The sequence below is a fragment of the Ornithorhynchus anatinus genome, chromosome 5 (genome assembly GCF_004115215.2).
Source record: "Ornithorhynchus anatinus isolate Pmale09 chromosome 5, mOrnAna1.pri.v4, whole genome shotgun sequence".
Lineage (NCBI taxonomy): Eukaryota > Metazoa > Chordata > Mammalia > Monotremata > Ornithorhynchidae > Ornithorhynchus > Ornithorhynchus anatinus.
Genome location: NC_041732.1, coordinates 102,730,821 through 102,874,390, shown reverse-complemented (window position 1 = coordinate 102,874,390; position 143,570 = coordinate 102,730,821). Strand labels below are relative to the sequence as shown.

Below are 143,570 nucleotides of genomic sequence, written 5' to 3'. Positions count from 1 at the left end.
TCTTCTGTAAAATGAGAATTGAGATGTTGAGCCCCATCTGGGACAGGGACTGTGTCCCACTCAATTTGCTTGTATTCACCCCAGTATGGTGCCTGCCACGTAGTAAGTGCTAAATAAATACCACAGGTGCTATCATTATTAGTAACAAATACCATTTTAAAAAAATAGAGTGGGCAGGCATGATCCTTGTCCTCAAGGAGCTTTGAGTCTTGCAGATGAGATTCTGACAGCATCTCTACCTTGAAAATTTCACTATTAACCAGCTTTCTGCATCTGAACATTGAAATGGGATTTCAGGGGCCAACAGCAGTTATTTTTTAAACCAGAGCTTGTTTGAGGTTTGATATTTTTTCTGATTATCGCAGTCTCCTAAGACAAGAACTCCTCTTTCCTATCCTGATGATGGAAATAAATGTGATTGTTTCCCATGTATAGTTCAGCGAACATTGATCACTTCTTTAATTGCTTTGGGATATTGGAGAGGAGGGTATTTAATGAAGCCTTCAAAATATTTTTCTACTTTAACTTGAAATTTATTGCAAAGAATATGAACAAAGGGGAATTTTTCAGCAGAATTAATGTGCATTGTGTATTTCTCTTCCCCATTCACCCATGAAAACTCTTTTTTAATTTTACAGAATGGAAATTAATTCACTGGCTGACTGTGGTTTCAGTGATTTGCCGAGTCAAAATGTGGTACCCTGGTCCTGAAAGCTGACCCAGTTCAGGTGATGATGGTTGAGAAGCAGTGTGGCCTAGTGGAAAAATCCTGGGCCTAGGAGTCAGAAGACCTGGGTTCCAATTCTGGCTCTGCCACTTGCTGCTGTGTGACCTTGGGCAAGTCATTTAACTTCTCTGTGACCCAAGTACCTCATCTACAGAATGGGGATTCAATCCTTGTTCTCCTTCCTACTTAGATTGTGAATCCCTTGTGTTGGGACATGATTATCTTGAATCTTCCCCAGAGCTCAGTATAGTGGTTGGCACATAGTAAGTACTTAATTCGTTCATTCATTCAATTCATTCGGTCCTATTTATTGAGCACTTACTGTGTGCAGAGCACTGTACTAAGCACTTGGGAGAGAACAATATCACAATAAACGACACATTTCTTGCCCACAAAGGGATTATAGTGTAGAGGGGGAGACAGACATTAATATGAATTCCACGATTAACAAACACGGTGATTATTACAATGGTGCCTGCCATCAGGGAGTCAGAAGGGCCTGGGTTCTCATTCCGGCTCCTCCCCTTGTCTGCTGTGTGACCTCGGGCAAACCGCTTCACTTCTCTGGGCCTCAGTTCCCTCCTTTGTAAAAAGACTGTGAGCCCCATGTGGGACAGGGACTTGGTAATCCGGTATCTACCCCAGAGTTTAGAACAGGGGCCTGGCACATAGTAAGCGTTTAACAAATACCATTAAAAAAAGTGTTATAAATAATACTAATGGCATTTGTTAAGCACTTACTATATGTCAAGCACTGTTCTAAGCACTGGGGTGATACACAGTAATCAGGTTGTCCCACATGGGGTTCACAGTCTTAAGCCCCATTTTACAGATGAGGTAACTGAGGCACAGAGAAATTAAGTGACTTGCCCATAATCACATAACTGACAAGTGGTGGAGGTGGGATTAGAACCCATCACCTCTGACTCCCAAGCTCATGCTCTTTCCACTGAGCCACATTGTTTCTCTGTGGTGGATGGACGACTTGCGTGGAGGAGTTGATGACAGAGCTAGTGGCTGGTTCCTCACTTGTTGCACATCCCTGCCCTCCCCACTCCAACTGGGGCACCCAGGGCCACCAGCCAGTAGGCAGGCAAGGTGCAGCACAAGGTGAAGCGCATGGACGATCTTTACCCCGATTAGCCGGCTCCAGTCAGTAAGGCTGTCAATCAATCATATTTATTGAACACTTACTATGTGCAGATACTGTAATAAGCACTTGGGAGAGTGTTATAGAATAATAAACAGACACCTTCCCTGTACACAACGAACTGATGGTCTAGAGTTAGTCAGTCAATCGTATTTATTAAGCACTTACTATTTGCGGAGCACTGTATCAAGCACTTGAAAGAATACAGTACAACAATACCATTGTATAGCCTTGAGAATAATAATTCATTCATTCATTCAATAGTATTTATTGAGCGCTTACTATGTGCAGAGCACTGTACTAAGGGCTTGGAATGTACAAATCGGTAACAGATAGAGACAGTCCCCGCCCTTGGACGGGCTCACGGTCTAATCGGGGGAGACGGACAGATGAGAACGATGGCAATAAATAGAATCGAGGGGATGAACATCTCATTAAAACAACAGCAAATAAATAGAATCAAGGTGATGTACATCTCATTAACAAAATAAATAGGGTAATGAAAATATATACAGTTGAGCGGATGAGTACAGTGCCGAGGGGAGGGGAAGGGAGAGGAGGTGGAGCGAAGGGAAAGGGGGGAAGAGAGGGCTTAGCTGAGGGGAGGTGGGGGGGATAGAGGGGGAGCAGAGGGAGCAGAGGGAAAAAGGGGAGCTCAGTGTGGGAAGGCCTCCTGGAGGAGGTGAGCTCTAAGTAGGGCTTTGAAGAGGGGAAGAGAATGAGTTTGGGGGAGGTGAGGAGGGAGGGCGTTCCGGGACCGCGGGAGGACGTGGCCCGGGGGTCGACGGCGGGATAGGTGAGAATGGGAGACGGTGAGGAGGTGGGTGGCGGAGGAGCGGAGCGTGCGGGGTGGGCGGTGGAAAGAGAGAAGAGAGGAGAGGTAGGAGGGGGCAAGGGAATGGAGAGCCTCGAAGCCTAGAGTGAGAAGTTTATACTGATATTTGTTTAGTGCTTACTATGTGCAAAGCACTGTTCTAAGCGCTGGGGGGATACATGGTGATCGGGTTGTCCCAAGTGAGGCTCACAGTCTTAATCCCCATTTTACAGATGAAGTAACTGAGGCACCGCAAAGTGAAGTGACTTACCCACAGTCACACAGCTGACAAGTGGCAGAGCTGGGATTCGAACCCACGATCTCTGACTCCTAAACCCGTGCTCTTTCCACTGAGCCACGCTGCTTCAATCTGTCACCAAATCCCACTGGTTCAACCTTCACGACATCACTAAAATCAGCCCTCTGCTCTCCATCCATATCTCTCCCTATGCTGATCTAAGCTCTTACCTTACCCCACCTTGACAGCTGTATCAGCCTCCTCTCTGACCTCCCTGCCTCCTGTCTCTCCCCAGTCGAGTCCTTACTTCACTCTCCTGCCCGGATCGTTTTCTGAAAAATTCAGTCATAATTGTTAGGCCTTTCTGTGCGCGGAGCACTGGACCAAGCACTTGGGAAAGTACAGTATAGCAATAAAGAGTGACAATTCCTGTTCACAACAAGCTCACAGTCTCAGTTGTCTTGTTTTTGTCCATCTGTCTCCCCCGAATAGACCGTAAGCCCGTCAATGGGCAGGGATTCTCTCTATCCAATTTGTACATTCCAAGTGCTTAATACGCTGCTCTGCACATAGTAAGCACTCAGTAAATACTCCTGAATGAATGAATGGAGGGGGAATGACACAGACATCAATACAAATAAACAGACATCGATATAAATAAATAAAATGACATCTATACATAAGTGCTGTGGGGTGGGGAGAGGGGGGAAGAGCAAAGGGAGTGAGGCAGAGCTGATGCAGAAGGGAGTGGGAGATGAGGAAAAGTGGCATTCAGTTCACATCTCCCCATTCCTCAGAAACCTCCAGTGGTTGCCCATCCATCTCCGATCAATCAATCAACCAAAAGTCCTAGTATAGTGTCCTGCACACAATAAGCGCTCGATAAGTACTCTCGATTGGGGGATCGACTGATTACTTTTTGCAAAGAACTGTAGTAATTCCTTGGGAGAGTATGTTATAACGGAATTAGTAGACGTTTTCCCTGCCCACAACAAGCTTACAGTCTAGAGGGGGAGATAGACGTAAATAGAAATAAATAAATTACAGATTTGGAGAGAAGTGAGGTGGGGCTGAAGGAGTGGGAGGAAAAAGGGCCGAGGTCCCAAATGACAAGTGGACCCTGAAGCTGCTCTAAAGTGGGCTGAGATTCCGGACGACAGGAGGGGACTGAAGTCGCTCTAGGGTTAGCCGAGGTCCGGGGCAAGTTTGAAAACTCTCAGCTCCTCAAAGATGAGAGGTTTCAATTAGCGCTGCTTTGGCTCCGAGTTGCCGAAACAAGCTCTTCGCCTGTGCTACGGGGGAGTGGGGAGGAAGCGCATTTACTCTTTTTCCGGGCTGGAATCCCCCCACGGGGAGCTCACTTGACTTTCAATTAATCTGAAAGTTCAATGATTTTAATGGAGTGTTCTTGTCTCGTCGTTATGTTAACATTTGGAGAAACTCCGTCGGGTAGCGGGAACGAGTTGTTCACGCTGCTTTTCCTGATGTTCTGGCTCGCCGGTCTCAGGCGGAATCCTTTCCCAGATCGATTCCCAAATTAGAGAGGCAGCGTGGCCCAGATGATAGAGCACAGGCCTGGGATTCAGGAGGACCTGGGTTCTAATCTCGGCTCTGCCACGTGTCTGCCGTGCCACCTTGGGCAAGCCACTTTGCCTCAGTTACCTCATCTGTAAAATCGGGATTAAGACTGTGAGTCCATGTGGGACAGGGATTTTGTACAACCCTGATGATCTTGTAATTGCTTCTCTCCTACTGCAATCCAGCCCGCACACTTCGCTCCTCTAATAATAATAATAATAATTAATAGTAACAGTTATGGTGCTTGTTAAGCACTTTCCATGTGCCAAGCACTGTTCTAAGGTCTGAGGTAGATAAAAGTCAGGTTGGATGCAGTCACAGGGCTCACACTGTTAATCACAACTTCACAGGTGAAGTAACTGAGGATTAGAGAAGTGAAGTGACTTGCCCAGGGTCACACAGCAGACAGGTGGCAGAGGTGGGATTAGAACACATGACCTTCTGCCTCCCAGGCCCATGTTCTGTCCACTTAACCACACTGCTTCTCCACCTCCAGCTCGTTTATCTCTCCACCAACTTCTAGCCCACATCCTCCTCGGGCCTGGAACGTCCCCGCTCATATCCAACAGACGATGACTCTCCCCTCCTTCAAAGCCTTATTGAAGGCCCACCTCCTCCAAGAGGCCTTCCCTGCCTCAACCCTCCTTTCCTCTTCTCCCATTCCCTTCTGCATCTTCCTGACTTGCTCCCTTTCTTCATCCCCCTTCCCTCAGCCCCAAAGCACTTATGTCCAGATTAGTCATGTATTTATTTCTATTCATGTCTGTCTCCCCATCTAGGATGTCAGCTTGTTGTGGGCAGGGAATGCGTCTGTTTATTGTTCTAAAGGATTCGCCCAAATGCTTAATACAGTGCTCTGCACCCAGTAAGATCTCAATATACATGATTGACTGACTGATCGATTGATTTTGTATCTGCCCCGGCACAGTGCCTGGCACATAGTAAGTGCTTAACAAATACCATTTTAAAAAATACTTTTTTCTAGAGGGAGGGGAATTTTGAGCCGGGTCTCTGAAACCAATATCAGCATCCACAGTGGACAAGGTCAGAGCAGAAGTGTCTGGAGTCTTTACTACTGTTGGTATTTGTTAAGCGTTTACTATGTGCAGAGCACTGTTCTAAGCGCTGGGGAGATACAGGGTAATCAGGTTGTCCCACATGAGGCTCCCAGTCATAATCCCCATTTTACAGATGAGGGAACTGAGGCACAGAGAAGTTAGTGACTTGCTCACAGTCACACAGCTGACAAGTGGCAGAGCCAGAATTCGAACCTGTAACCTCTGACTCCCAAGCCCATGCTCATTCCACTGAGCCACGCTGCTTCTCTAAGTAGCAGTCTTTATTCCCCCGCAGCCCTAGGTCGTGCCCTTTGCCCCGGTCAGCCGTCTCATCCTTCCAGCTGGAGGACCAGGAGGCCAGACCTGAGAGTGTGGATGATGAGCACAGACCATCCCCACTGTGGCAAAATGTTCGAGTGGATGATAGGCATTGAGCTAAGCGGCATGACCCTGTGGTTAGAGCATGGGCCCGGGAGTCGGAAGGACCTGGTTCTAATCCTGGCTCGGCCACACGTCTGCCCCGAGACCTTGGGCAAATCACTTCATTTCTCTGGGCCTCGGTTCCCTCATCTGCAAAATGAGGATTAAGACTGTGAGCCCCATGTGGGACGGGAACTGCGTCCAACCCAATTTCCTTCTATCCTCCCCAGCGCTAGTCTGTTGTGGGCAGGGATTGTCTTTGTTGCTGAATTGTACTTTCCAAACGCTTAGTACAGTGCTCTGCACACAGTAAACACTCAAATAAATACGATCGAATGAATAAATACAGTGCCTGGCACATACTAAGCACTTAACGAATACCACAATCATTTTTATTATTAGTATTACCACTTTTGCTTCCTCATGCGAGAAGGACACACAGGATACTGGTGGTCTCTACGTGCACCAGACAGTGCTCACATTTGGGGTCCCCATGACATCTGAGTAGCCTGTTTGAGGGACACCCTGAATTGGGGAGGGGCTAGAAAAGGTGCTCAAACAGTGTCAGCCTCATCATAGTTAAGCTTAAGCAAGGAGGGACCCAAATCTGTGGAACTTGGGGCAAAACCCCTCACTCTCAAAGCTAATAGTATATGTGGTATTCATTAAGTGCTTATTGTTCATTCTCATTTGTGGGCAGGGATTGTCTCTCTTTACTGCTGTATTGTACTTTCCCAAGCACTTAGTACAGTGCTCTGCACACAGTAAGCACTCAATAAATATGGTTGAATGAATGAATGAAGCTTTTACTGTGTGCAGAGCACTATACTAAGCACTTGGGAAAGTATAATATGACAATGATCAGTGACATTCCCTGCCTAGAGGAGGGTGACAGACATGAATAGAAATAAATGAGAGATATGGACATAAGTGGTGTGGGCCTGGGAGGGGGGAAGAGCAAAGGGAGCAAATCAGGGTGACGGAGAAGGTAGCGGGAGAAGAGGAAAAGTGGGCCAAGCGCAATACTAAGCACTGGGGGAGATACAAGACCATCAGGTCAGACACAGGCCCTGTTCCATGTGGGACTCCCAGTTTAAGTATTGCAAATCAGGAAACTGAGGCACCGGAAACAACTTGGCCAAGGTCATACAGCAGGCAGACAGGTAGAGGCGAACTTAGAACCCAGATCCTCTGACTCGCAGCTTCAGACCCCTCCACTCAGTCGAAAGGGTTGATTTACGGTACCCTCATGAAACGTGTCCTCGTATCGATTCCTGAAAACAGGAGCTGATCGATTGGAAGACCTGCCAATCTTCTGATGCAGGGAAATCATTGTGGAGCACAGAAACTGAGAGAAGACTGACTGTTTCTGAAAAATCAAATAAGTATCCTTGTTCCACCCAGTTCAGCGTTTTTGGTTCCTTTTTATGATATTTGCGAAGCGCTTGTTATGTGCCAGGTACTGTACTAAATACTGGGTTAAATACAAAGTAATCAGGTTGGACACAGCCCCTGCCCTACTTGGGGCTCACAGTCTTAATCCCCGTTTTACAGATGAGGCACAGAGAAGTTAAATGACTTGCCCTGGGTCACAGAGCAGATAAGCAGCAGAGCCGGGAATAGAACCCAAGTCCTTCTGACTCCCAGGCCTATGCTCTATCCACTAGGCCACGCTGCCTTATCGTCTTCTAGTCTCATTCCCTACGTCCAAGCTCCTAGGGGGCCGGGGGAAACTGAGGCAACTCTGACGCAGTTCCTTGGAAGGGGTCAGGTCCACTTGGTACTCCCCACCATTATCCTTGGCCCACATGTTTTCTGCCACTCAGAGGGACAGGGAGAAGGCGGAGAGGTCTCCAGGAGGGGTGGTGTGGTAGAGAATGACGGTCAGTCAGTCAGGCAATCATACTTACTGAGCACTCACTGTGTGCAGAGCACCAAACTAAAAATATGGGAGAATACAGATACGATAAACGGACACATTCCCTGCCCACACTGAGCTTACAGTTTAGAGGGGGGGACAAGCATTAAAACAAATTTTTTAAATTACATATATGTGCATAAAGCATTGTGGGACTGGGAGAGGAGATGAATAAAGTCAGGGAGATGCAGAGGGAGAAGAGGATAGGAGGGCTTAGTGGGGGAAGCCCTCTTGGAGGAGATGTGTTTTAATAAGAATTTGAAGCAGGGAAGAGTCATTGTAGGATATGAGGAGGGAAGGTGTTCCAAGCCAGAAGCAGGACATGGGCGAGAGGTCGGCGGCGAGATCGAAGAGATGGAGGGACAGTGAGAAGGTTGGCATTAGAGGAGTGAAGTGTGCGGGCTGGGTTGGAGTAGGAGAGAAACGAGGTGAGGTAGGAGGGGACGAGGGGATGGAGGGCTATGAGCTGGTGGTGAGGAGTTCTTTTTGATGCGGAGGTGGATGGGCAACCCCTGGAGGTTCTTGAGGAGTGGAGAAACAGGGCCTGAACGTTTTGTAGAAAAACGATCCAGGCAGCAGAATGAAGTACGGACTGGAGTGTCACTGGAAGGTCCACCTCCTTCTTCCCTGTCTCCGACCCCCTTCCTTGTCACTAGGCCCACAATTAACACGGTTTAATAATAATGTTGGTATCTGTTAAGCGCTTACTATGTGCAGAGCACTGTTCTAAGCGCTGGGGTAGATACAGGGTCATCAGGTTGTCCCCCGTGAGGCTCACCGTCTTAATCCCCCTTTTACAGATGAGGGAACTGAGACTCAGAGAAGTGAAGTGACTTACCCAAAGTCACACAGCTGACAAGCGGTGGAGCTGGGATTCAAACCCATGACCTCTGACTCCCAAGCCCGTGCTCTTTCCACTGAGCCCCGCTGCTTCTCCTGGTTTAAACCATTTAGACAACGGACATTGGAGGAGGTGGAAGACACTTAGACAATAGACAGTGGAGGAGGTGGAAGGATACCGCAGAAGCTTATCCACTCATCTTGGGGGACTTGGCCAATGTGAAAACCAACTCTAAACCAGCCTTACTCCACCTTGTTTTCAGCCTCCATTTTGCATTAATCTATCTTGTTTTCCTAAATCATGCTTCAGTCACACCTCTCCCCCTTTGCCAAATTCATCCACACTCTGTCCTCCGTTCAGAACTCCACGTCCACCACAGACTCTAAATAGCTACCTCTCCCACCTTTCCGGGATGAGTTTGAGCCGGCTTTTAGGGCAGCAGACTATGTCTGTCCTCACTCGTCCAGATCTATATTCATTATGCAATAAAACCCCTTCTTTGCTATGTGCTATGCGACTTGATTTTTTTTGGACTCGACACCAGATAATCAAGTCATAGTGTGTGATGACGGCAATCCTTCTGGAAAACTTGGAGGAGAGCCTGGGATGAGACGGGAGCCCCGTTCCAGCTTCAGGGGGATGTGCCTGGCACTGGGAGTCAGAACACCTGCGTTCTTATCCTGCCCCCACCTGTTAATGATAATAATTGTGGTATTTGGAAAGACCTTCCTGAACGCCAGGCACTAAGTGGTGGGTTGGATTACAAGCAAATCGAGATGGACGCAGTCCCTGTCCCGTGTGGGGCTCACAGTCTCAATCCCCATTTTCCAGATGAGGTAACTGAGGCCCGGAGAAGCCCAAGATCACGCAGCAGACAAGTGGCGGAGCCGGGATTAGAACTCATGACCTTCTGACTGCCACACCCGTGCTCTATCCACTATGCTAGTACAGTGCTATGCACACAAGAAGCGCTCAGTGCTAGGCACAAGGTAAGTGCTCAAAAAATACGATTAAATGAATGAATGAATGGTCACTAGCACAAGCATCGGCTCCTCAGTGGGAGCACAAAAGAGGGGGATGAGAGAGCATGAGAGACACTGCACCAGTCACTAGCACTAGTATCAGCTCCTCAGCGTAGTATCCCCATCCAGGACTGGTGGTCATCAGCAGTTCCGGCCGCCCTTCCCGGGGCCGTGACAGGGCGGGCGCTTTCTCTGAGGAAGAGCTCTGAGCTGACTCTCCGTGACAGTGGGACTCCCAGTTCTTAGAGGAAAATTATTTTGAGAAGAAAGGAAAGGAAAAAAATGATTTGCCTCACTCTCATAATAATAATAATGACGGTATTTGTTAAGCGCTTACTTTGTGCCAAGCACTCTTCTAAGTACTGGGGGAGATATAGGGTTATCAGGTTGTCCCACCTGGGGCTCACAGTCTTCATCCCCATTTTACAGATGAGATAACTAAGCACAGAGAAGTGAAGTGACTTGCCCAAGGTCCCACAGCTGACATGTGGAGGAGCCGGGATTAGAAACCATGACCTCTTTCTCCCAAGCCCGGGCTCTTTCCACAAAACCACGCTGCTTCTCCAAGTTGTCAGCCGCAAGTGTCTGCCCCTCCAGATCAATAAATTGACTCTGTGAAGAAGACATACTACGGCAGTGAAAAAGGAACCACACTCATGCAGCCCGGGCCTGGGAGTCAGAAGGTCATGGGTTCTAATCCTTGCTCTGCCCCTTGTCTGCTGTGTGACCTTGGGTAAGTCGCTTCACTTCTCTGGGCCTCAGTTCTCTCATCTGTGAAATGGAGATTAGGACTTTGAGCCCCATTTGGGACAACCCGATTACCTTGTATCTACCCCAGCGCTTAGAACAGTGCTTGGCACATAATGAGCACTTAAATACCATCATCATCATTCATCCTGATTTGCTTGTTTCCACCCCAGTGCTTAGTATAGTGCCTGGCATGTACTAAGCACTCAACAAATACCATTATTATTATTATTGTTGTTGTTGTTACCCCCATCCTCTGAGCGGTTCTGCCCCATCCCTCTGGACTGTAAACCGGCTGTGGCCAGGGATTGTGTCTACCAACTCTGTAATATTGCACTCTCCCGAGCACTCAGTATAGTGCTCTGCACATCGTAAGCTCTCAATAAATGCCACTGATTGATCCTTTCCTGAAACCACCACTGCCAATCTACTGCCCTTCTCTCCCCACAGTCTACTATATGCAGACCACTGTACTGAGCACTTGGAAGAGTACAATAGTAGGCAAGATCCCTGCCCTTTAAGAGTTGGCAGCATACCGTGTGCGGAGCACTGTATTGAGTGCTTGGGAGAGTCCAATAGAGTTAGTAAACACAAGCCCTGTCCTCGGAGTTTTCAGCCTGCTGTATGCAGTGCCTATGTTCGAATCCCTGCTCGGCCACATGTCAGCTGTGTGACTTTGGGCAAGTCACTTAACTTCTCGGTGTCTCAGTTACCTCATCTGTAAAATGGGGATTAAGACTGTGAGCCCCACGTGGGACAACGTGATTCCCCTGTGTCTACCCCAGCGCTTAGAACAGTGCTTGGCACATAGTAAGCGCTTAACAAATACCAACATTATTATTATTATTATTGAAGGTCCATCTCCTCCAAGAGGCCTTCCCAGACTAAACTCCACTTTTCCTCATCTCCCACTCCCTTCTGCGTCGCCCTGATCTGCTCCCTTTGCTTTGCCCCCCTCCCAGCCCCACACCCGCTTATGTCCAGATCTGTCATTTTATTTATTTCTCTTCATAATAATGTTGGTATTTATTAAGCGCTTACTAGGTGCCGAGCACTGTTCTAAGCGCTGGGGGAGATACAGGGTAATCAGGTTGTCCCACGTGGGGCTCACACACCTTTAATCCCCATTTTACAGATGAGGGAGCTGAAGCACAGAGAAGTGAAGTGACTCGCCCACAGTCACACAGCTGACAAGCGGCGGAGCCGGGAGTCGAGCTCATGACCTCTGACTCCGAAGCCCAGGCGCTTTCCACTGAGCCACGCAGCTTCATGTCTGTCTCCCCTCCTCTAGACTGTCAGCTCGTTGTGGGCAGGGAATGTCACTGCATATTGTTCTATTGTACTTTCCCAAGCGTTTAGTACAGTGCCCTGCACACGCTAAGTGCTTAATAAATACAATTGAATGAATGAATGAATGCACTGTGCTGAGTGCTTAGGAGAGTACAATAGAGTTGGCAGGCGCGATCCTGGCCCTCAAGGAGCTGACAATCTACTGTGCTCAGAGCACTGGACTGAGCATTTGTGAGAGGAAAGTGTAGTTGGTGTTCGTGGTGGTCACAGTGGTATTTATTGAGCACTTACTGCGAGCAGAGCACTGTTTTAAGCCCTGGGGAAATATGCAGAGACTGGAATTAACAGTGAGAGGTGAGAAGCGGCATGGCCTAGGAGATAGAGCACAGGCCTGGGAGTCAGAAGGACCTGGGATTTGAAATCCCAGCTCTACCACTTGTCTGCTGGGCGAGCTTGGGCAAGCCACTCTCCTTCTCTGGGCCTCAGTTACCTCATCTGTAAAATGGAGATCAAGAATGTGAGCCCCATGTGGGACAGAGACTGTGTCCAATCAGTCAGTCAATCAGCTAATCCTATTTATTGAGCATTTTTTGTGTGCAGAGCACTGGACTAAGCGCTTGGGAAAGCTCAGTTCGGCAATAAACAGACCCATTCCCTGCCCACAGTTAGCTTACAGTCCAGTGCTCAGCACACAGTCAGTGTTCAATAGAGAAGCAGTGAGGCTTAGTGGAAAGAGCCCGGGCTTGGACATCAGAGGACTTGGGTTCTAATCCCAGCTCTGCCACTTGTCTGCTCTATGACCTTGGGCAAGCCACTTATCCGTGCCTCAGTTACCTCATCTGTAAAATGGGGATGAAGACTGTAAGCCCCATGTGGGACAACCTAATAACCTTGTCTTTCCCCCAGTGCAACGTGGCTCAATAGAAAGAGCCCAGGCTTGGGAGTCAGAGGACGTGGGTTCTAATCCCAGCTCCGCCGCTTGCCAGCTGGGTGACTTTGGGCAGGTCACTTAACTTCTCTGTGCCTCAGTTACCTCATCTGTCAAATGGGGATTAAAACGGTGAGCCCCATGTGGGCCAACCTGATCACCTCGTATCCCCCAGCGCTTAGAACAGTGCTTTGCACGTAGTAAGCACTTAACAAATACCACCATTTATTCATTTATTTTTATTTAGAACAATGCTTGATACATAGTAAGCACTTAAATACCAGAATTATTATTATAAATACAATTGATTGATTGACTGCAGAGAGGGGGAGGGTCCTCACCCCAGGGGGGCAGCAAGTCCCCGCTGTCTGGTCTGAGTAGAAGATAATTTGAGGAGGAGGAGAGAGCACGGATCAGGGAGGACCTCCTGGAGGAGGGAGGATCCAGGAAGGACTTTAAAGATGGGCCGAGCCGTGATATCTCCTCCTCTAGATTGAAAGCTCCTTGTGGTCAGGGAACTTGTCTACCAACTCTTGGACTCTCCCAAGTGCTTAGTCCAGTGCTCTGCACACAGTAAGCACTTAATAAACACCACTGATTGGTTTGCTTGACGGATTGATTTGGTGGGTCTGACGAGGGAGGGAGGACTATTCGTGCATCCATTCATTCATTCAATCGTATTTATTGAACAGTTACTGTGTGCAGAGCACTGGATTAAGATCTTGGAAAGTAAAATTCAGCAATAAAAAGAGACAATCCCTGCCCACACCGGGTTACCCCCTCTGGGACTTGGGTCAGTGATGCTTATTAAGTGCTTTCTCTGTGCCAAGCCCTGTTCTAAGTGCTGGGTTAGATATAAATTAAGCAGGCTGGACACAGTTCCTGTCCCACGTGGGGCTCACACACTTAATCCCTAATGTACAGATAATAATGTTGGGATTTGTTAAGCGCTTACTATGTGCAGAGCACTGTTCTAAGCACTGGGGGAGATACAGGGTAATCAGGTCATCCCACAAGAGGCTCACAGTTAATCCCCATTTTACAGATGAGGTAACTGAGGCCCAGAGAAGTGAAGTGACTTGCCCACAGTCACACAGCTGACAAGTGGCAGAGCTGGGAGTCGAACCCATGACCTCTGACTCCGAAGCCCGGGCTCTTTCCACTGAGCCATGCTGCTTCCCCTGTATCAAACCCAGTGCATAGAACAGTGCTCGTCACATAATAAGAGCTTAACAAGAACCATTATTCAGCACTTAGAACAGTGCTTGGCACATAGTAAGTGCTGAACAAATACCATAATTATTATTATTATGTCCGGCCTGCTTATCTTGTATCAACCCAGTGCTTTGTGCAGTGCTTGTCTCCTCATAATAATGATAATTATGGCATTTGTAATTTAATTATTATTCATTATTAATTTATATTAATAGTGATGGTATTTAAGTGCTTACGATGTGCCAGGCACTGTATTAAGCGCTGGGGTGGATACAACAAATCAGGTTGGACCCAGCCCCTGTCCCACGTGGAGCTCACAGTCTCAGTCCCTATTTTACAGATGAGGTCACTGAGGCCCAGAGAAGTGAAGCGACTTGCCCAAGGACACACAGCAGACAAGTGGCGGAGCCACGATTAGAACCCATGACCTTCTGACTCCCGCCCCACCATGCTGCTTCCCAAGCTGCTCTTAATAAGCGCCTCATAAATACCCCGGTTTTTGGTCTCCTCGGTGTGATTCTGGCAGGCTGAACCCTCTCCCTTCTTCTCCCCGCTGGAGAGAGAGCCTTTCCTGCCTCGCCTCATTACCCGCTTCCCTGAACTTCTCAAGAGCCTTGCAGGAAATTCTATTTCTGTCTCTGGTGTTCGGGTAATGTATGGATTTTTAAGGATGTCATTATCATCATCATCACCTCTCGCCTGCCCTCGCTTGCAATGTTAAATTGACGCGGGAAATGCACAATCACAGAGGAGAGGGAGGCACCTCTCTACTCCCTTCTCCCTCTCCCTCCCCACCCCCAGCTCCGGAGATGACCCCCCTGACCCCTTCGCAGGTGGACCCCCCTGCATGATTCCCTTCTGGGCCTCGGGGCCTAGAGGGGAGAGCCCGGGCCTGGGAGTCAGAAGATCTGGGTTCTCATCCCGGCTCCACCACTTGTCTGCTTTGGGACCTCGGGCAAGTTGCTTCACTTCTCTTGGCCTCAGTTACCTCATCAGTAAAATGGGGATCAAGACTGTGAGCCCTGTGTCTAACCTAATTTGCTCGTATCCACCCCAGATCATAGTACAGTGCCGGGAACATAGTAAGCATTTAACAAATACCATCATCATCATTATTATTATTATCCAGGGGAGGAGATTTCCAAGCTTGTCTTCCCAAGAGAGAAGGATCAGTCCGGAAAGGGACCCTGGCTTGGGGAACTGGCCACGAACGGTCCATGGCTGGTCCCCTGGATGCTCTCCATTTCCCAGGTCTCCAGGGGTCATCACCTCCCGTCCAGGCCCCAGCCTCGCCGTCCCATCTCCCGGCGGCCCAGGGACTCATCCTATCCCGCCTTGATTACCGCACCAGCCTCCTCACTGACCTTCTTGCCTCCCATCTCTCCCCACTTCAGTCCATACTTCAGTCAGTGGTGTTTATTGAGCGCTGACTATGTGCAGAGCACCGGACTAAGTGCTTGGGAGAGGTCAGTACAACAATGTAACGGATTCTTTCACTGCCTACAACAAGCTTCCAGACTAGAGGGGGAGACAGACATAATGGAAATAAATAAATGATAGATGTGGACTTTAGTGGTGTGGGGCTGGGAGGGGAGATGAATAAAGGGAATGAGTCAGGGTGATGCAGAAGGGACTGGGAGAAGAAGAAAGGGAGGCTTAGTCAGGGAAGGCCTCTTGGAGGAGATGGGCTTTCAATAAGACCGTGAAGAGAGGGAGAGTCATTGTCTGTCGGCTATGAGGAGGGAGGGCGTTCCCAGCCAGAGGCAGGACGTGGGCGAGGGGTCGGTGGCGAGACAGATGGGATCGAGGTAGAGTGAGTAGGTTGGCATTAGAGGAGCGAAGTGTGCGGGCTGGGTTGGAGTAGTAGGCAAGAGAGGGGTGGAAATCATGAAGCAGGCCTGGATGTCCTGACTCCCAAAACCGGACACTTTCCCCCAGATCCACAGCAGGCAGAGCAGGGACTAGAACCCAGGTGTCCTGACTCAGAACCAGGCTCTTTCCCCCAGAATACCAACAGGCAGAGCCAAGCTTAGTGTCCAGGGGTCCTGACTACCAGAACCAGGCTCTTTCCCCTGGACCACCAGCGGTCAGAGCCGAGACTAGAACCCGGGCATCCTGACTCCAAGACCGGGGTTTTGCCTGCTGCGGGTCTAGGGGGAAAAGATCGGGGCTGGGTTCTAGTCCCAGTTCTGGGAAATAGGATACCTCATTTCCAGCCCCAGCTCTGTCTGCTGCAGGTCCAGGGGAAAGGGCTCAGCTCTGGGCATCAGGAAGCCTGGGTTCTAGTCTCGTCTCTGCCCTCCGATTCCTAGGCCTGAGCTCTTCACATTAGGCTGCACTGCTTCTTTATTCCACCATTATCGTGAAAGTGGAATGAAAAGACCTTCTCAGGATGGCACCTGTAGAGTTTTCCATACTCTGTCTTGGCAATGGCAGAGAGAGTCAGGAGAGGCTTCCCCGTTCCATTCCTAGCTTGGCCAGTGGCCAGCGAGTGGAAGGCAATCTGCTACAAGTCAAAACTTCCCTGTGCTGGGCGGCAGAGGCACAGGAGACAGTCGAGGGTAGAGATTCAAGTTTACTGCGTGGAAGGAGGCAATGAGAAGCCACTTCCCTATTTTTACCAAGAAAACTCTTTGGATCCGCTACCAGGACGATTGCAGATGGAGGTGGGGGTTCTGGGAGGGATGCGTCTACCGAGTCGCTATGGGTCGGAGACGACTTGACAGTATAAGACAAGACAAGAATGAAAAGACAAAAGACAGACTCCCACAAAAAGGAAAAGAACCAGGGGACGGGAAGACTGAAGTTGCTGCAGTGAATTCCTGCCATCACAGCTCCAGGAGAAGAGATGCCAGAAACCGAAGTTTCGGGGGAGAAATTCCACAGAGAGCCAGGAATATTGGCTCGCCCTTTTCATTTCCCACAGTTGCTCTCTCGTTTCTCTCTGATTGACTGAACTCAGCCCTTCGTAGCCGGCCTCGCTGGGGAAAATCGTGTGATTCACGTCCATTTCTGACAGGAAATTTGCCGGTAGGTAGTAAAACAAGGTTATTTATTCTGCTGAGAGGAATGAGGCAGAACTCTGTTCTGACAGAGCTTGGAATTGTGGGCAGAGAACGTGTCTGCCAAGTCTGCTGTGTAGTACTTTCCCAAGCGCTTAGTACAGCCAGGAAGGAAAACTCTGACATCAGAAAAGCAGCATGGCCTAGTGGATGGTGCCCTGGCCTGGGCGTCAGAAGGACCTGGGTTCTGATTCTGCCTCTACCACTTGTCTGTCGTGTGACTTTGGGCAAGTCACTCACTTCTCTGTGCCTCTTTTCCCTCATCTGTAAAATGGGGATTGAGACTTTGAGCCTCATGAGGGACAGGGACTGTATCCAACCCGATTTGCTTATATCCACCTTAGTACTTAGTACAGTGCCTGGCACACAGTAAGCGCTTAACAAATACCACAATTATTATTAGATTTAGGGTGAGGTTGGTGTTCGATTCCACCATCCAAACCTGGTCCAGATCGACTAGGTTCTCCGCTAATCACTGGGCCGTGAACGGCTCCAGTTATGGAGGCCTTTCGGATCTGGGTATCGAAGCCTACCGATGGTCAAATCCTGTCTCCAAATAATCAGAATAGTCGTGGTATTTGATAAGTACTTAGTGTGAGCCAGGCACTGTACAAAGCAGTAGGATAGATAGAGTCAAATCGAGTTGGACATAGTCCCTGTCCCACAAAGGCCTCACAGTCTTCATTCTCATTTTCCAGGTGAAGGTAATGAGGCCCAGAGAAGGAAAGTGACTTGCCCAAGGTCACCCAGCAGACAAGTGGCGGAGCTGGGATTAGAATCCAGATCCTTCTGACTCCCAGGCACAGGCTTTAGCCACTAGGCCACATTGCTTCTTCTTGTTGGCCACCCTGTCTTCTAGCCTCTCCCCTTCACTCTGCTGCCCAGATCATTTTTCTACAAAATCATTCCATGCGCATTCTTCCTCGCCTCAAAAATCTCCAGTGATTTCCTAGCTGCTTCCGCATCAGACAGATTGAGTGACTTAAAACCAATGTTAAGCACTTACTGTGTACCAAGCACTGTTCTAAGCCTTGGGGTAGATACAAGGTAGTCAGGTTGGACACAGTCACTGTCCCACATGGGGCTCACACTCTTAATCCCATTTTACAGATGAGGAAAATGAAGCAAAGAGTAGTCAAACGATTTCTCCTAGGTCACACAGCAGAAATGTGGAGGAGCTGGGATTAGAACCCAGGTCCTTCTGACTCCCAGGCCTGGGCTCTTTCCACTAGACCATGCTGCTTGCCTAAAACAGGAATAAAGACGGTGACCCCCACGTGAGACAGGGACTGTGCCCGATCTGATTGGCTTGTATCTACCCCGGCATTTAGTTCCTGGCACATAGTACTTCACAGATACCAATAGAGACCTTTCTGGGCCTCAGTTTCCTTATCTATACAATGGGGATAATGATAACTACCCAGGGAAGCCGTGATTGAAAACCCAGCCCACCAGTAGGCCTGGGCTTTGGGAAAACTAAAAATCAGTGGACCCATTCAAGGAGGTGGCTGTCTGACCTTCCATGCTTCCGTGCGTCCAACCGTGGAGTCCCCTTGCCCCCAATTTTTGTGGAAAAGGAAGGCCTTCCTCTCCTCGGACAGAAAATCAGCTGACCACAAGAAGCTGTCCTGGATTCCCCGCAGCGGGTGTTTAGAGAAGAGAGAGGAGCTAACGGCCATTAATTGCATATGAAACGTTTCCTTTGGCTGAGGGTTTGTATCCAGCAGAGAATCACGGCAGCCAAGGCTTGTTTTAAAACCTGGGAGCTCGGGAGTGATGTGAGGTGGCTGGATAAATAACAGAATCTCTAAACTGTTAGATCATTATGGGTAGGGAAAGGAGAGCAGCGTGGCCTAATGGTTAGAGCTTGGGCCTGGGAGTCAGAAGGACCTGGGTTCTAATCCTGCCTCCGCCACTTAATAATAATAATTGTGGTATTTGTTAAGCACTTGCTAAGTGCCAGGCACTGTACTCAGCCCTGGGGTGGTTAAGAGCAAATCGGGTTGGACACAGTCCCTGTCCCTTGTGGGGTTCACAGTCTCCATCCCATTGTACAGATGAGGTAACTGAGGCAGATAGAAGTGAAGTAACTTGCCCAAGGTCATTCATTCAATAGTATTTATTGAGCGCTTACTATGTGCAGAGCACTGTACTAAGCACTTGGAATGTACAATTCAGCAACAGATAGAGACAATCCCTGACCAATGATAAACTCACAGTCTAACACAGCAGAGATGTGGAGGAGGCGGGATTAGAACCCATGATCCTCTGATTCCCAGGCCTGTGCTCTACCCACTACACAGTGATGCTTCCTTATTAGGACTCGGGTCCTCTGACTCCCAGGTCCGTGCTCTTTCCACTAGGCCGCACTGTGTAGGACTCTTTTCTGCTGTAGGTCTTGGGCAGGTCACTTCACTTCTCTGTGGCTCAGTTCCCCAGCTGCCAAATGGGGATTAAGACTGTGAACCCCATGTGGGACAGGGACTGTGTCCAACCCGATTAACTTGTATTCACCCCGACGCTTAATACAGTACCTGGCACATAGTAAGTACTTAAAAATAAATCACAATAATCATCATCATCTCTGTTGTATGGTCCAGTGCTCTGCACGCAGTGAGAGCTCAGAATATACCATGGATTGACTGTAAACTCATTATGGGCCGGAAATGCTTCTGCCGACTCTGATGTTTTGTCCTCTCCCAAGTGCTTAGTCCATTGCTCAGCACATAGTAAGTGTTCAATAAATAGCACTGATTGATTGATTGAGCAGGACCCACTGGGACGGGCTGAGGAATGGCCTCTCCAGGCACACACTTATGTGCTTAACAAATACTACAGATATTATTATAATTACCAGTGCTCGCCACAGACCGGGATCCAAAGTCACTGGTCAGCAAAAACTCCTCGCCGTTGGCTTTAAAGCCATCCATCCCCTTGCCCCCTCCTACTTCACCTCCCTTCTCTCCTTCTCCAACCCAGCCCGCACACTTCTCTCCTCTGGTGCCACTGACCTTCTCCCTGGGCCTCCATCTCTCCTTGTCTCACTGCCGACCCCTGGCCCACATAACAATAATAATAATAATGTTGGTATTTGTTAAGCGCTTACTATGTGCCGAGCACTGTTCTAAGCCCTGGGGTAGACACAGGGGAATCAGGTCGTCCCACGTGCGGCTCACAGTCTTAATCCCCATTTTACAGATGAGGTAACTGAGGTACAGAGAAGTTAAGTGACTTGGCCAAAGTCACTCAGCTGACAAGTGGCCGAGCCGGGATTCGAACCCATGAACTCTGACTCCAAAGCCCGTGCTCTTTCCATTGAGCCACGCTGCTTCTCTGTGCCTGCCTCTGGCCTGGAACGCCCTCCCCGCTCAAATCCCACAGACAATGACTCTCCCCCCCATTCAGAGCCTTACTGAAAGCCCACCTCCACCAAGAATCTTTCCCAGACTTCCCCTCGTTTTTCCGCATCTCCCACTCCCTTCTGCATTGCCCTGACTTCCTCCCTTTGCTCTTCCCCTTTCCCAGCCCCACAGCACTTATGTCCATATCTCTTATTTTATTTAGGTCTGTCTCCCCAACCCTGTCTAGACAGTGAGCTCATTGTGGTCAGGGAATGTCACTTTTTATTGTTATATCGTACTTTCCCAAGCGCTTAGTAAAGTGCCCTGCACACGGTAAGCACTTAATAAATACGAATGAATGAATGAATAAACCAAATGCGGCTTTGAGGTGGCCAAGCAGCAGGGAAGTAAGTGTGGGCCTCTACAGGATGACATTTGACATTTCCTTCCTCTTTTCCCACTAAATCTATGCTTGTGACCATTCGACTGGAAGTTTCTCAAGGGCAGGGACCATGTCTGCTAAATCTACTGGACTCTCCTAAGCGCTCACTACGGAGCTCTGATCACAGTACACTGTCAGTTCCTTGAGGGCAGGGATCGTGTCTCATGCTTCCAATGTAATAATAATAATAATAATTGTGGTATTTGTTAAACACATCTATGTGCCAAACACTTTGCTAAGCACTGGGGTAGGGACAAGATAATCAGATCAGACTTGGTCCCTGTCCCCCACCAGGCTCAAAGTCTAAGAGGGAAGGAGAGCAGGGATCTTAATTCCCATTTAAAGGTGAGGAAACTGAGGCCCAGGGAGGTTAAATGACATGGACAAGGTTGCGCAGGAGGCAGGTGGAGTCAGGATTAGAATAATAATAATAGTATTTGTTAAGCGGTTACTATGTGCCAGGCACTGTTCTAAGAACTGGGGTAGATACAAAACAATTAGGTTGGACACAGTCCCCGCATCACACTGGGCTCACAATCTTAATCCCCATTTTGCAGATGAGGGAACTGAGACTCAGAGAAATAAAGTGACTTGCCCAAGGTCACACAGAGACAGGCGGCAGAGCCAGGAATAGAACCCACATCCTCTGACTCCAAGGTTCGTGGTCTTTCCACTCGGCGTCCCTGATGATGCCAGGGAGATGCCCAGCTCCCAGGATGGCAGCCCCCGTCTCTGAACGGAAATGCCCAGCAAACACCATCATGACCAACGACGTCTGTCCCGTCCGGCCTTCAGCCCTGACTGAGCCCTCCTCGCCTCTTCTCCCACTCCCTTCTGCATCGCCCTGACTCGCTCCCTTTCTTCCTCTCCCCTCCCAGCCCCACACCACTTATGTCCACTTATTTATTTCTATTCATGTCTGTCTCCCCCTCTAGACTGTCAGCTCCCTGTGGGCAGGGAATGTGTCTGTTATACGGTTCTACTGTGCTCTTCTAAACACTTGGTCCAGTGCTCTGCACATAGTAAGCACTTAATATGATTGATGGACTAACCAACCGATTGGTTGAATCGCAAGCAGCCTCAGAGGCTGTGGCAAAGGAGAGCCAACGATCAGAGGAGAAACTCCTGACCCTATACTCCTCCTCAAAGGGGATTATCTCCAGGCAAGGTATTGTTCTCAGCAGCAGCAGCAGGATTATTATTATTATTATTATTGTTATTTCAATCTGCAGGTGTCACCATGGAGACCAGGGGAGAGGTGGTCACCATGACAACTTGGTGCCTATGTTGCCTGGAGGAGCCAAGTGAGGTGTGTGTGGCTCTGAGCTGTGAAGCCCTCTGTTAGGGTACAGCTCCCCACAGCCCGGCAGACGGAGGGCCTTCATTCCTTCACAGGCAGTGAAACATCGGGTGAGAGAGACAGAGACTGAGAAAGACAGAGACTGAGAGTCAGAGAGCCAGAGGGAGAGACAGAGACAGAGAAAGGGAAAAAGGGAGAGGGAGAGGAGAAGCAGAGAGGCAGAGAGAGGGAGAGAGAGATGGAGAGACCCACAAAGAGAGGGACAGGGAGAGTGAAAGGGAAAAGAGGAGAGGAGGAGAAGGGGAGAGAGAGAGTGGGAGGGAGAGAGTCTGAGGGGAGAGGGAGAGGAGGGGAGGGAGACTGAGGAGAGGGAAGAGGAGGAGAGGGAGAGAGACAGAGAGAGGGAGAAGGAGGAAGGGGAAGAGAGAGACTGAGAGAAGGAGAGGAGGAGACGGAGAGAGACAGAGAGAGGGAGAGAGAAGAGGGGAGAGAGACCGAGAGGGAGGGAAAGACTGAGAGAAAGAGAAGGAGAGAGGTGGAGAGAGACACAGAGAGGGAGAGGGAGAGAGGCAGAGAGAGGGAGAGGGAGAGAGACAGAGAGGGAGGGTGAGAGGCTGAGAGGGAAAGGGAGATGGAGAGACACACAGAGAGGAAGGGAGAGATGGAGGGAGAGAGAGGGAAAGAGAGAGAAACAGAGAGGGAGAGAGACGAAGGGAGAGAAGGGGGGATAGACTGAGAAAGGGAGGGAGAAAGATGGAGAGACACACAGAGAGGGAGAGACAGAGTGTGAAAGATGAGCGATAAAGAGAAGGAGAGAGTGACAAAGAGACAGAGATGGAGAGAGTGGGAGATAGAGACAGAGAAGGGGATAGAGATGGAAAGACAGAGAGAGATGGAGAGAAGGACAAAGATGGAGAGAGAGACAGAGAGACAGAAAAGGAGGGAGAGGCACACGGAGAGAGGGAAAGAGAGGGGGATAGAGATGGAGAGTCAGAGAGAGAGGGACAGAGAGATGGAAAGAAATGGAGAGAGATAGAGAGCAGGAGAGAGAAAGAGACAGAGATGGAAAGATAGAGAGCAGGAGAGAGAGAGAGAGGGAAAGAGAGTCAGAGCGATTGAAGGAGAGAGAGAGAGAGTGTGTCTCCTCCCATGCATCAGCCTTGGTCCAAGATGAGGGTCACGTAGGGAGAAGCAGCGTGGCCCAGTGAGAAATAGTGTAGCCTAGTGAGAAGCAGTGCAGTCTCGTGGAAAGAGCCCAGACCTGGGAGTCAGAGGACCTGGGTTCTAATCCTGGCTCTGCCACCTATCTGCTGTGTGACTTTAAGCAAGTCCCTTCACTTCCCTGTGCCTCAGTTCCCCCATCTGCAAAATGGGGCTTAAGACTGTGAACCCCACGGGGGACAGGGACCGTATCCAACTTGATTTGCTCGAATCCGCCCCAGCGCTTAATACAGTGCCTGGAACAAAGTAAGCACTTAACAAATACTATCATTATTATTATTATTATTACTACCTCCACTATCACTACTTACTATTACCTCTCTTTCTACTACATCCCTACTTCCACCCCTACTCTCATTATTATTACTATTACTAATCTACTCCAACTATTATTAGTAATAATAACAGTGATAATGATGATTCCCCAGCCCCACAACACTTACATAAATAGATTCTGTTATTTTCCCTTTCCCTAACTTATTTCAATGTAGTCTGTCTCCCCCTGTAGACCACAAGCTCCTTGTGGTCTGATGAATTTTAATAATGTTGTGCAGGGATTGTCTCTATCTGTGGCCCAATTGTACATTCCAAGCGCTTAGTACAGTGCTCTGCACACAGTATATACGCAATAGATACGATTGAATAAATGAATAATTGTGGTATTTGTTAAGTGCTTATTATGTGCCAGGCACTGTACTAAATGCCGGGGAGGATTCAAGCAAATTGGATTGGATACAGTCCCTGTCCCAAATGGGGCTCATGCTCTTCATCCCCATTTTGCAGATGAGGTCACCGAGGCACAGAGAATAATAATATAATAATAATAACAATTATTATGATTATGGTATTTATTAAGTGCTTACTATGGTGCCAGGCACAGTACTGACTGTTAAGATGGTTACATGCAAATCATTTGGACACCGTCCCTGTCCCACATGAGGGTCACAGCCTCAATCTCCATTTTACAGATGAGGTAGCCAAGGCACAGACAAGTAAAGTAACTTGCCCAAGATCCTACAGCAGACAAGTGGTGAAGCTGGGATTAGAACCCATGACTTGACTCCCAGGGCCATGCCAGAATGGCTCAGTGGCTACAGCACAGGCCTGGGAGTCAGAAGGTCATGGGTTCTAATCCCATCTCCTCCACTTGTCTGCTGTGTGACCTTGGCCGAGTCACTTTGCTTCTCTGGGCCTCGGTTACCTCATCTGTAAAATAGGGATTAAGAGGGTGAGCCCTATGCGGGACAGGGACGGACTACCTTGTATCTACCCCAGCACTTAGAACTGTGTTTGGAGCAAAATAAGCGCTTAACAAGTACCATAATTACTATTCTTATTATTATGACACCATGCTCCTTCTGCAGAGAGCTCCTTGAGGGCAGGGAACCTATCTACCAACATTTTCATACTCTCCCAAGTGCTCTACCTTTAAGCTCTCTATGGGTAGGAAATGTGTCTGTTTATTGTTATATTGTACTCTCCCAAGCGCTCAGGTTAGTGCTCTGCACACAGTACGTGTTCAGTAAATACGACTGAAGTAACCACCCTATAATAATAATAACAATGTTGGTATTTGTTAAGCGATTACTATGTCCCGAGCACTGTTCTAAGCACTTGGGGTAGGTACAGGTTCATCAGGTTGCCCCATGTGAGGCTCCCAGTCTTCATCCCCATTTTCCAGATGAGGTAACTGAGAAGTGAAGTGACTTGCCCAAAGTCACCCAGCTGACAGGTGGCGGTGCCGGGATTAGAACCCATGACCTCTGACTCCTAAACCCGGGCTCTTTCCACTGAGCCGCGCTGCTTCTGCCCGAACCATGCCGTTGATTTATCACGACTGTTGTTGCTATAATTAAGCATGGAATACTTAATCCACTGACCACGAATGATTCCTATTTATAATACGGACACTAGCCAGACGCCCACGGCCCCGGCCTGGTCGCCGAAATGGGAGGTCGCACTGTGGCGGGAAGCACGAGGCCTTGTCAAGGCTGAGCGTATAATGCCATCATGTGGATTGTGACGGTTCTTCCCCACTCCCTTCTGACTTACAGTGGCCTGGAAGCTCTGCTCACTAGCCCAGCAGGTCAGCTCGCTCCGGACCATCCACGGTGGCTTCCTCCAGCTTACTGTCCGGTCAACCGGCCGCATTACTCAACTTGTCACCAAGTCGCGGCCCAGAAATCGACCAATAAAACCGGCTACTTTGGTTACTCCTAAAGAACCAAGGAATCAAGGGCTCACAGTGCTCAAGGCCCAGAGCCACACCCGCCGGTCAGAGCTCGGACCTGGGGAGGGGGAGAGAGCTGGTGACCCAAGAATAGCAGCGTAGCTCTGTGGAAAGAGCCCGGGCTTGGGAGACAGAGGTCATGGGTTCTAATCCCGGCTGCGCCACTTGTCAACTGTGTGACTTTGAGCAAGTCACTTCTCTGTGCCTCAGTTCCCTTGTCTGTAAAATGGGGATGAAGACTGTGAGCCCCATGTGGGACAAGCTGTATTTCCTCCACCCCGCCTCCAGTGCTGAGAATAGGGCTTGGCACACAGTAGGTGCTTAACAACTGCCAATATCAGTATTATTATTATTATTATAGTAAGGGTGAGCCCACTGTTGGGCAGAGATCGTCTCTATCTGTTGCCGAACTGTACATTCCAAACGCTTAGTACAGTGCTCTGCACATAGTAAGCTCTCAATAAATATGATTGAATGAAGGGTGGGGGCCCCCAGGACCCAGGTGTATTCATTCACTAATATTTATTGAGCACTTATTAAGTATTTATTGAGTGTAGGGGTGATAGGAGGAGGTCCCTGGGGTCTGGATGTCGGAGCGATGGAACTGGTGGTCTCAGGGTCTGGGGGTAGAGGCTATGGGGCTGGGGCTGTCCTCCAGTTCTGACTGTGGGGGTAACGTGGCCGGATCCCTGAGTTCATTTATGTTGCCGAATTGTACTTTCCGAGCGCTTAGTAAAGTGCTCTGCACACAGAAAACGCTCAATAAATACGATTGAATGAATTAATGAATTTATGAAGTGTTTACTGTTTGCAAAGCGCTGCACTAAGCACTTGGAAAGTACAGTACAGCAATAAAGAGAGACCATCCCTGCCCACAGAGGTTCCAGCCTTAGGGGCAATAATAATAATAATAATAATAATGGTATTTGTTAAGCACTTACTATGTGCCAAGCGCTGTTTTAAGCACTGGGTACCCAGCTCTGTCTGACTCCTGGGCCAGGGCTCTAGCCATTAGGCCATGCTGCCTCTCTGTTTGCCCTTTAATAATAATAATGTTGGTATTTGTTAAGTGCTTATTATGTGCTGAGCACTGTTCTAAGCGCTGGGGTAGAACTGGGGTAATCAGGTTGTCCCGAGGCTCACAGTCTTTAATCCCCGTTTTACAGATGAGGTAACTGAGGCACCGAGAAGTAAAGTGACTTGCCCAAAGTCACCCTCCTGGCAGGTGGAGGAGCAGGGATTAGAACCCATGGCCTCTGACTCCTAAGCCCGGGCTCTTTCCACTGAGCCACGCTGCTTCTCTACAATGCCTGCTGGATTTGCTTTTTGCTTCTTTGTCTCACGATTCTTATGATAAGCTCCTCTAAGCTTCTCTTAGCCTCCGCTCGGAAATAACCGGTTGTTGGCCGTGTGTCCGGAAGAACTGTCCGTGAGCAGTAGAACTCCCACGGGCTCTCAGCTGGCCCTCGGCCTGGCCCGACGCTTGTTATCCCTGGGTCCTTAAAGCACCTCCTCTGCCTTCCCGGGCTTCTGGTTCCCCAGTTTCGGCTCTTTCTTTTTTTTTTTTAAATGGTATTTGTTATATGAGAAGCATCGTGGCTCAGTGGAAGAGCTCAGGCTTGGGAGTCAGAGGTCATGGGTTCGAATTAAGGCTCTGCCATTTGTCAGCTGTGTGACTGTGGGCAAGTCACTTAACCTCTCTGGGCCTCAGTACCTCATCTGCAAAATGAGGATTAAGACTGTGAGCCTCATGTGGGACAACATGATTACCCTGTATACCTCAGCGCTTAGAACAGTGCTCTGCACATAGTAAGCACTTAACCAATATCAACATTATTATTAAGCGCTTACTATGGGCCACGCACTGTTCTAAGCGCTGGGGTAGATACAAGCTGAGAAGCAGCATGGCCTAGTGGCTAGAGCACGGGCCTGGGAGTCAGAAGATCATGGGTTCTGATTCCGGCACCTCCACTTGTCTGCTGTGTGACCTTGGGGCAATCACTGCACTTCACTGTGCCTCGGTTCCTTCGTCTGTAAAATGGGAATTGAGACTGCGAGTCCTCTGTGGGATAGGGACGTTGTCCGACCGCCTTATCCTCTATAATAATAATGATATGGTATTTGTTAAGCGCTTACTATGTGCCAAGCACTGTTCTAAGCACTGGGGGAAAACAAGGTGATCAGATTGTCCCACATAGGGCTCACGGTCTTAATCCCCATTTTCCAGATGAGGTAACTGAGGCACAGAGAAGTGAAGTGATTTGTCCAAAGTCACACAGCTGACAACTGGCGGAGCCGGGATTAGAACCCACGACCTCTGACTCCTAAGCCCGGGCTCTTTCCACTGAGCCACGCTGCTTCTCTATCTACCCCCCGCTCTTAGAACAGCGCCTGGCACATAGTAAGGGCTGAACGAATGCCATCATTATTAATCAGATTGGCCACGGTCCATGTCCCACAAGGGGCTCCCGGTTTTCATCCCCATTTTCCACAGATGAAGGAGTCAGAGAGAAGTGATAATAATAATGGTATCTGTTAAGCACTTTCTACGTGCCAAGCACTGTTCTAAAAGCTGGGCTAAATATGAGCTAAAGGGGATGGACACAGTCCCTGTCTCACAGGGGCCTCACGGGCTTCATCTTTATTTTAGGGAATCGGCATGGTCTAGTGGAATGACCACGGTCTGGGAGTCAGAGGATGTGGGTTCTAATCCTGGTTCTACCACATGGAGAACCATATGTGACCTTGGGCAAATCACTTCACTTCTCTGGGCCTCAGTTACCTCAACTGTAAAATGGGAATTAAGAAGGGGAGCCCCATGTGAGACAGGGACGTGTCCTACCTAACTAACTCATATCTACCCCAGTGCTTAGATCAGTACTTGACACAAGGTAAGTCCTTAACAAGTACCATAATTATAATTATTATTAATAATAATAATAATAATGTTGGTATTTGTTAAGCACTTACTATGTGCAGAGCACTGTTCTAAGAGCTGGGGTAGACACAGGGGAATCAGATTGTCCCACATGAGGCTCACAGTCTTAATCCCCATTTTACAGATGAGGTAACTGAGGCACAGAGAAGTGAAGTGACTTGCCCACAGTCACACAGCTGACAAGTGGCAGAGCCGGAATTCGAACCCATGATCTCTGACTCCCAAGCCCGGGCTCTTTCCACTGAGCCACGCTGCTTATTATTTCAGTGCTCTGCACATAGTAAGCGCTCAATTAATATCACTGATTGATTGATAAGGGCTACAGAAGGATTAGGGGGTAGTTTTGCATATCCCAGTGTTCATCGCTCCCTCCCAGCCCCACTGCAATTTTGTCCATATCTGTCATTTATTTATTTCTCTTTATGGCCATCTCCCCCATCTAGACTGTCAGCTTGTGGACAGGGAATATATCTGTTCATCGTTGTACTAGAATCTCCCAAGCGCTTAGTCGAGTGCTCGGCACACAGTAAGAGCTCAATAAATACACACTCCTCCCCACTTCAAAGCCCTACTGAAAGCTCACCTCCTTCAGGAGGCCTTCCCAGACTGAGCCCCCCTTTTCCTCTGCTCCTCCTCCCCATCGCCCCTACTCCATCCCTCTGCTCTATCCCCTCCCCGCCCCACAGCACTTGTGTATATTTGTACGTATTTATTATTCTATTTATTTTATTGATGATGTATATATATATATATATATCTATAATTCTATTCATTTGTATTGATGCTATTGATGCCTATCTACTTATTTTGTTGTCTTTCTCCCCCATTCTAGACTGTGAGCCCACTGTTGGGTAGGGATTGTCTCTCTTTGTTGCCGAATTGTACTTTCCAAGCGCTTAGTACAGAGCTCTGCACACAGTAAGCACTCAATAAATACTTCTGAATGAGTGAATGAATAAATACGACTGAATGAATGAGTGAAAGGATCCCCACCACACAGCCTGAGGCCGACTCATCTGCGGGCTGGGCCAGGACTAGGCCCTCAGTGGCTCAGCCGTGACGATCGATCGATGGATCGATCGTTCGAGGGCCTGGAGCCTTATTTGTTCCCTTCGGTTCTGGGGGCCCGATGAGGGGACACGGCCCCGCCTCAGTCCAGACAAGCACAGGCTTTCAGACGGAGCAGCACAGCGTAGCGGTTAATAATAATGATGTTGGTATTTGTTAAGCGCTTACTATGTGCAGAGCACTGTTCTAAGTGCTGGGGGAGATACAGAGGGTAATCAGGTTGTCCTACGTGAGGCTCACAGTTAATCCCCATTTTATAGATGAGGTAACTGAGGCACAGAGAAGTTAAGTGACTCGCCCACAGTCACACACCTGACAAGTGGCAGAGCCGGGAGTCGAACCCATGACCTCTGACTCCGAAGTCCAGGCTCTTTCCACTGAGCCACCCTGCTTCCCTAGAGCTAGAGGTAGAGCTCGGGCCTGGGAGTCAGAAGGTCATAGGTTCTAATCCCGGCTCTGCCACTTTTCATCCTTATTTTAGGGAAGCAGCATGGTCTAGTGGAATGACCACGGTCTGGGAGTCAGAGGATGTGGGTTCTAATCCTGGTCTACCCACATGTCTGCTGTGTGACCTTGGGCAAATCACTTCACATCTCTGGGCCTCAGTGACCTCAGCTGTAAAATGGGGATTTAGACTGGGAGCCCCATATGGGCCAGTTCAACTCTATTTGCTCGTATCCACCCCAGCGCTTAGAACACTGCCTGGTGCAAAGTAAGTTCTTATTAATTACCATCGTTGTTATTATTGTTATTATTATTATTATTAGATCGGCCTTCTCAGAACCGGGCCAGGACCTTAGAGGCCTTCCGTGACTAAGTTGTCATTTCCTTTTTTCCCACTCCCTTCCATGCTGTGCTCGCACTTGGATTTGTTCCCTTTATCCCCCCTTCCCCCAACCCCAAAGCGCTTATGTCCATAGTTGTCATTAATCGACTTCTTGAATGTCCATTTCCCCCTCTAGACTGTGAGTTCGTTGTGGGCAGGAAACGTGTCTACCAACTCTGTGGTACAGTACTCTCCTAAGCTCATAGTACGGTCCTCTGCATGCAGTAAACACTCAATAAATACCACTGATTGATCCTCTTTCTCCTCCTCCTCCTCCTCTTCCTCCTTGTCCTCTTCCTCCTCCTTCTTTCCCCTCATCCCCCTCCTCCTTCCTTGTCCCCCTTCCCCTCTTTCCCCCTCCTTCTCTTTCTCCTCCTCCTCCTTCTCCTCCTTGTCATCCTCCTTTGCTTGTATCCACCCCAGTGCTTAGTACAGTGCCTGGCACATAGTAAGCGCTTAACAATTTCCACTTGAGAAGCAGCACGGATTAGTGGAAAGAGCACGGGCTGGGGAGTCAGAGGTCATGGGTTCTAATCCCAGCTCCAACATTTGTCTTCTGTGTGACCTTGGGCAAGCCACTTCACTTCTCTGTGCCTCAGTTACCTCATCTGTAAATAGGGATTAAGACAGTGAGCCCCATATGGGACAACCTGATTAGGCTGTACCTACTCCAGTGCTCAGAACTGTGCTTGGCACATAGTAAGGACTTAACAAAAACATAATTATTATTATTATAAATTAGTTGAACCCACAGTTGAGCTCACCTCCTCCAAGGGGCCTTCCCAGACTGAGCTACCCCCTTTTCCCTCTGCTCCCCCTCCGCCCTCTGCTCCTCCCCGTTCCTCCTTCACCTCCCCTCAGCTAAGCCCCCCTTTCCCTCTGCTCCTCCCCCCCCAGCACTGTGTTCATTTGTATATATTTTTATTACCCTATTTATTTTGTTACGAGGTGTACATCCCCTTGATTCTATTTATCGTGATAATGTTGTCTTGTTTTTGTTTTGTTCTGTTTTGCTCTGCCATCTGTCTCCCCCGATTAGACTGTGAGCCCGTCATTGGGCAGGGATTGTCTCTATCTGTTGCCAGATTGTCCATTCCAAGCGCTTAGTACAGTGCTCTGCACATAGTAAGCGCTCGGTAAATACTATTGAATGAATGAATGAATGAATGAATGAATGAATGGTCAGTGCCACCAAATCCTGTCAGTTCAACATTGGTATCGTCACTAAAATCCTCCCTTTCCTCTCCATCCAAACCACTACCATATTAATCCAAGCACTTCTCCTATCCCACCTTGATTACTGCATCAGTCTCCTCCTAGCTGACCTCCCTGCCTCCTGTCTCTCCCTACTCCAGGCCATACTTCACTCTGCAGCCCGCATCATTTTTCTACAAAAACATTCTGTCCACATTTCCTCACTCCTCAAATACGTCCAGTGGTTGCCCATCCACCTCTGCATCAAAAGGAAACTGCTCACCACTAGCTTTAAAGCTCTCAAACCCCCCGTCCCCTCCTACCTCACCTCCCTGCTCTCCTACTCCAACCCAGCTTGCACACTTCGCTCCTCTAATGCCAATCTTCTTACTGTGCCTCCATCTCACCTATCACGCCGCCGACCCTCACCCACACCCTGTCTCTGGCCTGGAACGCCCTCCCTCCTCACATCTGACGGACGATCACTCTTCCCCCCGTTTCGAAGCCTTATTAAAAGCCCATCTCCTCCAAGTCACTTAACCGTCCCGTACCTCAGTTTCTCCAAGTGAAATGGGGACGTCCCACCTCCGCACCTGCCTCTCGGGGTTGTTGCGAGGGCAGAGAGAAGCAACACTGCCTAATGGACCGAGGATGGGCCCGGGAGTCAGAAGGTCATGGGTTCTAATCCCGGCCCTGCCACTTGTCTGCTGTGTGACCTTGGGTAACTTTGTCTCAGTTACCTCATCTGCAAAATAGGGATTGAGACCCTGAGCCCCACCTGCGACAACCTGATTGGCTTGTATCCACCCCAGACCTTAGAGCAGCGCTTGGGACATAGTAAGCGCTTAACAAATACCGTCATTATTATTTATTATTATGAATAAATACCACATTTATTATTACTATTATTATTACCTCAATTTCTCCAAGTGTGAATAGGGTTTGTCCCGCCTACCTCTCAGGGTCGTGAGGGGAGAGAGAAGTCTGGTAATGTGAGAGTACTTTGGGAATAGAAGTCCTAAATCAAACCGGGTGTTCTCATTATCTCACAGAGGGTGGGGGGCACTGGTAGTTTGGAAATAGATCCCTACCGCTGGTCCCCCAAGGGCTCGAGGCAGCCCTTGGTCATTGGCCCTCCCTCCCTCCCCCGCGTCCAGTTGTCCACTGGCCGGGCTACTCGGTGCTATTTGAGCACCCGCCGCCCCCTCCCTCAGCCGATCTCCCTTGGGTCAGGAGGCGGGCCGCTGACACCGCAGACGTCCGGCACCTCTTCTCCGGACCCCCACCGCTGTCCGGGTCCAGCGGAGCAGGCTGTCGGCCTGGACCCAGACGTCCAGCCCCCCCCGAGTCTCCAGCCAGCCCGGTGGAGCAGAGGTAAGCTCAGAGGACAGAGAGGAAGGGGTGGCCTAGGGCTCGGTCTGGACCCTGACGCCCGGCCCCCTGGGTCTCCAGCCAGCCCGGGGGTGGGGTAGAAACCTCGACGGTTAGAACCACCGGGGCGGTGCCCAAGGCCTCAGGGATGCTGGAGGGTTGTGCTGATAATAATAATAATGATGTTGGTATTTGTTAAGTGCTTACTATGTGCAGAGCACTGTTCTAAGCGCTGGGGTAGATACAGGGTCATCAGGTTGAGGCTCACAGTCTTAGTCCCCATTTTACAGATGAAGGAACTGAGGCACAGAGAAGTGAAGTGACTTGCCCTCAGTCACACAGCTGACAAGTGGCAGAGCAGGGATTCGAACCCATGACCTCTAACTCCCAAGCCCGGGCTCTTTCCACTGAGCCAAGCTGCTTCTCTAATGATGATTACCCTGATGGCTAAGCAGGTCCTCCCCACATCGTCCTGGGCATGGGGATGGGGAGCCTGACACACCAGGACTCTGGATGTTTGAGACCCTCGGGGACAAAGACCCTGGGGGAGGGGCCCCCTGCAGTTTGGGGAAGAACCATGAGGGGCAAGAAGCCACGAGAAGCAGCATGGCTTAGGGGAAAGAGCGCGGGCTTGGGAGTCAGAGGACTTGGGTTCTACTCTCTGCTCCACCACTTATCAGTTGGGTGACTTTGGGCAAGTCACTTCACTTCCCGGGACCTCAGTTCCCTCATCTGTACCTCATCTGTAAAATGGGCATTGAGACTGTGAGCCCCATGTGGGACAGAGACTGTGTCCAACCCGATTTGCTTTTATCTACCCCAGCGCTTAATAGTGCCTGACACAAAGTAAGTGCTTTAACAAATACCACAAATATTATTATTATTTAAGTGGGGATTAAGACTGTGAGTCCCATGGGGGACAGGGACTGTGTCCAACCTGATTAGCATGTCTCTACCCCAGTGCTTAGAACAGTGCTTGGCACAGAGTAATACCATAATTATTATTAATCATTATTATTAATATTAAATACTAATTATCATTATGGGGACCCTGAGGGACAGAGACCATGGGGAATGGGGATTCTGGAGTTTGGGGGCACTAAAGGACAGTGACTCCATGGGAAAGAAACCTGGGGATTGGGGGCTTTGGGAGTTGGGAAACCTGGAAGTCTGGGCTCCCGAGAGGTTGGAGTCTCAGGGGGATAGGGACCCTGGAGGTCAGGGACCCTGGAGGTTTGTACCACTGGACCAGAGGGTCCCTGGGAGCTGGTAACTATGAGAACAAGGACCTTGGAGGTCAAAGGCTCTGGAGGTCAAAGACCCTGGAGGATGGAGACTCTGGGGGATGGAGACCCTCCTGATGGGGGAAAATGTTAAGGATCCTGGAAGTCAAGTTCCCTATCCTAATCTATGACCTCGAGATTGCCTCAGTACTTAGCACAGTGCTCTGCCCGTAATGAGAATGTGATCTACATTAGTCCCGAACAGTAGTACAAAACGCAGAAAAAATATTTCTCCGTCTAAGTACCAGGGCCGGCTTCGTGAGCACAGATAAGGGAGAGCAAAAGATAGATGGAGACATCGCGGAGCAAGTATTCTCTGGCTGCCCGATGTATTTGTTTGTAGGTTGGCTTGTTTGTTTCTTAAGAAATGTCATAAATGGGACCTTGTGGAGCCATCCCCAAACCTGGGAGAATTTTCTTTCCCCACGGTTTTGGTGCATTGGTCTGTGCCTGTCCTGAATCTAGGGGCACGCCAGAAAACTGAAGTCTCCCTCTGCCTGCTGTCAGTCTGTTTCCCTGTCTGCCCATCTGTCTACCCATCTCTCTGTCTGCCTGTTTGTCCATCTGCCGGTCTGCCCATCTCTCTGCCTGTCTACCTGCCCATCTCTGCCTGCATGTCTGCCTACCTACCTGTCTGTCTGCCCATCTCTCTACCTGCCCGTCTCTCTGCCTGTCAATCTGCACATCTCTTTGCCAGCCAGTCTGTCTATCTTTCTTCCCATCTCTTGCCTGCCTGCCTGTCTGCCCATCTCTCTGTCTGCTCACCCCTCTGTCTGCCCATCTCTCTGCCTGACCATCTCTCTGCCTGTCAATCTGATCTGTCTGTCTGCCCATCTCTCTGCCTGCCCATCTCTCTGTCTACCCATCTCTCTGCCTGCCTGTTTGCCTGTTTGTCTGTCTGTCTGCCTACCTACCTGTCTAACTGCTAACTGCCTGCCTTCCTGTCTGTCCGCTTGTCTGTCTGTCTGCCTGCCTGTCTCCGCACCGTCAAGCCGCAATTAGCAGGCATTGATACCGTCTTCATATTTACTGAGGATCAATTAGGTGCTACGCTGTGCAGACCCCTTACTGGGCATCTACTGTGTGCAGAGCCCTGTATTGGACGATTACTGTGTGCAGAGCACTATACTGGGCACCTATACTGCGTGTAGTGCCCTATACTATATACCTCATTTGCGAAATGGGGGATAGATTGTGAGCTCTGTGAGAGTCAGAGACTGTGCCCGATCTCAAAACTTTTATCTCTCACAACGCTTAGCACATAGAAAGTGTTTACTACAGGTCCTCAATGTTCTGTTAGATAATAACATAAAACACATTATTATTATTATTAAAGCAAGGGTGTACAGGGGAGCCCTTACTGCTGGGCTCAACAAGAACACAACCGGTGCATCTGAGGAGAACCGAGTGACCAGCGACGTGCACAGGAGGGCTTGGGAGGCTGATCCCGGCAGGGAAGAGGGGGTCAATCAGGGAAGGCCTCTTGGAGGAAGCGGCATTTCAGAAAGGTTCAGCTGTCGGGGCCTCGACCACTTTCAAAGTGACTTTGGGGAGTCATTGATTTCCCGGCCACTCACTGTCTCCTAGCCAAGCGTGAAGGTCCCCTCACTGGTCCCCGAGGCTGGGAAAACCCAAAGGACCATGAGAAAGTGGGTGGGAGGTGGGAGGAGGGAGGGGAAGGAGGGAGATGGAGGTGAAAAGCCATGGACGGGGGGATCCAGATTTGGGCAAACAGGGGATAATGGGCTCAACCTGACACCGCCCGGATGGTTTCGTTTTCCAAGTGGACTGGCTTTGTATCCAAGCTCGTATCCTCTTGGGGATGCTCGGGGCCAGCTTGGGGTCAACTTGGGATCAGCATAGGGTCAGCTTATGGTTAGCTCGAGGTCAGCTTGGGGGTCCCCCCTTTAGACTGAGCTCGCAATAGGCAGGGATTGTCTCTCTTTATTGTTGTAGTGTACTTTCCCAAGCACTCAGTACGGTGCTCTGCACACAGTAAGCACTCAAAAAATGTGATCGAATGAATGAAATATGATTGAATGAATGAATGAACTTGGGATCAACATGGGGTCGTGGTTAGCATGAGGTCATCTTGGGGTCAATTTGGGATCAGTACAGAGTCAGCTCATGGTTAGAATGAGGTCATCTTGGGGTCAGTTTGGGAAGGGCACAGGGTCAGTTCATAGTTAGCCCGAGGTCATTTTAGGGTCATCTTGGGGTCACCTGGATTGGCCAACTGGTAATGTCTTCATCCAAGACGGCAATTCCCCCGCAGCAGGCTCAGAGCAGACGGTCAGGAGAACCGGATTGTCATCCTAATCCTCTTCACCTTCAAAGCCTCCTCCTCTCCCTCTTCCTCCTCCTCTTCTCCCTCCTCCTGCTCCCATTCCCCAACTTCCAAGGTCCCCTTCTAGACCTTCAGCTTGTTGTGGGCAGGGAACGTGACTGTCATATTCTTCTATTGTATTCTCCCAAGCGTTCAGTCCAGTGCTCTGCACAGAGTAAGTGCTCAATAAATAGGATTGACTGAATCATGTCAGCCCAAGTCACCCTTAGTTCTCATGATGCACTGATGCTCAACAAGGTGTAGCCTCCACTTACAATAATAATAATAATAATAATGATAATTAATAATAATTATGGTATTTGTTAAGCATTTACTATGTGTGAAACTCTCTACTAAACACTGGGGTGGATACAAGGAAATCGGTTTGGAACAGTCCCTGACCCACGTGGGGCTCACAGACTCAATTCCCATTTTACAAACGAGATCACTGGGGCCCAGAGAAGTGAAGTGACTTGCACAAGGTCACACAGCAGACAACTGGCAGAGCTGGGATTAGAACCCATGACCTCTGACTTCCAGGTCGGGGCTCTACCCACTAGGCAACTCTGCTTCTTCTTTATCTGTTTCTTTATTTACTCACTGATCCATTTCCTGATTCTTGCTGTTACTATTGACTCTAGAAAAGTAGCATGGTACGGTGGATAAAGCCGGGGCCTGGGAGTCAGAAGGACCTGGGTTCTAAACCCAGCTCCACCACTGGTCTGCTGTGTGACCTTGGGCAAATCACTTTACTTCTCTGGGCCTCAGTTACCTCACTGAGTAAAATGGGGATTAAGAATGTGAGCCCCACGTAAGACAGGGACTATGTCACACCTGATTAACCCCCCTTGATTCTATTTATCGTGATTAAGTTGTCTTGTTTTTGTCTGTCTGTCTCCCCCGATTAGACTGTGAGCCCGTCATTGGGCAGGGATTGTCTCTATCTGTTGCTGAATTGCCCATTCCAAGCGCTTAGTCCAGTGCTCTGCACATAATAAGCACTCAATAAATACTACTGAATGAACTTGTATCCACTCCAGCGCTTAAAACAGTGCTTGGTATAGATCCCAGCTCCGCCACTTGGCAGCTGTGTGACTGTAGGCAAGTTACTTCACTTCTCTGGGCCTCAGTTCCCTCATCTGTAAAATGGGGATTAACTGTGACCCTCATGTGGGACAACCTGATGACCCTGTATCTCCCCCCGTGCTTAGAACAGTGCTCTGCACATAGTAAGCGCTTAACAAATACCAACATTATTATCATTAAACCCTGAGGATGAGGCCTTCCCTTGACAGGAGCCAGAATCCCCCAGAAATATAGAGAGCTGGTGGTGGTGGTGGGCAGGGAACACTGGAGAAGCAGCTTGACCTAGTGGGTACAGCCCGGGCCTGGAAGTCAGAAGGACCTGGGTTCTAATCCTGGCTCTACCCCTTGTCTGCCTTAATAATAATAATGTTGGTATTTGTTAAGCGCTTACTATATGTCGAGCACTGTTCTAAGCGCTGGGGTAGACACAGGGGAATCAGGTTGTCCCACTTGGGGCTCACAGTCTTAATCCCCATTTTACAGTTGGAGTAACTGAGGCACCGAGAAGTTAAGTGACTTGCCCACTTAAGCTGACAAGTGGCCGAGCCAGAATTCGAACCCATGACCTCTGACTCCAAAGCCCGTGCTCTTTCCACTGAGCCACGCTGCAAGGTCTGCCTTGTGACCTTGGGCAAGTCACTTCGCTTCTCTGGGCCTCAGCGGCCTCATCTATAAAAAAGAGATTAAGACTGTGAGCCTCATGTGGGACAGGGACTGTGTCCAACCCTATTATCTTGTATCCACTCCAGTGTTTAGTATAGTGTCTGGCTCATAGTAAGCGCTTAACAAATGCCACGATTATTGTTATTATGTCGGCTAACTGTACTGTATTGGACTCTCCCAAGCGCTAAGTACGGTGCTGTGCACAGAGTAAGGGCTCAGTAAATAATCATTCATTCATTCAATCATATTTATTGAGCGCTTACTGTGTGCAGAGCACTGTACTACGCATTTGGAAAGTACAATCCGGCAACAGATAGAGACAATCCCTACCCAACGACGGGCTCACGGTCTAGAAGTGGGGAGACAGACAACAAAACAGAACAAGTAGACAGGCATCAGTAGCATCAATGTAAATAAATAGAATTATAGATATATACACATCATTAATAAAATAAATAGAATAATAAATATATACATATATACAAGTACTGTGGGGCGGGGAGGAGAGTAGAGCAGACACTGATTGACTGGTCATCCTTCCCCCACCCCCTCATGCCGGGAACCTGGGCCCACGCCTGCGAGTCAGAAGGACCTGGATTCTAATCCCTGATCCGCCATTTGTCAGCTGTGTGACTTTGGGCAAGTCACTTCACTTCTCCGGCCCTCAGTTCCCTCATCTTTAAAATGGGGTTTGAGACTGTGAGTCTCATGTGGGACAGGGTCTGCGTTCGACCCGATTTACTTGTAACCACCCAGTGCGAGATACAGTGCCTAACAAATACCATAATTATTGTTATTATTGTTATAATCTCGGGCGGTGTTTTACAGGTGTCGGTGATGTCCCTGAAGGCCGCCCCTCGGGAGGAGCTGTGGAGGACCCGGGATTTGGGGGAGAAGATGAGGCAGGATCCCCACATTCCCTATGTGAACCCCAGGACTGTGACACGTAAACCAGCTTCCCTTCCCTATTTGGCTTCTGCATCCCCAGTATCCCCCACTGGCAAGACCAATGACATGCCCAATGGACAAGCCCCAACTCCCTCCTTCCATTCCTCTCCAAACTCCTTTTTTAAATGATATTTATTGTGTATTAACAATAATAATAATAACAGTATTTTTTAAGCACTTACTATGTGCCCAGCACTGATCTAAGCACTGGGGTAGATACCAGGTAATCTGGTTGTTCCACATAAGGCTCACAGTCTTAATCCCCATTTTACAGATGAAGTAACCGAGGCCCAGAGAAGTGACATGCCCAAAGTCACTCAGCTGACAAGTGGGGGAGCCAGGATTAGAACCCATGACCTCTGACTCCCAAGCCCAAGTTCTTTCCGCTAAGTCATGCTGCTTCTCAATATGCAGTATGCACTAGGCAGTGTTCTAAGCACTGGGAGAAATAATAATAATAAAAATAATACCAATAATATTGGTATTTGTTAAGCACTTACCATGGGCCAGGCACTGTTCTAAGCCCTGGGATAAATACAAGATAATCACATTGGACACAGTCCCTGTCCCACATGGTGCTTACAGTCTTAATCCCCATTTTGCAGAGGTAACTGAGGCACTGAGAAATTAAGGGACTAATTCAGTTGTACATAGTCTATGTCCTACATGGGGCTCAGAGTCTTCATCCCCATTTTACAGATGAGGGAATTCAGGCCAAGAGAAGCCAAGAGACTTGCCCAAGGTCACACAGCAGGCAGGTGGCGGAGCTGGGACTAGAACCCAGGTGCTCTGACTCTTAGGTCTGTGCTATATCCACTAGACAACGCCACTTCTCCTTGAGGGGGTTGTCTACACCCACTGTGGGCAACGTGAGTCTCCCCCCGCCGAGTCTCCCCCCACCTGCCTTTTGGACCTATGTGACCTCATGACCCTGTGACCTCATGATCCTGCGATCCCATCCCTTGTGGTTCTGTGACCCCCATGACTCTGTAATAATAACGGTATTTGTTAAAGGCTTACTGTATGCTGGGCACTGTACTAAACACTGGGGGAGATACAAGAAAATCACTTTGGATTCGGTCCTTGTCCCACATGGGACTCAGTGGAAAGAGCTCGGGCTTGGGAGTCAGAGGTCGTGGGTTTGAATCCCGACTCAGCCACTTGTCTGCTGTGTGACCTTAGGCAAGTCACTTAACTCCTCTGGGCCTCAGTTACCTCATCTGTAAAAATGGGGATTAAAAAACGTGAGCCCCACGTGGGACAATCTGATTACCCTGTATCTACCCCAGCACTTAGAACAGTGCTCTGCACATAGTAAGCGCTTAACAAATACCATAATTAGTAGTAGTAGTAGTATTAATCCCCATTTGACAGATGAGGTAACTGAGGCCCAGAGAAGTGAAGTGACTTGCACACAGCAGACAAATGACAGAACTGGGATTAGAACCCAGATCCTTCTAACTCCCAGGCCCACGCGCTACCCATTAGGCCACGCTGCTTCTCCTGACCCAGACACCCTGCCATCCGGTGATGGGACAACCCAGCGACCCCATGATCCCACAACCCATGACCCTGTGACCCCACAATCCTGTGACCCCATGACCCTGTGACCCCGCAACCCTGCGGCAGTAGGGAACTGAAGCCACAATCCGTTCCCCTCTCTTCTTCCCTCAGTGGTTCCTGAGCTGGCTCCCGTCCTCCCCTCCTCCAGCTTTCTGGGCCTGATGGAGGAGGAAGAGAACGAGGAGGAGGAGGAAGAGGATGAGGAAGAGGAGGCCGGGAGGGGCAGAAGAGGCTATGATCGCCTTAGAACCCGGCGTGAAAACCAAGACGGTAAGTCCGGTGTCAGGGGATGGGAAAGAACTCTCCCTCGACCCCACGACTCCCTCCCAGTATCGCCTCAACTCCCTTCTAAAAGCAGCGTGGCTCAGTGGAAAGAGCCCGGGCTTGGGAGTCAGAGGTCATGGGTTCTAATCCCGGCTCCGCCGCTTGCCAGCTGTGTGACTTTGGGCAAGTCACTTAACTTCTCTGGGCTTCAGTTACCTCATCTGTAAAATGGGGGTCAAGACTGTGAGCCTCACGTGGGAGGACCTGATGACCCTGTATCTACCCCAGCACTTAGAACAGTGGTCTGCACATAGTAAGCGCTTAACAAATAGCAACATTATTATTCCACCTTTCCTCTCCAAATTCCTTGAGCGAATCGTCTACACCAGCTGTCTCAAGTACCTCTCCTCCAATTCTCTCCTGGACTCCCTCCGATCTGACTTCCACCCCCTTTGCCCCACCAAAACCGTCCTCTCAAAGATCCAAATGATCTCTTTCTTGCCTAATAATAATAATAATAATGTTGGTATTTGTTAAGTGCTTACTATGTGGCAAGCACTGTTCTAAGCACCGGGGGAGATACAAGGTCATCAGGTTGTCCCACGTAGGGCTCACAGTCTTCACCCCATTTTACAGATGAGGTAGCCGAGGCACAGAGAAGTGAAGTGACTTGCTCAAGGTCACACAGCTGACAAGCAGCGGAGCCGGGATTGGAACCCATGATCTCTGACTCCCGAGCCTGGTCTCTTTCCACTGAGCCACACCTAATCTAACAGCCTCTACTCTATCCTCATCCTCCTTGACCTCTCAGCTGCCTTCGACTCTGTCGACCATACCCTTCTCCTGGAAACTTTATCCAATCTCAGCTTTGCCGACCCCGTCCTTTCCTGGTTCTCCTCCTCTATCTCTGGCCTCTCATTCCCAGTGTCCTTGGCGGGCTCCTCCTCTGCCTCCCACCCCCTAACTGTGGGGGTCCCTCAAGGTTCAGTTCTGGGATCCCCCTCTTCTCCATCTACACCCACTCCCTCTTTCGCTCCCACGGCTTCAGCTATCACCTCTATGCGGACGATTCCCAATTCTCCATCTCCAGCCCTGATCTCTCTCCCTCTCTCCAGTCTCGCATCTCCTCCTGCCTTCAGGACATCTCTTCTTGGATGTCCTCCCGTCACCTCAAACTTAACAAGTCCAAAATAGAACTCCTTATCTTCCTATCCAAACCCTGTCCTCCCCGTGACTTTCCCGTCACTGTAAACGGCACCACCAACCACCCCGTCTCACGGGCCCATAACCTGGGCGTTATCCTTGACTCATCTCACTCCTTCAACCCACATACTCAGTCTGTCACCTAATCCTCTCGGTTCTACCTTCGCGACGTCACTAAAACCTTTCCTCTCCATCCAAACTGTTACCATGCCTATCCAAGCACTTACCCTATCCTTTCTAGATTACCGAAACAACCTCCTCTCTGACCCCCGTGCCTCCTGTCTCTTCTGAAAAATCTTTCAGTCCACATTCCCCCACTCTTCAAGACCCTCCAGTGGTTGCCCATCCACCTCCGCATCGAACAGAAACTCCTCACCGGCGGCTTTGAAGCCCTCAATCCCCTCATCCCCTCCTACCTCACCTCGCTGCTTTCCTACTGCAACGCAGCCCGCACACTTCGCTCCTCTAAAGCCAACCTTATTTTTATGGTGGTATTTGTTAAGCGCTTACTATGTGCAAAGCGCTGTTCTAAGCGCTGGGGGATACAAGGTGATCAGGTTGTCCCACATGGGCCTCACGGTCTTCATCCCCATTTTACAGATGAGGTCACTGAGGCACAGAGAAGTAAAGTGACATGCCCAAAGTCACACAGCTGGCAAGCGGCAGAGTTGGGATTTGAACCCATAACCTCTGACTCCCCAGCCCAGGCTCTTTCTACTGAGCCATGCTGCTTCTCTAACCTTCTCACTGGGCCTTAATCTCTTCTATCTCACTGCCCCTTACTCATATTCTCCCTTTACCCTGGAATTCCCTTCCCTCTTCTTATCCACCAGTCCACTATTCTCCCCACCTTCAAAGCCCTAACCCTACTAAAATCACGTATCCTCTAAGAAACTTTCCCTGACTCATCCTTCATTTCCCCGCCCCTATTCACTCCCCCTTCTGTATCACCTATGCCCCTGGGTTTGTTCCCCTTAAATAATAATCATCGTCATAATCCTATTTATTAATAATCAGAATTGTGGTATTCGTTAAGCACTTACTATGTGCCAGGCACCGCACTAAGCGCTGACGAGGATCCAAGCAAATCAGGTTGGACACCGTCTCCGTCCCACGTGGGGTTCACAATCTCGATCCCCCTTTTACAGATGAGGTAACAGGGCCAGAGAAGTGAAGTGATTTGCCCAAGGCCACACAGCAGACAGGTGGTGTTAAGTGCTTACTATGTGTCAGGCACTGCACTAAATGCTGGGGTAGATATAAGGAAACCGGGTTCTACACGTTGTCTGTCCCACATGGGGTGCACAGTCTTAATCCCCATTTTACAAATGAGATAACCAAAGTACAGGGAAGTTAAGTGACTTTCCCAAGATCACACAGCAGACAAGTGGCAGAGCTGGGATTAGAACCCAGGTCCTCTGACTCCCAAACCCATGCTCTTCTAGGCCATGCTGTTCCTTAAACACTTTGATCCTCCCTCCATTCCAGCCTCAGAGCACTTACATCCCTATCGTTACATTCTTTCTTCCTCTTTCCCTATCTGTAATTCATTTTAATATCTGCCTTCCCCTGTAAAAATAATAATGTTGGTATTTGTTAAGCACTTAATATGTACAGAGCACTGTTCTAAGCGCTGGGGTAGATACAGGGTAATCAGGTTGTCCCACGTGGAGCTCACAGTCTTCATCCCCATTTGACAGATGAGGTCACTGAGGCCCAGAGAAGTGAAGTGACTTGCTCACACCCAGCTGACAAGTGGCAGAGCTGAGATTCGAACCCATGACCTCTGACTCCCAAGCCCGGGCTCTTTCCACTGAGCCACTATTTATGGAGCACTTGTAGACCGTAAGGCCTTTATGGGCAGGGATCATCTCTATCAAATGATAAACTGCACTTTCCCAGTGAATGCTCAATAAATCCCATCGGTTGGTTGATTGTGATCCATTTAGACCATAAGCTCACTGTGGGCAGGCAATGTGTCTACCAACTCTGTTATAATAATAATAATAATTACAGTATTACGGTTAAGCACTTACTATGTGCCAGGAACTGGACTAAGCGCTGGGCTGGATACAAGCAAATTGGGACAGAGTCCCTTTCCCATTTGGGGCTCACAGTCCTAGTCTCTATTTTCCAGATGAGGAAACTGAGGCACAGAGAAGTGAAGTGACTTGCCTAAGGTCACAGAGCAGACAAGTGGCAGAGCTGGAATTAGAATCCGTGATCTTCTAACTCCCAGGCCCGTGCTCTAACCACTACTCCATGCTGCTTCCCTATATTGTTAGATCATATTCTTCCAAGCACTTAGTACAGTGTTCTGCACACGGTAAGCACTCAATAAATACCACTGATCAACTGATTAGAAGGGGACAAGCCGATTGAGTTCTTTCGAGCAGGCGGAGAAGATCCATTTGAGCATCTGTTTGATGCGGTGGTGGATGGGCGACCACTGGAGGTGATTGAGGAGTGGGGAAACATGGACTGAACGATTCTGTAGAAAAATCATCTGGGCAGCAGAGTGAAGTTTGGACTTTAGTGGGGAGACACGGGAGGCAGGGAGGTCAACACACTCCCTGCCATCAAGGAGCCACAGTCTGAGCTCACTGTACTCCTCCCGAGCACTTAGTACCGAGCTTGCACGTGGCTTAGTGGAAAGAGCCCGGGTTTGGGAGTCAGAGGTCATGGGTTCTAATCCCCGCTCCACCGCGTATCAGCTGTGTGACTTTGGGCAAGTCACTTCACTTCTCTGTGCCTCCGATACCTCATCTGGAAAATGGGGATGAAGACTGTGAGCCCCGCATGGCACAACCTGATGATCTTGTATCTATCCCAGTGCTTAGAACAGTGCTTGGCACATAGTAAGCTCTTAACAAATACCATTATTATTATTATTAAATATCACTTATTTATTGAGTGATTGAAAGAATTTTCCTACAGCCATTCCAAAGGCCAAGCCTGCTCACTAAGGCCAACCCTTGCACCCCTAGACTAAGCCTCTCCCTGCTCCCAGATGCTATGGCGGTGGGTGGTGGAGTCCTGAGTTCCAATCCAGCCTGTCCCAGCCGGCCAGGAGAACAGAAGAGACCAGGTGGGGAGGTCCCAAGGAATCCGGGTCATGGGTTCTAATACTAATTCCTCCACATTACTGCTGTGGGGCCTTGAGCAAGTCCCTTCACTTCTCTGGGCCTCATTTGCTTCGTCTGGAAAATGGGGATTAAGACTGTGAGCCCCACGTGGGACAAGGACTGTGTCCAACACGATTTGCTTGCATCCAGCCCAGCACTTAAAACAATGCTGGGCACATAGGAAGCGCTTAACGAATATCATAATTATTATTAGTATTGGGACAGGTGACCTTGTTCGGACCCGGTGACAGATCCCGGGTGCCCAGGCAGCATTAATGGCCTCTTACTCCCTGGCTCATCACCACCCAACTTTCCCTTTCCCCCCCCCAATCCCCCTCCTCCCCTCTCCCCCAGCCCGCCTGTTCCCGCTCTGCCTTCCAAGAATGTTAAGACTCTGAAAGGAGCTGAGAGAAACTGGGACAGGGCAAAGCAAAGCCCAGCGGGAACTGAGGCGGAAAAGAGCTGGGGGCCGGGGGAGGGCTGGGGGAGGGTAGGGAAGGGGGGCAGAGGTGGGTCATTATTGGGGTCCTGCACCCGGCACCGAGGGTCAGCTGAGCCCCCCGGGCCAGCCTCACCCAAAGACCGGGCCTTGGCCCTCCTGAAGCCAGATGGTCGGCTCTCTTTGGGCCGCCATTGCTCTCTGCCTTCTGCCCGCTGCCATCCCCCGGCTGTCCACCGTCCACTGGCCTCGCCCGCTGGCCTCTGCCCACTATTGACTTCCCTCTCCCCACTGCCGCCTTCTGCCCAGCCAGGTTGGAGAGCTGCTATTACGAGAAGACGCAGCGAGTCCTCCAGGCTTTCTGCTTTTCATTTTCTTAAACATGGTGGTGGTGGAAGGAGCGGTAGGCAATAATAGAGAAGCAGTGTGGCTCAGTGGAAAGAGCCCGGGCTTGGGAGTCAGAGGTCATGGGTTCCAATCCCACTCCGCCGCTTGCCGGTTACGTGACTTTGGGCAAGTCATTTAATGTCTCTGGGCCTCAGTTACCTCATCTGGAAAATGCGGATTAAAACTGAGCCCCACGTGGGACAACCTGATCACCTTGTATCCCCCCCCCCCCAGCGCTTAGAACAGTGCTGGGCACATAGTAAGCGCTTAACAAATACCACCATCATTATTATTACTAGGAGGAGGAGGAAGGAGGAGGAAAGAGGAGGACGTGGAGGAGAAGGGGGGAGGCAGAAGAAGGGTAGAAAGAAGAAGGAGGAGGAGGAGGAAGAGGGTGAGGAGAAGGAGGAGGGAAAAGGAGGGGGAAGAGGAAAAAGGAAGAGAAGAAAAGAGGAAGAGGGGAAAGGAGAAAGAGAAGGAGGGAGAGGAGGAAGAAGAAAGAGGAGGAGAGGAAGAAGAAAAGGGAGGAGGAGGAAGAAGACAGGGACTATATCCAACCTGCTTGTCCTGAATCTGCCCCAGCGTTTAGTACACTGTTTGGCCCATAGTAAGCACTTAACAAACACCATTTAAATATATAGAATCGTCAAATCGGGCACAGTCCCTGTCCTATGTTAGGCTCACAGTCTAAGGCAGAGGTGGGACAAAGAACAGGTATTTATTCCCATTTGACACACGAGGAAACTGAGGCCCAGGGAGGTTTAGTGACTTACCTGAGGTCTCACAGCAAGTTAGTCGGGGAGCTGGGATGAGAAACCAGGCCCCCTAACTCTCAGTCGTGGGATCCTGTTGCCTCCCCGGATTCTTTAGGCATCTGTTTGCATTTGCACATTTGGGGGATGAGGGCCTGAAAATTCACCCCCTTTTGGGGAGAGAGAGAGAGTGAGAGAGAGAGAGAGAGAGAGAGAGAGAAGAAGCAGGGTGGTTTAGTGGAAAGAGCACGGGCTTGGGAGTCAGAAGTCATGGGTTCGAATCCCGCCTCTGCCACTTGTCAGCTGTATGACTGTGGGCAAGTCACTTCACTTCTCTGTGCCTCAGTTACCTCATCTGTAAAATGGGGATTAAGACTGTGAGCCTCACGTGGGACAACCTGATTACCCTGTATCTCCCCCAGCGCTTAGAACAGTGCTCTGCACATAGTAAGCGCTTAAAAAATGCCAACATTATTATTATTATTATTATATTAAATTGGCTTCAATCTACAGGAATTCCATCTCTACCCACAATACCCAGCAGCATGGCACATACCACATTCCATAATCACTCCTGCAACGTTTTCACTTACCTTTCCCTTCTTCTTCCTGTTGGAAATTGCTGTCACCACCTGTTTTTTCCCCTAGACTGTCAGCTCCATGAGACCAGGGATCATCATTACCAACTCCCATGTGTTCTCCCCGAACACTCAGTCGGATGTTCTGCACAAAGTAGGCTGTCAGCTCTTTGAAGGCAAGGATCAGGTCTACCAACAGGAATCAGAAGGTCATGGGTTCTAATCCCAGCTCTGCCACTTTTCTACTGTATGATCCTGGGCAAGCCACTTCAGTTCTCTGGGCCTCAGTTGCCTCGTCTGTAAAATGGAGATGGAGACTGTGAGCCCCATGTGGGACAGAGACCGTGTCCAACCCGATTAACTTGTATCTACCCCAGTGCTTAGAACAGTGCTTGGCACATAGTAAGCCCTTAACAAGTAATCTTTTGTACTCTCTATTGTACTCTCCCTAGCGCTTAGTGCAGGACTCTGCACACATTACTGTCAACCTCTTGAGGGCAGAGATCAGATTTACTAACTCAAATGTGCTCTCCAAGCATACAGTGCTCTGCATACAGAAGACTGTCAGCTCCTCCAGGGCAGGGATCCTGTCTAGTAACACCACTGCAGTGCTCCGAAGGAGGTGGGAGGTGATGAGGAGGGAAGAGGTGCTAGTGGGGAGGGAGGAGGTGTGAGGTGGGAAAGAGGAGGTGTGAGGGAGGGAGAGGTGTGAGGTGGGGAGGGAAGAAGTGAGAGTTGGGGAGAGAGGAGGTGTGAGGTGAGGAGGGAGGAGGTGAGAGGGGGGAAGGAAGAGGTGAGAGATGAGGAGGGAGGAGATGAGAGATGAGGAGGTGGGAGGGAGGAGGTGAGAGATGGGGAGGGAAGAAGTGGGAGGTGAGGAGGGAGGAGGTGGGAGGTGGGAAGAGAGGAGATGTGAACTGGAGAAGGAGGAGATGTGAGCTGGAGAAGGAGGTGTGAGCTGGAGAGGGAGGAGGTGCAAGATGAGGAGGGAGTAGGTTCGAGATGGGGAGGGTGGAGGTGTGAGGTGGAAGGGAGGGGGTGTGAGCTGGAGAGGGAGCAGTTGTGAGGTGAGGAGGTGTAAGATGAGGAGGGAGGAGGTGCTAGATGGAGAGGGCGAAGGTGTGAGGTGGAGATGGAGGAGGTAAGAGGTGGGAGGAAAGAGGAATGAGCTGGAGAAGGAAGAGGTGCTAGATGGGGAGGTGCCAGAGGGGCGGGAGGAAGTGCCAGGTGAGGAAAGAGGAGGTGCCAAATGGAGAGGGAGGAGGTGCGAGAGGGGACAAAAGCAGGTCATCTAGAGCACCAGGTGCCGGTGGTAGTCACAAACTCCCAGAGCCAAGCAGGTTCTCTGGAGCGGGCAGCCCTGGCGATAATCATGTGCACACGAACAAAAGCAGCTTGTCTGAGCCTCAGGGGCCGGTGGGAATGACGTGCCCCGGCATCTGAGACTCCACACAGGCTACTTTTGTCTGGAGCATATGACACCCGTGGTAGTCATGTAGACGTGGACAAAAGCAGCTTGCCTGGGGCCCAGGGGCCGGGGTAGTTGTGGACACACCCACAGAAGCACCTTGTCTGCCTTGCCGGTAGTAGTCATGTATCTACCCCAGCGCTTAGAACAGTGCTCGGCACATAGTAAGCGCTTAATAAATACCAGCATTATTATTGGTAGTCACGAGCGCATGGAGAAAAGCAGCTAGACTGGAGCCACTGGTAGTCACTTGCACACCAGCAAAGGCAGTTTGGTGTCTATAGCGCCGGTAATAATAATAATGGTATTTGCTGAGCGTTTACTATTTGCCAAGCACTGTTCTAAGCACTGGAGTAGACACAAGGTAAGCAGGATGTTCCACGTGGGGTTCCAGTGTCTTAATCTGTGGGATTGCGGGAAGTGGTGTGGCTCAGTGGAAAAAGAGCGGGCTTGAGAGTCAGGGGTCATGGGTTCGAATCCCTGCTCTGCCACCTGTCAGCTGTGTAACTGTGGGCAAGTCACTTCACTTCTCTGGGACCCAGTTCCCTCATCTGTAAAATGGGGATGAAGACTGTGAGCCTCATGTGGGACAACCTGATTACCCTATACCTACCCCAGCGCATAGAACAGTGCTCTGCACAGAGTAAGTGCTTAACAAATACCATCATTATTATTAATTCCCATGTTACAGATGAGGTAACTGAGGCCCAGAGAAGTGAAGTGGTTTACCCAAGGTCACACTGCAGGGAGAAGAGCAGCTTGTCCGGAGCCCTCAAAACCGGAGGTGCTCATGTGCAAATAGAGCAGAGCAGCCTGCTTGGAGCTTGCAGTGCAAGTGGTAGTCATGTGCCCATGGAGGAAAGCATCTTGTCTGAAGCCCTAGACAACCTGTGGTAGTCGATATGCACCCGGAGAACTCTCACTGTCTTTCTCAAATCCCTCCTCCGCCTCTCGCCCTCTAACTGTGGGGGTCCCTCAAGGTTCAGTTCTCGGTCCCCTTCTCTTCTCCGTCTCCACCCACTCCCTCGGAGAGCTCATTCGCTCCCATGGCTTCAACTGTCACCGCTATGCGGATGATTCCCAAATCTACACCTCCAGCCCTGACCTCCAACCGAGAGAAGCAGCGTGGCTCAGTGAAAAGAGCAAGGGCTGGGGAGTCGGAGGTCAGGAGTTCAAATCCCGGCTCTGCCGCTTGACACCTGTGTGACTTTGGGCAAGTCACTTAACTGCTCTGGGCCTCGGTTACCTCATCTGTAAAATGGGCATTAAGACTGTGACGCTCACGTGGGACATCCTGATCACCTTGCATCCTCCCCAGCACTTAGAACAGTACTTTGCACATAGTAAGCACTTAACAAATGTCTTCATTAGCATCATTATTATTATCTCTCGCCCTCTCTGCAGTCTCAACGTTTCCTCCTGCCTTCAGGATGTCTCTACCTGGATGTCCTCCTGTCACCTCATGCTTAACATGTCCAAAACAGAGCTTCTCATCTTTCCACCTAAACCCTCTCCTCCCCCGACTTGCCCATCACTGTAGAAAATACTAATGCCCTCCCTATCTCACAGATCATTCATTCATTCAATAGTATTTATTGAGCACTTACTATGTGCAGAGCACTGTACTAAGCGCTTGGAATGAACATGTCGGCAACAGATAGAGACAGTCCCTGCTGTTTGACGGGCTTACAGTCTAATCGGGGCCTTGGCAGTACCTTCAACTCATCCTTCTCATTCAACCCACATATACAATCTGTCACCAGATCCTGTCGGATTGACCTTCATAACATCGCTAAAATCCGCCCTTTCCTCTCCATCCCAATGGCTCTCAAGTTAATCCGATCATTTTTCCTCTCCTTGATTTTCCTTTAGCCTTGATTACTACATCAGCCTCCTCGTTGACCTCCCAGCCTCCTGTCTCTCCCAACTCCGGTCCATACTTCACTCTGCTACGCGGATCATTTTTCTACAAAAACATTCAGGCCACGTTTCCTCGCTCTTCAAGAACCTCCAGCGGTTGATGATGATGGTATTTGTTAAGTGGTCACTATGTGAAAAGCACTCTTCTAAGTGCTGGGGGGGATTCAAGGTAATCAGGTTGTTCCAAGTGGAGCTCACAGTCTTAATCCCCATTTAACAGATGAGGGAACTGAGGCACAGAGAAGTGAAGTGACTTGCCCAAAATCACACAGCTGACAAGTGGCAGAGCTGGGATTAGAATCCACCACCTCTGACTCCCAAGCCCGGGCTCTATCCACGGTTGCCCACCTACTTCCTCACCCTCGGCTTTGAAGCTACCACTGGGGCCTGTGGCTCCAGATAACAGCCAATCACTTAACCGGTCATATTTATTTAGCCCTTCCTGTGTGCAGAACACTGGCCTAAGCGCTTGGGAGAGCATTCATTAGTTCAATCGTTTTTATTGAGAACTTCCTTTGTGTAGAGCACTGGACTAAGCACTTGGGAGAGCACAATATAGCAATAAACAGAAACATTCCCTGCCCGCAAGTGTAGATGACAATACCACAGAGTAGGTAGACATGTTCCCTGCTTACATGTCTACAGGGGGAGACGGGTATTAAAAAGAATGACGGATAGAAGAAGGGGGGTTGGGGATGGGGGGTGGGTCAAAGTTGGGGGGAGGGTGAAGGGGAACAGACGCAAGGGCGTAGGCGATGCAGAAGGGAGGGCAAATTGGGTGAGGAAGAGGAGTGAGTCAGGGAAGACTTCCTGGAGGAGACGGGATTTTAGTAGAGCTTGGAAGGTCGGGGGAGTTGAAGACTGGTGGAGACAAAGGGGGAGGGTGTTCTGGGCAAGGGGGATGATGTGGGCGAGAGGTCGGCGGCGAGCTAGGCGAGATGGAGGTCCGCCGAGAAGGTTGGCCCTAGAGGAGCCAAGTGTCCTGGCTGGGTGTCAGTAGGAGAGTACCGAGGTGAGGTGAGAAGGTTGGCCCTAGAGGAGCCAAGTGTCCTGGCTGGGTGTCAGTAGGAGAGTACCGAGGTGAGGTATTCCTTCTATCGTATTTACTGAGTACTTGCTGTATGCAAAGCACTGTACTAGGCTCTTGGGAGAGTTCAACAGAACACAAACAGACACATTCCTGCCCAGGCCGAGGTCACAGTGTAGAGGTATGCCTTGTGCCACTCTTTAAAGGATGGAAAGGTTCCATTTCCTGGTGACCAGCCTTCCCCCACCACCAGCTACTGTTTCCTGCCCTCCCTCCTCCTCCTCCTCCTCTTCTCACACCCTCTCCGTGTCTCTCTCTCTCTCTCCCCCTTTTCCCAGCCTCCCCCCGTCCCTCTCCCCGGCGGTCCCAGACATGAATGGTCGGCCCCAGCCGGCCCCCACGGTCCCTGGGAGAAGCTCTCGGGCCTTCTGAGCCAGGAGCAGGGGAATGCTGTAATCCGCTCATTAGGCCGAGGGATTTGAGGAGGCAGGGAGTGAAGCTCAGCCAGGCGCCCGCCCGGCCTTCTCCCTCCCGTTGGCGACTTGTTTCCCGCTCTGTGGCTGTGTCCCCGGGGGGGCTCGGGGGGCTTCGCCGTTCTCGTCGCCCGCTCGGATGGGGGAGAGACGGCAGACTCCGGCAGGTAAGCGGTCCGCCCCTCTCTTTCCTACCGGGCCAGGAGCTCTGAGGGGTCTCGGAGTCAGAGTGGGCTGGATGGGGTGGTTCAGGGAGGGGCCGGGGGGTGCTGATCCATGTGGTCAATACCTAAGTGCTTTGGGAAGTTTTCTAGGAATAATAATAATAACAATAATAACTACGGTGTTTGTTAGGTGCTTAGTATGTGCCAGGCACTTTATCAAGCGCTGGGGTGGAAACAAGCAAATCCGGTTGGACAGGGTCCCTGTCCCACATGGGGCTCACAGTCTCAATCCCCATTTTACAGCTGAGGTAACTGAGGCCCAGAGAAGTGAAGTGACTTGCCCAAAGTCACAGACGGACAAGTGGCAGATATGGGATTAGAACGCATGACCTTCTGACTCCCAGGCCTGGAATCTACTTCCTTGGAAGCCAAGGAAGCCGGGGAGAGGGTCACTACCAGTGCTGGGCTGAGTTACTCTGGCCGTAATAATGATGGCGATAATAATAATGACCGTCGCAACGACGATGACCATGAAGATGATCTTGATGGTGACGACATCAATCAATGTTATTTATTAGTAATGATTATTATTATGATACTTGTTAAGCACTTACTATATGTGCCAGGCACCATTCTAGGCACCAGGGTAGATACAAGTTAATCAGGTTGGACACAGGCCCTGTCCCACAAGGGGCTCACAATCTTAATCCTCATTTTCCAGATGAGGGAATTGAGGTGCAGAGAAGTGAAGTGGCTTGCCCGAGGTCACACAGCAGACAAATGGTGGAGCTGGGATTGGAACCCAGGTCCTTCTGATTCCCCAGCCTGTGCTCTATCCACTAAATTACGCTGCTTGAGCACTTACCATGTGCAGAGCACTCGGGAGAGTCCAATGCAACAGAATTTCTCTGAACACTCGCTGTATGCCAAGCACTGTGCTGAGCACTGGGGGGAAACCCTGAGAAGCTAAAAGGGCACATAGACCCTGTATCACGTGATGCTCCGAGGCTCAGGGGGAGGATCGGGGGTGGGAGGTTCTCCAGAAACACTGAGGGGGGACAGTGGAGACAGCAGGGTGGCTACCTCCCACAATCCCTCCTTGTGACCTACAATTTGACGGGGTGGACTACCCAATCAATCAATGATATTTATTGAGCACTTGCTATGTGCAGAGCACTGTACTGAGCGCTTGAGAGAACCCAATACAACCGAATTAGCAGGCAGGTTCCCTGCCTCCTCCGATCCCCTCTCTTCATCTCCAGGGACAAAATCTCCGGCCGGGAAGGATGAGGGAGAAAGCCCGGTCCCGGTTGGAGCGGGAGCACTGTTGAGTGCTAGAGATTTGAGCGGCAGCAAGGAACACTGTTGAGGGAGCTGGTGGTTTTTGAGCACCCGTACTCCACTGCTCTATAAATACGATTGATGGATTGATGGGTTGATGGATTGAGAGATTCTCTGACAATCAGGAAGCCCTGCTCTAAGCCGCCTGAGCCGCCCCCTGAGCTGAGACCCTTTCCCCAGGTTTGTGACCGGACGTTTAGTACAATGTTCTGCATGCAGTAAGTGCTCAATAAATACTATTGAATGAATGAATGAAGAAGGGGTCACCCACTTTGACCTGTAAACCACCTTTGAGCAGAGGATCGAGGAGGGTGTTGGACATTTGAGCAGCAGCACGGACCGCTACTGAGGACGTTAGTGATTTGAGCATCGGTACAGAGCACTGCTGAGGACTCTAATAATAATAATGATGATAATGATATTTGTTAAGAGCTTACCATGTACCAAGCACTTTTCTAAGCCCTGGGGTATACACAAGGTAATCAGGTTGTCCCACATGGGGCTTACAGTCTTAATCCCCGGCTTTACAGATGAGGTATCTGAGGCACAGAGAAGTTAAGTGACTTGTCACACAGCTGACGAATGGCGGAGGTGGAATTAGAACGCACGACCTCTGATTCCCGAGCCCATGCTCTTTCCACTTAGCCACACATAGTGATCTGAACAGTGATGCGGAGCGCTGCTGACAGTCTTTGGTTGTCTTGAGCTACCCACGCTCACAGCTCCGATGCCAGCCTCTGCCAGTGGCCGGGGTTGGGGGTGGGGGGCCGTCCGGGGGGAGCAAGAGAGCTCCGGCCTCACCGAGGATCGGAGCTGAGGCAAATTTTCCACCCGCTCAGTCTCCCTTAAGAGCTGGGGATTTTACATGTGTACATATATGCGAGTGCTCATGTATGCATATGTCTCCCTGTCCATTTGTCTGCCTGTAACGTCCTCCCTCCTCATATCAGACAGTTGCTCCCTTCTTGAAGGCCCGTCTCCTGCAAGAGGCCTTCCCTGACTGCTCCCTCCTCTCCTCTTTTCCCACTCCCTTCTGCATCACCCTGGCTTGCTCTCTTCATTCATCCCCCCTCCCAACACTACGGCACTTATGTCCATATCTGCCATTTATTTATTTAAGTATATTAATGCTTGTCACGCCCTGGAGACTGTGAGCTTGTTGAGGGCAGGGAATGTGCCTATTTAGTGTTATACTGTTCTCTCCCCAGCGCTTAGTACACAGTGCTCTGCGCACAGAAAGCACTCAAAAAATACAATTGATTGAATGAATAAATGAATAGCCATCCTCTATTTTGGAAGAAGACACCGCCGACGGTGAAATTCCCGCCAGGGCACGCGTGGAGCCTGACTTGCGTTTTTCATTAACGGTGATAATAATAATAATAACGTTGGTATTTGTTAAGTGCTTACTATGTGCAGTGCACTGTTCTAAGTGCTGGGGGAGATACAGGGTTAACAGGTTGTCCCACGTGAGGCTCACAGTCTTCATCCCCATTTTACAGATGAGGTAACCGAGGCAGAGAGAAGTTAAGTGACTTGCCCACAGTCACACAGCTGACAAGCGGCGGAGTCGGAATTCGAACCCATGACTTCTGACTCCCAAGCCCGGGCTCTTTCCACTGAGCCATTCTGCTTCTCACTGGTTGAAGGCCATCTGAGCATTGAATGGTGTCAAGTCCCGGGTTTGGGCCTGTGGGGGAATGCGCCAGAGAGTGCAGATGGCTCGGTGCCAACCATAGGGAAGCATTATTACATTATTAATTACATTAATAATTATTACATTATTAACAATAGAGCGGACACATTCTCTGCTCACAATGAGCTCCTGGGAAGGGGCTTCCCTGGGGGGCCCGAGGGGCAGGGGGAGGGCTGAGATCCAATAGCCACCTCCTCCGGGAAGCAGGCAGGCGGCCGGAAGGCGGCGGGTGGACGGAGGGCCGGGGCAGGGGACCTTTCCCCAGGGAAACAAATAGCGAGAATTCTTTCTGGCCACTGAACCGCTCTGGGTGTTGGTTTAGCACTCGCTTCTTTGTTCGGGTCTGGGGCTCTGGGCAGAGGAGGGGGGACCCCCATCAGAGGCCGAAACCTGATATGGAGAGGGGGGTGGGGGGGGTCTCCTGTGTCTAGCCCTTCTGGGGAGGAGCAGGAGGACGGGGGTGCTCCAGGTTAAAACGCCCCCCCCCTTCTCCGGGGCAAAAACTGTTGGATTCAAATTGGAAATAATGATCCTAATTATGGCATTTGTTCAGCACTTAGTATGTGCCAGGCACTTTACTAAGCGGTGGGGTATTTACAAACAAAATTGTCTCAGTCCCATATGCTCACAGCCTCCAACCCCATTTTGCAGATGAGGTAACTGAGGCCCAGAGAATAATGATAATAGTAATCATTATGGTATTTGTTAAGTACTTACTATGTGCCAGGCTCTGTACTAAATGCCGGGATGGTTACGAGCAAATCAGGTTGGGCACGGTCCCTGTCCCACATGGACCCACAGTCTCAATCCCCATTTTACAGATGAGGTCACTGAGGCCCAGAGAAGTGAAGTGACTTGCCCCAGGTCACATAGCGGACAGATGGCAGAGATAGGATTAGAACTCATGATCTTCTGACTCCCAGGCCCGAGCTCTATCCACTACGCCATGCCACTCCTCTAAACATCCAGCTCCCATCGTTCCCTTTTTTATGGTGTTTGTTATGTGCTTGCTATGTGCTAGGTACTGTACTAAGCGCTGGAGTAGGTACAAGCTAATTGTTCCGGACACAGTCCATCTCCCACATAAGGATCAGTCTTAATCCCCATTTTATGGATGAGGGAACTGAGGCACAGAGACATAATGGTATTTGTACATAGTGGTAGTGGTAAAGTGCTTAATATGTGCCAGGCACTGTACTAAGCGCTGGAGTGGAGCAGCGTGGCTCAGTGGAAAGAGCCTGGGCTTCGGAGCCAGAGGTCATGGGTTCGACTCCCTGCTCTGCCACTTGTCAGCCGTGTGACTGTGGGCAAGTCACTTAACTTCTCTGTGCCTCAGTTACCTCATCTGTAAAATGGGGATTAACTGTGAGCCTCATGTGGGACAACCTGATTACCCTATATCTCCCCCAGCGCTTAGAACAGTGCTCTGCAAATAGTAAGTGCTTAATAAATACCAACATTATTATTATTGCAAGCTAATCAGGTTGGACACGGTCCATGTCTCGCATGAGGCTCAAAGTCTTAATTCCTAGTTTACGGATGAAGGAACCGAGACACAGAAGCACAGAGATATAGTGGTATTTGTTAAGCTTTTACTATGTACCAGGCACTGTATTAAACACTGGGGTGGATACGAGCAAATCAGGTAGAACACAAGTCCCTGTCCCATAGACGGCTCATAGGAAAATCCCTATTTTCCAGATGATAATAATAATAATAATTATTATTCTTAATCCCCATTTTACAGATGAGGGAACTGAGGCACAGAGAAGTTAAGTGACTTGCCCACAGTCACACAGCCGACAAGTGGCAGAGCTGGGATTCGAACTCATGAGCCCTGACTCCAAAGCCCGTGCTCTTTCCACTGAGCCATGCTGAACGGAGGCCCAGAGAAGTGAAGTGACTTGCCCAAGATCACCCTGTAGACAAGAGGTGGAGGGAGGATTAGAACCCAGGTCCTCCTCCCACCTTGTGCTCACGCCAGCCATCAGGCGGCTGCGGAGGCCTCCGGTGTCCCACATCTGGGAACGTAGCCTTCCGCCTCTCCGGGTCCCGGATATAACTTCCTGGGAAAAGGATCGAAATGTGTCAACGCTGCGGAGAGGCCAGGCGCTTCCCTAGACAATAGCTCACTATATCTCCACAAACCCAAATGATCAATATCACCCTCAGTATTTACTAAATGCCTACTGGGCGTAAGGCACTGGCCTGGGCGCCTTCTGTGGAAAAAGCACGGTCCCGACCACCTACTCAAGCAGCACGGCTCAGTGGAAGGAGCCCGGGCTTGGGAGTCGTGGGTTCTAATCCCGGCTCTGCTGCTTGCCAGCTGCGTGACTTTGGGCAAGTCTCTTAACTTCTCTGTGCCTCAGTTCCCTCATCTGTCAAATGGGGATTAAAACTGTGAGCCCCACATGGGACAACCTGATCACCTTGTATTCCCCAATGCTTAGAACAGTGCTTTGCACATAGTAAGCACTTAACAAATACCACCCATTTTTTTTTCCCTGTGTGCAGAGCACTGTACTGGGCACCTACGGTGTGCAGAGCGTGGTGTAGTGGTTAGAGCCGGGGCCTGGGAATCAGAAGGTCATGGGTTCTAATCCCTGCTCTCCCGCTTATCTGTTGTGTGGCTTCAAGTCACTTTGCTTCTCTGGGCCTCAGTTTCCTCATCTGTCAAATGGGGATTGAGACTGTGAGCCCCACTTGGGAAAGGGACTTTTTCCAACCGATTTGCCTGAATTCTCCCCGCCACCGCCCCCCCAACCCCTCTAGCGCTTATTACAGTGCCAGGCACATGGTAAACACTTAACAAATAGCATAATTATTTCTATTATTATTATTACTTGGCACCAGTAGAGGCCAGAGTGCTGTACTGAACACCTACCATGCAGCTACTTTCTCAGAGTTTTTGATCCCAGATCCTGTTCTCAGTAGTAACAGTGGTAACAGGAGGAACTCAGATGTGAAGAAAGGAGAGAAGGGAACCAGCATCTGCTCCTCCGTGATCAATCCGTGGTATTTACTAAGCGCTAACCGTGAGCCCCATGTGGGCCAGGGACTGTGTCCAACCCGAATAGCTTGTATCTACCCCAACATTTAATACAGTGCCTGGCACATAGTAAGTGTTTAACAAATACCATTAAAAAGAACTTCTCTATGCCTCAGTTCCCTCATCTGTAAAATGAGGATTAAGAGTGTGAGCCCCATATGGGACAGGGACTGTGTCCAACCTGATTAACTTCTACCTACCCCAGCGCTTAGAACAGTGCCTGGCACACGTGACTGTCTCTATCTGTTGCCGATTTGTACATTCCAAGCGCTTAGTACAGTGCTCTGCACATAGTAAGCGCTCAATAAATACTACTGAATGAATGAACATAGCAAGCCCCTAACAAATACCATCCCCATCATCATCCTCAGCATCAGATGTGAAGAAGAGACGGAAGGGAGCCAAGTTTGCGCCTCCACATGGTATTTACTGAGTGTTAACTGTGTGCAGAGCACTGTACTAAGCGCTTGGGAGAGAGTACAATACAGTCAGGTTGGTAGAGACAACCCCTGCCCTCAAGGAGTTTACAGATTAGTGGCGGAGACAGACAATAAAATAAAATCCAGGTAGGGAAAGCAAATGCGTATAAGGATACAGACATAAGAGCTGTGGGATCGGGGTGGAGAGTGAGACTCCATCGAGTCACTCATTCATTCAATCGTGTTTATTGAGTGCTTACTAGGTGCAGAGCACTGTACTAACTGCTTGGGAGAGGGCAATTCGACAATAAACAGACACATTCCTGGACCACAATGAGTTTACAGTCTAGAGACATATATAGAAATTAATAAACGGGCATTAACAGAAATAAATAACAGATATGGACACAATCGGTGTGGGGCTGAAAAGGGGGATGACTAAAAGGGAACAAGTCAAGACGACGCAGACGGGAGTGGGAGAAGAGGAAAGGAGGGCTTAAGTCAGGGAAGGCCTCTTGGAGGAGGTACAGACCCAAGCGCATAGGTGATGCAGAAGGTACAACCGGGCTGGGGGTTGAGGGCTCAGTGGGGGAAGGCTTCCTGGAGGACATGAGATTTGAGGAAAGCTCTGAAGGTGGAGAGATTGGCAGTCTGGGGATCACAAAGGGGAAGGGAGCTCCAGATCAGAGGCGGGACGTGGACCAGGTAGACGAGATCGAGGTACGAGATGGAGGGACAGAGAGTCGGTTGGCGTTAGAGGAGCGACATGGGTGGGCCGGGATGTAATGGGAGAGGAACGAGTTCATTGTCTGGAAAAATGTCTCCACGGACAACCAGAAACCTCCACACTTCCCTTGACCACCGGAACGTAATTAACTCCTTCTTTGCCCACACTCTTCAGGGCCTCCCTCCTGAGAGGATTTTGGAGATCAGTGAGATTCCGTTAACAAAGGCATGTTCTCACAGCCCGGATTTCTCAGAGCAGGGCTTATGTCGATGTCTGTTCACTTGTTTTGATGTCTAACTCCCCCCCTTATAGACTGTAAGCCCAGTGTGAGTGGGGATTGTCTCTCTTTATTGCTGAACTGTACTTTCCAAGCAGTTAGTACAGTGTCTGCACTCAGTAAGTGCTCGATAAATAGATCGAATGAATAAAACCCTGAGGTCCCTTAACTAGTCCCACATGGAAGAATATTTCAGCCCCAAATCCTCACCAGAAGAGCCCCCGGAGTCACTTCAGACCCCGATCAGTCTCCGCTGGATCCTACGGCTCTCCGCTGCTCCTGTTCTTTTGATGTAGATTTGGGGGTGTCCTGCTCATTGCTCCCAAGTCCCTGCACCCCTATTTCTTCCACCACGTTGTGGCCGAAGCCTGGACATCTCCCCAAAGGCGTAGCGGTCCCTGGTGAAGCAGGGTTGCCTAGTGGATAGAGTCCAGGCCTGGGTATCAGAAGGACCTGTGTTCTTATTCTGGCTCCTCCACAGAATTATTATTATTATTATAATTATGGTATTTGTTAAGAACTTACTAGGTGCCAGGCACTGCTCTAAGCATTGGGGTGGATACGAGCAAACCGGGTTGGACACAGTCCCTGTCCCACATGAGGCTCACAGTCTTCATCCTCATTTGACAGATGGGGTCACCGAGGCATAGAGAAGTGAAGTTACTTGCCCAAGATCACACAGCAGACAAGCGGTGGAGCTGAGATTAGAACCCAAGTCCTCTGATTTCCAAGCCGGTGTCCTTACCCCTGAGTGCTGGTGTGGTCAGGGATTGTCTCTCTTTATTGCTGAATTGTACTTTCCAAGCGCTTAGTAGTGCTCTGCACACAGTAAGTGCTCAATAAATACCAATGATTGATTGAATGAATGAATGAATGAATGAATGAACGCTTATTGTGTGTCACGCAGGTAGTAAGTGCTGTAAGAGAATACACAGTGGGGAGTTCAACATCATCCCTGCATTCAATCATTCTTTCAATCCTATTTATTGAGTGCTTGCTATGTGCAGAGCGTTGTACTAAGCGCTTGGGAGAGAAGAATAGAACAATAAATAGACACATTTCCCGCCCACAATAAACTCAGAGTCTAGAGGGGATAACAGGCATTTATTTAGACTGTGAGCTTGTTATTGGGTAGGGATTGTCTCTATCTGTTGCCGAATTGTACATTCCAAGCACTTAGTATAGTCTTCTGCACATAGTAAGTGCTCAATAAATACGACTGAATGAAAGAATAAATAAATGACGGATATGGATGTGAGTGGTGTGGGGCCAGGATGGGGAATGAGTAAAGGGAGCAAGTCAGGGTAACGCAGAAGGTTGTGGAAGATGAGGAAAAGTGAGGCTCAGTCAGGGAAGGCCTCTTGGAGGAGATGGGCCTTCAATAAGACTCTGAAGGCGGGGAGAGTCGTTGTCTGCCGGATAAGAGAAGGGAGGGCGTTTCGGGCCAGAGGGCAGGATGTGGGCGAGAGGTCGGCGGTGAGATAGACAAGACGGAGGCACAGTGAGAGGGTTGACATTAGAAAAGCGAAGTGTGCGGGCTGGGCTGGAGCCAGAGAGCAGCAGGGTGAGGTAGGAGGGGGCAAGAAGATTGAACGCTTTAAAACCAACGGTGAGGTGTTTCTGTTTGATGCGGAGGTGGATGGGCAACCACTGGAGGTTCTGGAAGAGTGAGAAACATATTCTGAAACCTGGCCTCTCCCAGTCGAAGTTCCCGTTCCCTGAGGAACGGTAGCTGATGAGGGCTACTGAATCCGTCGGTCAGCGGGAACAATCCTGGAAGCTGCTGGGTAACGGCCCCCAGCTTCCACATTACCCCCTTCTCTCCTTTGGCTTCCTTCCTGCCTTTGGCTTCCTCTGACAGGCGGGCACCTGGAAGAGGGTGGCGGGCAGGCTTCCTTTTCCGCGGCTCCGTGGGGACAAGGCCAGCTCCCTTCCCCAAGGCCTCCTCTCTGACCGGCATCACGGCTGAAGTGGGCAGCCCCCCTACTCTTCAGTTCATCAGTCCATCCGTCCATCTGTCCCTGCCTTCCAGAGGATGCCGTCCAGCCTAATGGGTCACCATTCAGTCCAGAGGAACCTGACCACGGCAAGAAGGACCGGGCCGGAGGGACTAGGAAGACCTAAACCCCTTTCCTTTCCGAGCTGCCCATGACAATGGCCGGGAAATCTGGGGACTTCCCTACTCCCGCGCCCAGGCCCTGGCGAGACCACCTGAGTTCCCCCGAGAGTGAGCTGAGGGACAGAGGGGTGGTATTGCGTTCCAAAATAATAACAATGATAATAATAATTGTGGTGTTGGTTAAGTGCTTACTATGTGCCAGGCACTGATCTAAGCTCTGGGGGAGACAGAAGATAAATCAGGTTGGCCATAGTCGCTGTCCCATATAGGACTCACAGTCTTTATCGCCATTTTATAGATGAGGGAACTGAGGCACAGAGAAGTGAAGTGACTTGTCCAAGGTCAGCCGGCAGACAAGTGGAGGAGCCGGGATTAAGACCCAGGTCCTTCTGACTCTCAGGCCCGGGCTCTAGCCACTAGGCCACACTGCTTTTTGCGGGCTTTGCGGGGGCTACCCTCAAGGTGCCGGGGTGAGGCCAGCAACTTGACATGACCTATTGGAAAGACCACAGGCCTGGAAGTCAGAGGATATGGGTTCTAATCCCGGCTTGGCCACGTGTCTACTGTCTGACCTTGGGCCTGTCATGTCACTTCTTTGTGCCTCAGTTCTCTCATCTGCAAATTGGGGATGAAGACTGTGAGCCCCATGTGGGACAGGGACTGGGTCCAACCCGATTAGCTTGTATTTACCCCAGTACTTAGAACAGTATCCCTCTTGACCGTAAGCTGATTGTGGGCAGGAAATGTGTCTGTTTATTGCTGTATTGTCCTCTCCCAAGCACTTAGTACATTGCTCTGCACACAGTAAGCGCTCAATAAATACAACCGAATGAAGCAGCGTGGCTCAGTGGAAAGAGCCCGGACTTGGGAGTCAGAGGTCATGGGTTCAAATCCCAGATCTGCCACTTCTCAGCTGTGTGACTGTGGGCAAGTCACTTCACTTCTCTGTGCCTCAGTTCCCTCATCTGTAAAATGGGGATGAAGACTGTGAGCGTAACGTGGGACAACCTGATTATCCTGTATCAACCCCAGTGCTTAGAACAGTCCTCTGCACATAGTAAGCGCTTAACAAATACCAACGTTATGAATGAACGGTGCTTGGCAATTAGTAAGGGCTTAAAAAATACCACTATTATTATTATTATTATCATTCTCTGGAGGTGAGGGGTGCTTGACTCCCAGTTAGGGGCTGGAGGAGTGAAGGAGGTGGAGAGGGGAGTGTCCAGCGGCCTCCCCGGTGGCTCTTAGTGGAGATTAGTTCCTGGCACACGGCATTCCAGTGCCCGCTGAGCCCCGCCCCAGTACCGGGGGTAGCCCTGGCCCTGGCCCCGGCCCTCCCACCCGCCAGTCGGGCGGCAGCCAGCGTTGGCGAGGCAGCGGAACGAGGCACGGAGACACGAGCGGGCCCGTCCAGCCCCCGGCCCTCACGCTGACCTCCAGGGAGCCAACGGGGAGGTGGTCCCAGCCCGGCCCGGGGCCCCCGTGGGGAAGGGGCAGAGAGGCCTGCAGGGTTGGCACGGGGAGGATGAAGCGGCCCTGCCCGGTCCTTCAGAGATCCCACCCTGCCGTCGCCACCTCCGCCCCCACCGCTCAGCGCCTCGTCTCCGGGGTCCGCGGCCGGACCGGGCCTAGCGGGCGGCCGAGCCCTGCCGCCCCCGTCCAGCGGCCCTGAGCCCGGCCGCCCCCGGGGTGGACTGGAAGTGTCCCAGGCCCACCGGCCGGGCCGCCCGCTGCCGGGGGTCCGGGGCCCGGGGAGGAGGACGCGGCCGGTGGTGGCCCTGAGGCCCGGCGGTGGAGGCCAGGAAGTGACCTTGGAGCTGGGGACAGGGGCAGCGGCCCCCTCGGCCCCGGGAGACCGCGGTGTCCAGCTACCCTTGGGAGCAGGTACTGGTGGGGAGCGACCGGCTGCGGATGGGGGGTTGGGGGGCTCCCCTGCTCCCTTAATCTGGGCCACTGGGAGGAGAGGTGGGGGCCTCTCTGTCAGCTCGCCACGTGCTGCCCGGCACCGACCCTCGCCCCTCGAGGTTCAGGGAGACCCCTGTGCCCATCCCGCCGGCCAGGCCGGGGGTCCCCACGCCCCGACCTGGACCAGGGCCCGGCGGCTCCGGTGCCCCCGAGGCCCAGCTCTTGCCCCAAGGTCACACGGTAAAGTCGTGGGAGAGTCTTGGATCAGAATCCGGCACCCTACGGGCCCCGGACGTTGCCAAGGCGACTGGGATCCACGCCACCTCCCTGCCCCCGCCTTGATCCGACAGGCTCTCTTCAGGTGATCCTCCCCCTCCTTCCCCCCAGCTCAATCAATGGCATTTACTGAGCACCTGGCTAAGCTTTTGGGAGAGTATAATATAATAGACACAACTCCGCTCTTAAGGAGCTTAGAGTGTACTGTATACAGAGCACTGTATTGAGCGCTTGGGAAAGTACAGTAGAGTTACTAGATACACTCCCTGCCTTCACAGTGCATACTCTCTCTCTCTGTCTCTCTTTCACTCTCTTTCCCTCTCTGTCTGTCTCTCTTGCTCCCTCTTTCCCTCTCTGTCTCTGTATTTCTTGGATCTCTCTCTTCCCTCTCTCTCTGCCTCTCTGTCCCTGTCTGTCTCTCTCTCCCCCCCAACTCTCTCTTTCCCTCTCCATCTCTGTCTCTCTGTCTTTCTTGGTTCTCTCTCTTTCTGCTTCTGTCTCTCCATCCCGGTCTGCCTCTCTCTCTCTCCCTGTCTCTGTCTCTCTCTTTCCCTCTCTGTCCATGTCTCTCTCTCTCTCCATCTCTCTGTCTCTCTCTGTCCCTGTCTTTCTCTCCATAATAATAATAATGATGGTATTCGTTAACTACTTACTACGTGCCAAGCACTGTTCTAAGTGCTGGGATAGATACAAGGTTATCAGGTTGTCCCACGTGGGGCTCATAGTCTTAATCCCCATTTTACAGATGAGGTAGCTGAGGCACAGAGAAGTTAAGTGACTTGCCCAAAGTCACACAGGGGACACGTGGAGGAGCCAGGATTAGAACCCACAACCTCTGACTCCCAAGGCCATGCTCTTTCCATTGAGCCACGTTGCTTCCATCTCTGGCTGTCTCTCCTTTTCCCTCTCCATCTAATAATAATAATGCTGGTATTCGTTAAGCGCTTACTATGTGCCGAGCACTGTTCTAAGCGCTGGGGTAGATACAGGGTAATCAGGTTGTCCTACGTGAGGCTCACAGTTAATCCCCCATTTTACAGATGAGGTAACTGAGGCACAGAGAAGTGAAGTGACTTGCCCACAGTCACACAGCTGACAAGTGGCAGAGCTGGGGTTCGAACTCATGACCTCTGACTCCCAAGCCCGTGCTCTTTCCACTGAGCCACGCTGCTTCTCAGTTTCTCTCTGTCTTTCTTGGCTCTCTTTCTCTCTCCCTCTCTGTCTGCTTCTGTCTCTCCATCTCTATATGTCTCTCTCTCTCCCTCTCTCTCTGTCTCTCTCTTTCTCTCTCTGTCCCTGTCTCTCTCACCCCCTATCTCTCTCTGTCCCTGCCTCTCTCCCTCCCTCTCTACTGTCTCTCTCTTTTCCTCTCCATCTCTGTCTCTCGCTGTCTTCCTTGGCTGTCATTCTCTGTCTGCTTAATAATAATAATAATAATGTTGGTATTTGTTAAGCGCTTACTATGTGCCGAGCACTGTTCTAAGCGCTGGGGTAGACATAGGGGAATCAGGTTGTCCCACGTGGGGCTCACAGTCTTAATCCCCATTTTACAGATGAGGGAACTGAGGCACAGAGAAGTGAAGTGACTTGCCCACAGTCACACAGCCGACAAGTGGCAGAGCTGGGATTCGAACTCATGAGCCCTGACTCCAAAGCCCGTGCTCTTTCCACTGAGCCACGCTGCTTCTCGTGCTGCTTCCCTGCTGCTTCCCGCTGCTTCCCGCTGCTGCTTCTGCCTCTCTGTCCCTGTCTGTCTCTCTTCCTGTCTCTCTCCCTCTCTCTGCCTCCCTCTTTCCCTCTCTGTCCTTGACTCTCTCTCCCCTGTCTCTCTCTATTCCTGCCTGTCTCTCTCTCCATCTCTATGTCTCTCTCTTTCCCTCTCCATCTCTGTCTCTGTCTTTCTTGAATTTCTCTCTCTCTCTCTCTGCTTCTGTCTCTCTGTCCCTGTCTGTCTCACTCTCTCCCCTTCTATCTGTCTCTCCTCTCCGTCTCTGTCTCTGTCTTTCTCTTGCTCCTTTTCCTTCTCTGTCCCTGTCTCTCTCTCCCCCTCTGTGTCTCTCTCTGTCCCTCTCTGTCTCTCCTCCCTCTCTGTCTCTCTCTTCCCTCTCTGTATCTCCAGGACCAAAATACAGCTAACCCAACTTGCCACTGAAATTACACGGAGGCTCAGCTCTGGACCGCTGCCCCCAGACCCCCAAAAGTGGTTTGGTGGGCTTCTCCGCGGGAGGTCATGTGGGGATGGGATGTGGAGATGGGGCGGCCTTGGGCTGAGAAAGGGTTAGAGCTGAAAGCTGACACTCAGTTCTGGCAGAGCTTCCTCATCCTTGGGGCTTGGGCCTTGGGGATCAGCATCCCGGGAGGTCGAGGGACTGAGGGGGCTGAGGGTCCGGGGGTCTTGGACTGGGGGGCTGGGGCAGGGGCTCTATGTCAGCCGAGAAGCAGCATGGCCAAGTGGAAAGAGCCGGGGCTGAGGATTCAGAGGACCGGATTCTAATAATGATAATAATAATGATGATGATGATGGTGTCCGTTAGGCACTTACTATGTTCCAGGTAGAATACTAAGTGTTGGGGTAGATACAAGCAAATTGAATTGGACCCAGTCCCTCTCCCATGTGGGACTCACACTCTGAATCCCCATTTTCCAGATGAGGTCACTGAGACCCCGAGAAGTCCAGCGACTTGCCCAAGGTCCCACAGCAGGCAAGGGGCAGAGCCAGGATTAGAACCCATGACCTTCTGACTCCCAGACCCATGCTCTGTCCGCTACACCATGCTGCTTCTAATCCCAACTCTGCCAGTTTCTTGCTGTGTGGCTTTGGGCAAGTCACTTGACTTCTCCTTGCCTCAGTTCTCTTGTACTCCCTCCTACTTAGACTGTTGAGCCCCATGCGGGACAGGGACTGTGTCCAACCTAATTAACCTATATCTAAGCGCTTAGGACAGTGCTTGACACGTAGTAAGTGCTTAACGAATTCCATTAAAAAAAAGATGGACTGAGAGGCTTTTAGGCCTGCCTTCAAGATATTGCCTGATCCACAGACCCGAAACCAACCCCAAAGCACATATGTTTACTTCTGTAATTTATTTATTTATGGATATTAATGTCTGTCTCCCCATCTAATAATAATTACTATGATATTTGTTCAGTAGTTACTACGGGCAAGACACTGTACTAAGAGCTGGGGTGAGAAGCAGCATGACGTAGTGGATAGAGCACAGGCCTGGGAGGCGGAAGGTCATGGGTTCTAAATCCGGCTCCACCATTCGCTTGCTGTATGACCTTGGGAAAGTCATTTCACTTCTCTGTGGCTCAGTTCCCTCATCTGTCAAATGGGGACTGAGACCGTGAGCCCCACGTGAGACAGGAACTGTGTCCAACCTGATCTGCTTGTGTCCACCACAGCACTTAGTATAGTGCCTGGCACATAGTAAGCGCTTAACAAATACCATAATTATTGATTATTATTTTCAAGGAAATGGGGTTGGATGTGCTGTGAGCTCACTGTGGGCAGGGAATGTGTCTTTTTGTTGTTGTATTGTGGAAGCAGGGCCAGCTGGGAAGGGATGAGTGGATGGGGGTGGGGATGGATTGTTTCTCTGTATTACTGAACTGTACTTTCCAAGCACTTAGTGCAATGCTTTGCACACAGTAAGCGCTCAGTAAATACGATTGAGTGAATGAATGAATGAATGAATGAATGAATACCCGTCCTGGGCAGCTGCAGTCATTCATTTATTCATTCAATCATATTTACTGAGCGCTTACTGTGTGCAGAGCACTGAACTAAGTGCTTGGAAAGTACAGTTCAGTAATAAAGACAGACAATCCATCCCCACCCCATCCATCCCCACTCCACCCCCATCCACTCATCCTTTCCCAGCTGGTCCTGCTCCCCCTCCTCACAATCCTCATGCTCCGGGGCTCTCGGCGGCCAATCGAATGATTGATCCCTTCTGTTCTCCCCGGGATGGGGGAGTGGGGAGGATCTTCTCCTCCGCCCCTTTCCCCCTGCCCTCTGACCCCCACTCGCCTTGGAGATTTCGACGTTGGGGTTTGACGGCCCCCTCCCCCGGGCTCGCCAGGCCCCCTCTGGACTGACCTCGCCCGGCCTCTCCTTTCAGTGTCCCCAGCTGTTGAGCGGCTTCAGAACATCCTGGGGGAAGACGATGAGGGCCCCAACCCCACCCTGTTCACGGAGATGGACACCCTGCAGCACGACGGCGATGAGATGGAGTGGAAAGAGTCCGCCCGGTGAGAGCCGGGGCCACGCGGCTGGAGGGCCGGTCTCCAGGGGAGGGGGTGGGAGACCCTCCGGGAGCCGCCGGGCGGTGGAGGTCTCGGTCCGGGGGCTCCTTGGACCGGGGCGGAGGCAGGGAGACCGTCGTACTGGATGCCTACGGAATGGGGGAGAGGCTGAAGGCTGGGAGACCACTGTAGCGGGTGCTTACTGAAAGGGGAGAGGCTGGAGGCTGGGAGACCACTGGATTGGATGCCTACTGAAAAAGGGAGAAGCTGAAGGCTGGGAGACCACTGTATTGGGTGCTTACTGAAAGGGGAGAGGCTGGAGGCCGGGGGACCACTGTATTGAATATCTACTGAAAGAGAAGAGGCTGGAGACTGGAGACCACCATAGTGGGTGCCTACTGAAAAGGAGAGAATCTGAAGGCACTGTAATGGATGCCTACTGAAAGGGGAGAGGCTGAAGACTGGAAGACCACAGTATTGGGTGTCTACCGGAAGGGGAGAGGCTGGAGGCCGGGGGACCACTGTATTGAATGGCTGGGAGACCACCATAGTGGGTGCCTACCGAATCGGGGAGAGGCTGGAGGCTGGGAGACCAGCGAGGTTAAAAAAAAAATTGGTAATTGTTAAGCGCTCACTATGTACCAGTCACTGTACTAAGTGCTGGGTTGGATTCAAGCAAATCGGGTTGGACACAGTCCCTGTCCCCCCCATGGAGCTCACAGTCTCAATCCCCATTTTACAAATGAGGGAACTGAGGCAGAGAAAAGTAAAGTGACTTGCCCAAGGTTACACAGGAGGTAGCTGATCCAGTGGTCTAATTGTGTGGTGAGGAGAACAGGAGTCTGGGAAGAGGCCGTTTGTGTGGCGAGTGAGAGGCAGTTGTGAAAAGCTGCAATCAATTCATCAGTGAATGGTATTTATTGAGCATTTACTGTGTGCTCACAGCACGTCCAACCCCATTTCCTTGTAAATAATAATAAATAATTATGGTATTTGTTAAGCGCTTACTATGTGCCAGGCACTATACTAAGTGCTGGGGTGGACTAAGCACTTGGGAGAATACTATAGAAGAGAGTTGGTAGACATAGTCCCTGTCCACAATGAGCTTGTAGTCCAGAGGAGAAGACAGACATTGATATAAATAAATAGTCGATGGTAATAATAATGTTGGTATTTGTTAAGCGCTTACTCTGTGCAGAGCACTGTTCTAAGCGCGGGGTAGATATAGGGTAATCAGGTTGTCCCACGTGAGGCCAGTTAATCCCCATTTTACAGACGAGGTAACTGAGGCACAGAGAAGTGAAGTGACTTGCCCACAGTCGCACAGCTGACAAGTGGCAGAGCCGGGAGTCGAACCCATGACCTCTGACTCCGAAGCCCAGGCTCTTTCCACTGCGCCATGCTGGTATTTATTGAGTGCTTACTTTGGGCAGAGAGCTTGGGAGAGTACACTACAATAATAAACAGACACATTCCCTGTCCATAATGACCTTACAGTCTAAAGGGGGAGATAGGCATTAATAGAGATGAATAAATTGCAGATATAAATAAATTACAGATATGCTCTTGACAGGTATGGACATAAGTGCTCTGGGGCTGGGGGAGGGGCGATTAAGGGGTGCAAATCAACATTTAAGGACAACACAGAAGGGAGTGGGAAAGAGAAGCAGTGTTGCCTAGTGGAGAGAGCCCGGACTTGGCAGTCAGAAAGTCGTGGGTCCTAATCCTACAACAGCCACCTGTCTGCTGCATGACCTTGGGCAAGTCACTTCACTTCTCTGGACCTCAGTTCCCTCATCTGTAAAATAATAATTATGGTATTTGTTAAGCGCTTACTACGTGCAGAGCACTGTTCTAAGCGCTAGGGTAGATACAAGGTAATCAGGGTGTCCCTCATGGGGCTCACAGTCTTCATCCCCATTTTACAGATGAGGTAACAGGCACAGAGAAGTGAAGTGACTTGCCCCAAGTCACACAGCTGATAAGTGGCGGAGCCGGGATCGGAACCCATGACCTCTGACCCCCAAGCCCGTGTTCTTTCCACTGAGCCACGCTGGTTCAATGGGGATGAAGACCGTGAGTCCCATTTGGGACAGGGACCGTGTCCATCCAACCCCATGAGCTTGCATCTACCCCAGTGCTTAGTACAGTCCCTGGCCTATAGTAAGCTCTTGACAAACACCACAGTTACGATGAATATGAAGTGCAGTTTGAGGTGTCTGTGGGACATCGACGAGGGGATGTCCTGGGGGCAAGAGGAAAGGTGACAGGGCAGAGCTGGGGAGAGTGAGGGGGAGGTAGGGAGTGGCAGGAGAGGGAGATTTGGGAATTCTCCACAAATGAACAGCAGCTGAACCCAGTGAAGAATTATTTTAACGTCTGTCTCCCCTGCTAGACTGTAAGCTCCTTCTTTCATTCAGTCGTATTAATTGAGCACTTACTGTGTGCGAAGGATTATACTAAGCGCTTGAGGGTAGGTATCGTGCCAACCAACTCTATCGTATTATCTCTTTCGTGGTATTTATTGAGTGCTTACCGTGTGCAGCGTGGCTCAGTGGAAAGAGCCCGGGCTTGGGAGTCAGAGGTCATGGGTTCGAATCCCGGCTCTGCTACTTGTCAGCTGTGTGACTGTGGGCAAGTCACTTCTCTGGGCCTCAGTTCCCTCATCTGTAAAATGGGGATTAACTGTGAGCCTCATGCGGGACAACCTGATGACCCTGTATCTACCCCAGCGCTTAGAACAGTGCTCTGCACATAGTAAGTGCTTAACAAATACCAACATTATTATTATTATTACAATACAACAGTATTGTATTGATGAGCTCAGAGTCTAGAGGGGGAGACAGATATTAACTATAAATAATTTACAGGTGTGGGCATAAGTGCTTTGGGGCTGAGGGTGGGATGAATACCAAATACCTTGTACCGCTTTGGTGGGGAAACAGCATGGTGTCGTGGCTAGAGCCCAGGCCTGGGAGTCAGAAGGTCATGGGTTCTAATCCCGGCTCCTCCACTTGTCTGCTGCGTGGTCTTGGGCAAGTCGCTTAGCTTCTCTGTGCCTCAGTTACCTCATTTGTAAAATGGGGATTAAGACTGTGAGCCCCATGCAGGACAGGGACTGTTTCCAACCTGATTTGCTTGTATCCACCCCAGCCCCTAGTACAGTACCTGGCACATAGAAAGCGCCTCACAAATGCCACAATTATTAAATACCCAAGCGCTTAGGACAGTGCTCTGTCCCCGTAGGCGCTCAATAAATATTATTAATTGGTTGAGGTGTGACAATTTGGATATGTTGCCCAGAAGCCAAAGGTAAGCAGCGTGGCTCAGTGGAAAGAGCCCGGGCTTAGGAGTCAGAGGTCATGGGTTCTAATCCCAGCTCTGCCACCTGTCACTGTGTGATTTTGGGCAAGTCACTTCACTTCTCGGTGCCTCATTTACCTCATCTGTAAAATGGAGATGAAGACTGTAAGCCTCACGTGGGTCACCCTGATGACCCTGTATCTCCCCCAGCGCTTAGAACAGTACTCGGCACATAGTAAGCACTTAACAAATACCAACATTATTATTATTACCACTCCATTTGTCTTGTCTTACGCCGTCCAGTCGTGTCCGACCCATAGCGACACCAGGGACACATCTCTCCCAGAACGCCCCGTTCTCCATCTGCCATCGTTCCGGTGGTGGATCCACAGAGTTTTCTTGGGAAAAATCCGGAAGTGGTTGACAATTGCCGCCCTTCCCGCGGTCAACTCGAGTCTCTGCCCTCGACTCTCTCCCGTGCCGCTGCTGCGCAGCACGGGGGATTTTTAGCTTGTAGCCGATGGCCTGCTACTAGCTAGCCACTGCCCAAGCTAGGAATGGACTGGACAGGCCTCCGCTTCACTCTCCTTCCCATAGCTGAGACTTTTAGAGGACTGGAAAGTCTCCAGGTGTGTCCCTGAGAGGGTGACCATACCATTAGGATGCTGTATTTAAGTTAGCGTCGTCTCGATTGTAAGTTCACCGTGGACAGGAGAAATGCCTCTCAACTCTGTTATGTCGTATTCTCCCAAGTGTTCAGTATGGTGCCCTGCACACTAAGTGCTTAATAAATACCAGTGATCGACTGAGGTTTGGGAGAGGAAAGGGTGTCAGTGGTAATTGTGGGCAAGATTGGATGAGCATTTACTGGGTCGTTGAGTTATGGGTCCATCCATTCAGGTAATAATACTTATTGAGCGCTGACCCTCACTCCTCACAAAAACTCCTCACTCTAGGCTTCAAGGCTGTCCATCCCCTTGCCCCTTCCTACCTCTCCTCCCTTCTCTCTTTCTCCCGCCCACCCCGCACGCTCCGCTCCTCCGCCGCCCACCTCCTCACCGCCCCTCGGTCTCGCCCATCCCGCCGTCGACCCCCGGGCCACTTCCTCCCGCGGTCCCGGAACGCCCTCCCTCCTCACCTCCGACAATCTAATTCTCTTCCCCTCTTCAAATCCCTACTTAAAGCTCACCTCCTCCAAGAGGCCTTCCCACACTGAGCTCCCCCCCTTTTTCCCTCTGCTCCCTCTCCTCCCCCTTCACCTCTCCGCAGCTAAACCCTCTTCTCTCCCCTTTCCCCCTCCTCGTCCCCCTCTCCCCTCCCACCCCCTCGGCACTGTACTCGTCCGCTCAACTGTATATATCTTCATCACACTATTTATTTTGTTTATTTTGTTTAATGAGATGTACATCACCCTGATTTTATTTAGTTGCCATTGTTTTTATGAGATGTTCTTCCCCTTGACTCTGTTTATCGCCATTGTTCTCGTCTGCATGTCTCCCCGGATTAGACCGCAAGCCCATCAAAGGGCAGGGACTGTCTCTATCTGTTGCTGACTTGTACATTCCAAGTGCTTAGTCCAGTGCTCTGCACATAGTAAGCGCTCAATAAATACTATTGAATGAATGAATGAATGAATGACCCTGACAGGACACTGTACTGAGCACCCACTGTGTTCCGAGCACGGTATTGGGTGCCATCATCAACATAATCCTCAGTGGTATTTATTGAGCACTTCCCGTGTGCAAAGCACTGTACTAGAAGCAGCTTGGCCTAGTGGATAGAGTCTGGCTTGGGAGTTAGAAGATCATGAGTTCTAATCCCTGCTCTGCTGCTTGTCTCCTGTGTGACACTGGGCAAGTCTCTTCACTTCTCTGTTTCTCAGTTACCTCATCCGTAAAATAGGGATTGAAACTGTGAGCCCCACAAGGGATGGGGGCTGTGTCCAAACTGATTTGCTTGTATCCACCCCATTACTTAACAAAGAAAGCACTTAACAAACACTTATAATATCCCCCCACCCAGACTGTAAGTTCACTGTGGGCAGGAAATGTCTTTTTATCGCTGCATTGTACTCTCCCAAGCACTTAGTACAGTGCTGAACCCGGTAGGACAGGGATTGTCCCTATTTGTTGCTGAATTCTACTTTCCAAGCACTTGCTGCGCACAGTAAGCGCTCAATGAATGTGATTGAATGAATGAGTGAATGACACTAAGCACTCAATAAATAGAATCGGACGACTGAATACCAAGCGCTTGGGAGAGTACAATTTACCCGAGTTGGTAGGCACGTTCCCTGTCCACGAGAAGCTTACAGTCTAGAGGGTGAGACAGACATTAATATAAATAAATAATTTATCAGCATATATAATTCATAGATATGTCCATAAAAGCTTTAAGGGGTCAAGTCGGAGGTGGAGGGGGAAAATATAATTTGCCAAAGTTCTAGATCCAAGTGTATAGATGATGCAGAAGGGAAAGGAAGCTAGGGGAAAACGGGCTTAATAGGGGAAGGCCTCTTGAAGGAGATGTGACCTTATTAAGGCTTTGCGGGTGGGGGGAGGGGTGGGTTCGAATCCCGGCTCTGCCACATGCCTGCTGTGTAACCCTGGGCAAGTCACTTCACTTCTCTGGCCCTCTGTTACCTCATCTGCAAAATGGGGATTAAGAGTGTGAGCCCCACGTGGGACAGGGACTGTGTTCAACCTGACTAAATTGAATCTACCCCAGTGCTCAGAACGGTGCTTGGCCCATAGTAAGTGCTTAACGAGTACCAAAATTATTATTATTATCCTTATTATGGAGAGGGAGGGAATTCCAAGCCAGGAGGGGGACGTGGGATAGGGGTCAGCTGGGAGATGGACGAGATCAGAGCACAGTGAGTAAGCTGGTACTGGAGGAGCAGAGTGTGGGGACTGGGTTGGTGTAGGAGAGAGCGAGGTGAGCTAGGAGGGGACGAGGGGATGGATGGCTTTGAAGCCGATGGTGAGGAGTTTCTTTCTGATACTGAAGTGGATGTGCAGCCTAGGAAGTCAGCCCCACCAAGTATAAGAAAACCTGGTGGTTCTATCTGAGTTGTTTGGGTGATAGCTCTCTGAAGCCTTTCCCCGCCTGAGGGGCGGGGAGAGAGAAAAAAAAGGAAAAACAGTAAATCCTCTTACAGGAAAACGAAAGTAATTCTTAATGGTATTTCTTCATAATAATTGCGATATTTGTGAAGTGCGTACTCTCTGCCAAGTACTCTATTAAGCACTGGGATGGATACAAGCAGATCAAGTTGGGCACAGTCCCTGTCCCACATGGAACTCACAGTCTCGATTTCCATTTTAAAGATGAGGGAACTGAGGCCCAGAGAAGTGAGGTGACTTGCCCAAGATCACAAAGCAGATTAGTGGCAGTGCTGGGATTAGAACCCACGAACTTTTGACTCGTAGGCCCGGGCTCTATCCACTACCCCGTGCTGCTTCTCATTATGCCATGCTGCTTCTCTAGAGTGCTTGCTATGCATAAAACACTGTTCTAAGCACTGGGGTAGAGACAAATTAATTAGGTTGACCACAGGCCAAATCTCACATGGGGCTCAAAGTCTAAGTAGGAGAGAGAACAGGAGAACTGAGTCACAGAGAAGCAAAGTCACTTGTCTGAGGTCACAGAGCAGACGAGTGGCAAAGCTGAGATTAGCACCCAGATCCTTTGACTTCCAGGCCCGGGCTCTTTCCACTAGGCAAAGCTGCCTCTCGTGGCTTGTGCGTTCTGGCATTTCCACCGCATCAACCACACACTCTCCATTCCCAGGGAAGCAGAGTGGTCTAGTAGGCAGAGCCCGGGCCAGGGAGTCAGAAAGACCTGGGTTCTAATCCTGGCTCCTCCACTTCTCTGCTGTGTGACCTTGGGCCGGTCACTTCACTTCTCTGGACCTTGGTTACCTCATCTGTAAAATGGGGATGAAGACTGTGAGCCCTGTGTGGGACAGGGACTGTGTCCAACCTGATTGTCTGTGTCTATCTACCCCAGGGTTTCCAACAGTGCTCGGCACATAGTAAGTGCTTAACAAATACCATCATCATCATCATCATTCTTTGGGATTCAGGTCTCCAAAATCCAGAAAAAGGCCTAGAGTCCCTTGTCCCCATTCAAGGAGCACAGGGGACTTCTTTGAACTCAGAAGGACAGACAACTCTGACAACCTGGATCCTCTATGTTCTGGAAATTTATTCCTCACGTCCTGGCCCTGAACGCATTTCCCCGCCCAAAGCCTTCTTGAAGGCCCACCTCCTCCAGGAGGCCTTCCCTGACTAAGCCCTCCTCTCCTCTTCTCCCACTCCCTTCTATGTCGCCCTGACTTGCTCCCTTTATTAATCCCCCTCCCAGCCCCACACCATCGAGGTCCACAGCAGTCACTGGTTTATTTCTATTCCTGTCTGTCTCTACCTCTAGACTGTAAACTCACTGTGGGCCGGGAATGTGTCCCTTCTACAGTTCTAATGTCCTCTCCCAAGCGCTTGGTTCAGTGCTCTGCGCACGGTAAGCACTCCATAAATCTGATTGAGTGAATGAATGAGAGGAGAATTCTTTGCTAATCTAAGCAGAACACAAACAAGCATGGATTCGAGCGAATCAAAGCTCCCCAGTGCTTGTAAGCTCTTCGAGGGCAGGGACTGAGGTTTTTACTTTGATCGTGCTCTCCCAATAACAATAATAATAACTACGGTGTTTGTTCAGTGGTTCATTTATTCAATCGTAATTATCGAGCGCTTACTGCGTGCAGAGCACTGTACTAAGCGCTTGGAATGTACAATTCGGCAACAGATAGAGGCAGTCCCTGCCCAACAACGGGCTCGCGGTCTAAAAGGGGGAGACAGACAGCAAAACCAAACAAGTAGGTTACTATGTGTCAAGCGCTGGGCTGAGCGCTGGGTTAGATATGAGTCAACAGGTGCTTTTCACCTGTCTGGCCGGGAATCCTACCTCTCAGTCCGGGAGGTCGGGGTCTGAGAGCGGCTGTGGTGAATAATAATAATCGTGGTATTTGTTAAGCGCTTACTATTTGCCAGCAGCTCTACTAAGCCTTGAGGTAGATACAGAATAATCGGATTGGACACAATCCCTGCCCACAAAGGGCTCCCGGTTTTCACCCCCAGTTTACAGATGAGGAAACTGAGGCACAGAGCAGTTGCTGCTGCTAGTGGTCGCGAGAGTGCTAGCAAGAGCGTTTATTGAGTCCCACTACGTTTAATGCACTGTGCTAAGCGCTTGGGGCTGAAGCTGTTGAAAAACAATGAATATAGCACTGTTCTTGGATGGAGGCCTCACCCAGAGACGCGGCGAGGTCTAACCATCAATCATTTAGTCAGTCAACTGTATTTATTGAATGTTTACTGGGTTCAGAACACTGGACTTGTGAGAGGACACTGTAACACCATAACAATTCCCTGCCCACAGTGAGTTTATAGTCTAGAAGGGGAGGCAGACATCATTCATTCATTCAATCGTATTTATTGAGCGCTTACTGTGTGCAGAGCACTGTACTAAGCGCTTGGAGAGTACAATTCAGCAACAGATAGAGACAATCCCTGCCCAACAACGGGCTCACAGTCTCGATGTGGGGCTGGGAGGGGGGATGAATAAAGGGAGCAAGTCAAGGCGACGCAGAAGGGAGTGGGAGAAGAGGAAAGGAGGGCACAGTCAGGGAAGGCCTCTTGGAGAAGATTGGCCTTTGGTAAGGCTCTGGGGAGAGTCGTAGTCTGTGGATATGAGGAGGGAGGGCCTTCCAGACCAGAGGCAGGACATGAAAGAGAAGTCAGCGGCGAGAGAGATGAGATCGAGGGACAGTGAGTAGGTTAGCTTTGTGGATAGGGCCCGGGCCTGGGAGCCAGAAGGACCTGGGTTCTGATCCCAGCTCCTCCACTTGGCTGCAGGGTGATCTTGGGCAAGTCAGTTCACTTCTCTGGGCCTCAGTGACCTCCTCTGTAAAATAGGGATTAAGACTGTGAGCCCCATGTGGGACGGGGACTGTGTCCAACCTGATTATCTTGAATCTACCCCAGCGCTTAGAACACTGCCTGGCACGTAGTAAGTGCTTAACAAGTACCATTAAAAGAAAAAAAAGAAGGAACAGGCACATCTAAAGAATAAATCAGGGAGATTTCTGAGAGGGGAAACAATCCCTCCTACCTCCCGACCCACCTCCCACTCCCTCATCCCACTTCCCCACAATCACCTGTCCATCCCACCCTTACCGCTTTCGACAAGCCGCCGAGGGGTTAATGTGGTTTTCCAGCCCCCAGATTTCCAACACCAACAACAAAAAAACTTTAATAAAAGTATTTAATTTGCCACAAGGGGTGTTGGCTTTGTTGAGTTATGGGATTAAACGCGGCAATCCGTGAGGAATTTTTCTCGGACCCATGTCGTCAGGAGGGATTAGCGTCGGGGTCAGGGGAAGGTCTCCGGGATCGGGGAGCCTCGTTGTTCCCGTGGCCCCCATCTTCACTGCGCCTTTATATCCCAAGTGGCAAAGGTCTGGGATCCAATCAGAATGGTTCTGCTTCTGCTCTGTGACCTTGGGCAGTCACTTCACTTCTCTGAGCCTCAGTTATCTAATCGGTGAAATGGGGATTAAAAGTGAGGGCCCCACAGGGGACAGAGACTGTGTCCAATTTGATTAGCTTGTATCCACCCCAGTGCTTAGAACAGTGCGTGACACATAGTAAGCATGCATGGCATGGTGGATAGGGTCTGGGCCTGGGAGTCAGAAGGTTGTGGGTTTTAATCCTGGCTCCTCCACTCATCTGCTGAGTGACCTTGGGCAAGTCGCTTCACTTCTCTGAGCCTCAGTTCCCTCACTGGTGAAATGGGGATTAAAACCGTGAGCTCCAGGAGGGACAGGGACTGTGTTCCACCCGATTTGCCTTTAACCACCACCAGCGCTTAGTACAGTGCCTGGCACATAATAAACGCTTAACACATAGCATACAAAAATTAAATAAAAATGGTAGATGTTACCAGCTGATTCTCACCTCTCAGGTGCTGACTTGGCAAACTAGCAGAGAGAGACCCCTCCACCAATCAATTAATCAATCAGTGCCATTTACTGAGCACTTGCTCAGAGCACTGTCTCAGCCTCTTGGGAGAGTAATCAATCTTTCATTCATTCATTCACTCGTATTTATTGAGCGCTTACTGTGCAGGGCAGTGTATTAAGCACTTGTGAGAGTACAATATAACATGTAACAGAGGTGGTAGATAAATTCCCTGCCCATAGCAAGCTTACAGTCTAGAGAGGGAAATAAAAATGATAATCAAGATACTGGTAAAACACTTTCTTTGTGCCAAGCACTATGCCCAACTCGATTTGCTTGTCTCCACCCCAAGGGCTTAGTACAGTGCCTGGCACATAGTAAACACTAAAATACCACAATTAATTAATTAGGGTAGATCCAAATTAATCAGGTTGGACAGGGAAGCAGTTTGGCTTAGTGGATAGAGCTTGAGCCTGGGAGTCAGAAGGACCTGGGTTCTAATCCTGGCTCCGTCGCCTGTCAACTGCGTGACCTTCAGCAAGCCACTTCAGTTCTCTGGGCCTCAGTTACCTCATGTGTAAAATGAGGGTTAAGACTGTGGGACGGGAACTTTGTCCAACCTGATTAGCCTATTCATTCATTCGATAGTATTTATTGAGCGCTTACTATGTACAGGACACTGTACTAAGAGCTTGGAATGTACAATTCGGCAACAGAGACGATCCCTGCCCAGTAACAGGCTCACAGCCTGTATCTCCCCCAGTGCCTGGCACAAAGTAAGTGCTTAATAAATACCATAAAAACAAGCAAAATCCCTGTTTTACGGGGGCTCAAAATCTAAGTAAGGAGGGATTAGGATTTAATCCACATTTTACAGATGAGGTAACTGAGGCACAGAAAAGTTAAGTGAATCGCTTAAGGTTATATAGCACACAAGTAGCAGAGGTGGGATTAGAACCCAGGTCCTCTCACTCCCAGGATTGTACTCTTTCCACTAGGCCATGCTTCTTCTATAAAGTACAATAGAGTTGGTAGGCATAATCCCTGTACTGAAGGGGCTGACAGTCTACTGTGTGTAGAGCACTATACTAAGCGCCTGGGACAGTATAATACAATAGACTTAGCAGACATGAAGGGAGTGGGAGAAGAGGAAAGGAGTCCTAGAGTCCAAGGAAAACAGACAATAAATTTCAATAAATTTCAGGTAGCAGAAGCAAGAGTATAAAGTTAATAATAATAATGTTGGTATTTGTTAAGCGCTTACTATGTGCCGAGCACTGTTCTAAGCGCTGGGGTAAACACAGGGGAATCAGGTTGTCCCACGTGGGGCTCACAGTCTTAATCCCCATTTTACAGATGAGGGAACTGAGGCACAGAGAAGTTAAGTGACTTGCCCAGAGTCACACAGCTGACAAGTGGCAGAGCTGGGATTTGAACTCATGAGCCCTGACTCCAAAGCCCGTGCTCTTTCCACTGCGCCACGCTGCTCCTCTAAAGTTCTGTCCGTAAATACTGTGGGGGTGAGGTAAGGGCTGTCTCCGTTTCCTCATCTCTAAAATGGGGACAAAATACCTGGTTTTATGTTGTTGCTTTAATGGTGTTTGTAAAGCAGTGAGATAGATACCATTCAATCATTCAGTGGCATTTATTGAGCCCTTCCTGTGTGCAGAGCACTGTACTAAGCACTTGGAAAATACAATTCGGTGGCAGATAGAAACAATCCCTGCCCAACAGTGGGCTCACAGTCTCATCAGACCAGAGCCGGTTCCGCACGGGATTCAATCTAAGGAGAAAAGAGAACAAGTTTTTCCTCCTTCATTTGACCAAGGAGGAAACTGAGGCCCAGAAAGGTCAAGAAAATTTTCCAAGGTCACACAGCAGTCCTGACAATCGTTTTTTAGGTGTTTTTTTAATGGTATTTTTTAAATTCTGACTAGGGACCAGGCACTGTACTAAGCGCTGGTGTAGATACAAGATAATCGGGTTGGACCCAATCCATGGCCCACCTGGAGCTCACAGTCTTAATACCCATTTAACAGATGAGGCAGAGAGAATTTAAGTGGCTTGCAGGTATGTGGCAGGATTGGAACCCTGGTCCTCTGACTCCTGGGCCCGGGTTCTTTCCGCCAGGCCCTGCTGCTTCCCAAGTGTTGACCTTGGGCAGGTCGCTTAACCTCTCTGGGCCTCAGTTTCTTCATTTGTTAAATGGGGGTGACTTGAGGACCCTTCCACTGCCCACTTTCTATTACTCCTCAAGCCCACTGCTCACTTTAATGATAAAATTGAAACTATCAGGCGTGATATCCTTAAAATCTCTCCTGCTCTTCTCCAGTCCCTCCCTCCTCCTACCCCTTCTTCAACTCTCCCATCTTTCCCAGCAATGTCTCAAGAGGAGATCTCCTGCCTTCTCTCAAAATCCACCTCCTCCACCTAGGCCTCTGACCTCATCCCTTCTCACCTTATCAAAACACTCGCTCCCACCCTTCTTCCCTCCCTGACCACACCCCTTCAACTGTTTGCTCTCCATTATTTTTTCCCCAGTGCTTTCAAATGTGCTCAGGTCTCCCTTTTCCAAAAAAACCCTCCTCTGACCCCACGGCTCCCTCCGATCATCACCCCGTCTTCCTCCGACCATTCCTCTCCAAACTCCTTGAGAGAGTCGTCTACACCCGCTCTCTCTACTTCCCCTCCTCCAATTCTCTCCTTGATTCCCTTCACTCCACAGAAACTGGCTAGTCCAAAATCACCAGTGTTTTTCCTCTTGCCAAATCCAACAGCTTCTACTCCATCCTAATCCTCCTCGACTTCTCAGCTGCTGTCAACCCTGAGGACCATCGCCTTCCCCTGGAAACGTTACCCAACCTTGGCTTCACCGATCTCGTCCTGTCCTGTTTCTCCTCATATCTCTCTGGCTACTCATTTTCAGTCTCTTTCGCAGACTCCTCCTCTGCCTCCCACCCCCCTAAATGTGGGAGTCCCTCAAGGTTCAGTTCTGGGTCCCCTACTATTCTCCACCTACACCCACTCCCTTGGAGAACTTATTTGGCTTCCGTGGCTTCAACTACCACTTCTATACGGATGATTCCCAAATCTACATCTCCTGGCCTTAGCTTTCTCTCCTTCTATGCAGCCTCACATTTCCTCCTGACTTCGGGACATCTCTACTTGGGTGTCCCACCAAGTTTGAATAACTTAACATGTCCAAAACACTTCATCTTCCGTCCTCCCCTGACTTTTCCATCACAGCATACTGCACCATCATCTTCCCTATCTCTCAAGCCTGTAGCCTGGGCGTTATCCTCGACTCATCTCTCTCATTCAACGCACACATTCACTCTGCCTCCAAATCCTTTCGGTTCCCCAACCCACCCACGTTGCTCCTCTAGAGCCAGTCTACCCGCTGTACCTAAATCTTGCCTATCTCACCACTCACCCCCCAACGCACATTCTCCCTCTGGCATGGAACTCCCTTCCTCTTCATATCTGACAATCACCCTCCTCACCTTCAAAACACTTCTAAAATTCATACCTCCTCCAAGAGACCTACCCTGGCTAAGCCTTCATCTCTCCTAGTCTCTCTCCCTTCTGCGTCCCCCTTGAACTTCGATTTGTACACAGAATTCCTTGTCTTCCCCGTCACTTTGCCATCTTTGTAGATGCACCACCATCCTCCCTGTCTCAAAGCCCATAACCTGGGTATTACCCTCAGCTCATCTCTCTCATTCAACCCACATATTCAATCTGTCACCAAATCCTGTCAGTCCAACCTTCTCAACATTGCTAAAATTCACCCTTTCCTCTCCATGTGAACTGCTAACCATGCTGATTCATTCATTCAACCGTATTTATTGAGCACCGTACTAAGCGCTCGCTGATCCGAGCGCTTATCCTATCCCGCCTTGATTAATGCATCAGCTTCCTGGCTGACCTCCTTGCCGCCTGCCTCTCTCTGCTCCAGGCCATACTTCACTCTGCTGCCCAGATCGTTTTTCTGCAGAACCATTCAGTCCACGTTTCCTCACTCCTCAAGAACCTCCGGTGGTTGCCCGTCCACCTCCACGTCAAACAGAAATTCCTCACCAGCAGCTTTAAAGCCCTCAATCCCCTTGTCTCCTCCTACCTCACCTCACTGCTCTCCTACCACAACCCTGCCGGCCCATTTTCACCCTAATGCCAACCTTCTCACTGTACCTCGATCTCGTCTATCTCTCAGCCAACCGCTCGCCCACATCCTGCCTCTGGCCTGGAACACTTTCCCTCTTCACAACCAACAAGATGATCACTCTCCCCCTCTTTCAGACCTTATTCAAAGCCACCTCCTCCAAGAGGCCTTCCCTGATTTAACCCTCATTCCCTCTTCCCCCACTCCCTCTGTGTAGCCTTCGCACTTGATTTGCACCCTTTCTTCGCCCTCCCTCAGCCCCACAGCACTTACGCACATATCTGCGATCTATTTCTCGTTATTAATGTCTGTTCCCCCGTCCCGACCGTAAGCCCCTGGTGGGCAGAGAACTTGTCTATCAATTCTGTTGCATTGTACTCTTCCCAAGTGCTTAGTTCAGTGTTCTGCCCACAGTAAGCGCTCGATAAATCCCACTGATTGACTGAGTGATTGATAGTAAACGGTGCAGGAGACGATGCAGTACATGTAACAGAAGTAATAGATGGAGTAAATAATGTAGTAGGTATAATAGACCCCTCTCAGGGTCGCACTTGGAGAGTTTCCAGTCCTCTACCAGGAGGGAGAGTCAAGCAGAGGTCTGTCCATTCCATTCCTAGCTCGGCCAGAGGCTAGCGAGCGGCAGGCCGTCTGATGCAAGTCAGAACTCCCCCGTGCGGGGCAGTGGCAGCACGGGAGAGAGTCGAGGGCCCAGACTCAGGGTTTCTACGCGGAAGGCTGCGACGGTCAACCGCTTCTGGATTTTTCCCAAGAAAACTCTCTGGATCCGTTACCGGAACGATTACAGGTGGAAAGCCGGGCCTTCTGGGAGAGGTGCATCCGTGGGGGTAATGGCTCGAAGGCATAAGACGAGGTGTAATGGATGAAGTAGATGTAATAGATGTAAGAGATGGCCTAAGGAGATAATAATAATTATTATGGTATTTGTTAAGATGATGTGGAAGGTGTAATAGATGGAGGAGATGGAAGATTAAATAATGTGATAGGTTTAATAGATGTGGTAGATGGTTTAGTAAATGATAATAATACTAATAATTATGGTATTTGTTAAGCGCTTAACTATGTGCCAGGCACTGTCCTAAGCACTGGAGGGGATACAAGATGGGGTTAGTCCCAAGCCCTGTCCCACATGGGGCTTCCAGTCTCCATCCCCATTTTCCAGGTGAGGGAACTGAAGCCCAGAGAAGTGAAGTGACTTGCCCAAAGTCACACAGCAGACAAGTAGTGGAGCCAGGATTATAGAACCCATGACCTTCTGACTCCCGGGACACTACGCCAGACTGCTTCCCATTATGATGCATAGATTATGTAGAAGGTGTAATAGAGTGCTTAGTACAGTGCTCTGCACAGAGTAAGCACTCAATAAATGTGACAATGAATGGAGTAGATGGGGGAGAAGGTGATGTAGTAGGTGTAACAGATAGTGGAGTAAATGATAATAATGATGGTGTTTGTTAAGCGCTTACTATGTGCCAAGCACTGTTCTAAGCACTAAGGTAGATACAAGGTAATCAGGTTGTCGGACGTGAGGTTCACGATACTCTTACTCCCCATTTTACAGATGAAGGGACTGAGGCACAGAGAAGTTAAGTGACTCGTCCAAGGTCACACAGCAGACAAGTGGCAGAGCCAGGATTAGAACCCATGTCCTCTGACTCCCAAGCCTGTGCTCTTTCCACTATACCCTGCTGCTTCTGTAATGATGAGCTAAGTGCCTTGGCCAAGGTCAACACAGTGGACAAGTGGCGGAGCCAGGATTAGAGCCCATGACCTTCTGACTCTCAGGCCCGGGCTCTACCCACTAATAATAATAATGATGATATTTTTAAGTGCTTACTATATGCCAGACACTGTTCTATGCGCTGGGGTGGATACAAACAAATCGGGTTATACACAGTCTCTGACCCACATGGGACTCCCACTCTTAATCCCCATGTTGTCTTGTTTTGTTTTGTATGTTATTTTGTTTTGTTCTGTTTTGCTTTGCCGTCTGTCTCCCCCATTCAGACTGTGAGCCTGTCATTGGGCAGGGATTGTCTTTATCTGTTGCCAAATTGTACATTCCAAGCGCTTAGTACAGTACTCTGCACATAGTAAGCACTCAATAAATACTACTGAATGAATGAATGAATTTTACAGATGAGGTCACTGCGGCCCTGAGAAGTTAAGCAGCCTTACCAAAGTCACACAGCGGACAAGTGGCAGAGCCGGGATTAGAACCGTCATCCTCTGAGTCCCAAGCCCGGGCTGTTTCCACTGAGCCATGCTTTAAATTAATCCTTGGCTGCTTTAAGTCTGCCCTCTCCTCTGCTTGGCAAATAATTTCTTCATCCTTATTGCCACCCATGCCCACTACCCTCTCCAGTTGTTCCAGATGTCTAACTTGCTCTTCAACCCCCCCGGGCCCCCGCCTCCCTCATTTTTGCCTCTAATAACTTGGCCACCTATTTTATAGAGAAAATTGAAACTGTCAGGCGTGATCTCCCTGTAATCTCCCCTGCCCCTCTCCAGTCCCTCCCTCCTCTTGCCTTTTCTTCAACTCTCCCATCTTTCCCAGCAAGATCTCAAGAGGAGATTCGAAAGTATTTGAGATCTCCTGCCTTCTCTCAAAATCCACCCCCTCCAACTACACATCCAACCCTAACCCTTCACACCTTATCAAAGCACTTGCCCCCTCCCTTCTTCCCTCCCTGACCACCCCCTTCAACTATTTGCTCTCCAATGGTTTCTTCCCCACCATTTTCAAACGTGCCCGCGTCTCCCCCATCCTAAAAAAATCCTCCCCCGACCCCACGGCTCCCTCCAGTTTTCACCCCGTCTCCCTCCTACCCTTCCTCTCCAAACTCCTTCAGCGACTCATCTACGCCGCTGTCTCAAATTCCTCTCCTCCAATTCTCTCCTTGATCCCCTCCGATCTAGCTTCCGGCCCTTTCAGTCCACAGAAACGGCCCCCTCAAAGGTCACCGGTGATCCCCTTCTTGCCAAATCCCACGGCCTCTACTCCATGTTAATCCTCCTCGACCTCTCGGCTGCCTGCAACGCTGCTGACTACTCCTTTCTCCTGGAAACCTTATCCCACCTTGGCTCCGCTGACACTGTCCTAGAGTACGATATAGCAATTAAGAGCACATTCCCTGCCCACAGTGAGCTTACATTAATCAATCATTTTTATTGAGAGCTTACTGTGTGCAGAGCACTGTACTAAGCTTTTGGGAGAGTACGATATAGCAATAAAGAGGCACATTCCCTGCCCACAGTGAGCTTACATTAATCAATATATTTATTGAGAGCTTACTGTGTGCAGAGTACTGTACTAAGCTTTTGGGAGAGTACGATATAGCAATAAAGAGACACATTCCCTGCCCACAGTGAGTTTCCAGTGTAGAGGGGGAGACAGATATTAACATAAATAAATACATTCTGGATACGGACATAAGTGTTGTGGGGATTAGGGAGGGGAAACAAGGGTACACAGAAAGGAGCGGGAGAAGAGGAAATGAGGGCCTAATCGGGGAAGGCCTCTTGGAGGAGATGGGCCTTCAATAAGGCTCTGAAGAGGGAGAGTCGTTATCTGTCAGAGGCAGGATGTGGGCAAGGGGCCTGCTACTTGTCAGCTGTGTGACTGCGGGCAAGTCACTTAACTTCTCTGTGCCTCATTTACCTCATCTGTAAAAATGGGGATTAAGACTGTGAGCCTCACGTGGGGCAACCTGATTACCCTGTATCTCCTCCAGTGCTTAGAACAGTGCTCTGTACATAGTAAGCGCTTAACAAATACCAACATTATTATAGATGAGATGGAGGTAAAGTGAGTATGTTGGCATTGGAGAAGTGAACTGTGCGGGCCGGGTTGCAGTATTATTATTATGGTACTTGTTAAGCGCCTACTAGGTGCCAAGGTCTGTTCTACGCACAGGGGTAGATACAAGTTGATCAAATTGGACACAGTCCCTGTCCCACTTTAATCCCCTTTCTCGGGCTTGGGAGTCAGAGGTCATGGGTTCTAATTCCGACTCCGCCACTTGTCAGCTGTGTGACTTTGGGCAAGTCACTTCACTTCTCCGGGCCTCCGTTACCTCATCTGGAAAATGGGGATTAAGACTGTGAGCCCCACGTGGGACAACCTGATTACCTTGTATCCGCCACCCCCCAACCCAGAGCTTAGAACAGTGCTTGGCACATAGTAAGGGCTTAACAAATGCCTTTATCATTATTATTATTATTACAGATGAGGGCACTCAGGCACAGAGAAGTTAAGTGACTTACCCAAGGTCAACCGGCAGACACGTGGCAGGGGAAATCAGGGAGGTGAGCTAGGAGGGGGAGAGGTGATTGAGTGCTGTAAGGCTAATAAAAGGTTCCCTGTTCTCTTTGCTCGTTGCAAAACAACAAAAAAATCTAGTTACAGAAGGACCAACACTAATCTGTTGGAGGAATCTTAACCTGGGAACTCTCTCAGGCCCAGAGTCAGGGATCAAGTCCATCCTTTTTGGACCTTTTAATCTCATCAGTGACATTTATCGAGTATCTACTTTGCAGAACACTGTACTAAATGTTTGGGAGGGTCCAAAAACAATAACAACAACTGTGATATTTGTTAAGTACTTGCAATATGCCAGGCACCGTACTAAGTGCTGGGGGAGGGGGTACAAGAAAGTCACGGTGGACACGGTCCCCATCCCACATTGGGTTCACAGTCTTAATCCCCATTTTACAGATGAGGGAACTGAGGCCCCGAGAAGAGATTTGTCCAACGTCACACAGTAGACAAGTTGCGGAGCCGGGATTAGAACCCATGACCTTCTGACTGCCAGGCCCGGGCTCTATTCACTAGGCCAAGCTCATAAGAATAATAATAATAATTCTGGTATCCGTTGAGCGCTATGTGCAAGGCACTGTACTAAGCGCTGGAGTGGATCCAAGCAGATCGGGTTGGACACAGTCCCTGCCTAACGCGGGGCTCACAGTCTCAAACCCCATTTTCCAGATGAGGTAACTGAGGCACAGAGAAGCTAAGCCGCTTGCCCAAGGTCACACAGCAGACAAGCGGAGGAGTGGGATTAGAACCCATGACCTTCCGACTCCCAAGCCCGGGTTCTTTTCACTAGACCAGGCTGATCCTTGCTCTGGAGGAGCTTACAGGCTACTATGTGCAGAGCACTGTCCCGCCTTCTGCCGGGTCCTCAGGGAGCATCTGACCGCGGTTCGCCCGGAGGACCCACAATTCCACGAATCACAGGTATTTTTATAAATTAAAGCTGAGGATTTAAGAGGAAGCTCTAGCGTCTCTCACTGCCCTCCCTTGCTCTCTCACACATCCTCCCTTCCCTTTCATATTCGTTCATTCGATCGTATTTATTGAGCACTGATTGTGTGCTGAGCACTGTACTAAGAGCATGAGCCAGTACACTGGCACAATAAACAGCCCCGTTTCCTGCCCCCAACGAGCTTCCGGTCACACCTGGAAGCAGCAAAGCCTAGTGGCAAGAGCCCGGGCTTTGGAGTCAGAGGTCGTGGGTTCTAATCTTGACTCTACCACTTGTCTGCAGTGGGACCTTGGGTAAGATATTATGCATCTCTGGGCCTCAGTTACCTAATCTGTGAAATGGGGATTAGACTGTGAGCCCCACTTGGGACAGGGACTATGTCCAATGAGATTACTTTGTATCTGACCCAGTGCTTAGAAAAGAGCTTGGCACATAGTAAGGGCTTAACAAATACCACTATTATTATTATTATTATTATCATATCTGACAGACCACAGTTCTCCCCATCCTCAAAGACCTCTAAACTGCAAGCTCGCTGTGGGCAAGGAATGAGTCTACCAACCTATTTTCCTTATATTCTACTCTTCCTAGGGCTTAGTACAGTGATGTGCACACTTTTAGCACTCAGTAAATACAATGATGGATTAAAATCACATCGACTCCAGGAAGCCTTCCCTGACTCCAGCCAGCTTATTCTCCCGCCCTTCTGCACCCCCTATGGACTTAGGTCTGTACCCCTTACGCACTTTGCTACTCACCCCATCTTCCATTCATTCAATCGTATTTATTGAGCGCTTACTATGTGCAGAGCACTGTACTAAGCGCTTGGAATGGACAATTCGGCAACAGATAGAGACAATCCCTGCCCAACGACGGGACCCCCACAGCACTAATGTACATAGCCTTACATTCGGTTCATTTCCCTACCTGTAATTTATTTTAATTTCTGTCTCCCCCAACAAGCTGTCAGCTCCTCGAGGGCAGGGATCAAATCTATTAACTCTCTTGGACTCTTCCAAGTGCTTAGTTCAGTGCTCTGCACTCAGTAGACTGTAAACTCCTTGAGAGCAGGTATCAAATTCATTCATTCATTCATTCAATAATATTTATTGAGCGCTTACTATGCGCAGAGCACTGTACTTAGTACTTGGAATGGACAATTCGGCAACAGATAGAGACAATCCCTGCCCAATGACGGGCTCACAGTCTAATCGGGGGAGACAGACGGACAAAAACAAGACAACGTAATTACGATAAATAGAATCAAGGGGCTGGACACCTCATTAACAAAAGAAATAGGGTAATAAAAATATAGCCAAATGAGCACAGTGCTGAGGGGAGGGGAAGGGAGAGGGGGAGGAGCAGAGGGAAAAGGGGCTTAGTTGAGGGGAGGTGAAGGGAGGAAGGGGAAGGGAGTGGAGGGAGCAGAGGGAAAGGAGAAGCTCAGTCTGGGAAGGCCTCTTGGAGGAGGTGAGCTCTGGAGCACTTATTCCAGTGTTCTGCACATGGTAGACTGTAACCTCCTTAAGGTCAGGGATGATGTCTACTAACTCTATTGGACTCTCCCAAGTGCTCAGTCCAGTGCTCTGCACAGAGTACACTGTGACCTCCTTACAGGAGCACATGGCCTAGTGGCAAGAGCCTGGGCTTGGGAGTCAGATGTCAGGGGTTCTCATCCCAGTTCCACCACTTGTCTACAGTGTGACCTTGGGCAAGTCACCCAGCTACTCTGTGCCTCAGTTCCAGCATCTGTAAAATGGAGATTGAGACTGTGAGCCCCACGTGGGACGATCTGATTACCTTCTACGTACCCCAGCACTTAGAACAGTGCTTGGCACAGTGTAAGTGCTTAACAAAACCCATCATTGTTATTATGGTATTGAGCAGCAGCGTGGCTTAGTGGAAAGAGCCCAGGCTTGGGAGTCAGACGATGTGGATTCTAATCCCAACTCCGTCACTCATCAGCTATGTGGGCTTGGGCAAGCCACTTCGCTTCTCTGGGCCTCAGTGACCTCATCTGGAAAATGGGGATAAAGACTGTGAGCCCCTCGTGGGACAACTTAGTTATCTTGTATCTACCCGGGTGCTCAGAACTGTGATTGGCACATAGTAAGCGCTTAACAAATACAATAATAATAACAATAATATTAAGGGCAGGGATCCTGTCTATTAACTCATTTGGACTCTCCCAAGCACTAAGTAGGGTGCTCTGAACCCCAAAACAAGGAGAGTGTAAGCTTTTCGTGGGCAGGACCTTGTACTAAGCTCTCTTTTCCTTTTCTCCACTCCCTTCTGCATCTCCCTGTCTTGCTCCCTTTATTCATCCCCCCATCCCAGCCCCACACCACTTATGTCCACAACTCTCAATGATTTATTTTTACTCGTGTCCATCTTCCCCTCTAGACTGTAAGCCCATCGTGGGCAGGGAATATGTCTGTTATATTGTTCTACTGGACTCTCCTGAGTGCTTAGTACAGGGCTCTGCACATGGTCAGTGCTCAATAAATACAATTGACTGGCTTCCCCGAAAGCTTATAGTCTAGTTCTCTGCACACAGTGAGTGCTCAATAAATACAATTGAATAACTCTCCCCAGAGCTTAGTACAGCGCTGTGCGCACAGTAAGCCCTCAATAAATGCGACCTACGGACTCTCCCGAGCGCTCAGTCTGGTGCTCTGCACCCAGTGAGCACCTGATATGACCAACTGACTCTTCTGAGCACTTAGTCAGTGCTCTGCACTTGGTAAGTGCTCAATAAAAACGATTGATTGACTCTCCCAAACCTTTAGTCCAGTGCTCCGCCCACAGTACGCGCTCAATAAATACGACTGACTGATTCTCCCCAGCTCTTCGTCTAGGGCTGTGCGGAGTCAGCACTCAATAAATATGACTGACTGACTGTGATTGTCCTCTCCCTTATTCATTTATTTATTCCTTGAGCACTTAGCGCATGCAGATCTCTGTATAAGCGCTCGGGAAGTACAATTCCTCAGTAAAAGGAATAAAATCCCTGCCCACGCCGGGTTTCCCAAGTGTTCAGCTGGGCACGTAGCAGGCGCTCAGCCCATCCACCTGACTGACTGATTAGGTGATGAGGCTCACCTGGGGGTAGGTGGGCCCGAGCCCTCCCCCTCAGATTAAAACCTCCCCCCCAGATTAAACCCATCTCTGGTCACCGCAGGTGGGTGAAGTTCGAAGAGAAGGTGGAAGAAGGAGGAGAGCGTTGGAGCAAGCCCCATGTATCCAGCCTGTCTCTGCACAGCCTGTTTGAGCTGCGAGCCTGCCTCCAAACGGGAACCGTGCTGCTGGACCTCAATGGCCATTCCTTACCTCAGATCATAGGTACCCGACACCGGCGCTCACGGGAGGGGGTCTTCATGGGTTTGGGGGGCTTCTGAGCTTCTCCCCTACTCTAGCCGGTGTCTGGGGGCTTCTCCTTCGTGAGTCTTTCCGAGATGCGGCCTTCCGGCGGTCTCTAGTTTCACCTGGGATACACCCCCCCCCCCCCCCGCTCCCCTCTGCCTACTCCCACCTCGTGATTAATTCACTGGACCCAGAGGAGAATTCACTGGAAATAGAGCAGAGGAGGCTGGAATCAGAAGAGAATTTCTTGGAGAATTCACCGGGATCAGAAGGGAATTTCCTGGAGAGTTCACCGGGTCCGGATGAGAATTCCCTGGAGAGTTCACTGGAACCAGAACCAAATTCACCGGGACCAGAGGGGAATTCCCTGGAGAGTTCACCGGGACCAGAGGGGAATTCCCTGGAGAGTTCACCGGGACCAGAGGGGAATTCCCTGGAGAGTTCACCGGGACCAGAGGGGAATTCCCTGGAGAGTTCACCGGACCAGTGGAGAGGTCACCGGGACCAGAGGGGAATTCCCTGAAGAGGTCACTGGGACCAGAGGGGAATTCCCTGAAGAGGTCACTGGGACCAGAGGGGAATTCCCTGGAGAGGTCACTGGGACCAGAGGAGAATTTCCTGGAAGGTTCATTGGGTTCAGAGAATTCATTGATACCAGGGATGAATATGTTGGTGATTCACTAGGAGAAGACAAATGTTTATTTTTTGAGTCCTTTTTTTGTTGTTGTTTTGGGTTTTGTGGGGGGGCGGGGGGGTTGGTTTTTATGGTATTTACTAAGTACTTACTATGTGCCGGGCATTGTACTAAGCACTGGGGTAGATGCAAGCTAATAGAGAAGCAGCGTGGCTCAGTGGAAAGAGCACGGGCTTTGGAGTTAGAGGTCATGGGTTCGAATCCCGGCTCTGCCACTTGGCAGCTGTGTGACTGTGGGCAAGTCACTTAACTTCCCTGTGCCTCAGTTACCTCATCTGTAAAATAGGGATGAAGACTGTGAGCCCCACGTGGGACAACCTGACTCCCCTGTGTCTACCCCAGCGCTTAGAACAGTGCTCTGCACATAGTAAGCGCTTAACAAATACCAACATTATTATTATTATTATTACTAATCAGGTTGGACACAGTCCTTGCCCCACATGGGGCTCACAGTCTTAATCCCCCTTTTGCAGGTGAAGGAACTGAGGCCCAGAGAAGTGAAGTGACTTGCTCAAGCTCACACAGCCAATAAGTCCTTCTGTCTCCCATGTCTGGGCTCCAACCATGAGGCCATGCTGCATCTCTACGCTCAGTTAATATGACTGAGGTGGACAGGGGTGGTTCCTCCCTTGCCGTTCTCAGCCAACTTTCCCACCTGGAAACTAAAACTGGAAAGTCTCCCGAGAGGTAGAGACTTTATTTTCCCTCCCTTATTAATGTCTATCCCCCCCCTCCAGACTGTAAGTTTGTTGTGGGCAGGGAACGCATCTGCTAATTTTGTTGTACTGTGCTCTCCCAGATGCTTAGTATAGTGCTATGTGAATAGTAAAAGCTCAATAAATTCAATCAATTGATTAACAATAATAATTATTATTATTGTGGTATTTCTTAAGAGCTTACTATGTGCCAAGCACCACTCAACATTGGGATAGATACAAAGTAGTCAGGTTGGACATGGCCCCTGTCCCACATGGGGCTCAAAGTCTCAATCCCCATTTTACAGGTGAGGGAACTGAGGCCCAGAGAAGTGAAGCGACTTGCTCAAGGTCACATAACAGACAGGTGGCAGAGTCAGGATTAGAACCCACATCCTCTCACTCCCAGGCCCGTGCTCTTTCCGCTAGGTCACACGGCTTCTCATGAGCTCGTTGTGGGCAGGGAAACTGTCTGCTAATTCTGTTTTATCGGGCCCTCCCAAACAGTACAGTGCTCTATACATAGTAAATGCTCAATAAATACAACTGACTGGGTCATCGTCTCACTGTCTCCCCCAAGCACGGGGGCTTCGGGAGGACTTCTGGTCCAGAAATTTGCAGGCACTGGGGAAAATGGAGGGATAATAATTATGCCATTTGTTAAGTGCTTACTATGTGCCAGGCACTGTATTAAGCACTGGGGTGGATGCGAGCAAATCGGGTTAGACATAGGCCCTGTCCTATTGGGGCTCACACTCTCAATCCTCATTTTCCAGATGAGGTAACTGAGGCCCAGAGAGGTGAAGTGACTTCCCCAAGGTCACTCAGACAAGTAGAGGAGCCGGGATTAGAACCCATGACTTTCTGACTCCCAGGCCCGGGCTCCATCCGCTACTCCACGCTGCTTCTGTGCCACTGGGAATGGAAGCCCCTGGTTCTGGTTGAGCCCCTGGTTGAGAAGCAGCATGGCTCAGTGGAAAGAGCCTGGGCTTGGGAGTCAGAGGTCATGGGTTCGAATCCCAGCTCCACCACTTGTCAACTGGGTGACTGTGGGCAAGTCACTTAACTTCTCTGGGCTTCGGTTACCTCATCTGTAAAATGGGGATTAACTGTGAGCCTCACGTGGGACAACCTGATTACCCTGTATCTAACCCCAGCGCTTAGAACAGTGCTCTGCACATAGTAAACGCTTAACAAATACCAGCATTATTATTATTATTATTCTGGGCCTCCACTTCTCTGGCCTGGGGTCACTAATGGGAGGTCCCGTGCAGTCAAATTGGAACAGAGGAGGAGGCTGAGAGGCAGAGGACCTACTGCCGTCCCCAGGGCCTGGGCCAAAGATCACGGGCCTGGGGGTCCGGAGACCCCAGTTCGAATTCCACCTACGCCTCTTACCGTGGGCAAGTCAGCTCACTTCTCTGGGCTTCTGTTCCTCATCTGTTCAGTGGGGATTTAATTCCTCTTCTCCTTCCCTGTTGGACTGTTTGCCCCATTTGGGGGCAGAGACTGGGTTCTAACCTGATGATCTTGTATCTATCCCAGTGCTAATCTAGTGCTTAGCACAGTGTAAGTACTTAAGAAATACCACTGTTATTAATCCTCTTGCCTGCTCCTACCTCACCTAGCTGCTCTCCTACTAAACCTAGCCTGCACACTTCACTCCTCTAATGCCATTCTCCTCACCGGACCTCTGTCTCGTCTATCTCGCCGCCAACCTCTCGCCCACATCCCGCCTCTGGCCTGGAAGGCCCTCCCACTTCATATCCGACAGACAAAGACTCTCCCCGCTTCAAAGGCCCCACCTCCTCCAAGAGGCCTTCCCTGACTAAGCCCTCCTCTCCTCTTCTCCCACTCCCCTCCATGATCCCCTGGCTTCCTCCCTTAATACACGCACCCCCCCCCCCCCAGCCCCACGGCACTTAAATCCATATCTGTAATTTTATTTATTTCTATTAATGTCTGTCTCCCCCTCTAAACTGTCAGCTCTGTGGGCAGGGACTGTGTCTGTTATATTTTTCTGTTGTGCTCTTCTAAGAGCTTAGTACAGTGCTCTGCACACAGTAAGTGCTCAATAAATACGATTGACTATTACGGTATAACCTGGGAGGAGACACTTAACCTCTCTGAGTCTCGGTTTCAGGGCCAGACGGAAGTCGAGGCATCACTGGTCCTGGGGCCCGCCCCGGGGACGGTGAGCCGGTGAACCAGGCTATGTTGTCACAGTCAATCAATTAATCATTGGTACTTATTGAGCGCTTACCAAGTGCAGAGCACTGTACTAAGCACTCGGGAGAGTACAACCCAACAGAATTAGCAGACATGTTCCCCGCCCACAACAAGCTTCCATCTAGAGGAAGCTCTGCCACTTGTTTGCTGTGTGACCTTGGGCAAGTCACTTCACTTCTCTGGGCCTCAGTTCAAATCTGTCAAACGGGAATGGAGACTGTGAGCATCATGTGGGGCAGGGACCATGTCCTACCCGATTTGCTTGTAAACACCGCAGCGCTTAAGGCAGTGCCTGGCACAGGGTAAGCACTTAACAAATAGCACAATTATTACTAGAGGGCAATGAAATCCAGACATGGACAGCTCCCCCGGTCCAGCTTATCCCAGCGGTGCTGGGCGGCCTGGGAAGAGGGAAAGCTGTGATGTCAACAGTCCCCACGCTCCCAAATTCCCCTCCCTTGGCCAAAGGCGTTCCGGGAAGACCCCTGATGCTTGAGAGGTGCCAGCCCGGAATGCCACTGGTGGCTCCGCGGCCGGGCTTACCCACCATTTCTGTCGGAAGAAACCATCCATCCACCCATCTTGGCCAAGACTCCTCCTGGCAGCGCCCACCGAACATCGCACTGGCCCTGTGGGTGTGCCTCGGCCTTGTTCTCTCCGTGTCCGGCCTAGACCGATGCCAATGTCCGCATGAGTTTTACCTCCGACGGGACGCCACGAATCGGCTCTTCTGCTCCCCGGCGCCTCTTGCCAGTCGGCCCTGCCTCCGTCGTGCCCGGGCCGTCCGGGGTCTCGGTGCCCAGCCCCTTAGGCGTGTCAAGTTCTGCTTCAGAATTGGAGCGAGCCCTCAGGCCTACTTGCAAATAAGAGAGGCCGCCTCCCTGCAACAGAGGTCCGCTCTCCAGCCCCATCCCCGGCAAGAACCAGTTGGCGGAATGATGTCGACCGGTGCCAGCGGAACGGTGCCAACTGGGGGAGGCCAATGCCCTGAGCACTGCTCATCTCGTCGAGGGATCGATCGACTCTCCATCCCATCCCCAGTGAGAAGTGGTTGGCAGAACGCCGCCAACCAGTGCCAACGGGACAGTGCCAACCGGGAGATGCCGATGCCCAGAGCACCGCTAATCACATCGATGGTCTGATTGACTCTCCGCCTCGTCCCCGGTGAGAACCAGTCGGTGGAACGATGCCAGCCAGGGTCAGCTTAACAGTGCCAACTGCGGGAGACCGATGTCCTGAGCGCGGCTCACCACGTCGATGGACCGATAGACTCTCCACCCCATCCCCCGTGAGAAGCAGTCAGCGGACAGATGCCGACCTGTGCCAGCAGAACAGTACCGACTGGGAGTGGATAATGCCCTGAGCCCAGCTCGTCACGTCAATGGGTCAATCGACTACCCAGGGGGACTCTAGCAGCCAGCTCTCCCTCCGCCTGGGTGGCGGAGGTGGGGAGGGGTCCACGTGGGGGCGGGGAACCGGGCTCCAGGTGGGCATCACCGTCCTATCAGCCCCCCCGAGGGGTCTGGAGCAAAGGGGTGGGGGTAGCATCGTGGAGATTTGGCCACCCGCTCCCACCCCAGCTGGCTCCACGTCTTAGAAGGGTCCCGGGGTCGGGCGGGGGGTCTGCCGTGTCCCCCTTCTCAGATGATGTCATCGAGAAGCAGATCGAGGACGGGCTCCTCAAGCCGGACCTGAGGGACAAGGTCAGCTACGTCCTCCTGAGGAAACACCGCCACCAGACCAAGAAGCCTATCCACCGCTCCTTAGTGGACATTGGCAAGTCCGTGTCGTCCACCACCAGTAAGGACGGAGGAAGAACTGGGGCCGGGGTGGGGCTGTAGAGTGTGTGTGGGGCCTGGGGGGTCTGTGTGCGGATGGGAGGGTGGGTAGGTGAATGGATGGACGGTTGGATGGTAGGCACTGGTTGGCATCATTCCACCAACTGGTTCTTGCTGAGACTGGGACTGGGCTTGAGTCTATTTATTTGCTATTGTTTTAATGCGATGTTCATCCCTCCCCTTGATTCTATTTATTGTTATTGTTCTTGTCTGTCTGTCTCCCCCGATTAGACTATAAGCCCGTCAAAGGGCAGGGACTGTATCTGTTACCGATTTGTCCATTCCAAGCACTTAGTCCGGTGCTCTGCACATAGTAAGCGCTCAATAAATACTATTGAATGAAAGAATGAATGACACAGGGCCTCTGGTGCAGGGAAGTCGACTCTCTTATTTGTAAGTAGGTCCAGTGAAGAGTCTGGATGGGCCTGGGGGAGAGAACACGGAAAGAACACGGGCTTGGGAGTCAGAGATCATGGGTTCTAATCCCAGCTCTGCCATTTATCAACTGTGTGACTTTGAGCAAGTCACTTCACTTCTCTGTGCCTCAGTTACCTCATCTGGAAAATGGGGATTGAGACTGTGAGCCCCACGTGGGACAGCCTGATTACCTTGTATCTACCTCAGTGTTTAGAACAGTGCTGGGCACATATTCATTCATTCAGTAGTATTTATTGAGTGCTTACTATGTGCAGAGCACTGTACTAAGTGCTTGGAATGGACAAATCGGTAACAGATAGAGACAGTCCCTGCCCTTTGATGGGCTTACAGTCTAATAGTAAGCGCTTAACAAATACCATCATTATCATTATTATTATTGGATGGATGGATGGATGGATGGATGGATGGATGGATGGATGGATGGATGGATGGATGGATAGGTGGGTGGATGGATGGGTGGATGGGTGGGTGGGTGGGTGGGTGGGTGGGTGGATGATTGAGTGAAAGAATGAGCGAGTGAAGGAATGAATGAGTGAGCAAGCAAGCCCAACGAGGACTTGAAGGAAAGAGCTTTGAAGTTCTGGAAAGCCACCTCCAAGCTTTGGGGAATAATGACAACGCCGGTTCCCTCCCTCCTACGTCTCAGACCGCAGTCCGGCCCGCATCCCTCCAGCCGCAACCAATCTCCGCCGTTCTACTGAGGATCTGAGGATCAGGCAGAAAGCAAACTACGGACGTTTGCGTAAGTGCAGCCAGAGTGGTCGAGGCTCAACCACTAAGGGCCTCTCAGAGGGGAGGGGGTGTAAGTGGGATGGGGAGGAGGACGAAGGGCGTGCAGATGCCAGGGGGAAGGGGAGAGGGTGCAGGGGAGAAGGGAGAACGGGGCAGACGGGGCGACCTGGGTCTTCACCTGACGGAAGATTTTCAATGATCTCATCATTAGAACCAGCATGGTGTAGTGGACAGAGCTCAGGCGGGCGAGTTCTAATCCAGCTCCGCCCCTTGTCTGCTGTGTGACCTTGGGCAAGTCACTTCACTTCTCTGGGCCTCAGTCCCCTCCTCTGTAAAATGGGGATTGAGACTGTGAGCCCCACGGGGGACAGGGCCTGTGTCCAACTCGATTTGATTGAGGCATTCTCGTTCCCGCCTGTCCCACCACTGACCCCCGGCCCACGTCCTCCCGCTGTCCCGGAACGCCCTCCCTCCTCACATCCGCCAAACTAACTCTCTTCCCCTCTTCAAAGCCCTACTGAGAGCTCACCTCCTTGATTCTATTTACTGCTCTTGATTCTATTTATTGCTATTGTTCTTGTCTGTCCGTCTCCCCCGATTAGACCGTGAGCCCGTCAAAGGGCAGGGACTGTATCTGTTACCGATTTGTACGTTCCAAGCGCTTAGTACCATGCTCTGCACATCGTAAGCGCTCAATAAATACTATTGAATGAATGAAGGAAGGAAGGAAGGAGGCCTTCCCAGGCTGAGCCCCCTTTTCCCTCTGCTCCCCCTCCCCTCCCCATCGCCCCGACTCCCTCCTTCTGCTCTACCCCCTTCCCCGCTCCACAACACTTGTGTATATCTGTACGTATTTATTACTCTATTTTATTAATGATGTGTATGTATCTCTAATTTTATTTATACTGATGCTTTTGATGCCTGTTTACTGGTTTTGATGCCTGTCTCCCCCCTTAAAACAGTGTCGGCACATAGTGAGCGCTTAACAGATACCAACGTATACTCTAGACTGTGAGCCCGTTGTTCGGTAGAGATTGTCTCTGCTGAATTGTACTTTCCAAGTGCTTAGTACAGTGCTCTGCACACAGTAAGCGATCAATAAATACAATTGAATGAATGAATGGTTGGAGCTACCACAATGCCTAATAATAATAATTATTATTATTGTTAATAAGCAGAATTGACTGACTTTTTGTGCCCTCGGCCCCCACTGCCTCATCACGGAGGCAAGGCTGGAGCAGGTCCGAGCGTGGCACGACCCCGGCCTGAGGGAGAGCCAACAGGTCACCCCCGCTCTGAAGTTCCGTCTCCTTCCTCTCTTCCAGGCCACGCGCAGAGCAGGAGCATGAACGACATTTCTGTCACGCCCAATACGGACCAGGTAGGCTGCCCGGGAGACCGGCTGCGGGCCCGGCGGGGCTCAGGCCTGAGAATGGAGTAGGCCGCTGAGGGCCAGAGACCTCCCTGCCGTAGCGAGAGACCGGCAGCAAGGAACGCGGGGGTGGGCAGGGGTCTGGCAGTGCCCTCCCGGGGTCAGCGTCCTCTGGCCTCCCGCTGGGCACGCTTCCCCGGGTCTGGGGTCGGGGACGGTCATCAGCACCCTGATGCCGGGCTGGGGATCTGGGAGGAACCCAGACGGACGTGAGGGAGAGCCTGGACCAGTGAAGGGGAGAGTCTGGACCGGGGGCAGAAGAGTCTGGATGGGATGGGGGAGAATCTGGACCAGTGGACGGAAGAGCCTGGCCCAGAACGGGCAGAGTCATTCATTCAATTGTATTTCCTGAGCGCTTATTGTGTGTAGAGCACTGTACTAAGCGCTTGGAAAGCACAGTTCGGCAACAAACGGAGACGATCCCTACCCAACAACGGGCTCACAGTCTGGAGTCTGGAGCAGTGTGGGGAAGTCTGGAGTAGCGTGGGGGAGATTCTGGACCAGTGTCGGGGACAGTCTGGACCAGTGTGTGGAAGAGCCTGGATGCCAGTGGGCAGAAAGCCTGGACCAGTGTGGGGGCAAGTCTGGACCAGTGGCTGGGAGAGCCTGGCCCAGTGTGGGGGAGAGTCTGGGCCAGCGTGGGGAAGAGTCCGGACCAGTGGGCGAAAGAATCTGGAGCAGTTTGGGGGAGAGCCTGGATGGTGTGAGGGAGAGTCTGGATTAGTTTTGGGGGGAGTCCAGCCCGAAGCAGGGAAGAGTCCAGACCCGTGGGTGGGAGACCCCGGGCGGTGTGGGGAAAAGCCCACCCTGATGGGGAAGACAACCTGCCCCGGAGTCAGGGACAGCCTGGACCACCGTGGGCAGAGTCCAGCATAGCGTAGTGGCTGGCCCTCGGGCTTGAGAGTCAGAAGGTCATGGGTTCTAATCTCGGCTCCACCACCGGTCTGTTGCGTGACCTTGGGCTCGCAGTCTGAATCCCCATTTTACAGATGAGGTCACTGAGGCCCAGAGAAGTGAAGAATAAGAATGATGATGATGGTATTTGTAAGCACTTACTATGTGCCAAGCACTGTTCTAAGCGCTGGGGTAGATACAAGGTAATCTGGCTGTCCCATGTGGGGTTCACAGTCTTCATCCCCATTTTACAGATGAGGGAACTGAGGCATAGAGAAGTGAAGTGGCTTGCCCAAGGTCACACAGCAGACAAGTTGTCATCAGGTTCTCTCAGGGATGATAATAAGTTATATAAAAATAATATAATAATATGATACTAAGTACCATCATCATTATTATTATTATTATTCACTTCTCTGGGCCTCAGCTACTTCATCTGTAAAATGGGGTTTCAGAGTGTGAGCCCCACATGGGACAACCTGATGACCTTGTATCAGGGTCAACCTTGCCTCAGTTGTCTCATCTGTCAAATGGGGATGGAGACTGTGAGCCCCACGTGGGACAGGGACTGCATCCAATTTGATTAGCTTGTAACCACCCCAGAGCTTAGTACAGTACCTGGCACCTAGTAAATGCTTAAATATCAATATTATTATTATTTCCCGGGTGGTCAGGACAGCTGGGGACAGAGGGAGAGAGGGAGGGGACTCGCTCACGCCTGTTCTCCTCCGGCAGCTGAGGAACAAGTTCATGAAGAAAATCCCCAAGGACGCGGAGGCCTCCAACGTGCTGGTGGGCGAGGTGGCCTTCCTGGACCAGCCCCTGGTGGCATTCGTGCGCCTGGTCCAGTCCATCCTGCTGGGCGGGGTGACCGAGGTGCCCGTGCCCACCCGGTGAGCCCCCTGCCCGAACCCCAACCATTTGGTTGATCGTCTTTATTGGGCCTTTACCATGCGCGGGACACTGGACTAAGCGCTGGGGAGAAGACAATAGAACAGGACACATTCCCTGCCCACAGTGAGCTTACAGTCTAGAGGAACGTAAACCAGGCACCTTCCACTAGGCATCATTGCTTCAGGTCCAGCACTGGGCTGCTGGGAACAGGCCCGGGCCTGGCAGAAGGACCTGGGTTCTAATCCCAGATCCGCCACTTGTCTGCTGTGTGGCCTCGGGCAAGTCATTTCACTTCTCTGGGCCTCAGTTCCCTCATCTGTAAAATGGGGATTAAGACCGTGAGCCCCATGGGGGACAGGGACTGTGTCCCACCCCATTTGCTTGGCTCCACCCCAGCGCTTAGCCCAGTGCCTGGCACCTAGTAAGTGCTTAACAAATCCCACCATTACTATTATTGAGAGGGGAGGGGGGGTCTTCTGCCTCAGCTTCCATATCCTCCTCTCTCCTCCTCCCCTCTCTTTCTCCTCTTGCCTCCTTTCATTTATTCATTCAATTGTATTTATTAAGCGCTTACTGGGTGCAGAGGCCTGTACTAAGCGCTTGGAAAAGTTCAATGCAGCAATAAAGAGTGACAATCCCTGCCCACAAAGAGCTCACAGTCTAGAAGCGGGGGAGGCAGAAATTAATACAAATAAATAGACATCAAAATAAATAAATAAAATGACAAATGTATACATAAGTGCTGAGGGGAAGGGGGTTGGGGATGAGTAAAAGGAGCAAGTCTGGGTGACGCGGAAGGGAGTGGGAAATGAGGAAAAGTGGAGTTTAGTCAGGGAAGGCCTCTTGGTCTCCTCCCTCCTTCGCTTCTGGCCGCCTCATTATGGGCAGCAAATGTATCTGTTTACTGTTCTAGCGTACTCTCCCCAGCGCTTAGTCCAGTGCTCGGCACCCAGTAAGCGCTCAATAAATAGGATTGACCGACTCCGTCGACTCCTTCCTCCTGCTCTTCCTCCTCCCTCCTTCTCTTCTTCCTGCTTTCTCCCTCCTCCTCCTCTTCCTCCCCGTCCTCCCCTTCTTCCGCTACTCCGTCCTCTTCCTCTTCTCAGCTTCCTGTTCATCCTGCTGGGACCAGCTGGGAAAGCAAAGTCCTACAACGAGATCGGAAGAGCCATCGCAGCTCTCATGGTGGACGAGGTGAGTCGCCCTCCCGGCCCCGAGCCCCGGCCCGCGTTCCAAGTCGACAGCCGCCGGTCCTCCCTCGCCATCCAGGCCCCGATCGCGTAAACATGCCTGAGTAGGGGTGGGAGGGCGGGGGGGAACAAGCCTTAGTGGAAAGAGCACGAGCTTGGGAGTCGGAGGTCGTGGGTTCTAATCCCGACTCCGCCACTCGTCAGCCGTCTTGACTTTGGCCAAGTCGCTTCACTTCTCTGTGCCTCGGTTACCTCATCTGGAAAATGAGGATTAAGACTGTGAGCCCCACATGGGACAACATGACTATCTTGTATCTACACCAACACTTAGAACGGTGCTTGGCACATAGTAAGTACTTAACAAATACCATTATCATTATTATTATTATTATTATTAATTCCTCCCCCGTCCCACTCGCCATTCCTGGACTAGTTGTTCAGCGACGTGGCCTACAGAGCCCGGACCCGCGAAGACCTGATCGCCGGCGTGGACGAGTTCCTGGACGAGGTCATCGTCCTGCCGCCCGGAGAGTGGGACCCCAACATCCGCATCGAACCCCCAAAGAAGGTGACCTCCGCCGACAAGAGGTAAGGCCGGGCGGCAGCACGTGGACCCCCCAGTCTACACTCAGACCCCCAGGGCGTGACCCTCCCCGTGGCCCCTCAGCTCTCCTATGATTCGAGCCACGCGCTCCTCTCTGGGACTCATTTTCCCTTCCTCTGAAAAAGAGGAAGGAAAAATAGAGGAAGAAGGGCTTAAACAGTAGGGAGTGGTGAGGCCCCTCCTATAAGCGCTTAGTACAGTGCTTTGCACGTTCAGTAAATATGGTCGACTGGCTGAAATGAATCTCCCACTTTGGCTGTACTCTCCCAATGCCGGTTCACTGCTCTGCACCCCGGGGGAGTCCAGCATAGTCCTCTGTGCACAGCCGGGGCTTCGTTCACTGCTCGGCACCCAGTGGACACTCGACGCGAGGCTCTGTGCCCGCTGTAGTCATCCAGGCAGTGTGACTGATTTAGAGAAGCAGCTTGGCTTAGTGGAAAGAGCATGGCCTTGGGAGTCGGAGGCCGTGGGTTCTAATCCCAGCTCCGCCACTTATCAGCCGTGTGACTGTGGGCAAGTCATTTCACTTCTCTGTGCCTCAGGTACCTTCATCTGTAAAAGGGGGATTAAGACTGCGAGCCCCACGTGGGACAACCTGATAACCCTGTATTCATTCATTCAATAGTATTTATTGAGCGCTTACTATGTGCAGAGTACTCTGTACAGAGTACTGTACTAAGCGCTTGGAATGTACAATTCGGCAACAGATAGAGACAATCCCTGCCCAATAACGAGTTCACGGTCTAAACGGAGGAGACACACAGCAAAGAAAAACAGTACAAAATAACAATAATAATGATGGTATTTGTTAAGCGCTTACTATGTGCCGAGCACTGTTCTAAGCGCTGGGGGAGATACAGGGTCATCAGGTTGTCCCACGTGAGGCTCACAGTTAATCCCCATTTGACAGATGAGGTCACTGAGGCACAGAGAAGTGAAGCGACTCGCCCACAGTCACACAGCTGACAAGTGGCAGGGCCGGGAGTCGGACCCATGACCTCTGACTCCAAAGCCAGGGCTCTTTCTACTAAGCCACAATAGTCTGGCATAGATATCATCAAGATAAATAGAATCACAGAGATATACACGTGTATATCTCTACACCTATATATTTATGTATATATATGCATATATCTACCCCAGCGCTTAGAACACCATCCCACCTCCTCCCGTCTTTCCCTCCTCCTCCCCCATTCATTCATCCATTTGTTCAGTCCTATTTATTGAGCGCTACTGTGTGCAAAGCACGGTACTGAGCACTTGGGAGAGGAGACTATAGCTTGGGAGAGCATCTCGCCCTCTCCCGCACCCTCCCGCCTCCTCCCACCCCCTTCCTCGTCTCCCACCCACGTGTGGTTCATTCATTCAGTAGTATTTATTGAGCGCTTACTATGTGCAGAGCACTGTACTAAGCGCTTGGAATGGACAAATCGGCAACAGATAGAGACAGTCCCTGCCCTTCGACGGGCTTACGGTCTAATCCTTCTCCTTTCAGGAAATCAGTGCTCCCGCTCCACGAGCTGGGCCAGATGAACGGCTCGGTGGGAGGGGGCGGCGGGGGAGGGCCAGGGGGCGCGGGCAGCGGGGGCGAAGATGGAGAGATGCCCGCCGCCCACGAGATCGGCGAGGAGCTCCTGTGGACCGGAAGGTGCGTCCCACACAGACCCCTCGCCCCCTCCTCATTTTCCTTCCCACCGGGTAAGAGCCGCGGCCTGGGAGTCGGGACTCCTGGGGTCCAATCCCAGCTCCAGGGAAGAAATAATAATTGGGATATTTGCGCTTAACAGATGCCATTATTAGTATTAGAGTAAGCGCTGACTACGTGCCAGGCGATGGACTAAATGCTGTGGAACTGTGTGGATGTCTGTCTCCCCCTCTCTACACTGTGAGTTGGTTGTGGGCGGAAAGAGCACGGGCTTGGGAGGCAGAGGTCGTGGCTTCTAATCCCGGCTCCGCCACTTGGCTGTGTGACCTTGGGCAAGTCACTTCACTTCTCTGTGCCTCAATGACCTCATCTGTAAAAATGGGGATTAAAAAATGTGAGCCCCACGAGGGACAATCTGATTACCCTGTATAATAATAATAATAATGTTGGTATTTGTTAAGCGCTTACTATGTGCCGAGCACTGTTCTAAGCGCTGGGGTAGACACAGGGGAATCAGGTTGTCCCACGTGGGGCTCACAGTCTTAGTCCCCATTTTACAGATGAGGTAACTGAGGCACCGAGAAGTTAAGTGACTTGCCCAAAGTCACACAGCTGACAAGTGGTAGAGCCGGGGTTCGAACCCATGACCTCTGACTCCAAAGCCCGTGCTCTTTCCAGTGAGCCACGCTGCTTCTCTCTGTATCTACCCCAGAGCTTAGAACAGTGCTCTGCACATAGTAAGCGCTTACCAAACACCGTAATTATTATTATTGCCGTTCTTTATTGTTGCATTGGACTTTCCCAAGCACTTAGTACAGCGCTCTGCACATGCCAGATACTTGGCTTGGGAGTCAGAGGTCATGGGTTCTATCCCCCCCAGCGCTTAGAACAGTGCTTTGCACATAGTAAGCGCTTAACAAATGCCATCGTCATCATGATTATTATGTGCCAGGCTCCGCTGCTTGTCAGCTGTGGGACAATGGGCAAGTCCCTTCACTTCTCTGGGCCTCAGTGACCTCATCTGTAAAATGGGGATGGAGAGTGGGAGGCCACCATGTGGGGCAGGGAATGTGTCCTACCTCCTTAACTTGTATCTACCCCAGTGCTTAGAAGAGTGCTTGGCACATAGTAAGCACTGAACAAGTACCATTATTATTATTATCGTTAATAACTTGAGCAAGTATTTCACTTCTCTGGGCTTTAGTTACCTCATCTGTAATATGGGAATTAAGACTGTGAGCCCCATCAACCTCCTTAACTTGTAACAACCCCATGCTTAGAACCGTGCTTGGCACATAGGAAGCGCTTAACAAATACCAAAACTATTATTATTATTAGCTTGGGCAAGTCTTTTCTCTTCTCGGGACCTCTAGCCCCTCGTCTGTAAAATGGGGATTAAGAACGTGAGCAAGTCGTTTAACTTCTCTGGGTCTCAGTAAAATGGGGATAATAATGATGGGATTTGTTAAGCGCTTACTATGTGCCAAGCACTGTTCTAAGCGCTGGGGTAGATACAAAGTCATCAGGTTGTCCCGCGTGGGACTCACAGGCTTCATCCCCATTTTCCACTTGAGGTAACTGAGGCCCAGAGAAGTGAAGCGGCTTGCCCAAAGTCACACAGCTGACAAGTGGCGGAGCCGGGATTAGAGCCCACGACTTCTGACTCCCGAACCCGGGCTCTTGCCACTGAGCCACGCTGCTTCCTCAAGATGAAAACCGTGAGGCCCAAATGGGACAGGGGACTGTGTCCAACCTGCTCAACTCGTATCTACCCCCAGTGCTTAGAGCAGTGCTCGACATATAATGAGCACTCAACCAGTACCATCGTTTTGTTTGTTTGGGGTCAGGTTCTGCGGCGGCCTGTTCCTGGACATTAAGAGGAAGTGGCCCTGGTTCCCCAGCGACTTCTACGATGGTTTCCACCTCCAGTCGGTGTCGGCGGTCCTCTTCATCTACCTGGGCTGCATCACCAACGCCATCACCTTCGGCGGCCTCCTGGGCGACGCCACCGATAACTACCAGGTACCGGGTTCCGGCCCGGTCCGCCCCCGGGGCCGAGGGACGCCCGAGGCACAGCGTCCTGAAGCGGCGTGGCCCAGTGGTTAGAGCCCGGACCTGGGCGTCGGAAGGACCCGGGTTCTGATCCCGGCTCCACCGCCTGACCGCTGGGTGACCTCGGCCAAGGCTCTTCACTTCTCTGGGCCTCAGTTACCTTGTCTCAAAAATGAAGACCTGGAGCCCCAGGTGGGGCGGGGACTGCATCCAACCTGATGAACTTGTATAATGATAGTATTTGGTAAGCGCTTACTATGTGCCAAGCACTGTTCTAAGCGCTGGAGGGCGGGGAAACAAGGTCATCAGGTTTTCCCACGTGGGGCTCACGGTCTTAATCCCCATTTTCCAGATGAGGTTACTGAGGCTCAGAGAAGTGAAGCCACTTGCCCAAAGTCACACAGCTGACAAGCGGCGGAGCCGGGATTAGAACCCATGACCTCTGACTCCTAAGCCTGGGCTCTTTCCACTGAGCCATGCTGCTTCTCTACCACAGCACTTAGTACAGTGTCTGGCACGTAGTAAGCGTTTAACAAATACCATGAAAACGCTTCTCTGGGCCTCAGTCATCTCGTCTCAAAAATGGAGATTAAGACCGTGAGCCCCATCTAGGACAGGGACTCTGTCCAACCTGATGAGCTCGTATCTACCCCAGCGCTTAACACAGTGCCTGGCACGTAGTAAGCATTTAATAAATACCATTAAAAAAAAATTTCTGTGGGCCTCGGTTCCCTCATCTGTAATATGAGGATTAAGACCATGAGCCCCATGTGGGACAGGGACTGTGTCCAATCTGATGAGCTTGTATCTACCCCAGCGCTCAGTACAGAGCCTGGCACATAATAATAATGATGGCATTTGTTAAGCACTTACTATGTGCAAAGCACTCTTCTAAGTGCTGGGGGGGATACAAACTGATCAGGTTGTCCCACGTGGGGTTCAGAGTCTTCATCCCCATTTTCCAGATGAGGTAACTGAGGCCCGGAGAAGTGAAGTAACTTGCCCAAAGTCACACAGCTGACAAGCAGCGGAGCCGGGATGAGAACCCACGACCTCTGACTCCCCAGCCGGGCCTCTTCTCACTGAGCCACGCTGCTTCGATGATAATAAAATAATAATAATAATGATGGTATTTGTTAAGCTCTTACTGTGTGCCAAGCACCGTTCACATAGTAAGCGCCTAAGAAATATAATGAAAAAAGGAGGCCGAGTAGAGGGGGAGGAGGCCAGCCCTTTATCCCTGAGTCCGCCGGGCTCCGTGACAGTCTCGTGTCCCGCTCTCCCCAGGGCGTGATGGAGAGCTTCCTGGGCACGGCCATGGCCGGCTCCGTCTTCTGCCTGTTCGCCGGGCAACCCCTCATCATCCTCAGCAGCACGGGCCCCATCCTCATTTTCGAGAAGCTCCTCTTCGACTTCAGCAAGTAGGTGGCGGACCCGCTGACCCGACCCGGTGGGCAAGCGCTTCAGGAAAACGCAAGGAAGGAGCGGGGCGGTACGGCGGAGAGCCCACGGGCCTGGGAGTCGGAGGACCCGGGTCCGAAGCCCACTTCTCTGCTGGGTGACCTGGTGCCGTTCGTTCGGTCATATTTAATTGAGTGCTTACTGTGTGCGGGGCACTGGACTAAGCGCTTGGAAAGTATAATTGGGCAACAGACAGAGACAATCACTACCCAACAACGGGCTTACAGTCTAGTAGGAGGGAGAGGACGACGACACAAAAGAAGTAGACAGGCCCGATTTCCCCCTGCCCGGTGCGACCTTTGCACTACCTATCCACCCGCACGGATCCTCCATCCCCATGTGGGGCGAGCCGGCACCAGGCTGCGGCTCCCCGATCCCCTCTGGATCGTTCAGTCGTATTTATTGAGCACTTGCTGTGTGCACAGCACTGTATTAAGCACTCGCAACGTCCAATTCCGCAATTGAGAGACAATCCCTACCCACCCTGGGCTTACAGTCTCTCTTCCCCCCCAACCCAGGGGCAACGGGATCGACTACATGGAATTCCGGCTGTGGATCGGCTTGCACGCGGCCCTTCAGTGCCTGGCTCTGGTGGCGGCCGACGCCAGCTTCATCGTCCAGTACATCACCCGCTTCACCGAGGAGGGCTTCTCCTCCCTCATCAGCTTCATCTTCATCTACGACGCCGTCAAGAAGATGGTCGGGGCCTTCCAGTACTTCCCCCTCAACAGGGACTTCAAGCCCGACGACATCACCACCTACAGGTGCCAGTGCGTCGCCCCGGACGCAGGTCAGTCGGTCGGCCGGAGCTGAGGAGCGCTGACTGGGTGCGCAGCACCGGGCTAAGCGCTTGCGAGAGGATGATGCAACGAGAAAGAGAAGCAGCGTGGAGCAGTGGCTAGAGCCCGGGCCTGGGAGTCAGACGGTCACGGGTTCTAATCCCGGCTCCGCCAAGTGTCTGCTGAGTGACCTTGGGCAAGTCACTCACTTCTCTGGGCCTCGGCTCCCTCATCTGTCAAATGGGGATGGAGACTGTGAGCCCCGCGTGGGACTGTGTCCGACCCGATTTGCTCGGACCCACCTCAGCGCTTAGTACGGTGCCTGGCACATAGTAAGCGCTTAACAAATGCCGTCATTATTATTAAGAAGCAGACCCAATCATTCGATCGTCTTTATTGAGCTTTTACTGGTTGCAGAGCACCCGACTAAGCGCTTGGGAGAGAATATAAGAATGGACACATTTCCTGCCCACAGTGAGCTTCCAGTCCATAGGGGGAGACCGACAGTAATAGAAATAAATAAATGACGGAGGTGGACATAAGTGGTGTGGGGCTGGGAGGGGGGGATGAATAAAGGGAGCGAGTCGGGGCGACGCGGAAGGGAGTGGGAGAAGAGGAAAGGAGGGCGCAGTCAGGGAAGGCCTCTTGGAGGAGATGGGCCTTCAGTAAGACTTTGAAGGGTGGGGGAGAGTCATTGTCTGTTGAATTTGAGGACGGAGAGCGTTCCAGGCCAGAGGGAGGACGTGGGCGAGGGATCGGTGGCGAGATAGACAAGACGGAGGCCCAGTGAGAAGGTTGGCATTAGAGGAGCAAAGCGTGCGGGCTGGGTCGGAGCAGGAGAGCGGCGAGGAGAGGTAGGAGCGGGGTAAGGTGGTGGACCGCTCTAAAACCGATGGGAAGGAGTTTTCATTTGATGCGAAACCACTGGAATTTTCCGAGGAGCGGGGAGACATGTCTGTCCTGAACGTTTCTGTAGAAAAACGATCCAGGCAGCAGAGCGAAGAGTCTATACACCTGAGCCCGTCTCTAAGGGCTGGGTGGCCTTGGACTCCAGGATCTCCTGCATTCTCCGTGTTTGTTTCCAATGTAATTGTTGCGTTTTGTAACTGAACTGTGCCATCTCTGTCTTTACTGCACTCACCCATGGGACCTCTCCCCAATACATGTGAGTAGTACTTTATGGATAACGGAAACACCGATCCGCCCCGGTTTTGGGAGACCTTGGATTTCGATTTTAGCCAAAAACGGAAAGGGGCTAGAGGTTTTGGGGGAGGTTTCTAATTTGGAATGGCTCTTAGCATAATTCAGTCCATCAATCAGTTATTTGAGTACTTGCGCTGGGCAGATCACCGTACTAAACCCTCTTTTATGGTATTGGTTAAGCGCTTACTGAGTGCAAGGCACTGTACTAAACCCTGGGGTAGATACAAGCTAATCGGGTGGGACACAGTCCGTGTCCCACGTGGGGCTCACAGTCTTTATTCCCATTTTCCAGATGAGGGAACTGGGGCAAAGAGAAGCCAAGTGCCTTGCCCAAGATCACACTGCAGATGGGTGGCAGTGCCGGGATTAGAACCCAGGTCCTTTGACTCCCAGGCCTGGCCTCTGTCCACTAGCCCACGCTGTTTCTCCACACTCAGGAGAGTCTAATATAATTAGCAGATATGATTGCTGCCCTCAAGAAGCTTCCAATCTGCTGTTCATTCAATAGTATTTATTGAGCGCTTACTATGTGCAGAGCATTGTACTAAGCGCTTAGAATGGACAATTCGGCAACAGATAGAGACCATCCCTGCCCAGTGGTGGGCTCACGGTCTAAACGGCGGAGACAGACAGCAAAGCAAAACAGAACAAAAACCAAACAAGACAACATCGTCAAGATAAACAGAATCATGGAGATATACACCTCATTAACAAAATAATAATAGTAGTAGTAATAATATTTGTTAAGGGCTAACCATGTGACAAGCACTGTTCTAAACGCTGGGGTAGACGCAAGGTTATCAGGTTGGCCACAGTCCCTGTCCCGCTCGGGGCTCATAGTCTAGGGATTGACCACTGTACTAAGTTCAAGGCAGTAGAGTTACTAAACATCATCCCTGCCTTCAAGGATCTAACAGTCTACTGTGTGCAGAGCACTGTGCTGAGTGCTTGGGCGAACATAATAGAATTAATAATCACAACTGCTGTCCTTAAGGAGCTTACAGTCTACTGTGTGCCAAGTAAACTTGAAAAGCAGCCTGGCCTAGTGAAAAGAGCACAGATCTGGGAGTCAGAGGACCTGGATTTTAATCCTGGCTCTCTCTTATCTGTTGTGTGACCTTGGCCAAGTCACTTCATGTCTCTGGGCCTCAATTACCTCATCTGTCAAATGAGGATGAAGACACTGAGCCCCCTGTGGGACAGGGACCGTGTCCATCCTGCTTAGCTTGTATCTTTCCTGGTGTTTAGAACAGTGCCTGGAACATAGTAAGTGCTTAACAAAGACTTACTACGCTTACCATGCTGGGAAGCAGCGTGGCTCAGTGGAAAGAGCCTGGGCTTCGGAGTCAGGGGTCATGGGTTCGACTCCCGGCTCTGCCACTTGTCAGCTGGGTGACTGTGGACAAGTCACTTAACTTCTCTGTGCCTCAGTTACCTCATCTGTAAAATGGGGATTGACTCTGAGCCTCACGTGGGACGACCTGATGACCCTGTATCTACTCCAGCGCTTAGAACAGTGCTCTGCACAGAGTAAGCGCTTAACAAATACCAACATCATTATTATTATTAAAGACCATAAAAAAGGGACCGTGTCCATCCTGATTAGGACATATCTACCCCAGTGCTTAGTACAGTGTCTGGCACATACCATTTTAGAAAAAAAGGTGCTATACTGAGCAGTTGAGAATAGAGATAGAATCGATCCCGGTTTTCAAGGAACTTAGAGTCTAATGTGTACGGAACACTGTACTAAGTGCTTGGGAGAGGGCAGTCGAGAAGGTAGACATGATCCCTGCCCTGTTTGCTTCTCAAAAAGCTAACAGTTGGTGAAAGAAACTTCTACTCAGATAAACGATCTTGGAATCAAAGCCACCGAATATCAAATTGCTTTAGTTTTCCAGGGTGTTCTCAGGGGTTTTAGCATCTCTGTGGTACCTGTGATCTTTTTTATTATTATATTATATAATAATAATACCGGTACTTGTTGCGTTTAGTATGTGCCAGGCAGTCTACTAAGTGCTGGGATAGATACAAGCTAATCTGGTTGGACACAGTCCCTGCCCGACATGGAGCTCACACTCTTAATTCCCATTTTCCAGATGAGGCAACTGAGGCTCAGAGACATGAAATGACTTGCCCTAGGTCCCACAGCAGACTCGTGGTGGAGTCAGGATTAGAACCCACATCCTTCTGTCTCCCAGGCCCGGGCTCTATCCCCTAAGGCACGCTTCTTTCACTTTCATCAGGTGTTCACTATAGTTTATGTGAGACCGGAATTCTACTTCCATTAGACAGAGTGGCAGGTTTTCTTTATTTCCTCCAAAATATATATAATTTAACGATACGTATTAGGGGCCGACTCTGCGCCGAGCACCATGCCAAGCACTGAGGTAATTGGACTGAGCTTCCGATCCTACACGGGGTTCACAGCCTAAGACGTAGAGAGAGAATAGGCAATTCTGCTTCATTTGACAGACGAGGGAACTGAGGCCCGCAGAAGTGAAATGACTTGCCCAAGGTCACACGGAAAATGAGATTAGAACCCGGATCCCCCAACTCCCAGTCCAGGGCTCCTTCCATCCTGATCCGCAGTCTCGGCTCCCAGGGGGGAGGAGGTGATACGTGTGGGTCTCTCCAGATGAGACTACTGTGGGCAAGGAATGTGTCTGTTTATTGTTGTATTGTCCTCTCCCAAGCGCTTAGTACAGTGCTCTGCACGCAGTAAGCGTTCAAATAAATATGAATGGATGAGTGACTACAGGGATGATGCTGGCGATGGGGATGACGCCTACTACGTGTAAGATATTGTACTCAACGCTGCGGTAGATACAAGTTAATCGGGTCGGGCACGGGTCGGATGATGGTGAAGATGAGGTTGGTAATGATTACGATGATGGAGATGGTGGTGACGATCACGTTGACGAGAGTGAAGATAATAGCAGTGATGGCGGACAATGACGATGATGATAATGGTGAGGGTGATCATGATAATGATGATGAAGATGGTGGTGGTGATAAGGGTGAGGATGATGACAGAGACGATGGTGAGGATGATGATGATAATCATTATGGTATTTGTTAAACGCTTACTAGGTGCCAAGCACTGTTCGAAGCACTGGGATAGATACAAGGTAATCAGGTTGTCCCACGTGGGGCTCCCGGTCTTAATCCCCATTTTACAGATGAGGTCACTGAGGCACAGAGTAGTTAAGTGACTTGCCCAAGGTCACTCAGCAGACAAGTGGTGGAGCCGGGACTACAACCCACATCCTCTGACTCCTAAGCCCAGGCTCTTTCCACTAAACCATATTGCTTAAGATGATCGTGATGATGATGATCATGATGATGATAGTGAGGATAATGATCATGGTGATGATGATGATGGTGATAATAATAGAGAGGGTGATCATGACAGAGACGTTGCTGATGATGAAGGTGGTGGTAGTGGTAGTGAGGATAATAGCAATGACGGAGGATGATGACGGTGGCGCTGATGGTGACGATCATGCGGAGAGTGAGGATAATAGTGATGGCGGACAATGACGATGGTGACGACGGTGAGGGTGATCATGACGAAGATGACGGCGAAGATGATTATGATAATGGTGAGGATGATGACAAAGACAATGATGAGTGATGATGAAGGTGGTGGAGATGATGGTGATGATAATGGTGAGGGTGATCATGAAAGAGATGATGGTGAAGATGATGATGATGATCATGATGATGATGATAGTGAGGATAATAGCGATGATGGAGATGACGACGGTGAGGGTGATAATGACAAAGACGATGATAAGGATGAAGGTGGCAGTGGTGATGGTGGTGATGAGGATAGTAAAGATAATAGCAACTATGGGTGATGGCGATGATGATGATGATGGTGGTGCTGATAAGGGTGAGGATGATTATGATAACGATAAAGATGGTGGTGATGAGGATGATCATGACAGACGATGGTGAGGATGACGATAATGACAAAGATAAGACGGTGGTGATGGTGGTCAGGATGGTAACGATTATGATGGCAGCGGTGGTGAAGATGACGATGGTGACGATGAGGATAACGGTGGTGGTGGTAATATTTATTTATATTGATGCTCCTGAAGCCTTTCCACTTGTTTTATTGCCCGTCTCCCCCCTTCTAGACTGCGATTCCGTTGTTGGTTAGGGATTGTCTCGATTTATTGCCGAATTTTACTTTCCAAGTGTTCGGTCCAGTGCTCTGCACACAGTAAACATGCAATAAATACGATTGAATGAATGTTTTACACACAGTAATCACTCAATAATTATGACTGAATGAAAGACGGGGTACAGGACAATGATAACAATGATGATAAGGATGGTGACGGTAATGACGAAGTCTCCTGTCAGTCGATCGATCGTATCGATTGAGCGCTTGCTGTATGCAGAGCGCTGTACTAAATGCTTGGAAAAGTCCATTATGACAGAGTCGGTAGACCTATTCCCTGCCCACAAGGAGCTAACAGTCCAGAAGGGGAGATAGGTGTTAAAACAGATTACGGAGATGTGCCGAAGCGCGGTGTGGCTGAGGATGGGGGTGAATAAAAGGTACAAATCCAAGCGTGAGGGTGACGGAGAAAGGAGAGGGACTAGGAGAAATGAGGGCTTAGTCAGGGAAGGCCTCCTGGAGGAAATGGGATTTTTAAAAAGCCTTTGAAGTTGGGGGACTGATCATCCGTTGGAGATGAAGGGGGAGGGAGTTTCAGGCCAGAGGCAGGATGTGGGCGAGGGGTTGGCGGCGAGGCGGATGAGGTGGAGGTACGGCGAGTAGGTTGGCGTAGGAGGAACGAAGCGCGCGGGCTGGGTTGGAGGAGGAAATCAGGGAGGTGGAGGAAGGGGCGAGGGGATTGAGGGCTTTAAAGCCGGTGATAAGGAGTTTCTGTCTAATGCGGAGGCGGATGGGCAACCGCTGCAGGTTCTCGAGGAGTGGAGAAAAGTGGACCGAACGTTTTTGTAGAAAAACGATCCGGGCAGCAGAGTGGGATATTGACTGAAGCGGGGAGAGGCAGGAGACGGGGACATCAAGCAAGGAGGCTGATACAGTAAAGACGGGATAGGAGAAGTGCTCGGTGGCAGTTTGGATAGACTGAAAAGGGCGCATTTTAGCGACGTTGTGGAGGTTGGCAGGTTGAATACGAGAGACGGGTCGAGGATAGTGCTAAGATGAAGGGTTTATGAGACGGGGAGGGTGGTGGTGGCGTCTGCAGTGATTGGAAAGTCAAGGGGAGGACAGGGTTCGGGTGGGAAGGTGAGGAGGCAGGGAGGTCAGCGAGGAGGCCGTGCGGTAATCAGGGAAGGAGAGGAGAAGCGGATCTTTGTGGTAGCACTTTGGATGGAGACGGAAGGGCGATGTTGTGAAGGGAGAACTGACAGACTGAATACGTGGGTCGAGTGAGAGAGAGGAGTCGAGGATAATGCCAGAGTTCTGTCCGAGAGGGTGGTGGTGGTGTCTACAGTGATTGGAAGGACACGGGGAGGACAGGGTTCGGGTGGGAAGACGAGGAGCTCTGTTTTGGACCCTCTACATTTGAGGTGACGGGAGGGCATCCAAGTAGAGATGTCTTGAAGGCGGGAGGAGATGCGAGATTGGAGAGAGGGAGAGCCATCGGGGATGGAGACGGAGATTCGGGAATCATCTCCACAGAGGTGGGAGTGGAAGCCCATGGGAGCGAATGACTTCTCCGAGGGAGTGGGGAGAGATGGAGAAGAGAAGGGGGATCCCCCCTCACCCCCACCCCTACCTCCGGTTAAAGAGTCCTTAGCTGGGGAAAACTGACTCAGGTAGAGTCAAATAGAGCCTGGGAGTCACGCAGACCTGGGTTCTAATGTCGACTCTGCCATTAGAGAAACAGCGTGGCTCAGTGGAACGAGAACAGGCTTGGGAGTCGGAGGTCATGGGTTCTAATCCTGGCTTCACCGCTTGTCAGCTGCGTGACTTTGGGCAAGTCGCTTAAAGAAGCAGCGTGGCTCAGTGGAAAGAGCCCGGGCTTGGGAGGCAAAGGCCATGGGTTCGAATCCAGGCTCCGCCACTTGTCAGCTGGGTGACTGAGGGCAAGTCACTTCACTTCTCTGGGCCTCAGTTACCTCGTCTGTAAAATGGGGATGAAGACTTTGAGCCTCATGTGGGACAACCTGATGACCCTGTATCTACCCCAGCGCTTAGAACAGTGCTCTGCACATAGTAAGCGCTTAACAAATACCAACATCATTGTTATTATTCCCTGAGCCTCAGTTACCTCATCTGTAAAATGGGGATGAAGACTGTGAGCCCCAGGTGGGACAACCTGATCACCTTGTATCCCCCCAGCGCTTAGAACAGTGCTTTGCACATAGTAAGCGCTTAACAAATGCCATTATTATTATTACTAGCAAGAAGCAGCGTGCCTTAGTGGAAAGAGCCCAGGCTTGGGAGTCTGAGGTTGTGCGTTCTAATCCCGGCTCTGCCCCTTGTCAGCTGGGTGCCTACGGGCAAGTCACTTCACTTCTCTGTGCCTCAGTTTCCTCATCTGCAAAATGGGGGTGAAGACTGTGAGCCCCATATGGGTCAGGGACCGTGTCCAGTCCGATTATCTTGTATCTACCGCGGTATTTAGAATAGCACCTGGAATAGAATAAATACGTAACAGTGCTTTGCATGTAGTGATCGCTCAATAAATGATGAAATGAACGAAAGAACAAATACCACCATTATTAGTAGTATTATTCTCTGGACCTCCGTTACCTCAGCTGCAAAATGGGAATTCAATAGCTCTTCTCCCTTCTGTTAGACTTCAATTTGTGTTAGCTCCCTTCTGTTAGTGCAGAGGCAGCATGGCGTAGTGGAGAGAGCACAGGCCTGGGCATCAGAAGGGCATGGGTTCTAATCCCAGCTCTGTCACTTGTCCGCTGTGTGACCTTGGGCAAGCCAATTCGCTTCTCTGTGCCTCAGTTATCTCATCTGTCAAATGGGGATTGAGACTGTGAGCCCCACGTGGGACAGGGACTACGTCCAACCCAATTTGCTTGTATGCCCTCCAGCTCTTAGTACAGTGTCTGGCACATAGTAAGCGCTCAACAAACACCACAATTTTTATTAGAGGATTATTAAAGCAGCATGGCTTAGTGGCAAAAGCCCAGGCTTGGGAGTAAGAGGTCATGGGTTCTAATCCCACCTCTGCCACTAGTCTGCTGTGTGACCTTGGGCAAGCCACTTAACTTCTCTGTGCCTCAGTTCCCTCATCTATAAAATGGGGATTGAGACTGTGAGCCCCACGTGGGACAACCTGATAACCTTGTATCTACACCAGCGCTTAGTACAGCGTTTGTCACAGAGTAGGTGCTTAACAAATACCATAATTATTATTATTATTATCATTATACTGTGAGCCCCATGACAGACAGGGACTGCATTTGGCCTAGCTCGTGTCTATCCCAGCACTTCGAACAGTGCCTGACACATAGTAAGTGCTCAACAAATACCATTTTTTTAAAAAAAAAAAAAAAAAGCTCCTGCTCTGTGCTTGGAGAGGCAGAGTTGGGATGGGGCAGGGAGGGAGGGACGAACCATCTCAACAGAAACGCTTCGCGTGGAACTGTCGGAACCCTACTGGGAGTTCACCTCCTCCAGGAGGCCTTCCCAGACTGAACCTTCCCTTTTCCTCCGCTCCTCCTCCCCTCCCCATCTCCCCGACTCCCTCCCCCCGCTCTTCCCCCTTCCCCTCCCCACAGCAACTTGTGTATATTTGTACATATTTATTACCCTATTTTATTAATGATGTGCATTTATCTATGGTTCTATTTATCTATTTTGATGCCTACTTGTTCTGTTGTCTGTCTCCCCTTTCTAGACTGTGAGCCCATTGTGGGGTAGGGATTGTCTCTGTTGCCGAATTGTACTTTCCAAGCGCTTAGTCCAGTGCTCTGCACACAGTAAGCGCTCAGTAAATGCGATCGAATGAATGTCGGTTCGCTAACACCCTCGTCTTCCACAGTGAATACGACGTTGTTCAACACTTCAGCTCCGCTGGCACCCAACATCACTAACAGTTCTCTGGTAAGCAGACACTTCCTGTGAATAGTCACCAAGTCTGAGGTTCAGTCCTGTTTGTGTGTTTTTGTGAGTTTTTGTGTGAGGGTGTTCGCATGGGTGTGCACAGGTATTTGTGCATGAGAATGTGGGGGTGGGGGTGAGGGTGGTGATGGGGAGGGAAGGGATCTGACTTTGAGTGTGTAAGTGTGTTTTCAGTAATAAGGGTTTAGGAATTTGATATTTGTGTGGGCATTTTGTCCCCATTTTACAGATGATGTAACTGAGGCTCAGGGAAGAATAATAATAATAATAATAATGTTGGTCTTCGTTAAGTGCTTACTATGTGCAGAGCACTGTTCTAAGCGCTGGGGTAGATACAGGGTCATCGGGTTGCCCCACGTGAGGCTCACCGTTAATCCCCATTTTACAGATGAGGTAACTGAGGCACAGAGAAGTGAAGTGACTTGCCCACAGTCACCCAGCTGACAAGTGGCGGAGCCGGGATTTGAACCCATGACCTCTGACTCCCAAGCCCGAGCTCTTTCCACTGAGCCGCGCTGCTTCTCTATCATGTATCTTCCCTGGTGTTTAGAACAGTGCCTAGAACATAGTAAGCACTTAACGAATAAAATTTAAAAAGGTGTGTATATGTGTGTGTGTGTTGAACAATTCCAGGGGGCAACTGTGGAACCCTCTGGAAGTCCATTTGGCCTCTGTGGGCCTCAGTTTCCCATTTGGGGCCTAGAGAGAGCCCAGCCCCCCGGCCCCGGTGCCCACGTCCCTCGGCTGCCAGCCAGTGAGCCCTGATCCCCTGCGCGTGAGGAGGGCTTGGGGAGCCTTAAGGAACTCGGAGGGATAGTTGGAAGTTTAACAAAAAAAATGGTATTTGTCAAGCGCTTACTATGTGCTAAACTAAGTGCTGGGGCAGATCCAAGCTCATCAGGTTGGACACGGTCCATGTCCCACATGGGGCTCACAGTGTCAGCTTGGTGTAATGTGTAGAGCCCCGGCCTGGGAGTCAGAAGGTCATGGGTTCTAATCCCGGCCCTGCCACTTGTCTACTGTGTGACCTGGGACAAGTCACTTCACTTCTCTGGCCCTCGGTTCCCTTCCAGTCATTCAATCGTATTTATTAAGCGCTTACTCTGTGCAGAGCACTGAGTGCTTGGGAAAGTACAATACAACAATAAACAAGGACGTTCCCTTCCCGCAACGAGCTCATGGTCTAGAGGGGGATTACCTCATCTGTAAAATGGGGATTAGTAATAATAATAATGGCATTTGTTAAGCGCTTACTACGTGCCAAGCACTGTTCTAACCACTGGGGTAGATACCAGGTCATCAGGTTGTCCCACGAGGGGCTCGTGGTCTTCATCCCCATTTTATAGATGAGCGAACCGAGGCCCAGAGAAGTGAAATGGCTTGCCCAGGATCACACAGTGGACAAGTGGCGGACCGGGGATTAGAACCCACGTCCTCCGACTCCCAGGCCCGGGCTCGTTCCGCAAAGCCACGCTCTTTCTCATAAGCCTGTGAGCCCTCTGCGGGACAGGGACTGTGTTCAACCTGATTTCCTTGTACCCACCCCAGCGCTGAGTACAGTGCTTGGCACATAGCAAGTGCTTAATAAATACCACAATTATTATGATTACTATTATTAATCCCTATTTTGCAGATGAGGTCACCGAGGCCTAGAGAAGTCGAGCGACTTGCCCAAGGTCTCTCAGCAGACAAGGGGCGGAGCGGGTTTAGAACCCCTCCCGGGGTCCAACTCATAGGCCACACTGCCGAGACATCCCGACTCTGCCACTTGTCAGCTGTGTGACTGTGGGCAAGTCACTTCATTCATTCATTCAATAGTATTTATTGAGCGTTTACTATGCGCAGAGCACCGTACTAAGCGCTTGGAATGAACAAGTCGGCAACAGATAGAGACAATCCCTGCCCATTGACAGGCTCACAGTCTAATCGGGGGAGACAGACAAGAACAGTGGCAATAAATAGAGTCAAGGGGAAGAACATCTCGTAAAAACAATGGCAACTTCACTTCTCTGTGCCTCAGTTCCCTCATCTGTAAAATGGGGATTAAGACTGTGAGCCCCACGTAGGACAGCCTGATTCCCCTGTGTCTACCCCAGCGCTTAGAACAGTGCTCTGCACATAGTAAGCGCTTAACAAATACCAACCTTATTAATAATCCACTGGTCTGTTCTCCTGCCGCTTCCGTCCCCAGTCCGATCCCGTCAACCTGACAGCTCTGGACTGGAGCCAGCTGAGCAAGAAGGAGTGTCTCAAGTACGGCGGGAGCCTCCTGGGTCCCTCCTGCAAATTTGTCCCCGACCTGGCCCTCATGTCCTTCATCCTCTTCTTCGGGACCTACTCCATGACCCTCACCCTGAAGAAATTCAAATTCAGCCGCTATTTTCCCACGAAGGTAAGAGCCCTCCGCCCGGCATCAACTTCTCTTTAGTAGTGATAATCAGAATAGCCGATAGCAGCGTGGCTCAGTGGAAAGAGTCCGGGCTCGGGAGTCAGAGGTCATGGGTTCGAATCCCGGCTCTGCCACGTGGCAGCTGGGTGACTGTGGGCAAGTCACTTCACTTCTCTGGGCCTCAGTTACCTCATCTGTAAAATGGGGATGAAGACTGTGAGCCCCACGTGGGACGTCCTGATTCCCATATCTACCCCAGCGCTTAGAACAGTGCTCGGCACATAGTAAGCGCTTAACAAATACCAACATTATTATTATTATTATTATTCTCTGTGCCTCAGTTACCTCATCTGTAAAAGGGGGATGAAGAATGTGAGCCTCACATGGGACAACCTGATGACCCTGTATCTACCCCAGCGCTTAGAACGGTGCTCTGCACATAGTAAGCGCTTAACGAATACCAACATAATTATTATCATTCATTCAGTAGTATTTATTAAGAACTTACTAAGCGCTTGGAATGGACAATTGGACAACAGAGAAAGACAATCCCTGCCCAAAGACGGGCTCCCAGTCTAACTGGGGGAGACAGGCGGCAGAGCAAAACAAACCAAAAACAAGACAACATTATCACGATAAATAGAATCAAGGGGATGGACACCTCATTAACAAAATAAATAGGGTAATAATATATACAAATGAGCGCAGTGCTGAGGGGAGGGGAAGGGGGGAATGATGGTATCTGTTGAGCGCCAGGTGCTGTACTAAGCACCGGGGGCGGGTGCAAACTAAGCAGGTTGGACACAATCCCTGTCCGAAACGGGGCTCGCCGTCTCAATCCTTATCTATTGGCCTCTCCTAATCGCTTAGTCCAGTGCTCCGCACACGGTAGCGGCACAACGTAGTGGTTGTAATGTAATCAATGCTTATACATTATGTAATATAAAATTCTAATAAAATTAAATAACGAATACAACGATATAATAAAATAAGTGCTGACGGGCTGAGAGTGGGGTGAATATCATTCATTCAGTCGTATTTATTGAACTCTTTCTGTGAGCAAAGCACTGGACTAAGCACTTGAGAGAGGACAACACAACAATAAGCAGAGACATTCCCTGCTCACAACAGGCTTGCATTCTAGAGGGGGAGACAGACATTAAAATAATTATATAATATACAATACAATGTATAATTATACAGTGCTTGTATATTATATAATATAAAACAATAATAAAATGAAATAATAATGAATAAAATATTGTAATATAGAATATAATAGGTAAAATACATGCTGAGGGGCTGACAGGAATGAATATCATTCATTGTCATATTTATTGAGCACTTACTGTGTGCAAAACACTGGACTAAGCACTCGAGAGAGGACAATACAACTGTAAACAGATACATCAACATACAATAAACGAGCTCGCAGTGGCTTAGTTGCAAGAGCCCCGGCTTGGGAGTCAGAGGTTGTGGGTTCTAATCCCTGCCCCGCCACTTAACAGCTGTGTGACTGTGGGCAAGTCACTTCCCTTCTCTGTGCCTCAGTTCCCTCATCGGTTAAATGGGGTTGAAGACTGTGAGCCCCACGTGGGACAACCTGTTGACCTTGTATCTCCCCCAGTGCGTGGCACATAGTAAACGCTTAACAAATACCCTCATTATTATTATTATTTAAAGGGAATAAAGCCAAATGCCTAGGCGATGCGGAGGGGGAGACAGCTGGGGGAAGTGAGGGGTTAGTCGGGGAAGGTTTCTTGAGGAGCGGAGTTGAGATGTCAACCTCGTGCTGCCTCTTGCCATCCCCAAAAACAGGTGCTCTCGCTTCCTTCCTCAACTGGTTCTGTTGGATCACAAGCTCTTTGAGGTCAAGGCCCTTGAACAGGCTTCCAGTATAGTGAGAATAATAATAATAGTATTTGTTAAGTGCTTACTATATGCAGGGCACTGGACTAAGCTCTGGGATGGATACAAGCTAATCGGGTTGGACTCAATCCCTGTCCCACGTGGGGCTCACAGTCTCCATCCCCATTTTACACATAAAGTCACTAAGGCCCAGGGAAGGGAAGTGACTTGTCCAAAGTCACACAGACAAGTCGGGGAGCTGGGATTAGAACCCATGACCTTCTGACTCCCAGGCCCGGGCTCTACCCACTACACCTTGCTGCTTCTCTAGGTGCTCAGAACAGTAGGGGGGAGGGAGGTCTCCAAAAAAAAAAAAAAAACTCCCTTGGATTATTATTATTATTACTAAGTGCTTAAAAAACACCATTAGAAAATGGTATTTATTGAGCATATATTATATGCAGAGCACTGCAGGCAGCACTTGGGAGAGGACAGTCCAAAAGAATTAGTAGACACGGCCAAAATGACAAATGAGTTGTTGCTCAATTGATAAATGAGCCCAGTCCTCGCTCAAAAGACATCAAACTGTCCCAGTCAGGGAGCAGACCTCGAGTCCAAAAAGAGACCGTGACAGTCAATTGTATTTATTGAGTGCTTACTCCGTGCAGAGCACTGGACTAAGTGCTTGGGTGAGGACATTAGAACAATAGAACAGACACAATCCCTGCCCACAACGAGCTGACAGTCTAGAGGGGAAGACAGACATTAGTAGAAAGAAAGAAATGACAGATATGGGCTTAAGTGGTCTGGGGCTGGGAGCGGGGGGGATGAAGGAAGGGAGCGAGTCGGGGCGACGCAAAAGGGAGTGGGAGCAGAGGCAAGGAGGGCGCAGTCAGAGAAGGCCTTTTGGAGGAGATGGGCCCTCAAAAGGCTTCAAAGGTGGCAGGGAGCAATAGTCTGTTGGCTTTGAGGAAGGAGGGTGTCCGGGCCGGAGGCAGGATGTGGGACAGAAGGGAGCTTTTTTAAAGACCTCCCTGCCCCCCACCAGGATAAAGGAGGACGGTGTGTGAAGGAAGGGAATCTGGAATGTAGCATCTGTTGGATCACAAGCTCTTTGAGGTCAGGGCCCTTGAACAGTCTCCCATTATAATGAGAATCATAATAATAATAATAGTGGTATTTGTTAAGCGCTTCCTATATGCCCCCCCACACACCAGGATAAAGGATGATGACGTGTGAAGGAAGGGAGATGTGGAATGTAGCATCAGATCCTCCCCAAGGACTCAGCTCGGCTCCGAGCCCGGCCCCCCACCGTCCACCCACCACCCATCGCTCTCCCACGCTGCCTACTCCACCCCACCTGAGTCAACTCTTCTCCGTGCTTGTGTGTCCCCCTCCTGCCCCACCCTCCTCTAGTTCCGAGCCCTGGTCGCTGATTTTTCCATCGTCTTCTCCATCCTGATATTCTGTGGGATCGATGCCGGCTTTGGATTGGAGACCCCCAAGCTGCACGTCCCCAGTGTCATCAAGGTTTGACCCGCACGGCTCAGACACGCTCTCTCCTCCCCGGCCCCTGTGTGCTCCTTCCATCCATCTCCATCCTGCCCTTCATCCCCTTCTGCATCCTCATCTACATGCTTCCTTTCCTCCATCCCTCCATCCTTCCACCTACTATGCCTTCCCTCCTCCTCTCCACCCTGCCTTTCATCCTCCCCTCCATCCTCCTCTCCATACATCTTCCATCCTCCTCACATGCCTTTCACCTTGCCCTCCATCCTCCTCTCCATTCAGCCCCCCATCCTCTTCTCCATTCTGCCCTCCATCCTCCTCTCCTCCTCTCCTCCATCCTCCTCCCCATCCTGTCTTCCATCCTCCTCTCCACCTATTCTCCATCCTCCTCCCCATCCTGTCCTCCATCTTCTACTCCAGCCAATTCTCAGAGAGCTTTCCTCCCTTCTGGCCCCTGACCAGTGCTTCCTGACCTCACAACTTCCATTCTCTCCTCCTGCTTCTCCTCTTCCTTCTCCTTTTGATGGCTCAGACCACGGCCCTCTAGGGAGTCAGAGATGGGACAGCTTATATCCTGAGCATTAAAGTGAGTGCGGAAAAGGTGGAGCCAACGAGCACTCCATTAAATGATAATGCTCCGAATCGTCCCCTGAGGCTAACAATAATAATAATAATAATTATGGTATCTGTTAAGCGCTTACTATATGCAGAGCACCGTTCTAAGCGCTGGGGTAGATACAGGGTAATCAGATTGTCCCACGTGAGGCTCACATTTTTTAATCCTCATTTTTACAGCTGAGGTAACTGAGGCACAGAGATGTGAAGTGACTTGCCCAAGGTCACACAGCAGACGAGGGACGGAGCCGGGATTAGAACCCACGACCTCTGACTCCCAAACCCGTGCTCTTTCCACTAAGCCACGCTGCTTCTCTAGGCTAGACTAGGAAGAGAGAGAGTAGACTTGCCCCCGTCCAACTTCCCTCAGCTCAGAAGGCTGTGACACCTTGGGTATCGATTGCCCCGTTATCTCCTCCGAGTCGTTCAATCGTATTTATTGAGCGCTTACTGTGTGCAGAGCACTGAACTAAGCACTCAGGAGAATCCAATATAACAGAGTTCATGGTCACATTCCCTGCCCACAACAAGCTTACAGCCTAGAGGAAGAAACACACATTAAGAGAAATAAATAAATGACAAACGTGGACATAAGTGCTACGGGGCTGAGGGACGGTTGAGTAGAGGGAGAAAATCCAAGAGCAAGGGTGATACGGAAGAGAATGGGAGAAGAGGGAATGAGGGCCTAGTCAGGGAAGGCCTCTCGGAGGAGATGGGATTTTAATAAGTATTTGAAGGTAGGGAGTGATCCTCCGTGGGATTTGAGGAGGGAGGGCCTTCCGGGCCAGAGACAGGATGGGGGCGAGGGGTCGGCGGTGAGACGGGCGAGATGGAGGCCCAGGGAGAAGGTTGGCATTAGAGAAGAGAAGCGTGCGGGCCGGGTTGGAGTTGGAGAGCAGCCGGGTCAGGTAGGAGGGGACAAGGTGGATCGAGGGCCTTAAAGCCTCCGGTGAGAAGTTTCTGTCGGAGTCCTAACCGGGCCCGTGGCTGCCACGCTCCCCGTCTGCTCTCTCCCTAGCTCCGTAAGCTCGTTAGCGACTTTTCTATCTTCCTGTCCATTCTCATGTTTGTGGGCCTGGACGGCCTCTTTGGACTCGATACTCCTAAGCTCCGGGTGCCGACCGACTTCAAGGTAAAGGGTCGAGCCGCCGAGGGGCCGGGCCTCCCGGTCCCCGAGGGAGAGGATGCCGGCGGGACGGTACCGGGGTGGGGAGGGAAGGGCCGGGGAGGAGGGGTGGTGGGCCGAGCGGGGCCACGTTCCACGTTCACATTCCCACGCTCCGCTCCTCCAGCCCACCCGCGTGGACCGGGGCTGGCTCATCTTCCCGTTCGGGAAAAACCCGTGGTGGATTTACCCAGCCAGCGCCCTGCCGGCCCTCCTGGTGACCATCCTCGTCTTCATGGACCAGCAGATCACCGCCGTCATCGTCAACAGGAAAGAGAACAAGCTCAGGGTGGGTGCCTCCCTCTCCCACCCGGGCGCCCACGAGCAGACCCCGGGGTCCTCTCTCCGCTTGCTCCCGTCTCGGGGCTTTGCCGATCACCTGGACGAACCGATCGGTCGATGGGACGTATTGAGCGCTTAGTGTGGGTAGAGCACCGAACTAAGGGCTTGGGAGCGGACATTATATTACCGTCTGTCTTCCCCTCTCGACCAAGCTTGTGTGGGCAAGGAATAATAATAGTAATAATAATATATTAAAATAGTAATTATATTATTTAACTTTATTATTATTGTATTTGTTAAGCGCTTACTATGTGCTAAATGTACTAAGCACTGGGGGAGGTACAAGTTAGGTTGGACACAGTCCCTGTCCCACATAGGGCTCACAGTCTTAATCCCCATTTTATAGATGAAGGAACTGAGGCCCAGGGAAGTGAAGTGACTGGCCCAAAGTCACACAGCAGAAAAGCGTGCTGTGCACACAGTAAGCGCTCAGTAAATACGATTGAATAAAAGTGGTGGAGCCAGATTATTTTGTTATATTGGACTGTCCCAAGCTCTTAGTACAGTGCTCCGCGCACAGTAAGCGTTCAATAAATACAATCGAATGACTGACGATACTACAGAAGTGGCAGACACGATCCCTCCCTACAAGGAGCTCGCAGTCTAGGGGGGGAGACCGACACTAGAACGAATCGACCAAACAATCGATGGTATTTATTGAGCGTTTACCGAGTGTGGATCATTGGATTAAGCGGTTGGGAGAGTAGGGTAGGACACAGATGGTGGAAGCTTTCCCCGTCTACAGGAAGCTTAGAGCCTAGACGGGGACATGAAAATAAATTACGACTGTGGACGTAAATGCCAGGGGCTGAGGGCGGGGTGAATCAATCGGTCGATCGTATTTATCGAGCACTTACTGTGTGCAGAGCACTGTACTAAGCTCCCCGGAGAGGACAATACAACAGAGTTGGTAGACTCTCTGCCTGCCCACGATGAGCTTAAAGTCTAAGAGAGGATGGTGGTATTTAAGTGCTTACTATGGGCTAAGCGCTGGGGTAGATACAAGGTAATCAGGTTGTCCCACGTGGGGCTCGCGGTCTTCATCCCCATTTTACAGATGAGGTCACTGAGGCACAGAGAAGTTTAGTAACTTGCCCAAAGTCACACAGCTGATAAGTGTCGGAGTCGCGATGAGAACCCACCACCTCTGACCCCCAAGCCCGTGCTCTTTCCACTAAGCCACGCTGCTTCTCGAGAAGCTCTTCTCAAGAAAAGAAGAGAGGGAGTCGGACATTAATGTGGATGATAAGTGACATAATAATGTTGGTATTTGTAATAATAATAATGTTGGTATTTGTTAAGCGCTTACTATGTGCAGAGCACTGTTCTAAGCGCTGGGGTAAACACAGGGGAATCAGGTTGTCCCACGTGGGGCTCACAGTCTTAATCCCCATTTTACAGATGAGGGAACTGAGGCACAGAGAAGTGAAGTGACTTGCCCACAGTCACACAGCTGACAAGTGGCAGAGCTGGGATTCAAACTCATGAGCCCTGACTCCAAAGCCCGTGCTCTTTCCACTGTGCCACGCTGCTTCTGCTTTGTTAAGCGCTTCCTATGTGCAGAGCACTGTTCTAAGCGCTGGGGGAGATACAGGGTCATCAGGTTGTCCCACGTGAGGCTCACAGTTAATCCCCATTTTACAGATAAGGTAACTGAGGCCCAGAGAAGTGAAGCGACTTGCCCACAGTCACACAGTTGACTGTGCAGCTGACGGCGAATAAAGAGTGCAAACCAAGAGCAAGGGTGACACGGAAGGGAGTGGGAGAAGAGGAAAGGAGGGCTTAGTCAGGGAAGGCCTCTCGGAGGAGGTGGGCCCTTCGATAAGGCTCTGAAGGTGAGGAGGGTGATCGTCTGTTGGAAAAGAAGAGGGAGGGAGGGCGTTCCAGGGCAGAGGCAGGATGTGGGCAAGAGGTCGGTGGTGAGATAGACGAGATGGAGGGACAGTGAGAAGGTTGGCATTAGAGGAGCGGAGTGTGCGGCCTGGGTTGGAGCAGGAGAGCAGCGAGGTGAGGTAGGAGGGGGCCAGGGGATGGACGGCTTTAAAGCCGATGGTGATTTCTCTTTTGATGCGGAGGTGGATGGGCAACCACCGGAGTTTTTGGAGGAGTGGGAGAACACGGACTGAACGTTTTTGTAGGAAAATCATCCAGGCGGCAGAGTGCAGCGTGGACTGGAGAGGGGAGAGACGGGAGGCTGGGAGGTCAGCGAGGAGGCTGATCTAGTAATCAAGGCGGGAGAGAAGTGCTTGGATTGACGTGGTAGCAATTTGAATGGAGAGGAGAGGGTGGATTTTAACGACGTGGAGGTAGAACCGTCAGGATTTGGTGACAGATCGAATATGTGCGTTGAATGAGAGATGAGTCGAGGGCTATGCCGAGGTTACGGGTGTGAGACGGAGGACGGCGGTGCCGCCTACAGTCGTGGGAAAGTCATGGGGAGGACAGAGTTTGGGTGGGAAGGTGGGGAATTCTAGGTACAGATCGAAGTTCAAGGGCAATGCAGAACGGCGAGGGACTGGAACAAATGAGAGCCAAACCAGGGAAAGCCTCATGGTGGAGATGTGACTTTTAGAAGGGCTTCGAGGTTGCGGAGAGAGGGGGTCTGTCCGATACGAAGAAGGAGGGCATTCCAGGCCAGGGGCAGGACGTGGGTGAGAGGCTGGCGGCCAGATAGACGAGATCGAGGTACAGGAAGTGGGTTGGCGTTAGGGGAGTGAAGCTTGCGGGCTGGCAGACCGACAGGATTTGGTGAGATCCAGTGGGAGGGTTGAATGAGAATGATGAGGTGAGGAAAAAGCTAAGGTAATGGGCTGATGAGGCAGAGAGGATGGTGGGGGTGTCTACAGTGATGGGAAAGACAAGGGGAGGACAGGATTTGGGCGGGAAGATGAGGAGTTCTGGTTTGGACATGTTTAGTCGGAGGCGATGGCAGGACATCCATTCGATCGCATTTATTGAGCGCTTACTGGGTGCAGAGCACTGGACTAAGCGCTTGGAAGGTACAATTCGGCAACAGATAGAGACAATCCCTACCCGACAGTGGGCTCACGGTCTAGAAGGGGGGAGACGACAAAACCAAACAAGTAGACAGGTATCAATAGAATCAAAATAGATCAACAGAATTATAGATATAGACACATCATTAGTAAAATAAATGGAATAATAAATATGTACAAATATACGCAAGTGCTGTGGGATGGGGAGAGGGGCAGAGCAGAGGGAGGGAGTTGGGGTGATGAAGGGAGGAGGTTCAGGGAAAAAGGGGGACTCAGTCTGGGAAGGCCTCCTGGAGGAGGAGAGCTTTCAGTAGGGCTTTGAAGGGGGGAAGAGAGTTAGTTTGGTGGATGTGAGGAGGGAGGGGGTTCCAGGACAGCGGGAGGACGTGGGCCGGGGGTGGACGGTGAGGCGGGCGAGCTGGAGGCCCAGGGAGGAGGTGGGCGGCGGCAGGGGAGCGGAGTGTGCGGCCCGGGATGAAGGAGGAGAGAAGGGAGGTGAGGTGGGAGGGGGCCAGGGGATGGGGGGCTTTGAAGCCAAGAGTGAGGAGTTTTTGCTTGATGCAGAGGTTGATGGGCAACCCCTGGAGATTTTTGAGGAGGGGGGTGACATGCCCAGAACGTTTCTGTAGATGCTCTACACACCTGTACATCCAGGTAGAGATGTCCCGAAGGCCGGAGGAAATGTGAAACTGGAGAGGGAGATTTGGGTAAAGAGGTTTTGAGCTCACGGGCTGATCCGCATCAACTTGCAGTGACAGAGAAGTGTAAGAGGGAACTCTGGGCAGGGGCGGTTAAATTGGGGGCTAGAAGCTGGTGGGGTGTAGGGGTGTAGAATGGTATAGTGGATAGAGAATGGGCCTGAGAGTCAGAAGGTCGTGAGTTCTACTCCCGGGTCCTCCACCTGTCTGCTGTGTGACCTTAGGCGAGTCACTTCACTTCTCTGTGATTCAGTGACCTCATCTGTAACATGGGGTTTGAGACCGTGAGCCCTACCTGGGACAGGGAGTGTGCCCGACCCAATTTGCTTGTATCCACCCCAGTGCTTAGTAGAGTGCCCGGCACATAGTGAGTGCTTAATAAATGCCATAATTATAATTGAGAAGCAGTATGGACTATGGATAGAGCCCGGGTCCGAGAGTCAGAAGGTCATGAGTTCTTATCCCAACTCTTCCACTTCTTTCATTCAGTCGTCCAATCGTATTTATTGAGTGCTTACTGTGTGCAGAGCACTGTACTAAGCACTGGAAAAGCAATAGAGCAATAAAGAGGGACAAAGGGACAATCCCCGCCCACAACGAGTTCACAGATTACAGGGCGGGAGACAGACATCGGTACAAGTAGACAGAGATCAATATAAATAAATAAAATGGCATATACACATAAGTGGTGTGGAGTGGAGAGAGGGGAGCAGAGTAAAGGGAGCGAGTCAGGGTGATGCAGAAGGGAGGGGGAGATGAGGAAAAGGGGGGCTTAGGGAAGGCCTCGGGGAGGGGGTGCGCCTTGGATAAGGCTTTGAAGGGGGGAAGAGTCGTCTGTGGGATGTGAGGAGGGAGGCCCTTCCAGGCCAGGGGCAGGACGTGGGCTAGGGGGGTCAATGGCGGGACAGGAGAGAAGGAGGCCCAGTGAGGAGGTGAGCGGCGGCAGAGGAGCGGAGCGTGCGGGCTGGGCTGAAGGAGGAGAGAAGGGAGGCGAGGTAGGAGGGGGCCGGGGGATTGGATGGCTTGGAAGCCAAGAGCGAGGAGTTTTTGCTTGACACAGAGGTGGGTGGGCAACCACTGGAGATTTTTGAGAAGGCGGGGTGACGTGGCCTCAACATTTCTGTAGAAAGATGATCTCGTCTGCTGTGTGACCTCGGGTAGGTCATTTCACTCCTCGGGGCTTCAGTTGCCTCAACTGTAAAATGGGCATGAAGACTGTGAACCCCTTGGGGGCCAGGGACTGTGCCCAACCCAGTTTGCTCGTCGCCACCCCAACGCTTAGTACGGTGCCTGGCGCACAGCAAGCGCTTAACAAGGACTGTTGTTATTATTGTGGGCCAAGGTGAGGGGGAGCTGGAGGCTGGAGGCTGGAGGCCAAGGGGCTGGGGGTCCGGAGGGGAGGGCGGGCGTGCCCGGCCGCGGCGATGCCCGGATCGTGCGTCCGAGCGGTCTGTCCGTCTGTGCGTGTGTCTGTGTTGGCGTCCGCTTGGCACAGAAAGCATCGGGCTACCACCTGGACCTGCTGTGGGTGGGGCTGCTGCTGGGCGTCTGCTCCTTCCTGGGCTTGCCCTGGTACGTGGCCGCCACCGTCATCTCCATCGCCCACATCGACAGCCTCAAGATGGAGACCGAGACCAGCGCGCCCGGAGAGCAGCCGCAGTTCCTGGGCGTCAGGTGCGAGGAGGCCGCGGGGCTGACCGGGGCCCGGGGCCGGGGGCGAGGCCGACCTCCCCTCCCTGGGGGGGACTCCGTTGGAGGGCCAATCCAGCGGGGCGCTTCCCCCCAACTCGGGGAGCCCAGGCCTCCGGTAAAACCTTCCCCGATCGATCCGTGGGGTTGTGCGAGCACTAACCGTGTGCGGAGCGCTGTACCGAGCGCTTGGGAGAGGCCGACAGAGCAGTCGGACACGATCCCCACCCCCGAGGAGCTGACGCTCTACTGTGTGCGGAACAGTCCGTCAGTTGTAAGGGAAGCAGCGTGGCTTAGTGGCAAAAGGCCGGGCTTGGGAGTCAGAGGTCGTGGGTTCTAATCCCGTCTCCGCCACTTGTCTGCTGTGTGACCTTGGGCGAGTCACTTCACTTCTCTGCGCCTCCGTTCCCTCATCTGGAAAATGGGGCTTGAGATTGTGAGCCCCACGTGGGACAAGGGACTGGGTCCAACCTGATTTGCTGTAGCCATCCCAGCACTTAATAATGATGGCATTTGCTAAGGGTTTACCATGTGCAAAGCACTGTTCTAAGCGCTCGGGGGGATAGAAGGTGATCAGGTTGTCCCAAGTGGGGCTCGCAGTCTTCATCCCCATTTTACAGATGAGGGAACTGAGAAGTGAAGTGACTTGCCCACAGTCACAAAGCTGGCAAGCGGCGGAGCCGGGATTAGAACCCATGACCTCTGACTCCCAAGCCTGGCCTCTTTCCATTGAGCCACACTTAGTATAGTACCCGGCACATAGGAAGTGCTTAATAAGTACCACCATTATTATTATTTTATTATCATATTTATTGAGCACTCACTATGTGCAGAGCACTGAACCTAAGCGCTTGGGAGAGGTCAACCTAACCCAGCTAGTGGCTACGATCCCTGTCCACAAGGAGCTTACAATCTAGAGGAGGAGACAGCCATAATAATAATTATTATTATTATTGTTGTGTTATTTGTAAAGCACTTTGTGCCAAGCACTGGGGTAGACATAAGATAATCGGGTTGGACGAAGTCCCTGTCCCCCATCGGGCTCCCAGTCTCAATCCCCATTTTCCAGATGAGGGAACTGAGGCCCAGAGAAGTGAAGTGACCCGCCCAAGGCCACACAGCAAATGATTGGCAGAGCCGGGATTAGAACCCAAGACCTTCTGACTCCCAGGCCCGGGCTCTACCCATTCTGCCACACTTCAGCCACTTGTCTGCCGTATGACCTTGGGCAAGTTGCTTCGCTTCTCTGGGCCTCAGTTCCCTCATCTGTAAAATGGGGATTGAGAGTGGGAGTCCCACGGGGGACGGGGACTGTGTTCAACCCGATTTGCTTGTATTTCATTCATTCAATCGCATTTATTTGGCACTTACTGTTTATAGAGAACTTTACTAAGTCCTTGGAAATGACAATTCAGTAACAAGTAGTGACAATCCCTGCCCAAAATCATTCAATCGTATTTACTGAGCGCTTACTGTGTGCAGAGCACTGTACTGAGCTCTTGGAAAGTACAATTTGGCAACAGATAGAGACAGTCCCTGCCTAACAACGGACTCACAGTCTCCTCCCCAGCACTTAATACAGATCTCCGCACACGGTAAGCGCTTAACAAATACCATAATAATAATAATGCAGCCATCATCATCATCAGTGGTATCTGTGAGCCCGTCATCGGGCAGGGATCGTGGCTATCTGTTGCCGAATTGTCCATTCCAAGCGCTTAGTCCAGTGCTCTGCACATAGTAAGCGCTCAATAAATACTACTGAATGAATGAATTTATGGAGCGCTTACATTACAGTGCTCTCTACACAGTAAGTGCTCATAAATACGATTGAATGAATGAATGAGCTGTGTGCAAAGCACTGATCTAAGCACTTGGGAGAGGACAATATAACTGACTTGGTGGCCACGTTCCCGCCCCCAAGGAGCGCGGGGCCTAGAGGCGGGAGGTAAATCAGGGAAGGCCTCCAGGAGGAGATGCCACTGTCTGACCAGTGTGCGTGGCCAGCGTCTGACCGGCATCCGTCCACTGTCATCCCGGTGTCTGCCCAGCATCTGGTCAGTGTCTGACCAGTGTCTGGCCAGGAACTGGCCCCGGACCTCGGCCCACCCGCCTGTCTTTGCCAGGGAGCAGAGAGTGACAGGCCTCATCGTTTTCATCCTTACCGGGACCTCCGTCTTCCTGGCTCCCATCCTGAAGGTGAGGCGCCCCGGGGCGGGACCCGGCCGGAACCGGTCGCGTGGGCTCGCTGTCTTTCCCCCTCCTAGTCCTCATCGCGATAACGGTGGGAGTGGTCAAGTGCTTACTGTGGGCCAAGCGCTGTGAGAAGCAGCGTGGCTTAGTGAGAAGAGCCCGGGCTTGGGAGTCAGAGGACGTGGGTTCTCATCCCGGCTCTGCCACTTCTCAGCTGTGTGACTTTGGGCAAGTCGCTTCGCTTCTCTGGGCCTCGGTTCCCTCATCTGTCAAATGGGGATGAAGACTGGGAGCCCCACGGGGGATGACCTGATGACCTTGTATCTACCCGAGAACTTAGAACTAGGCTTGGCACCTAGTAAGTGCTTAACAAATACCATCATCATCATTGTGCGAAGCACTGGGGTAGATGGAAGGTAATCAGATGCTCTCTGCCAACGCCCCCTCCTTGTCCTTGCCTTCCTCTTCGTTCTCCTCTTCCTCCTCCCCTCTCCTCCTCCTCCTCCTCCACCTTCTTCCCTCCCTAACTACCATCTTCAACTTTTTGCTCTCCAGTGGCTTCTTCCCCATTGCTTTCAAACACTCCCATGTCTCCCCTAGCCTGAAAAAACCCTCCCTTGACCCCACGGCTCCTTCCAGTTTTCACCCCTTCTCCCGCCTACCTTTCCTCTCCAAAATCCTCGAGCGAGGCGTCTGCACCCGCTGTCTCAACTTCCTCTCCTTCAATTCTCTCCTCGAGTCCCGTCAATCTGGCTTCCCTCCCCTTCACTCCACAGAAACCTCCCTCTCAGAGGTCACCGATGATCTCCTTCTCTCCAAATCCAACGGCCTCTACTCCTTCCTAATCCACCTCCGCCTCTCAGCTGCCCTTGACACTGGACCACCCCCTTCTCCCGGAAACGATATCCAACCTCGGTTTCACTGACTCCGTCCTCTCCCGGTTCTCCTCCTTTACCTCTGGCCGCTCATTCTCCGTCTCCTTCGCGGGCTCCTCCTCTGCCTGCCACCCCCTAACTGGGGGGGGGGGGTCCCTTAAGGCTCAGTGCTGAGCCCCTTCTCTTCTCCATCTGCACCCACTCCCTTGGAGAACTCATCCGCTCCCTTGGCCTCAACTCCCACCTCTATGGGGAGGATTCCCAAATCTCCATCTCCAGCCCTCATCTCTCCTTCTCGGCAGTCTCGCGTCTCCTCCTGCCTTCGACCTCTCTACGTGGATGTCCTCCCATCACCTCAACCTTGATATGTCTAAAACGGAACTTCTTATCTTCCCACCCAAACCCTGTCCTGCCCCTGACTTTCCCATCACTGTAGACGGCAGCCCTTCCTGTCTCACAAGCCCATAACCTTGGGGTTTTCCTTGGTTCCTCTCACTCCGCCCACATATTCAATCCGTCACTAACTCCAGTAGCTTCAACCTTCACAACACGGCTAAGATCCACCCTTTCCTCTCCATCCAAACGGCTACCACGTTAAAACACCCACTCATCGTCTCTCGCCTCGATTACTGTATCAGCCGCCTCTCTGGCCTCCCTGACTCCTGTCTCTCCCCACTCCGGTCCATCCTTCGCTCTGCGGCCCGTGTCATTTTTCTACAGAAACGTTCGAGCCACGTTTCCCCACTCCTCAGAAACCTCCAGGGGTTGCCCATCCACCTTGGCATCAGACAGAAACTCCTCACCATCAGCTTTAAAGCCCTCCATCCCCTCGCCCCCTCCTACCTCATCTCCCTCCTCTCCTTCTCCAACCCAGTCCACACACGCTGCTCCTCTAACACCTTCTCTTCTCCGTCGCCACCCACTCCCTTGGAGAACTCATCCTCTCCCATGGCCTCAACTCCCACCTCTACGGGGATGATTCCCAAATCTCCATCTCCAGCCCTGATCTCTCTCCTTCGCGGCAGTCTCGCGTCTCTTCCTGCCTTCGACCTCTCTACGTGGATGTCCTCCCATCACCTCAACCTTAATACGTCTAAAACAGAACTTCTCGCCGGGCCTCCATCTTCTCTATCGCACCACCGACCTCTTGTCCACATCCTGCCTCTGGCCTGGAACACCCACCCTCCTTACATCCGACAATGGCTCTCCCCCACCAAACTTCAAAGCCTTACTGAAGGCCCACCTCCTCCAGGAGGTCTTCCCTGACCACGCCCTCCTTTCCTCATCTCCCACTCCCTTCTGCGTCGTCCCGTCTTGCTCCCTTTATTCATCTCCCGTCCTCAGCCCCACACCACCTGTGTCCACAACTGTCATTGATTATTCATAGTAATGTCTGTCTCCTCTCTAGACAGCTCATTGCGGGCAGGGAATGTGTCTGTTTACTGCTGTGTTGTCCTCTCCCAAGCGCTCAGTCCAGTGCTCTGCACATGGTAAGCGCTCAATAACTAGGACTGATTCCTCTCTCCTGCTCCTCCTCCCGCTCTTGCTTCTTCTCCTGCTCCTCCTTTCCCTTCTCCTTTTCCTCTTCCTTCATCCTCCTGCTCCTTCTCCCTCCTCCCTCCTGCTCCTATCTCCCCAGCGGAATGTGTGACGGAGGCTTTGGGTGGATTTTCCCCCCCAGAGATCTCCGAGTCTGTGGACGGGGGAGAGACCGGGCCCGGCGGGAGCCAGGGAGGAAGGGCGGGGAAGGGAAACGAAGAGGGAGGAGGGATGGGGAGACAACTGGCCGGTTGGAAAGAAGGTGGTGGGAAGGGAAGGAAAAATAACGGGCAGAGGATCGGGAGAGCGGAAGAGGCGGGAGCCTTGGTGGGAAGAAGCGGGAGAAACTCGAGCTTCACGACGTCTCAGAGGAATCTTCCCCGGGCCCGTTAGCGTGAGCCGACGTCAGTCGGTCGACCCTATTTATTGAGCGCTTACTGTGTGCACAGCCCTGTACTAAGCGCTTGGGAGAGGACAGTAGAACAATAAACAGACCCGGTCCCTGCCCGCAGCGAGCTGACGGGACTGTTTGGGTTCTTTCGTCTTCATTTATGGAGCGCCTGTGTGCAGAGCACTGGACAGGGTGCCGACTCTGTGCGAAACACCGGACGGGGGGTCGACTGTGTGCAGAGCACCGTTCTGGATGCCGGCTGCCTGTGAATCACTGTGCTGGGTGTCCGCTGTGTATCTGGTGCTCTCCTGGGCACGTACTGTGTGCGGAAAGCTCTACTGAGCACCTACTCTTTGCAGAGCAGTGTACTGGATGTCTGCTGGGTGCGGAGCACTGTACTGGGCGCCTACCTTGTGCAGAGAATTGTTCTGGGTGCCTACTGCGTGCAAAGCACCGTGCTGGGTAACTACTGGGTGCAGATCACTCTACTGAACATCTGCTGTATGCAGAGCACTGTGCTGGGCACCTACTGTGTGCAGAGCACTATATTAGGCACCTATTGTATGCAGAGTGTTATACTGGGCGTCTACTGTGTGAAGAGCACTGTACTGGGCACCTACTGCGTGCAGAGCGCCGTACTGGGCACCTAGTGTGTGCAGAGCATTGTTCTGGGCACCTACTGTGTGTAGAGCACTGTACTAGGCAGTCGGGAGAATTCACTGTCCATGAAATGACGCGCGTTCCTCCCTTCCCCCGCACAGTACATCCCCATGCCAGTGCTCTACGGAGTCTTCCTATACATGGGGGTGGCTTCTCTCAACGGCATCCAGGTAAGCTCCGTCCACGGCCGGGATGTAGCGGTCTGGGGGGGGGGGGGTGGGGGCTACGTCCGAGCGCTCCGGCCCCTTGGAGAAGACGAGCGGGTGGGCAGGCTGATGCGAGCACCGTACGCGTAAAGTGAGAGCGGCAGGGGCAGGGACCGAAGGAAAGGGGAATGGCCCAATGGAGAGACCCAGACCGGCCATCACTGTGACCATCACTGAGAGCACTGCACTAGAGCTCGGGAGAGTACGGGACATCAGAGACGGGAGACGGGATCCCTGCCCACGAGGAGCTCACGGTCTACCGGGTGCCGAGCACTGTGCTTACCTCTCGGGAGAGTCCAGTGGAGAGATTCGATCCCCACCCTCGAGGCGCCGACAGTCCTCCGGGTGCTGAGCGCTGTACCGGGCGCTTGGGAGAGTCCAGTAGAGTTAGCAGACGCCGTCCCCCGCCCTCACGGAGCTTCCGATCCGGTGGGGACAACAGATGCTGAAGAAGATCCCGGTCAGGGGAAGCGACGGGGAAAGCTCCCGGAGCCTGTGGGCTCTCGGCGTCGCGAGGGTGGGGATGGAGGAGGGTCCGGGAGGCCGCCGGCCGGGAGAGGGTCCGGCTGAGCGCCCTCCCTCCTTCCTCCCGTCCGTCCGTCCGCCCGTCGGGGCCAGTTCTGGGATCGTTGCAAGCTGTTCCTGATGCCCGCCAAGCACCAGCCGGATTACGCCTTCCTACGCCACGTACCGCTGAGGCGGGTTCACCTCTTCACCCTGGTGCAGGCCCTCTGCCTGGCCGTCCTCTGGGCCCTCAAGTCCACCGTGGCCGCCATCGTCTTCCCCGTCATGGTACGGCGGCCCCCGGCCCCCGACCCTCCACGGGCCGCTGAGGCGGGTTCATCTCTTCGCCCTGGTGCGGGCCCTCTGCCTGGCCGTCCTCCGGGCCCTCAAGTCCACCTTGGCTGCCATCGTCTTCCCCAAAATGGCACGGCGGCCCCCGATCCCTGACCCACCGTGGGCCAGTGAGGTGGATTCACCTCTTCACCCTGGTGCAGGCCCTCTGCCTGGCCCGCCTTTGGGCCCTCATTCGTTCCCTCGGTCGTATTTATTGAGCACTTACTGTGTGCAGACCACTGGACTAAGCACTTGAGAGAGGACAACGCAACAATGAACGGACACGTTCCCTGCCCACAACAAGCTCAGAGTCCAGAGGGGGAGGCGGACATTTAGATAACTAAATAAACGACAGTTATGGACATAAGTGGGGCTGGGAGGTGGGAGGGAGTCGGGGCGACGCAGAAGGGAGTGGGAAAAGAGGGAAGGAGGGCTTAGTCGGGGAAGGCCTCTTGGAGGAGATGGGCCTTCAATAAGGCTTTAAGGGGTGGGGAGAGAGATTATTTGGGGTTGGGGGGAGCGGTTCCAGGCCGGAGGCAGGACGTGGGTGAGGGGTTGTCGGCAAGATAGACGAGTTGGAGGCCCAGGGAGAAGGTTGGCATTAGAGGCGGTAAGTGTGCGGGCTGCGTTGGGGGAGACGAGTAGCGAGCTGAGTAGGAAGGGGCGAGGGGATGGAGGGCTTTAAAGCCGACGGTGAGGAGTCTCTGTTCGACGTGAAGGCGGATGGGCAACCACTGGAGGTTCTCGAGGAGTGGGGAAACGTGGACCGAATGTTTCTGTAGAAGAGTGAGCCGAGCGGCAGAGCGAAGCATGGACTGGAGCGGGGAGGGACGGGAGGCTGGGAGGTCAGCGAGGAGGCTGATACAGTATTCAAGGAGAGAGAGGATGAGCGATCGTATCGACGTGGTAGCCACTGGGATGGAGAGGAAAGGGTGGATTTTAGCGTGGTCGTGAAGGTCGAACCGAAAGGATTTAGCGATGGATTGAATATGCGTATTGAATGAGAGAGAGGAGTCAAGGATAATGCCAAGGCTACAGTACTGTGAGAGAGGAAGGATGGTGGTGTCCTCTACAGTGATGGGAAAGTGTGGGAGAGGAGAGGGATTGGGGTGGGAAGATGTTTGGATACGTTTTGGACATGTTAAGTTTGAGGTGACGGGAGGACAGCCAGGTAGAGGTGTCTTGAAGGCGGGAGGAAACCCGAGACTGCCCAGAAGGAGAGAGATCAGGGCTGGAGATGGAAATTTGGGAATCATCCGCATAGAGGTGGGAGTTGAAGCCGTGGGAGCGAACGAGTTCTCCAAAGGAGTGGGCCTAGGTGGAGAAGAGAAGGGGACCCAGAGCTGAGCCTTGAGGGACCCCCACAGTCGGGGGTGGGAGGCGGAGGAGGAGTCCGCCAAGGAGACTGAGAATGGGCAACGAGAGACAGGACCGGGAGAGGACAGTTTCAGCCAAGCCGAGGTTGGATAATATTCCCGGCAGAAGGTGGTCCACAGCGTCGAAGGCAGTTGAGAGGTGGAGGGAGGAGATGGATGGAGTAGAGGCTGTTGGATTTGGAGAGGAGGAGGTCACAGGTGATATCTGAGAGGGCCGTTTCTGTGGAGACAAGGGGACGGGAGCCAGGTCGGAGGGGGTCCGGGAGAGAATTGGAGGAGAGGAACTCGAGACAGCGGGTGCAGACGACTCGCTCGAGGATTTTGGAGAGGAAAGGTAGGAGAGAGATGGGGCAGTAACTGGAAGGAGCCATGGGGTCAAGGGAGGGGTTTTTTTAGGAGAGGGAAGACACATCCCCGCCCCACAACAAGCTTAATCAATCGGTAGTATTTACTGAGCACCTACTATGCGCAGAGCACTGGACTAAGCGCTTGGGCGGGGCGGTCAAGCTCACGGGTCAGCAGACCCCTTAACGACAAGCTTAGGGGAAGCAGCATGGCTCAGTGGAAAGAGCATGGGCTTTGGAGTCCGAGGTCATGGGTTTGAATCCCCGCTCTGCCACTTGTCAGCTATGTGACTGTGGGCAAGTCACTTAACTTCTCTGGGCCTCAGTTACCTCATCTATAAAATGGGGATTAAGATTGTGAGCCTCATGTGGGACAACCTGATTATCCTGTATCTCCCCCAGCGCTTAGAACAGTGCTCTGCACAGAGTAAGCGCTTAACAAATACCGACATTATTATTATTATTAAGCTTAAACGATCAATCGATTGATGGTATTTATAGAGCGCTTACTGTGTGCAGAGCACTGGACTAAGCGCTTGAGGGAGGTTCAATCTCATGGGTCAGCAGACTGGCTCCGTGGAAAGAGCCCGGGCTCGGGAGTCACAGATCGTGGGTTCTAATCCCGGCTCCGCCGCTTGCCAGCTGGGTGACTTTGGGCAAGTCACTTCACTTCTCTGTGCCTGTTACCTCATCTGGAAAACGGGGATCAAAACTGTCAGCCCCACGTGGGACAAGCCGCTGACCTCGTATCCCCCAGCGCTTGGAAAGTGCTTGGCACCTCGTAAGCGCTTAACAAATATCACCGTTCGTTTATTTTATTCAGACCCCTCGACGACAAGCTTAAACGATCAATGGATCGATGGTATTTATAGAGCGCTTACTGTGTGCAGAGCATTGGACTGAGCGCCTGGGGGAGTTCAATGCATGCTGCCCACCGTGAGCTTCCGATCCCGAGGAGGCTACGGGGATCCTCGGCCAATCCAACCCAAACTCCGGCTCCTCACGGCCCCGAGAAGCTGGATGGAGGCTTCCAAAAGCACAGGGTCTTGGGGGGGGGGGGGGCGGGCAGCTGCCCAGCGGGCTTGGGGTGAGGGAGTGGGGCAGGGGTCCTCCCCTTCGGCTTTATTCATCCAGTAGTATTTATTGAGCGCTTACTATGTGCGGAGCGCAGAGCAAAGCGCTTTAAAGCCATCCATCCCCTCACCCCCTCCTACCTCACCTCGCTGCTCTCCTCCTCCAGCCCAGCCCGCACACCCCGCTCCTCTGCTGCCGCTAGCGTGGCTCAGCGGAAGGAGCCCGGGCTCTGGAATCAGAGGTCGTGGGTTCTAATCCCGGCTCCGCCACTTGTCGGCGGTGTGACTTTAGGCAAGTCACTTCACTTCTCTGGGCCTCAGCGATCTCATCTGTAAAAGGGGGGATTAAACAATAAGGATAATAATAATGTTGGTATCTGTTAAGCGCCTACTCTGTGCAGAGCACCGTTCTAAGCGCTGGGGAGATACAGGGTCATCAGGTGAGGTCATCAGTCTTAATCTCCATTTTACAGATGAGGGAACTGAGGCCCAGAGAAGTGAAGTGACTTGCCCACAGTCACACAGCTGACAAGTGGCAGAAAGGGGATTAGAACCCATGACCTCCGACTCCCAAGCCCGGGCGCTTTCCCACCGAGCCACGCTGCTTCCCACTCATTAAGACTGTGAGCCTCACGTGGGACAAGCTGATGACCTTGTGCCTACCCCCGTGCTTAGACCAGTGCTCGGCACCCAGTAAGCGCTCAGCAAACACCATCGTTAGTATTATTATTCTCGCTGTGCCTCTGTCTCGCCGCCGACCCCGGGCCACGTCCCGCCTCTGGTCCGGAAGGCCCTCCCTCCTCAAATCCCACAGACGACGACCCTCCCCGCCTTTAAAGCCCAATTGAAGGCCCATCTCCTCCAAGAGGCCTTCCCAGACTTAGCCCTCCTACTCCACCCCGACTTGCTCCCTTTCTTCATCCCCCGTCCCAGCCCCACACCACTTGCGTCCGTCTCCCTCGTTTATTTATTTCTATTCGTGTCCACCTCCCCCCTCTAGCCTGTCAGCTATCGGGCAGGGAACGCGTCTGTCTATTGCTGTATTGTCCTCTTCCAAGCGCTCGGTCCAGTGCTCGGCCCACGCTCGGCGCTCAGTAGATACTCCCGAGTGACCGAGGGGGCCGCGGGGTCCCCCGCGGCCGTCCGGGATGGGGACGGCAAGGCCGCGGGGGAGGGGAGGGGGACCGGGCGACCGCCACCCGGATTGAGGTCTCCGAGGGGGGGGTCGGGGACGGGGGCCGGCGAGTCGGCTCCCCTCGGACGCCCCCCGAGGGCGACGGCGGCGGGGTCGGGCCGGCTGGAGGCGGGATTCGAACCCGGGCCCCGGGCCCAGCGGCTGCCCCCGCCCCAAACCTGCCCCACTGCAGATCCTGGGCCTGATCATCGTGCGCAAGATGCTGGACCTGGTCTTCTCGCAGCACGACCTCGCCTGGGTGGACAACATCATCCCCGAGAGGGAGAAGAAGAAGGAACGGGACCCCCGGACCCCCCGGGCCCCCGGCCGCGACGGGAAGGGCGGCGGCCGCGGGACCGAGAGGAGGAGGAGGAGGAGGAGGAGGGCGGCCGGGGGCGCCGCGCTGGCCCACGGCGAAGCCGAGGTGGGGAGGCCTCGGCCGACGGCGGGGGACGGGGCAGAAGGGGCGGGGAGGGGGCTTCTCCCACCCCCAGAGGCTTTAGGTCTGCAGCGGCGGCTCCGGCCGGCCCCGCCGCGGGGCAGACGTCAGGTCGGCACGGTTGGCCCGCAACGGTCGGTCCTGCGCGACCGCGGGGTCGGCGCCGCCATCGGTTACCACGAGGCCGCGACGGCCGGCCCGGCCGCGCTGCCGGGATGGGTCCTGCACGGCCCCGCCACTCTGGCCCCCGCAGCGCTCAAGTCCCCGGGGTGGCGTCAAGGGTCAGTGGGGCGGCGGGCGCCGGGATGGGGCCGCTGAGCTCGGACACGACCCCGCCCGGCCTCCCGGAAGCCGGCCGGGGCCTCGGTCCCGCACGCGCGAAGCCGAGGCCCGGAGAGGGTTAGGGACGGGGTCAAGGTCACGCAGGCGGCCCGGGGCGGCAGGGCCGCGACTAGAGGCCCAGTCCTCCGCCTCCCGGCCCTCGGCTCCGTCCGCCGGGCGACACCGCCTCCCTCCGGGCCCCTCCTAAGGGAGAAACGAACAAAATTCGCTTTTCCA

General features: G+C 51.2%; 1 protein-coding gene and 1 long non-coding RNA gene across 2 annotated transcripts; both read left to right on the top strand.

The window, feature by feature from the left end:
• The first annotated feature begins 22,105 nt into the window (after positions 1 to 22,105).
• LOC120638391 lies at positions 22,106 to 25,533 on the top strand. Its single transcript, XR_005660042.1, has 2 exons — positions 22,106 to 22,201; positions 25,367 to 25,533. It is a non-coding gene; the product is annotated as an uncharacterized LOC120638391 (long non-coding RNA).
• Positions 25,534 to 62,271: 36,738 nt separating this feature from the next.
• Positions 62,272 to 143,330, top strand: SLC4A5 (solute carrier family 4 member 5). Its single transcript, XM_039912224.1, has 23 exons — positions 62,272 to 62,344; positions 63,791 to 64,120; positions 68,542 to 68,671; positions 91,616 to 91,776; positions 97,060 to 97,215; positions 98,338 to 98,433; positions 99,749 to 99,804; positions 101,485 to 101,642; positions 102,750 to 102,837; positions 103,267 to 103,421; positions 104,933 to 105,085; positions 106,930 to 107,104; positions 108,422 to 108,555; positions 109,114 to 109,385; positions 118,575 to 118,636; positions 120,846 to 121,046; positions 124,308 to 124,421; positions 126,308 to 126,469; positions 131,712 to 131,890; positions 134,032 to 134,104; positions 137,665 to 137,733; positions 138,388 to 138,561; positions 142,767 to 143,330. The coding sequence occupies exons 1-23, from the start codon at positions 62,272 to 62,274 to the stop codon at positions 143,328 to 143,330; spliced, it is 3,735 nt and encodes a 1,244-aa protein (XP_039768158.1).
• Positions 143,331 to 143,570: the final 240 nt, after the last annotated feature.

Excerpts from the sequence above, each read along its gene's own strand:
- SLC4A5 (XM_039912224.1), top strand. The coding sequence starts at position 62,272 with ATGGCCGGGAAATCTGGGGACTTCCCTACTCCCGCGCCCAGGCCCTGG. Across the intron at positions 118,637-120,845 it reads ACATCACTAACAGTTCTCTG|TCCGATCCCGTCAACCTGAC; the intron begins GTAAGCAGACAC and ends TTCCGTCCCCAG. Across the intron at positions 124,422-126,307 it reads ACGTCCCCAGTGTCATCAAG|CCCACCCGCGTGGACCGGGG; the intron begins GTTTGACCCGCA and ends CCGCTCCTCCAG.